The 143,189-nt window shown below is 48.8% G+C and overlaps 5 protein-coding genes, 1 long non-coding RNA gene and 1 other non-coding gene across 7 annotated transcripts; 2 read left to right on the top strand and 5 right to left on the bottom strand.

Moving 5' to 3' along the window:
* Positions 1–35,015: 35,015 nt before the first annotated feature.
* Positions 35,016–39,094, top strand: LOC103631993 (FRIGIDA-like protein 4a). Its single transcript, XM_008653853.3, has 3 exons — positions 35,016–36,594; positions 37,593–37,771; positions 38,005–39,094. Exons 1-3 carry the CDS (start codon positions 35,640–35,642, stop codon positions 38,692–38,694), a joined length of 1,824 nt encoding a protein of 607 aa, XP_008652075.1. The 5' UTR covers positions 35,016–35,639; the 3' UTR covers positions 38,695–39,094.
* Positions 39,095–45,010: 5,916 nt separating this feature from the next.
* Positions 45,011–45,083, bottom strand: TRNAK-CUU (transfer RNA lysine (anticodon CUU)). The gene has a single exon. It is a non-coding gene; the product is annotated as a tRNA-Lys (tRNA).
* Positions 45,084–46,224: 1,141 nt separating this feature from the next.
* LOC100275864 (uncharacterized) lies at positions 46,225–47,100 on the bottom strand. The gene has a single exon (NM_001149833.1). It carries the CDS (start codon positions 46,829–46,831, stop codon positions 46,322–46,324), a length of 510 nt encoding a protein of 169 aa, NP_001143305.1. The 5' UTR covers positions 46,832–47,100; the 3' UTR covers positions 46,225–46,321.
* Positions 47,101–49,480: 2,380 nt separating this feature from the next.
* Positions 49,481–55,534, bottom strand: LOC100273543 (Folate-biopterin transporter 1 chloroplastic). The gene is made up of 9 exons (NM_001147961.1): positions 55,321–55,534; positions 53,802–54,064; positions 53,591–53,655; positions 53,348–53,510; positions 52,380–52,528; positions 52,045–52,293; positions 50,743–50,911; positions 50,572–50,664; positions 49,481–50,244 (listed from the first exon to the last, which is right to left on the bottom strand). Exons 1-9 carry the CDS (start codon positions 55,436–55,438, stop codon positions 49,960–49,962), a joined length of 1,554 nt encoding a protein of 517 aa, NP_001141433.1. The 5' UTR covers positions 55,439–55,534; the 3' UTR covers positions 49,481–49,959.
* A 252-nt stretch (positions 55,535–55,786) lies between these two features.
* LOC109940949 (uncharacterized) lies at positions 55,787–56,864 on the top strand. Its single transcript, XM_020541347.1, has 3 exons — positions 55,787–56,136; positions 56,211–56,403; positions 56,488–56,864. The coding sequence occupies exons 1-3, from the start codon at positions 56,024–56,026 to the stop codon at positions 56,782–56,784; spliced, it is 603 nt and encodes a 200-aa protein (XP_020396936.1). The 5' UTR covers positions 55,787–56,023; the 3' UTR covers positions 56,785–56,864.
* Positions 56,865–60,990: 4,126 nt separating this feature from the next.
* Positions 60,991–63,929, bottom strand: LOC100193460 (uncharacterized). Its single transcript, NM_001138576.1, has 2 exons — positions 62,838–63,929; positions 60,991–61,296 (listed from the first exon to the last, which is right to left on the bottom strand). Exons 1-2 carry the CDS (start codon positions 63,197–63,199, stop codon positions 61,236–61,238), a joined length of 423 nt encoding a protein of 140 aa, NP_001132048.1. The 5' UTR covers positions 63,200–63,929; the 3' UTR covers positions 60,991–61,235.
* A 625-nt stretch (positions 63,930–64,554) lies between these two features.
* On the bottom strand, positions 64,555–93,872 carry LOC103631991 (uncharacterized). Its single transcript, XR_002263812.2, has 3 exons — positions 93,807–93,872; positions 93,550–93,640; positions 64,555–65,049 (listed from the first exon to the last, which is right to left on the bottom strand). It is a non-coding gene; the product is annotated as an uncharacterized lncRNA (long non-coding RNA).
* Positions 93,873–143,189: the final 49,317 nt, after the last annotated feature.

The raw sequence follows: 143,189 nt of genomic DNA, 5'->3' as shown, positions 1-143,189 counted from the left end.
AGTTGCCGCAGAGGAGAAGAAGAAAAAGAAGGGCGCGGAGAAGGCCCGGGCCCGCGAGCGGATGCGGGCTCGAAACGCCTTGGAAAAGCTCCATCGTCGGCAGGAGAGGGAGGGGCTCCAGAGGGAGCCGTCGCCGGAAACGCCTGATGACGACGACGATGATGAAGACGATGACGAGGAAGACGACATGGCCGCCCGCCTCGGTTTCAGCCCTGGCTTGAGGTTAGGCCAAGAGCCGTCAAGCCAGCCCCCGAGTGGGCTGATGTCGTCAGTCCCCGGAGTCGGGACGCCGAGGTCCCGGCCCGAAGAGCGGGGGCAGACCGAGAGGGTACTTGACCCCTCGGCTGAGGGAGTTGAGGTGACCCCGGGGAGCCAGGCCGAGGCGTTTGTTCCCCGAGAGCCGTCGCCCACGCCGGCAGCGCAGGAGAGCGACCCTCAGGTCGCCGTGGCGGTGCCTGGGCAGTCCGTCTCCCGGGCGTCCAAAGCACCCAAAGCAAGGGTGGTGCCGAAGCCGCTGGCGAAGCAGACCTCGGCGGTGCCTTCGGGGGTCGAGATCCGAGAGACCTCCCCTCAGGCACGGTTGATCATGGCCCGGAGCGGGTAAGTATCTTGGAACGTCTTCGTCCTGGTTTTTCATTCGTATGTTCCGACCGTGATTTTTCTTTTCTCCTCAGCAAGCGAAGCCATGGCCTGACCAATCTGGCTCCCCGAAAGGCCCTTAAGACGGCGTCGGCTTCCGCAGCCGGCGCCGCTCCGGGCCTTGCCGTTCAGCTGACCTTCTCGTAAGGCGCTCCACAGCAGGGGGTTCAGGCGGCACCAATCGCCGTGGAGCGAGTTCCCGAGGCCGGCTCTTCTGCCGAGGCGGCCATCGTGCTAGAGGAGGCGGCTGACGCGGACGTGGCCCCGGCCCCACCGGCCGTGCCAGCGGTGCTGGCACCTGTCGCTACTGAAGCCGCTGCCGTCTCAGTCGGGGAGCGACCTGTCGCTGCTGACGCTGAGACGGCCGAGGTGTCGGCGTTTGGTGCCTCGGAGGAGGGGGGGCGTGGAGACGCGATCCGTTCCGCCGAGCGGCAGCCTTGTCGCTGTGCGGCAGAGCTCCGAGGGTCGGCGCAAGTTGCTCCGGTTCCGGACCGGTGAGGCCTCGGATCCCTTCTTCGTTCTCGACGATGAGCGGGAGGAGCAGTCCTGGGACGAGCTCCGCGAGTGTGCCGAAGCAACGGTGGGGTCGCTCCGGTCGTCGCTGGAGGTTTTCTGCAGGGACGTCCCCAAAATCCTCCAGGTAACGGTTTCAGGCATACCTTTTTTTGTGACCAAGGTGTCTTTTGTGATGCCTCGCTTCCTTCCCTCAGGATCTGACAGATCTGAGCGCCGCTAAGTCGTCGTTCATCCGCCACGAGGTCGACGTCTGGGGCTCGCTGCGATCCCTGAGGACCTCGCTCGCCGGGGCTACTGCGCGCCTCTCTCAGCAGGGCGCCGAGGCGGCGGACCTTTGGTTGCTCTGCACCGATCTGAGAGCCGAGGCGGCAGCGGCACGCGCGGAGGCGGCAGCGGCGCGCGCAGAAGTGCAACGACAGCGGTCGGAGTTCGACCAGATCGTCAATGAGCGGGAGCAATCTCGGGGCCGGGCTGCCGAGGCCGAAAGCTGGGCTGGAGCCCTTGCAGCCGACCTAGCCGTAGCCCAGGTCGCAGCCTCGGAGCAGCGTGCCCGAGCCGGAGGTACGCCTTGGCCATTTTCGGTTTTTGTTTCAACTTGTTTCCTCTGCTTGTGTTTGAGATCTTTCGTTCTGGCTGTTCGTAGAGCTCGAGTCCGCCCTTGAGGAGTCTGCCAAAGCGCTTGCCGAGGCGCTTGCCGGGGCGGCCGAGCAGAGGGAGGCCGACCACGCGGCCATGTCCGAGGCCGTTTCGGGCTTCTGCCGGGTCCTTGGCTTTGGCGACGTCCCCTCAGGAAGCTCCCCTCAAAGTCGCCTGCAGGCCTTGGGCGATCATGTGCGCGGCAGACTCCGCGAGGCGCTACACCACGGGGTCAGGCGGGCCTTCGCCGTGCTCGCTTCCCACTACGTCGTGGACCTGGAGCGGGTCAGCGAGGGGTATTGCCTGCCTGACGAAGATGAAGCCGCCCTGGCAGAAGTCCAGAGGCTCGATGCGGCCACCGTGGGTCCGAGCGCAGTGCTGGCGACCACCTTCGAGGCAGAGATCCTCCCGCCTGCGCCGTCGTCCGAAGCCGGGATGGACTTTGCCGAGGGCGGGGACGAAGCCGAAGGCGCGGCTCCTTCCCCGGGCGACGCCTAACTCTGTCGGAGCAGTTTCTGTTGGATGCACGCGTGTCTTTCTGCGGCCGCTGAGGCCTGAACACTTTATTACCGTTGCATAAAGTCGTGCTCCTTTCCCTTTCATTTCGCGTGTCTGACCCCGCCTGTCAGTAGCAGGGTGGCTTCCCCAAGTAGGGGTCACTTTTCGTGGTGGGTGACGAGTGAGGTGTCCGTAACCCAGAGGCGTAGGAGTCCCTCGGCTCAGTCAGCCTTGCCACTTACATGCACCCGCGTTCGCTCCTTGGGGTCCTGCTTCCGACATAGCCGGGGGAACGCAAAAGCCTTTTTCGATTGAAAATTTTGACGCAAAGGGGTTCCCCCTTTTTAGCCCCCGAGGGAGGGTCGGGCTCTGCCGAGGCAAGGCTGACCCTTCCTTGATGACTAAAAACTTGTGTGGGGGTAAGGTAAGCGAACAACTTGAAAGCATCTTAAGGGTAGAGGCGACGTAGCTATTAGACGTTCGAAGTGTTGGTGCAGACCTCGCCTTGACTGTCGGCCAGTTCGTTTGTTCCAGGCTTCAGAACCTTGGCGATGACAAGCGGCCCTTCCCAGGGGTGCGTGTAGCCCCCGGGTGCCTTCTGCAAGGGGCCGACGAGGTCCAGACCCCACACAGCAAAAGGCCAGGTGATGGGTATCGTCTGTAGAGCCTGAGCGGGCAGGTGGGTCTGCCTTGCGTAGAACTGACACCCCTCGCAGGTGCGGACAATTCTAGTAGCGTCGGCCACCGCCGTCGGCCAGTAGAAGCCTTGTCGGAAAGCATTCCCGACAAGGGCTCGAGGCGCTGCGTGATGGCCGCAAGCCCCCGAGTGTATCTCTCGCAGGAGCTCCTGACCTTCGGCGATGGAGATGCATTGCTGGAGGATGCCTGAGGGGCTGCGGTGGTAGAGCTCCTTCTCATCTGCCAGCAAGACGAACGACTTGGCGCGCCGCGCCAACCGCCGAGCTTCGGCTAGGTCGGGGGGTAGCTCTCCTCGGTGGAGATATTGCAGGTACGAGGTCTGCCAGTTTTGATCAGGCGTGACCCCGCTTCGCTCCCCCGACGTGCAGCGTCTCGCCCTCGGGGGCCGAGGGTACCTCGGGCTGAACCGAGGGTGCCTCAGACCGTGCCGAGGGTACCTCGGGCCGAGCCGAGGGCGCCTCAGACTGTGCCGAGGGTACCTCGAGATGGGCCGAGGGGGCCTCAGGCTCGGGCGTGTCGTCGATCTTGACGGAAGGTTGATGCAGATCTCGGGAGAAGACGTCCGGGGGAACCGTTGTCCGCCCCAAGGCTATTTTAGCCAGCTCGTCCGCAGTCTCGTTGTAGCGCCGGGCGATGTGGTTGAGCTCGAGCCCGTAGAACTTGTCTTCCAGGCCCTTCTTCTTGGCACCGCGCTGAGTTGACGCCTCGGGGGCATCTTCCAGTGGGTGGCCCTGGGGCTGCTTGTCCTTCCGGAAGATAGCCTCGACCGCCTTCTGGCCAGAGGCGAACTTGGTGGCGATGTCCATCAGCTCGCTCGCCCTGGTGGGGGTCTTGCGACCCAGCTTGCTCACCATGTCGCGGCAGGTGATGCCGGCGAGGAACGTGCCGATGACATCCGAGTCGGTGATATTGGGCAGCTCGGTGCGCTGCTTCGAGAATCGCCGGATGTAGTCCCGGAGAGACTCTCCCGGCTGCTGCCGGCAACTTCGGAGGTCCCAAGAGTTTCCAGGGCGCACGTACGTGCCCTAGAAATTGCCGACGAAGGCCTGGACCAGGTCATCCCAGTTGGAGATCTGCCCCGGAGGCAAGTGCTCCAACCAGGCGCGAGCGGTGTCGGAGAGGAACAGGGGGAGGTTGCGGATGATGAGGTTGTCATCGTCCGTTCCACCCAGTTGGCAGGCCAGCCGGTAGTCCGCGAGCCACAGCTTCGGTCTCGTCTCCCCCGAGTACTTTGTGATAGTAGCCGGGGGTCGGAACCGGGTCGGGAACAGCGCTCGTCGTATGGCTTGGCTGAAGGCCTGCGGACCGAGCGGTTCGGGCGAGGGACTTCGATCCTCCCCGCTGTCATAGCGTCCTCCCCGCCTGGGGTGGTAGCCTCGGCGCACCCTCTCGTCGAGGTGGGCCCGACGGTCGCGGTGATGGTGCTCGTTGCCGAGGCGACCCGGGGCCGCAGACGCTGTGTTGCGCGTGCGCCCGGTGTGGACCGAGGCTTCCCGCACAAATCGGGAAGTCGCGGCACGATGTTCCGAGGGGTACCCCTGCCTTCGGGAGGCGGAGCTCTCGGCCCGTCGGACCACGGCGCCTTCCAGGAGATTCTTGAGCTCTCCCTGGATTCGCCGCCCCTCGGTGGTTGATGGCTCTGGCATCGCACGAAGAAGCATTGCTGCTGCAGCCAGGTTCTGTCCGACCCCACTGGATGCGGGTGGCGGCCTGACCCTGACATCATCGGCAATGCGGTGCTGGAAGCCCTGGGGTAGATGACGTATTTCTCCGGCCGGAGGCTGGCCTACCCATTCCTGCCCGGTGGATCGGCTCAAGTGCTCCTGCCCCCTCGTCGAACCTGGCCTGCACCCCACAGATTTGCTCGAGCTGTGGGTCGTGACCCCCCGCCAGAACGGGGACCACAGCTAGCTCCCGTGGGATGTCAACGCGAGGCACCGGCCTAGGGAGATCACTGTCCTCCGGCATGCCGAGATGGTTGCCTTCGGAGGGACCCCCTAGATCGACGTGGAAACATTCGCGGCTTGGGCCGCAGTCCTCGTCGCCGAGGCTGCGGCTACCGTCGGAACAGTTGGAAAGGCAGTAGTCGCACGCGGTCATAAAGTCCCGCATGGCACTGGGGTTGCCAAGACCAGTGGGCCCGTAGGTCGAGACGTCCGTCAGTCGGTCCCAGGGTGACCGCACACCATACCCCAGAGGGTTTTGAAAGTCGCCTAGAGGGGGGGTGAATAGGGCGAAACTGAAATTCTCAAAAATAAACACAACTACAAGCCGGGTTAGCGTTAGAAATATAATAGAGTCCGCGAGAGAGGGTGCAAAACAAATTGCAAGCGAATAATGAAGTAAGACACGCAGATTTGTTTTACCGAGGTTCGGTTCTCTCAAACCTACTCCCCGTTGAGGAGGCCACAAAGGCCGGGTCTCTTTCAACCCTTCCCTCTCTCAAACGGACCCTCGGACCGAGTGAGCTTCTCTTTCTCAAACCACTTGGGAATCAAACTTCCCGCAAGGACCACCACACGATTGGTGTCTCTTGCCTCAATTACAAGTGAGTGTTTAATCACAAGAAAGAATGCCAAAGAAAAAGAAGCGATCCAAGCGCAAGAGCTCAAATGAACACTACAAATCACTCTCTCTAGTCACTAAGGCTTTGTGTGGAGTTGAGAGAGGATTTGATCTCTTTTGGTGTGCTTTGCAATGAATGCTAGCTCTTGTATAGTGGTTGGAAGCTGGAAAACTTGGATGCTATGAATGGTGGGTTGGTTGGGGTATTTATAGCCCCAACCACCAAACTAGCCGTTTGGTGAGGCTGTCTGTTCGATGGCGCACCGGACAGTCCGGTGCACACCGGACATGTCCGGTGCGACAGCCACGTCACCAAAAGCCGTTGGGTTCGACCGTTGGAGTTCTGTCTTCTGGGCCCGCCTGGATGTCCGGTGGCGCACCGGACATGCACTGTAGATTGTCCGGTGCGCCAGCATGGGCGTGTCTGACCTCTGCGCGCGCTGGCGCGCATTAATTGCGCCGCAGGTAGCCGTTGGCGCCGAAATAGCCGTTGCCCCGCTGTTACACTGGACAGTCCGGTGAATTATAGCGGAGTGGCCGAAATGAATTCCCGAGGCTGGCGAGTTCCGGAGGCCGCTCTTCCTTGGAGCACCGGACATGTCCGGTGTACACCGGACAATCCAGTGAATTATAGCGAAGTCGCCTCTGGAAATTCCCGAATGTGACGAGTTCGAAGTTTGAGTCCTCTGGTGCACCGGACATGTCTGGTGGCACACCGGACAGTCCGGTACGCCAGACCAGAGGTGCCTTCGGTTGACCCTTGCTCCTTTGTTTGAACCCAATACTTGGTCTTTTTATTGGCTAAGTGTGAACCTTTTGCACCTGTATAACTTATACACTAGAGCAAGCTAGTTAGTCCATTTATTTGTGTTGGGCAATTCAACCACCAAAATTAATTAGGGACTAGGTGTAACCCTAATTCCCTTTCAATCTCCCCCTTTTTGGTGATTGATGCCAACACAAACCAAAGCAAATAAAAAATGCATAATTGAACTATTTTGCATAATGTAAGTGCAAAGGTTGCTTGGATTTGAGCCAATATAAATACTTACATGATGTGCATGGATTGTTTCTTTGTTTTTAACATATTGGACCACATTTGCACCACATATTTTGTTTTTGCAAATCCTTTTGTAAATTCTTTTCAAAATCCTTTTGCAAGATAGTCAAAGGTAAATGAATAAGATTTTTTAGAAGCTTTTTCAAGATTTGAAATTTTCTCCCCCTGTTTCAAATGCTTTTCCTTTGACCAAACAGAAATCCCTCTAAATGAGATCCTCCTCTTAGTGTTCAAGAGGGTTTTGATATATCATTTTTGAAATACTACTTCCTCCTCCTTTAGAACATAATAAGATACCAATTTGAAATTGACCAATTGAAAATCTCCAAATTTTTAAAATTAGGTGGTGGTGCAGTCCTTTTGCTTTGGGCTCATATTTTCTCCCCCTTTGGCATGAATCGCCAAAAACGGAATCATTAGAGCCTGACGAAATACTTTCTCCTCCTTTGGTTATAAAATAAATGAGTGAAGATTATACCAAAGTTGGAGAGATGCTCGGAGTGACGCGGAGGAAGAGTAGTAGAGTGGAGTGGAAGCCTTGTCTTCGCCGAAGACTCCAATTCCCTTTCAATATACCTATGACTTGGTTTGAAATATACTTGAAAACACATTAGTCATAGCATATATAAAAGAGATATGATCAAAGGTATATTTATGAACTATATGTGCAAGTTAGCAAAAGAAGTTCCTAGAATCAAGAATATTGAGCTCATGCCTAAGTTTGGTAAAAGATTGTTCATCAAGTGGCTTGGTAAAGATATCGGCTAATTGATCTTTAGTGTTAATGTATGAAATCTCGATATCCCCCTTTTGTTGGTGATCCCTAAGAAAATGATACCGAATGGCTATGTGTTTAGTGCGGCTATGCTCAACGGGATTATCCGCCATGCGGATTGCACTCTCATTATCACATAGAAGAGGAACTTTGGTTAGTTTGTAACCGTAGTCCCGCAGGGTTTGCCTCATCCAAAGCAATTGCGCGCAACAGTGGCCTGCGACAATATACTCGCTTCGGCGGTGGAAAGAGCGACCGAATTTTGCTTCTTTGAAGCCCAAGACACCAAAGATCTTCCCAAGAACTGGCAAGTCCCCGATGTGCTCTTTCTATTAATCTTACACCCCGCCCAATCGGCATCCGAATAACCAATCAAATCAAATGTGGATTCCCGAGGGTACCAAAGCCCAAACTTAGGTGTATAAGCCAAGTATCTCAAGATTCGTTTTACGGCCATAAGGTGTGATTCCTTAGGGTCGGCTTGGAATCTTGCACACATGCATACGGAAAGCATAATGTCCGGTCGAGATGCACATAAGTAGAGTAATGAACCTATCATCGACCGGTATACCTTTTGATCCACGGACTTACCTCCCGTGTCGAGGTCGAGATGCCCATTTGTTCCCATGGGTGTCTTGATGGGCTTGGCATCCTTCATTCCAAACTTGGTTAGAATGTCTTGAGTGTACTTCGTTTGGCTAATGAAGGTGCCCTCTTGGAGTTGCTTGACTTGGAATCCTAGAAAATACTTCAACTCCCCCATCATCGACATCTCGAATTTCTTTGTCATGATCCTACTAAATTCTTCACATGTAGATTCGTTAGTAGACCCAAATATGATATCATCAACATAAATTTGGCATACAAACAAATCATTGTCAAGAGTTTTAGTGAATAAAGTAGGATCGGCCTTGCCGACTTTGAAGCCATTAGCAATAAGGAAATCTCTAAGGCATTCATACCATGCTCTTGGGGTTTGCTTTAGCCCATAAAGCGCCTTAGAGAGCCTATAGACATGGTTAGGGTACTCACTATCTTCAAAGCCGGGAGGTTGCTCAACATAGACCTCTTCCTTGATTGGTCCATTGAGGAAGGCACTCTTCACGTCCATTTGATAAAGCTTGAAGCCATGGTAAGTAGCATAGGCCAATAACATGCGAATTGACTCAAGCCTAGCTACAGGTGCATAGGTTTCACCAAAATCCAAACCTTCGACTTGTGAATACCCCTTGGCCACGAGTCGAGCTTTGTTCCTTGTCACCACACCATGCTCGTCTTGTTTGTTGCGGAAGACCCACTTGGTTCCTACAACATTTTGGCTAGGACGTGGAACTAAATGCCATACCTCGTTCCTCGTGAAGTTGTTGAGCTCCTCTTGCATCGCCATCACCCAATCCGAATCTTGAAGTGCTTCCTCTACCCTGTGTGGCTCAATAGAGGAAACAAAAGAGTAATGCTCACAAAAATGTGCAACACGAGATCGAGTGGTTACCCCTTTATGAATGTCGCCGAGGATGGTGTCGACAGGGTGATCTCGTTGTATTGCTTGGTGGACTCTTGGGTGTGGCGGCCTTGGTTCTTTATCCTCCTTGTCTTGATCATTTGCATCTCCCCCTTGATCATTGTCGTCATCTTGAGGTGGCTCATCTCTTTGATCTTCTCCTTCATCAACTTGAGCCTCGTCCTCATTTTGAGTTGGTGGAGATGCTTGTGTGGAGGAGGAAGGTTGATCTTGTGCACTTGGAGGCTCTTCGGATTCCTTAGGGCACACATCCCCAATGGACATGTTCCTTAGCGTGATGCACGGAGCCTGTTCTTCACCTATCTCATCAAGATCAACTTGCTCTACTTGAGAGCCGTTAGTCTCATCAAACACAACGTCACAAGAAACTTCAACAAGTCCTGAGGACTTGTTAAAGACCCTATATGCCCTTGTGTTTGAGTCATATCCTAGTAAAAAGCCTTCTACAGTTTTAGGAGCAAATTTAGATTTTCTACCTCTTTTGACAAGAATAAAACATTTGCTACCAAAAACTCTAAAATATGAAATATTGGGCTTTTTACCGGTTAGGAGTTCATAGGATGTCTTCTTGAGGATTCGGTGTAGATATAACCGGTTGATGGCGTAGCAGGCGGTGTTGACCGCCTCGGCCCAAAACCGATCCGGTGTCTTGTACTCATCAAGCATTGTTCTTGCCATGTCCAATAGAGTTCGATTCTTCCTCTCCACTACACCATTTTGTTGTGGAGTGTAGGGAGAAGAGAACTCATGCTTGATGCCCTCCTCCTCAAGGAAGCCTTCTATTTGTGAGTTCTTGAACTCTGTCCCATTGTCGCTTCTAATTTTCTTGATCCTTAAGCCGAACTCATTTTGAGCCCGTCTCAAGAATCCCTTTAAGGTCTCTTGGGTATGAGATTTTTCCTGCAAAAAGAATACCCAAGTGAAGCGAGAATAATCATCCACAATAACTAGACAGTACTTACTCCCGCCGATGCTTATGTAAGCGATCGGGCCGAATAGGTCCATGTGTAGGAGCTCCAGTGACCTGTCACTTGTCATGATGTTCTTGTGTGGATGATGAGACCCAACTTGCTTTCCTACTTGGCATGCGCTACAAATCCTGTCTTTCTCAAAATGAACATTTGTTAGTCCTAAAATGTGTTCTCCCTTTAGAAGCTTATGAAGATTCTTCATTCCAACATGGGCTAGTCGGCGGTGCCAGAGCCAACCCAGGTTAGTCTTAGCAATTAAGCAAGTGTCGAGTTCAGCTCTAACAAAATCTACCAAGTATAGCTGACCCTCTAACACTCCCTTAAAAGCTATTGAATCATCACTTCTTCTAAAGACAGTGACACCTACATCAGTAAATAGACAGTTGTAGCCCATTTGACATAATTGAGATACAGAAAGCAAATTGTAATCTAAAGAATCTACAAGAAAAACATTGGAAATAGTATGGTCAGGTGATATAGCAATTTTACCCAATCCTTTGACCAAACCTTGATTTCCATCCCCGAATGTGATAGCTCGTTGGAGATCTTGGTTTTTCTCATATGAGGAGAACATCTTCTTCTCCCCTGTCATGTGGTTTGTGCACCCGCTGTCGAGTATCCAACTTGAGCCTCCGGATGCATAAACCTACAAAACAATTTTAGTTCTTGACTTTAGGTACCCAAACGGTTTTGGGTCCTTTGGCATTAGAAACAAGAACTTTGGGTACCCAAACACAAGTCTTGGAGCCCTTGTGTTTGCCCCCAACAAACTTGGCAACTACCTTGCCGGATATGTTAGTCAAAACATAAGATGCATCAAAAGTCTTAAATGAAATGCTATGATCATTTGATGCAATAGGAGTTTTCTTTCTAGGCAACTTGGTACGGGTTGGTTGCCTAGAGCTAGATGTCTCACCCTTATACATAAAAGCATAGTTAGGGCCAGAGTGAGACTTCCTAGAATGAGTTCTTCTAATTTTGCTCTCAGGATAGCCGGCAGGGTACAAAATGTAACCCTCGTTATCCTGAGGCATGGGAGCCTTACCCTTAACAAAGTTAGATAAGTTCTTAGGAGGGGCATTAAGTTTGACATTGTCTCCCCTTTGGAAGCCAATGCCATCCTTGATGCCAGGGCTTCTCCCATTATAGAGCATACTTCTAGCAAATTTAAACTTTTCATTTTCTAAGTTATGCTCGGCAATTTTAGCATCTAATTTTGTTATATGGTCATTTTGTTGTTTAATTAATACCATGTGATCATGAATAGCATTGATATCAACATCTCTACATCTAGTACAAATAGAAACATGCTCAACATTAGATGTAGAGGGTTTGCAAGATTTTAGTTCTACAACCTTGGCATGCAACATATCATTCTTAGTTCTAAGGTCGGAAATAGTAGTATTGCAAACATCAAAATCCTTAGCCTTAGCAATCAAATTTTCATTCTCTATTCTAAGGCTAGCAAGAGAATTATTCAATTCCTTAATCTTAGCAAGCAAATCATCATTATCATTTCTAAGATTGGGAATTGAGACATTACATACATGAGAATCAACTTTAGCAATTAATTTAGCATTTTCATGTCTAAGGTTGTTAATGGTCTCATGGCAAGTGCTTATCTCACTAGACAATTTTTCACATTTTTCAACTTCTAGAGCATAAGCATTTTTAACCTTAACATGTTTCTTGTTTTCCTTGATTAGGAAGTCCTCTTGGGAGTCCAAGAGATCATCCTTTTCATGGATGGCACTAATTAGCTCATTTAATTTTTCTTTTTGTTCCATGTTAAGGTTGGCAAAAAGGATACGCAAATTGTCTTCCTCACCACTAGCATTGTCATCACTAGAAGATTCATATTTAGTGGAGGATTTAGATTTAACCTTCTTCCTTTTGTCGTCCTTTGCCATGAGGCACTTGTGGCCGACGTTGGGGAAGAGGAGTCCCTTGGTGACGGCGATGTTGGCGGCGTCCTCGTCGGAGGAGGAGTCGGTGGAGCTCTCGTCCGAGTCCCACTCCCGGCAAACATGGGCATCGCCGCCCTTCTTCTTGTAGTACCTCTTCTTTTCTCTCCTCTTTCCCTTCTTGTCGTCGCCCCTGTCACTGTCACTAGATATAGGACATTTTGCAATGAAATGACCGGGCTTACCACACTTGTAGCAAACCTTCTTGGAACGGGATTTGTAATCCTTCCCCTTCCGTTGCTTGAGGATTTGGCGAAAGCTTTTGATGATTAAAGCCATTTGCTCATTGTCGAGCTTGGAGGCGTTAATTGGTTGTCTACTCGGTGTAGACTCCTCCTTCTTCTCCTCCGTCGCCTTAAATGCCACCGGTTGTGCTTCAGACGTGGAGGGTTCATCAAGCTCGTTGATCTTCTTTGAGCCTTTAATCATACATTCAAAGCTCACAAAATTCCCGATTACTTCCTCGGGGGTCATTAGTGGATATCTAGAATTACCACGAATTAATTGAACTTGAGTGGGGTTAAGGAAAATGAGATATCTTAGAATAACCTTAACCACCTCGTGGTCGTCCCACTTTTTGCTCCCGAGGTTGCGCACTTGGTTCACCAAGGTTTTGAGCCGGTTGTACATATCTTGTGGCTCCACCCCTTGGCGAAGACGGAAGCGACCGAGCTCCCCCTCGACCGTTTCCCGCTTGGTGATCTTGGTGAGTTCATCACCTTCGTGCGCGGTCTTGAGTAGGTCCCAAATCTCCTTTGCATTCTTCAACCCTTGCACCTTGTTGTATTCCTCCTTGCTTAGAGAGGCGAGGAGTATGGTTGTAGCTTGAGAGTTGAAGTGCTCGATTTGGGCCACTTCGTCCGTATCGTAGTCTTCATCCCCTACGGATGGTACCTGTGCTCCAAACTCAACAACATTCCATATACTTTTGTGGAGTGAGGTTAGATGAAATTTCATTAAATCACTCCACCTAGCATAATCTTCGCCATCAAAGGTTGGCGGTTTGCCTAATGGAATGGAAAGCAATGGAGTAGGTCTAGATGTACGAGGATAGTGTAAGGGGATCTTACTAAACTTCTTGCGCTCTTGGCGCTTAGAAGTTACGGACGGCGCATCGGAGTCGGAGGTCGATGTTGATGAAGTGTCGGTCTCGTAGTAGACCACTTTCCTCATCCTCTTGTGCTTATCGCCTTTCCGATGCGACTTGTGAGAAGAAGATTTTTCCTTCTTCTCTTTGTGGTGAGAAGAGGAAGATCTTTTCTCCTTCCGTTTGGAGGAGTCCTTCTTCTTCTCCTTCCTCTTGGTGCGGGACTCTTCCGATGAAGTGCTCCCTTGGCTCGTAGTGGGCTTGTCGCCGGTCTCCATCTCCCTCTTGGTGTGATCTCCCGACATCACTTCGAGCGGTTAGGCTCTAATGAAGCACCGGGCTCTGATACCAATTGAAAGTCGCCTAGAGGGGGGTGAATAGGGCGAAACTGAAATTCTCAAAAATAAACACAACTACAAGCCGGGTTAGCGTTAGAAATATAATAGAGTCCGCGAGAGAGGGTGCAAAACAAATCGCAAGCGAATAATGAAGTAAGACACGCAGATTTGTTTTACCGAGGTTCGGTTCTCTCAAACCTACTCCCCGTTGAGGAGGCCACAAAGGCCGGGTCTCTTTCAACCCTTCCCTCTCTCAAACGGTCCCTCGGACCGAGTGAGCTTCTCTTTCTCAAACCACTTGGGAATCAAACTTCCCGCAAGGACCACCACACAATTGGTGTCTCTTGCCTCAATTACAAGTGAGTGTTTGATCACAAGAAAGAATGCCAAAGAAAAAGAAGTGATCCAAGCGCAAGAGCTCAAATGAACACTACAAATCACTCTCTCTAGTCACTAAGGCTTTGTGTGGAGTTGGGAGAGGATTTGATCTCTTTTGGTGTGCTTTGCAATGAATGCTAGCTCTTGTATAGTGGTTGGAAGCTGGAAAACTTGGATGCTATGAATGGTGGGTTGGTTGGGGTATTTATAGCCCCAACCACCAAACTAGCCGTTTGGTGAGGCTGTCTGTTCGATGGCGCACCGGACAGTCCGGTGCACACCGGACATGTCCGGTGCGACAGCCACGTCACCAAAAGCCGTTGGGTTCGACCATTGGAGTTCTGTCTTCTGGGCCCGCCTGGATGTCCGGTGGCGCACCGGACATGCACTGTAGATTGTCTGGTGCGCCAGCATGGGCGTGTCTGACCTCTGTGCGCGCTGGCGCGCATTAATTGTGCCGCAGGTAGCCGTTGGCGCCGAAATAGCCGTTGCCCCGCTGTTACACCGGACAGTCCGGTGTACACCGGACAGTCCGGTGAATTATAGCGGAGTGGCCGAAATGAATTCCCGAGGCTGGCGAGTTCCGGAGGCCGCTCTTCCTTGGAGCACCGGACATGTCCGGTGTACACCGGACAGTCCGGTGAATTATAGCGAAGTCGCCTCTGGAAATTCCCGAAGGTGACAAGTTCGAAGTTTGAGTCCTCTGGTGCACCGGACAAGTCCGGTGGCACACCGGACAGTCCGGTGCGCCAGACCAGAGGTGCCTTCGGTTGACCCTTGCTCCTTTGTTTGAACCCAATACTTGGTCTTTTTATTGGCTAAGTGTGAACCTTTTGCACCTGTATAACTTATACACTAGAGCAAGCTAGTTAGTCCATTTATTTGTGTTGGGCAATTCAACCACCAAAATTAATTAGGGACTAGGTGTAACCCTAATTCCCTTTCAGGTTTGGACTCGCCTCTATGAGAGCGTCCGCCAAAGCGAGGTCGCTTGGCGGTTCGAGGCTGAATCTGAAAGGCGTGAGATGGGAATCGGTTGGTACCTCTAGGTCGACGGGCGGTGATGAAGTCACGTCGGGGACTGACCGCACCGTCGTCTCAGGTACGAGGGTGACGTCCAGCAAGCCTTTCGCGAGCGCGCTGGCGTCGTCCGTTTGCTCGAAATCAGCGTGTTGCGGGGAGACGGCGCTCGTCTCCGTCTCAAACGCAAGGTCGATGCCCGACGCGCCCCCCGTTGGGGCGCCGGCGCTGTCGACTCGCTCGACAGCCGACGAGGGGCTGCCTCCTCCTTGGCCTTGGTTGCCCCGCCTCCTCCTCCGTCGGCGGGGGAGAGGATGGGGTGAGCTCGAACGTTGTTCTTCCACCACGCGGAGAAGACGTCGTCGACTCCGCCGCCGGCGGGCGGGCTGTCGGCCGCCATTGTCGCTGTCGCACGGCAGTGGAAGGAGCATCATGTCGTAGCTGCCGTCGAGGGACACGAACTCAAGACTCCCGAAACGGAGCACCGTCCCAGGTTGGAGAGGTTGCTGGAGACTGCCCATCTGCAGCTTGACGGGATGCTGTTCGTCAACACGCAGCAGGCCCCTACCTGGCGCGCCAACTGTCGGCGTTTCGAGACTGGGGGGTCCCTGGGCCGACGAGTGAAATGTCGCTACGTGCCCTAGCCCAGATGGGTCGGCGCGAGGCCGAGCGCGAAGGGGGGAGAAAGGTGGCCGGAGACGAGCGTGAGAGAGGTGGAAATCCCGCGGCCTTCGTGTTCGTCCCGCGCCCAGGTCGGGTGCGCTTGCAGTAGGGGATTACAAGTGTCCACGCGGGAGAGGGAGCGAGCGGCCTCACGCGAGCGCCTGTCTCGTCCTCGTCCCCGCGCGGCCAACCCTCTGTAAGAGGGCCCTGGTCCTTCCTTTTATAGACGTAAGGAGAGGATCCAGGTGTACAATGGGGGGTGTAGCAGAGTGCTACGTGTCTAGCGGAGGGGAGCTAGTGCCCTAAGTACACGCCGTCGTGGCAGCCGGAGAGGTTTTGGCACCCAGTTGGTGTGATGTCGTGGCTGTCGGAGGAGCGCTGGAGCCTGGCGGAAGGACAGCTATCGGGGCGGTTGAGACCTTGCTGACGTCCTCTTGCTTCCGTAAGGGGGGCGAGAGCCGCCGTCGTCAGGGAGTGTGCGGGGCGCCATCATTGTCTTTCTGGCGGAGCGAGCCAGATGGGACGCCGGTCTTGTTCCCCGTAGCCTGAGTCAGCTCGGGGTAGGGTAATGATGGCGCCTCCTGTTGACGTGGCTGGCCCGCGCCCTAGGTTGGGTGATGTGGAGGCTCCTTCGAGGTCGAGGTCGAGTCTGTCTTCAGTGGCCGTGGTCGAGTCCGAGCCCCTGGGTCGGGCGAGGCGGAGACCGTCGGCTGAAGCCAGGGCTGAGTCCGAGCCCTGGGGTCGGGCGAAGCGGAGTTCGTCGTCTTCTGGGGCTGAGCCCAAGTCCGAGCCCTGGGTCGGGTGGAGCGGAGTTCATCGTCTTCTGGGGCTGAGCCCAAGTCCGAGCCCTGGGTCGGGCGGAGCGGAGTTCGCCGTCTTCCGGGGCTTAGCCTGAGTCCGAGCCCTGGGTCGGGCGGAGCGGAGTTCGCCGTCTTCCGGGGCTTAGCCCGAGTCCGAGCCCTGGGTCGGGCGGAGAGGAGTTCGCCGTCTTCCGGGGCTTAGCCCGAGTCCGAGCCCTGGGTCGGGCGGAGCGGAGCTTCCTATGGCGCCTGCGGCCGGGCCTGACTGCCTGTCAGCCTCCCTCTGTCAAGTGGCACCGCAGTCGGAGCGGCGCAGGCGGCGCTGTCTTTCTGTCAGGCCGGTCAGTGGAGTGGCGAAGTGACGGCGGTCACTTCGGCTCTGTCGACTGAAGGGCGCGCGTCAGGATAAAGGTGTCAGGCCACCTTTGCATTAAATGCTCCTGCGATTTGGTCGGTCGGCGTGGCGATTTGGTTAGGGTTGCTTTTTGGTGATGACATGGCCTCGGGCGAGCCGGAGATATGTTCGCCGCTGGAGGGGGGCCTCGGGCGAGGCGGAGATCCTCCGGGTTCGGCTGCCCTTGTCCGAGGCTAGGCTCGGGCGAGGCGTGATCGAGTCCCTCGAATGGACCGATCCCTGACTTAATCGCACCCATCAGGCCTTTGTAGCTTTATGCTGATGGGGGTTACCAGCTGAGAATTAGGAGCCTTGAGGGTACCCCTAATTATGGTCCCCGACACCCTTATTTGCTGAACTTGTTCCTCTGCTTCTTGTATAATCTCAGGCCCAAACAACTTCCTTTCACCAGTTTGATCCCAATACAGTGGAGTCCTGCACTTTCTGCCATACAAAGCCTCAAACGGTGATACCTTCAAACTGGCCTGATAGCTATTATTGTAAGAGAACTCTGCATACGACAAACTCTTATCCCAACTTCCACCATGTTTAAGAGCACAAGCTTTTAACATATCCTCTAGCACTTGGTTGGTCCTCTCAGTCTGCCCATCAGTCTGTGGATGGTAAACCGAACTAAAATTCAATCTTGTATCCAATGACTCGTGCAACTTCTTCCAATACCGAGAGGTAAACTGTGATCCCCGGTCTGACACAATTCTTCTTTGGCACACCATGTAGGCATACAATCCGTGCCATGTACAAATCTGCCAACTTAGCTCCTGAATATGTGGTCTTCACTGGAATAAAGTGGGCTACTTTGGTTAGCCTGTTCATAATCACCCATATAGAATCATATCCAGTAGACGTGCGGGGTAATCCAACAATGAAGTCCATGCCAATCTCTTACCATTTCCACTCAGGTATCTTCAGTGGATGCAGTAGTCCGGGTGGCCTCTGGTGTTCAGCCTTAACTCTTTAACACACATCGCACATCGTCACATGTGCAGCCACATCTCTCTTTAGACCATACCACCAGTACTTCTGCTTTAAATCCTGATACATCTTGGTACTACCAGGATGAATAGAATAATCCAAATCATGGGCCTCCTTCAATATAGTCTCACGAAGGCTTTCAATATCAGGAACACATATCCTGTCCTTGATCCATATGGTGCCTTGCTCATCCTCTGTAAACTCCAGGCCTCTACCCTTTGTTATCAGACCCTTGATCTCCTGAATCTTAGCATCACCAATCTGACCTTTACGAATTTCTTGCTCCAAGGTAGGTTCCACATCAATAGTAACTCCTTTAGTGTGAGCAACTATCCCCAGGTTAAGTCTCCTGAAATCCTCAACAATCTCATCGGGTAGCTGGGCAACAACAGCTGAATGAACATGCTCCTTTGGACTCAAGGCATCTGCAACCAAATTTGCCTTGCCCGGGTGATAGTGAATCTCCAAATCATAATCCTTAATAAGCTCCAACCAACGGCGTTGCCTAAGGTTGAGATCCTTCTGAGTGAATATACACTTCAAACTCTTACGATCCGTGTATACTTGACACTTGGTTCCCATAATATAATGTCTCCAAATCTTAAGCGCATGCCCAACGGCTGCCAGTTCCAAGTCATGAGTGGGGTAGTTCAATTCATGTTTCCGTAACTGATGAGACGCGTAGGCGATCACATGTCCTTCTTGCATGAGCACACATCCTAAGCCTTGGCCACATGCATCACAATAGATATCAAATCCCTTCTGTAGATCTGGCATAACCAACACTGGTGGTGACATCAATCTCTTCTTTAATTGATCAAAGTTGTCCTGGCATTTCTCATCCCACTTAAATTCTCTGTCCTTCTCCAGAAGCGAGGTCATAGGCTTAGCAATCTTAGAAAATCCTTCAATAAATCTCCGATAATATTCTGCTAGTCCCAAGAAACTCTGAATCTCAGTAACTGTAGTGGGTACTCTCCACTCCATTATCTCCTTAACCTTAGTAGGATCCACTGATATTCCTCCATTAGAAATAATATGACCAAGAAATGGCACCTCGCCAATCCAAAACTCACACTTGCTAAACTTGGCATAGAGTTGATTATCTCTTAGCTTCTGTAGCATCAATCTCAAATGTTCCTCATGATCACTATCACTCTTGGAATAGATAAGAATATCGTCGATGAATACTACGACGAATCTGTCCAAATACTCCATAAACACCTTGTTCATCAAGTTCATAAAATAAGCTGGTGCATTGGTTAATCCAAACGACATAACAGTGAACTCATATAATCCATATCGAGTCGAGAAAGCTGTCTTGGGAATATCCGATGGCCTAATCTTCATCTGATGGTATCCCGATTGAAGATCAATTTTCGAGAATACCCTTGCACCTCTTATCTGATCAAATAAATCCTCAATGCGGGGTAACAGGTACTTGTTCTTCATGATAACATCATTAAGGGACCTATAATCCACACACATCCTTTGCGATCCATCCTTCTTCTGTAGAAACAGTACTGGTGCTCACCAAGGTGAGGAGCTCGGACGTATGTACCCAGCCTCTTGTAATTCCGTTAACTGCTTCTTCAGTCCCTTTAACTCTTCTACAGACATCCTGTATGGTCGTTTGAAAGTAGGGGCAGCCCAGGTAAGGGATCAATGACAAACTCAACTTCCCTATATGGTGGCATCCCTGGTAACTCTTCTGGGAAGACATCCGAAAAATCTCTAACCATACGGATGTTGACACCAACAAACTACCCATCTACTAAGAATGTCGCTAGTCTGGTGGCGGTAGTTACTGCAATTCCAACTTCAAATCTTTCTCCTTTGGAACTGGTGAGTTCTATGGTTCCTTTAGCACAGTGTATAAACCGCCTTTACCTTTCTTAACCACGACATACCAAGGATCACGTCTATAGTGCTCTCTTCTAACACTATAGGGGTAGCCCATGTGGGTTAGAAACATAGGGGACGAAAGAAAGGATTGTAGACAAGGCAGTGATTACGAAGCATGTTACTTTGGAGAATTTATTAGCTAAGTGTGTCACCTACTAAAGCTAATTCATTACCTTATGGTGGTACATGCTAATATGCTCGTCTATACTATTTCAATCAATCAAAGAAGCAAATCAGGCATTGATCATCAGCACAATCAACCAACATTTTTTAATAGAGAAAATAGTTTTAAATTTTTGTCTTAGGTCTCCTATCTCTTAAAAAGTTCATAAATGTAGGATTCCAAGGTATGAAATCCATCTTGTCTTAGAACAGAAAAGATAAGAGTAATCAGAGAATGACAGCAAAAGGTGAGACAAGATCAAGATAAGATAAGTATAGAATGACTCAGAGTAAGGTAAGTAAGTAAGGGTTTTGTCCATTTCTATCTAGGTTTCGTCCTACAGTCAACATTTCCTCTGATACCACTTCTGTCACACCCGGATTTAAGGAACAAAGCCGGGTGCATCTCATACATGCGCCAAGAAGACAACATATATAATAACAGAGTGTATAGAGATAAATGTCACAATAACATCAGAGTATTTATTACATAGCGGAAGACTTATTACAAAATAAAAGGATAAATATAAAACGAACTAAGGATCGTCGGCGCCAATGCCAACTGAGAAACGCCACCTAGATCAAGTCGAATGCCTCAGTGTTAGGGGGCTCCTCTTCGACCACCTGTTCTTCTCCTGTGGGGGGGTGTGAGACAGCAAGGGTGAGCTCACATACGTTCATAGCTCAACAAGTTGTGGAGAATAATGTGGCATGAACTCACCAAAGGTGGGAGTTCATGAAGTGTAAGGCTGATCAATGAAATAGAGGCTGAAGCTGAGCATTGCTTTTATAAGTTGGTCAAAATTTTATTAGCAATTACTAAGTGTAAGTAAAAACCAAACCTTAATAATAATAAAGAAAAATAATAGTAAAATAATCCCAAATGCGATGCAAATGTCAAATTAAATTTAAGTTCCATAATTAATCATGTGAGGGTCCGAGCCGCTCATGACCGTGAGCACGGCTAGTATACTAGTTTTACACTCTGCAGAGGTTGCGCATCTTTACCCACAAGTCATGTTACCCATCTGCCAAGGGATCGCGACTTCCCATACACCTCTACCGAGGAGGCGAGGCAGGGTAACACTACGAGGCCTTTACAAAGTTCCACTAGCTTCAGAAAACCCGCTACAGTTTATAGGAAGCTCCAATGCAGGGTTCTTGCCTGACCGCCATCGCAGCAAAATCAACCAAGGACCTCCCTACACTGACCACTCCCCTACTGCCCTTGCCCCTTTCGGGTAAGGTAGACCTCCACTAGCTTTCCTAGTTAATCAGCCAAGGGCGTCCCATTAAACCCTTGTGGTAGCACTATTTTCTCGGGTGGTCGCTCCATGTTCCCATTAATTTAATGATCTTAACATGAACAGTAATAATAACAAGATAATAACAGAATAATCATGAATAGTGTATCTTCATACCCAAATCCACATAAAGCAATAGCAGGTACTACCCAAAAATATTTCAGGGGTGATCAAGGTATAAAGATAACCAAAACTGGGGTAACCTATTGGATCCCATCAAAATTAACCTATGCAGATCATTATAATTAATAATAACATGGCTGGGAAAAGTAAGTGATCAAGGGCACAACTTGCCTTCAATGAGCTCCTGCTCAGCTACTTCTACTTGCTGAACCTCAGTTTCCACAGTGGCTTGCTCGGCTACTCGCATCAACACAATACATACATAGTATAGCAAAAATTAACATTGCACCAAACATGTGAATAAAATACACAATAAAAATCTACACATTAAAATGAGATCATAGGAACTGGAATAATTAAATTTGGAGTTATAGATTTCAAGTTATGAATTTCCTAAGGTTTAATGTGATTAAAATAAGATTAAATGATAAATTAATTTTCTTCCTGTTTTCATGTCAAAACAGAGACACTAAATGATAGAGAATCTTATTACAAAATTTTAGAAATTGGAATGGCTCAATTTGGATTTAAAATGAACTAGATGTGAATTTTCCAAGTTCTAGCAATTGTTTTTGCATTAAAAATACATTTACTAATTCATTTATTCATTTTAAACAGGTTCTGTACTGGGCATCAATTTTCAGAAAAACCAGGGGCTTCCACGAAAGATGTCCTAAGACTCAGGCTGACTCTGCTGCGGACTGCGGGTTAACTTCGCTAAAACAGAGGGGTGCTTATGCAAAATGGGCACGACGAAAGGGTACTGTGATCCCTCGGCCGTTGGATCGAGCACCAGCGGTCCAGATTAGGCCCAAAGCAGCAGCTGGAGCCCTGAGCAGTAGCCGCCACCGGATCAAAGATCCAGGGCCAGAGTTCGGCCACGTCTACAACCTCGCGCAACCATCCGATTCAACTTCGACGGTCAGATGATAAAACGCCGAAAGGGTATGCCAATTTCTAATCTCTACCGCTCACTCCAAAATCAACGGCGCACATAGACCCAGCCCTTTATCAAATCCCGACCGCCCACCAAATCGGACGGTCGACGGCGCACCTTCAACCTCCGACCAAACCCCGGGCAGCAGCGCAAAAATCCCCACGGCGGAGACCTTCCTCCAGCGCCCCGATCGTCGCCAAGTGAGCTAATCTCGAATTGGAGACATGCTACACGAAGCACAACGTGATACGAAGAGAATGGATGGGTTATTACCCCCGATGGTGGTGCAGAGACCCACACCCACGACGAAGCGACGATGGAGATCCCCGACGACGAATTCCCGGAGTTGTAGAGGATAGACCCGCACGCGGTGCTATGATGGACCTTCCCTCGGTCCTGGTGAAGGGCACAGACTCCACACGAGGCGCGGATGGCAGCACAACTAGGGATTCCACCGCGGCGGCAATGGATTGGTTGGGCGGCAGCGATTTCCTCTCTCGGTTTCCTTGAAGTGTGGCGAGGGGCACAGCGGTTAAGGCATGAAGAGCACGGTCGAGGCAGTCCTTAACATATATGTGCCCCTGGTCAAGCGATTGGGAGCACATGCGGGGTCCCCGCGCCCGACGGCTCCGGATTCTGTTACGAAGAAGACGACTGAGCAGACGGGTGGGCGAGGTACGCAGTGGAGCGGGTGGCACTGACCAATGGGGTCCACGCGGCAGGATGCAGTCGCGCGCGCGAAATGAGGGTTTGGGCCGAGCGAGTGATTGGGCCGAAAAGCCGCCTGGCAGCCCAGTTAGATGTCTTTCTCTTTTTCTTTTATCTTTTCCTTCTCTTTTCTTCCTTTTTAGGTTTAAATTTGAATTTGAATTTTTTTTGAAGCAAAACTTGTGCTACATTCATCTTTATTACTTTTGCGAGGTTAAGAATACCAATTCTTGAAATATAATTATATTGTTTATATTTCTATATCATTTCTCTCCTTATTTTCAAAAGCCCTAATTTTAAGTTAGGGTTTGATTTACTTCTAGTAATTATTATCTTATTATCATTAACATTATTATTTTATTTAATGCACAAACATATAAACTCCAGCATGATGCATTTTTTTATCATTTGTTTGACTTAATCTCTAAATTGTGTGTGTGCTCTTTTCTTATGATGCAAATGAGGCACATAAAATGAGGAGATATAATATATCCTTTGTATACAAATTTGAGTATTACACTGGACATCCGAGCCGGTGCCCGACCCGTGAAGCAGCATCTGCGCCGCTTTGATGAAGAAAAGCGCAGGGCCATAGGCGAGAAGGTCCACAAGCTGATGGCTGCAGGGTTCATCAAAGAGGTATTCCATCCAGAATGGTTAGCTTACCCTGTGCTTGTAAATAAAAAAGGTGGGAAATGGAGGATGTGCGTAGACTACACTGGTCTAAACAAAGCATGTCTAAAGGTTCCCTACCCTCTGCCTCGCATCGATCAAATTGTGGACTCCACTGCTGGGTGCGAAACCCTGTCATTCCTCGACGCCTATTCAGGCTATCACCAAATCAAGATGAAAGAGTCCGACCAGCTCGCGACTTCTTTCATCACACCTTTTGGCATGTATTGTTATACTACTATGCCGTTTGGCCTAAGGAATGTAGGGGCAACCTACCAAAGGTGCATGAACCACGTGTTCGGAGAACACATCGGCAGAACGGTCGAGGCTTATGTCGATGACATCGTTGTCAAGACAAGGAAAGCCTCCGACCTCCTCTCCGATCTCGAAGTAACTTTCGGGTGCCTGCGTGCAAAGGGCGTAAAACTCAATCCTGAGAAGTGTGTCTTCGGAGTCCCCCGAGGCATGCTCTTGGGGTTCATCATCTCTGAAAGAGGCATCGAGGCCAACCCGGAGAAAATCGCAGCCATCACCAACATGGGGCCATCAAAGATTTAAAAGGAGTACAAAGGGTCATGGGATGCCTTGCGGCTCTGAGCCGCTTCATCTTGCGCCTTGGCGAGAGAGGATTGCCCTTGTACCGCCTCTTGAGGAAGGCCGAGCGCTTCACTTGGACCCCCAAGGCCGAAGAAGCCCTCGGAAACTTAAAGGCACTCATTACTAATGCGCCCATCTTGGTGCCCCCCGCTGCGGGAGAAGCCCTCTTGATCTACGTAGCCACAACCACTCAGGTGGCCAGCGCCGCGATCGTAGTCGAGAGGCGGGAAGAAGGACATGCACTGCTCGTCCAGAGGCTGGTCTACTTCATCAGTGAGGTGCTATCCGAGACCAAGATCCGCTACCCACAAATCCAGAAGCTACTGTACGCAGTAATTCTGACACGACGAAAATTGCGACACTACTTCGAGTCTCATCCGGTGACTATGGTGTCATCCTTCCCCCTAGGAGAGATCATCCAGTGTCGAGAGGCCTCGGGTAGGATAGCGAAATGGGTAGTGGAACTCATGGGCGAAACACTTTCATTCGCCCCTCAGAAGGCCATAAAATCTCAAGTCTTGGCAGACTTCCTAGCTGAATGGGTCGACACCCAGTTGCCGACAGCTCCAATCTAGGCCGAACTTTGGACCATGTACTTCGATGGGTCGCTGATGAAAACCGGAGCAGGTGCTGGCTTGCTCTTCATCTCGCCCCTCGGGAAACATGTGCGCTACGTGATTCGCCTCCATTTTCCAGCATCAAACAATGTGACCGAGTATGAGGCTTTGGTTAATGGGTTGCGCATCGGCGTCGAGCTAGGGGTTCGGCGCCTCGACGCTCGGGGCGACTCGCAGCTCATCATTGACCAAGTCATGAAGAACTCCCACTGTCGCGATCGAAAAATGGAGGCCTATTGCGACGAAGTTCGGCGCTTGGAAGATAAGTTCCACGGGCTGGAACTCAACCATGTTGCTCGACGGTACAACGAGACCACAGATGAGCTGGCTAAAATAGCCTCGGGGCGAACGACTGTTCCCCCGGACATCTTCTCCAGGGACATATATCAACCATCCGTGAAACTCGATGACGCGCCCGAACCCGAGGAGACCTCGACCCAGCCCGAGGTACCCTCGGCCGCCGAGGGTGAGGCCTTGCGCATCGAGGGAGAGCAGAATGGGGTTGCGCCAAAACAAAACTGGCAGACCCCGTACCTGCAATATCTCCTCCGAGGAGAGCTGCCCCTCGACAAGGCCGAAGCTCGGCGACTGGCTCGGCGCGCCAAGTCGTTCGTTTTACTGGGCGATGAAAAAGAGTTATACCACCGCAGCCCCTCGGGCATCCTCCAACGATGCATATCCATTGCCCAAGGACAAGAACTGTTACAAGAAATACACTCGGGGGCTTGCGGTCATCATGCAGCACCCCGGACCCTTGTGGGAAACGCTTTCCGACAAGGTTTCTACTGGCCGACCGTGGTGGCCGACGCCACTAGGATTGTACGCTCCTGCCAAGGGTGTCAATTCTACGCGAGACAAACGCACCTGCCCGCTCAAGCCCTGCAGACAATACCCATCACTTGGTCGTTTGCCATATGGGGTCTGGACCTCGTCGGTCCCTTGCAGAAGGCACCCGGGGGCTTCAAGCACCTGCTGGTCGCCATCGACAAATTCTCCAAGTGGATCGAGGTCCGGCCCTTAACCAGCATCGGGTCCGAGCAGGCGGTGGCGTTCTTCACAAATATCATCCATCGCTTTGGGGTCCCAAACTCCATCATCACCGATAATGGCATGCAGTTCACTAGGAAAAAGTTCCTGGATTTCTGCGAAGACCACCACATCCGTGCGGACTGGGCCGCCGTAACTCACCCAATGACAAATGGGCAGGTGGAGCGCGCCAACGGTATGATTTTGTAGGGACTAAAGCCGAGGATCTACAACGACCTTAACAAGTTCGGCAAGCGGTGGATAAAAGAACTACCCTCGGTGGTTTGGAGTCTGAGGACGACGCCGAGCCGGGCCACGAGTTTCTCGCCGTTCTTCCTAGTCTATGGGGTCGAGGCCATCTTACCCACGGACTTGGAATACGGTTCCCCGAGGACAAAGGCTTACGACGACCAAAGCAACCAGACCAGCCGAGAGGATTCATTGGACCAGCTGGAAGAGGCTCGGGACGTGGCCTTACTACACTCGGCGCGGTATCAGCAGTCTCTGCGACGCTACCACGCCCGATGGGTTCGACCCCGAGGCTTCCAAGTGGGAGACTTGGTACTTCGGCTACGACAAGACGCCCGAGGGCGCCATAAGCTTACTCCCCCCTAGGAAGGGCCATTCATCATCGCCAAGATTTTGAAGCCCGGGACATACAAGCTGGCCAACAATCAAGGCGAGGTCTACAACAACGCTTGGAACATCCAACAGCTACGTCGTTTTACCCTTAAAATGTTTCAAGTCGTTCATGTATCTCGCTTTTCTCTACATGCATAAACAAAGTCTAACCATCAAGGAAGGATCAGCCTTGCCTCGGCAAAGCCCGACCCTCCCTCGGGGGCTAGAAGGGGGAACCCCCTCTGCGTCAAAATTTTCCTTGGAAAAGTCTTTTACTAGAACGTCTTTCGTGCTTTTCGACAGCGTCGATAACAGAATCCTAAAGACAAGCGAGAGAGACCTTGAACGGCAAGGCCGACCGAGCCGAGGGACTCCTACGCCTCCGGGATACGGATACCTCACTCATCACCTTCCGCGAAAAAGTAGCTCACGCTTGGATAAGCGATTCTGCTACCAAACAAGTCCTAACGCTCGAAAACTTTTCTACTAAAACGACTTTCGTGCTTTTCGACTATATCGATAACAGAATCCTAAAAACGACGAGAGAACACGTAAGCGGCAAGGCCGACCGAGCCAAGGGACTCCTACGCCTCCGGGATACGGATACCTCACTCATCACCTTCCGCGAAAAGTGACTCACGCTCAGACAAGGGATTCTGCTACCGAATAAGTCTTAACACTCGAAACGAGAGGAAAGAAAATGCAGCTTTTATAATCTGATAATTAAAATGTTTTGGCCTCAGCGGCCCGCAAAAAACATACGCATACTTAGAAATTGTTCCTGCAGGCTCAGACATCGGCATAGGGAGGAGCGGTACCCTCGGCGTCGTTTCCACCCTCGGCAGGATCCGGCACGGCCTCAGACGGCGACACGGGCGGAAGGACCTCCACCTCAAAGGAGGAAGCCAGCGCCGCACTCGGGCCCTCGACAGCCGCGTCAAGCCTCTGGACCTCGGCTAAGGCAGCCTCTTCTTCGTCGGGTAAGCAGTACCCCTCGCTGACCCACTTTAGATCCATGTCGTAGTGGGAAGCAAGCACGGCGAAGGCCCGCCTAACGCCATGGTGCAGCGCCCCGCGGAGTCTGCTGCGCACATGGCCGCCCAAGGCCCGCAGATGACTCTGGGGGGAGCTACCCGAGGGGACGCCGTCGAGGCCGAAGGCCTGGCAAAGGGCCGAGATAGCCTCAGACGTGGCCACACGCTCGGCCTCCTTCTGCTCAGCCGCCTCGGCAAGCGCCTTGCAGTTCTTGATGGCCTTGTTAAGAGTCGTCTCGAACTCTACAGACAGTCGAACGAAACTCTTCAGACACAAGAAGAAGAATGGAGACAAAAACAAAGTCACAAAGCGGGCAAAACATACCTTCGGCCCGAGCACGCTGCTGCGAAGCCTCGGCTTCGGCGGACTGGGCAGACCCGACGGCCACGGCCAGGCTCTCCGCAAGGGTCCCGCCCCGAGCGGACGCCTCGTCTAGCCGCTCCGTAGCCTCAGCCAGTTGACCCCTAAGGGCCTCAGCCCGGCTCACGGCCTCGGCAGCTTGGCTCCGAGATTGGTCCCGCTCGCCGATAGCCTGGCCAAGCTCCAGCTGCCGCTGCCGCATCTCCTCGGCCTGGGAAGCCACCTGCTCCTGGGCCGACAAAGCCTCCATTCGTGCCGACGCCGCCTCTGTCCGCGCCGTTGCTGCCTCTGACTTCAGCCCGTCGCAGAGCAACCGAAGATCCGCCACCTCGGCGCTCCGTTGGGCAAGGCGCTCATTGGCCTCGGCAAGCGCGGCCCGCTGGGATCGCAGCGACTCCCAAACGTCGCTTTCGCGGCGAATGAACAGCGACTTGGCGGTACTCGCGTCCGCGAGCTCCTGAGGAAGGAAAACAAGATGTCACAAAGAATGCCCTGGTCACACAAGGTGAACATCTAAATCCTTACCTGGAAAACCCTGGGAATGTCCCTGGAAAGGATTTCCATGGTTGACCGAAGTGACCTCATCGCCGCCTCGGTATACTCACGGAAACGGTCCCGGGACTTCTCCTCCAACTCATCGTTGAGGAAGAGGAGGGGCTCTGAGGTGCCACGACCCTAGAATCGGAGCGGCTGCCCACACCACTCATTGGGATTGAGCTGCGCAGGAGTAAGACCGCTGCTCCCCAGGACAGGCCACGATTCTATGGCCCTCCACCAAGGCGTTGGGTCCCCCTGCAGCCGATGCATCGAGTACCACCGCCGTCGACGTACTGGGCCCCTCCTCGGCTACGGTGGCAGGCCACCGATCACCGACCTCGGCAACGACGACCACCCTCTCCTCATGGCCGAGAACGGAGAGGTCGGGGAGGACCACGAGCGGCGGCGCCTCAACCACCCCAACGTCGGCGGCGACGGGCGGCGGCGCAGGCGAATCAGTGACAGCCCCGGCAGGAGACGATGTCGGCGCCGGCAACAAGTCAAGCGGGCTCGGGGCCGCGGCCGCGTCAGCAGCCTCCCCCAGCACGATGGCCGCTCCAGCAGGGGGTCAGCCTGGGAGGCTTGCCCCATGGCAACTCATGCCGCCTGGGCCCCCCGCTGGAGGGCGCCTTGGGCAGAGGCCAACCAACCGGCGTGGCGCGCCGCAGCACCGGCCGCCGAAGCCGGCTTCATCTTAAGGGCCTTCGTAGGGGCCAGACCGGCCGGGCCCTACCTCCGCTTGCTGAAGAGAGAGACGGCAAGTTCAAGACACACAGTGGAAAAACCAAAACAGAGGTATCCTCAGATACTTACCCGCTCCGGGGCAAGGCCAATCGTGCCTGCGGGGAAGCCCCTCGGGCCCCGACCTCCGCAGGCGCTGTCGAGGGTTGCCCCGCTGCCAGCTTCGGCGCCGCTTCCGTCTCAGACGCCCAAGGCACCGAGGGAGCGACCTGCCCAGGCGTCGTCACGACGACCGAGGGACCAACCTCCTGTGCAGCCAGCGCGGGCACCTGCTCTTGGGGGACGGGTGGATTGGCCTAACCCCCGGGAGTCACAACAATTATCTCGGCCAAGGGGTCAAGTACCCCCTCGGCCTGCCTCCGCTCCTCGGATTGGGACCTAGGTGTCCCGGCCCCAGACACTGATGGTGCCAGCCCACTTGGAGGCTGGCTCGGCGACCCCTGGCCTAGCCTCGGGTCCGAGCTGAGCCCAAGTCGGGCCGCCATGTCATCGTCTTCGTCATCATCACCATCATCATCATCGTCATTGTCAGGCGTCTCCGGTGACGACTCCCTCGGGAGCCCATCCCTCGCCTGCCTCCGACGACGCTTCTCCAAGGCTTCCCGAGCTAGCATCCTCTCGCGAGCTCGGGCCTTTTCCGCGTCCTTATTCTCCTTCTCCGCGGCAAGCCTCCGCGCGGCTCGGTCCGCCGCGTCCTCCGGGACCGGTGGCCGGACGGGTTTATAAATCCTCAACCCCTAGGGACGAACAAAAAATCCCAACAGTAAGAATCAAAGGCGTAGAGAACTCGGCGCAAAACAGAAGGAGGATCGGACACTTACCAGGGACACATACCCACGGTCGGGACACATCGCGGGCTGGCTAAGGGCGCCAGCATCCAGCCTTCCTACCGTACTTACTACCCGCTTGAGGAGGTCGTCGGCGGAGAGGGAGGTCGAGGACATCCGCGAGCCGTCCAAATCGACCCCCGGCTTCATCTCCGCAAGCCGCAACCGCCGCTCTGCCAAAGGGAGCACCCTCCGACGATGGATAGCGGTGACGACCCCCGCAGCGGTAAGGCCCGCATCTCATAACTTCTGCAAGGCCTGCAGAATAGGCTGGAGCTTCTCCTGGTTCTCGCGCGTGGCCCCCCAGCGCCAGTTCATGCCGGCGGCGGTCACCACTCGTTGAGAAAACAGCGGAAGCATCCCGCCGTCGTTCCGGAGATAAAACCACCGGTTCTGTCACCCCTTGTTCGAAGACACGAGGGAGGCAGGGATGTACTGCTACGCGCGCCCCGGCCTCAGCTGGAGGGTGCAGCCACCGGCCCGCACCGCCATACGGACCTTCTTTGCCTCCATCGTCGCGGCGAACAACTCTGCGGAGAAGAGATGGGTCCATAGGTCCCAGTGAGGGTCAATCCCCAAAAAACCCTCGCAAACCGCCACGAAGATGGCCGCTTGCGCGATAGAGTTGGGGTTGAAGTTATGCAGCTCCACCCCGTAGTGGTGCAGGAGCGCCCGCATGAAGCGGCTCGCTGGCACTCCAAACCCCCGCTCATGGAAGGGGATGAAAGTGACCACATACCCCGGCGGCGGAGTCGGGTCAGCCTCGCTCGCGGGGGCCATCCACTCTGGCTGCGGCCCATCAGAGAGGGAACAGAGCAGACCATCGGCAACGAGGGCCTCCAGATCCTCCACAGCGACGGTGGAGAAAGGCCACGGGTCGCGCGGCGGAATGACGGTCACCTTGTCAGCCATCGCCGAACAGAGGTGGTGGAGGCGGAAGGGATGAGGTCCCCCGCGTGCGCCCATGAGGTCGGTTGCTCTCAAACCCCCTACGGAAGCAAGCAAACGTCAGCAGGATCCATGCCGCACCGCCAGCTATGCTTCTACAGGGCTCAAGGCACTTCTCCGACAACCACGTTAGCGCACGTACAGGACTGAAGGCGCTTCTCCGCCAGCCACGATAGCACATAGCTACACCCCATTGTACAGCTGGGCATCTCCTTGTATCTATAAAAGGGGATGTCCATGGCCTTTCTAAGGCAGGTTCACGTTGACACAAGCTCACGTTGACACAAGCTCACGTTGACACACGTTCACGGGGGGGGGGGGGGCACACGTTCAGACAGGTGGACGTTGACACAAAGAACATAGTGGGAGGCGGGGCAGACGAGATAGGCAGAGACGGACGCACGCAGGGACTCTCTCTCTCTCTCTCGCTCTTGCCCTCGCTCTCTCGCGACGCTTGTAACCCCTACTACGAGCACCCCGGTGCAAGATAATATAAGCCTCATTCCCCTGCTTGTGTTCCATCTTGCATCAACCCATCTGGGCAGGGGCACGCAGCAACAAATTCACTGGTCGGTTGGCGGACCTCGCGGGTCCGGAACGCTGACACATAGGTACACCTGCAGCCTTGAGCGGGGTAGGTACACGCATTGAATGCAGATGTCCCCCAGAGGACTTCGATGGGTCTTGTCTCGTGCTTGTCCTTCTTGCCTGAGGCAGGCTCGGGCGAGGCGGACATAGCTGTCCTGGGGTGAAGGGACTTTAGTCGGGATGGAGATTCTGTCAAGCACATGCCCCGTCCAAGATCGGGCTCGAGCGAGGCAGAGTTTGGGAAGACCGACCTTGAGGGAGACCTTGGGTGAGGCATGGCTCTTGATCCTTTGACCTCAGGGAACGTACTTTGTTGGTGTCCTTAGGGTTTTAAGCACATTTTAGGGGTGTAATCTGGGTACCCTAATTTCCATACTCGATAGGTACGTAAGTAGTCACTCTTTTGTTTTTAGCGGTGTAATCTGAGTTACGCCTGTTTCCCAACCATTTTTGTGGTTGTTGGACCGCTGGTTTGCTTCACTACATATATTGGGCTGCTTCAGCCCTACTTTGATGATATGTTCTGTCTTCCCGAGTTATCGACCAACTCTTAAAGTTGATCGCCATCTGTATAGGTTTGTCTCGTTTAAGCAGATCTGGAACCATATGATGTATAAATGTGTATACTAGCCTCCTGGGACTAGTATTTGAATCACATTTGAGTCCTAGAGGATTGGGACACTTCATAGAGAATGCAAACTCCCACAGATGTGTTGATATTTTTTATAGAGGTATCCAGAACCACACTAGGTTCTTACTAATCCTCGTTTGTGCCCCCATGCAAAGGAAAGCCTACGTGAGGGCCAAGCACCGGGATAGGTACTCCCTAGCGAGTCACGAGCCTTCTCCACGTGCAAGTGGTGCTCCGCTTATGGCCTCCTCACAACATTCCACGTTGTCTTCACTATCGAGTTTCTGACCGAAACGCCGCGGACATCGTTCCCTCCAGTACACGAAGGCGTCCACACCACAAACGCGATTAGTGTGGTCTCACAAGATGGCGCCCCACTCAATACGATATTACAACGGTCGCACAAGAGTCGAGTGGTTTGTGAGTTGTCTAACCCCACTCACACAACTAGAAACAAACCTAGAGCAAGCGCTAAAGCGGTCTAACTAATCTAAGCACTTCGCAAAGCATCTACATTAATCACCAAGTGATTTTTATTAAGCACTCGGGTGTTGGAGCTATTAGAAATGTGTATGACCTTGCTTCGTATGTTTTTTGGGCTCCCACACCTTCAAATGGCTAGGTATGGGAGTATATATAGAGTCCCCATCCAAAACTAGCCATTGGAGAATCCCACAGTTCTGCGCCACACTAGACCGGTCTGGCGCCTCCACATTAGCTAGTCGTTGGCATATGACAGATTCTTTACTGCTACAGTAATGGTCCAGTGTGCCACACACACGCTTTGGTGCCGCCACGTCAGATAGCTATTGGACCATGGTCCGGATAGTCGGCTGGCTAGAGATCGATTGCAGAGCTCTCTGCGTAATCGGACCGGTGTGCCACCCGCACGGTCCGGTACCGCCACATCAAATAGTCATTGGCCACTAGCCGTTGGACCACGCTCCGGTGCACCACCGGACCGGTCCGGATAGCCAACTGGCCAGAGACCGTAGAGCTCTCTGCATAGTCGGTCCAATGCGCCAGCTGATAGTCAAATCTTTGATTCTTCTAGCTTCTTTTATTGGGTTGTTTTGGTCTTGTGTCTTAGATTTGTGCTGGGTATTTATAAGTCTTCTATGAGTCCTTTAGGTCTTCTTTTGAGGTGTTTCATCCTCAGAGCCTCAGTCCAATGCACTTTGCATCCTATGAACTATACAACACAAACACTTGCAAAACCATTAGTTCACCGGTTATGTTGATCATCAAACACCAAAATCATTTACGGGGCGTTTGGATCCCTTCATTTTAGAGGAATTGGAATTCACTCAATAAAGTAACTTATTTAGTGTGGATTTGGCATTCCACCACTTTCCAAAGTTCAGATATAAGCATATCTCAAATTCATGGGTTGGAGGATAGGAAATGATTCTATGCATTAGTAGAATTTGTTTCTACTTTGTAACTTAGATGACACTCTTCGTCTCACTCCTCTGTAGTAAAAATGTAGCACATAAATATCTCTGATATCTTGCTAATAATAGTATACAAATATAATTTTGTATAAAACCGAATTAGCTTAATTTGTATATGCCTAAATTACTATTATTAGAATGGAATTAAATTCCAATGATCCAAACGGGGCATTAGTCAAATGGACCGAGATCCATTTTCCTTACAAGCACCACCTCGTCCAATACCACCATCAGTCATGTATGAGTATGGATAACTACCTCCTCCACCCGCATATGCATACTCGCATCCAACACCCGATCAGAGTATCAGACATATGGATAGCCACTTTATGGTGTCACAAACTTCGATCCATATGCTTATACGACCTTCCAGACGCGTTACTTTTGCTTTGATCATTAAATATTTCTTTGTTGTTCATATTATCTAGCTAATTTTATCTTATAAATGTATTGGAATATGTATAGAGAATGGATCCACGCCCAGATGCTTCGAACATGCCTGAATATTATGACTCCAGCTGAATATATGGTCCATACACGGTTTATGTGAAGAATCATGTCATGGAAAACTTTATATATACTTGCATGACACGATTGTAACCTTATATTGATTTTGCGTTGCACTCGAATTGCAGTTTTCTATTTGCATAAGTACGATTTATGTGATTTTGGGCATCAAATTATTTGTGAATATATTGTTATTCACTGTGCAAACAAGCAACACGATTTGAATAAAATAGAAACCGTTGAATTTGAATTTGGAAAAAAATTACTGTTTGGATTATAGTTTTTGTTTTTTTCTTCTGTTTTAGGACTAGTTTGGGAACCCCATTTTCTCAAAGGATTTTTTCGATTTTCTCAAAAGAAATTAGTTTATTTTTCCTTGAAAAAATGGAAATCATTGGAAAAATGAGGTTTCCAAAGAGAAATTAGTTTATTTTTTCTTGAAAAATGGAAATCATTGAAAAAATGAGGTTTCCAAACTAGCCAGAAAGGAAAACTGGTTCGTTAACTTTGGTGTGGAGGCTTCTCAAATGATGATTGAAAAGTCTAGTTTTTAGTGGACATTGACCGTTGTTTTTGCTTTTTTTAGACTATCTCAAAAACACTATAGTATTTATTGAGACTGCTGGCACCTTCAAGGCTTCAGACTGGCCGCAGCGCTTGCGCTGCCCCCTCCCCTTGCCTAGGGGCCTCTAAGCCCGCATCGGCTGACACTAAAGAGCCCCCTACGCGCTGCAGCCGTAGAGGAGGACGCGCACGTCCCCCAGATTATGGGGAGCACTGTAGCGCTCCCTTGCACATTGCTCCCCTATTTAATAGTTGACAAAAAAATGCAATAAAAGATGAATAGTGATAGATATTGATATTTTATAGTTGTAATGTGGTATAGGAGGATAATATAGGGGAAACCGCTGTGGGAGATGAAAAAATAGAGGGTGAAATATTGACGATGTAACACAAAAAAAATTATATAGAGGAAAAATTTTAGTGAGAACCTCTGCCGATAGCCTCAATAGATAGGGTGATGGTACGCAGTTTACCTATGTGAGGACGGACGGTGAATGTCCTGATGCGCAGGCCACCACACCAGCATGCCATATGCAAATCCATCGACCCGGACACTGCTCACTGCTAGTGCTGCCCTACTCATTGCAAGGTACTAGTGGCTGCTGCCACCACTGTCCCGTGCTCGCGCAAGATGGCGCGGGATTTGCAGCGTCGGCACGGCAGCCATCCGATCCGCTCGCCGGCGCCCGCTGGTGTGTTGTGTGTACGTGTACGTTTCCCGGGTGCACCCTGCACGCGCGCCCCGCTCCCGCCATGCCATTGCCATCCCATCCCACGCACGCCACCAGCCAGCCAGTCCACTCCGGGCGCAGCGCAGCGCAGCGCAGCCAGCTTTCCCCGCCCTCTCCTCCCGCCACGCCACCGCGCCCGACCACCAACGCCTGACGTCTAGGCCCCACCAACGCCCCTGTCCCACTCGCACGCGGCACGCACCGTTCAGTCCCCGCGTACGCGTAGCACGGGGCTGCCACCCGACCCACTCCTTCCCGCGGTCACTTTACAGTTGCCCGCTGCCTGCCTCCCCGCCGCACCCACCCACCACCCACCCACCTCTTTATTCACCCCGACACCCCCCTCGCCTCGCTTTCCCCCTCCTCTCATTCCATTCCACCCACGCCGCCTGCCTGCCCCCTCGCCTCGGGGGCGAACCACGAGAAGGGGATTCCGGCTAGGGTTTCGCGGATCGAGAAGAGTCAGGGAAGAAGCGGGGGGAGAGAAGAGGGCGGCACCTAGGGTTTCCGCGGGCGGCCCCCCCGCATGGCCTCGCCAGCTGCAGCGGCGGCGGCGGCGCCACCGCCGGCCGCCAAGGAGAAGGAGAAGGACGCGGAGGAGGCACCGGTCACGGGGGACATGGTCAGCGCCGGCTTCGCAGAGCTCGAGCGCCAGCAGCAGCTGCTGGCCACCTGCACGCGCCTCTACCAGCAGCTGTCCGACCACTTCGGCTCGCTCGAGCGGGGGCTCGCGGCGCGCTCCGACGCGCTCCGCGTCCGCCGCAGGGCCTTCGACGCGCGCACCCACCGCGCGCTCGACTCGCTCCACCGCCGGGAGGCCTCCATCGACGCCTCCGTCTCGCGCGCGCTCGACCACCTCCACTCCATCTCCGCCTCCGCCTCCGCCGCCGCCGCCGCTTCCTCCAAGGCCCCCGCCACCTCCGACTCCGACTCCGAGGGCCTCGCCGAGAGCCTGCGCGCGCTGTGCGCGCGGATGGACTCCGCCGCGTTCCTGGGCTTCGTGGTGGCCCGCCGCAAGGAGGCGGACGCGCTGCGGGCCGAGATGCCGCCGGCGCTCAAGCTCTGCGTGGATCCGGCCAAGTTCGTCATGGACGCCGTCGCCGACGTCTTCCCCGTCGACCGCCGCGAGGTCCGGAACCCCGCCGACCTGGCCTGGGCCTGCGTGCTCATCCTCGAGGCCGCCGTGCCCGCGCTCGCCGACACGGACCCGGACATCGGCCCCGCGCGCCCGCTCGTGCCGCGGGCCGCGCGCGACCGCGCGCGGGGCATGGCCAGGGACTGGAAGGAGGCCGCCGAGAAGAAGGGGGGCGTCGAGGGCGCCAAGCCGCCCGACGCGCACGCCTTCCTGCAGCTCGTCGCCACGTTTGCCGTCGCCGAGAGGGAGGACAGGCCGCTGTACCGCAGGATTGTCGTCAGCTTCTCCTGGCGCCGCCAGATGCCACGCCTCGCGCTCACCCTCGGACTCGAGGAACAAATGGCCGGTATATGCGCTTCTTTCATGTTTTGCTGTTGCCTGCATTTCCATTTTGTTCTACAATTTTTTTCTTTGGGAACTACCATAGATAGTTCTTTGAGGTAGATGTTTGGGCGCCATGTGCTGAAGTGGTGAACCTTAGGGGTTCAGATGGTTGATTTGGGGATAACCAAGTGTGCAGTGGGTGCAAATTGCCCTAGATCCGTCGTTGAATTGTCACTAGGATTAAGTGGACGCCATCATTAATTGTGGATCAGAACAGCAGCTGTAGTATTTCAATAGGCTCTGAAGGAGGGTAAAAAGAAAATCACCTAGGCAAAATGAGTTGAAAAGTTCCTTATTTATTTTCCACTGCTAATTACTCTACTGTGCAAGGGTATGATAGTAGTAGTAGTAGTAGTATGATTAGATTTTTTTGTATGTCTTTTTAGAGCAAGGCCCGCCTTCCTGGTGGTCTCTTTCATAGCCATGTGCAAGAAAAGGTTGTCTAGTGTTTTATCAAGTGGTCAGGATAACTGTCTTCTGTACATGATGCCATCATGCCCTTCTCTTGGGGGCCATTGCTTTAGCCTTCAGATGTCGTCAGATTCTTGTGTCTACAGTACTGTTGCCTTAGAGTGAAAGGCAATTCTGTGTTGCAGTGTCGTTAACAGCAAGTTTCTGGACTCTCTTGTTCCAATGCTGCACACCCTCACTGCAATGTTAGGAAGTGCCAAACGGCCTTCTTTTCTATTCCAAATTCCAATGTACACCACTACATTATCTTATTATAAACTATGCTGCTACAACAAGCGGCAATCTCGTGCCTTTTTGCTGCCAAATTCATGGCAGTTTGGTTTTATCTTCCAGAGTACCCTCACTGCTGCATGGATGATGCCTCTGTATGTGCTATTTCTATTTCTTGGTCATATATTTGCGTGCTCTCTGAGTGACAGATAGTCTTTCATGTGCTCGTTCGGACTTAGGCAGATTAGTCAGTACATGTTAATACCTTTTCTTTTGCAGATATCATTGAGGAACTAATTGCTAAGAGGCAGCAGCTTGATGCTGTAAATTTCGCTTATGAGGCTGGGCTTCAGGAGAAGTTCCCACCAGTTCCTCTTTTGAAGTCCTACCTGGAAGACTCTAAGAAGACATCAACCGCTGCTTCAGATAATTCAAGCACTAGCAGCGGCCAATCAGGGGTTCGTATAATATAACAGCAATTCTAAAGTATCTCTTGAATCTGTTCAACATAGAAAAATATCTCTTGAACTCAGGATTGACTTTTGAGTTTAATATATGTGTCTAGTGCTGCTATTATCCTCTTTTAGCTACATGTAATGTCAGTTATGTATCATCTCCCTTGTTGGGCTGGTTCCATTTTAATGTCTCTTTGTTTGTATCTTATGGGTTCTGATGTTTTATTATACTGCAGAGCAATGTGAACAAGAAAGAACAGTCTGCACTGCGAGCTGTCATCAAGTGTGTTGAGGATCGTAAACTAGAAGCTGAGTTTCCACTGGAGGGTCTTCGGAAGCAACTTGAAGAACTAGAGAAAGCCAAGACCGAGAAGAAGAAGGCAGCATCAAGCGCTACCAGTGGCGGCAGCGGCGGCCCTGCAACCAAGCGCATCCGTGCGAGCACTGGAGGCCCAATGCCTCCTGCCAAGGCAGGTCGTCTCACTAACAATGCTTGCGTGTCTTCTCTCCCAGCTCCCACCACATTGACCCAGTCTCCCTCCCACGCGTCATACGCCAACACCTCCCCGTCCCGCACCTCATACGCCAATACCTCCCCATCCCACGCCTCATACGCCACAGTCTCCCCAACCCATGCATCATACGCCACACCCTCCCCTCCCCATGCATCATACGCCACAGCCTCCCCTTACCCTTACGACAGGCCGGTTGGACACGGCGTGTACTGCACCCGGAGCCCGCCGGTGATCAGGGAGCCATATGTTTACCCAGCTGAGGAGGTAGCCACCGTCAACGTCGGCATTCCCATGGCCTACTCCACCCCGCCCATGAGCTACCCTGCTGCCCCCTACGGCGGCTATGGCAACGGGATGCCAGCTTACACCAATGGAATGGCTCCTGCCTTCCACCAGGCTTACTACCGGTAGGTTCAGTCAGGAAACGAAGAAGTCGCTGATGAATGACATGACAACAACTGATGATGCCAACGACTCGAAACCCCGCTCAATGGCCCTGTTTTGTAGCGACTGACTACAACGGTAGGTTGGGTACCCCATCTTCCATGTCCTTACCACCGCTACTACTAGATGTGTTGTCTTTAGCTCCTCGTCTCATCTTAGTCCGCTACCGTAATTTTTTTTACTACTACTAAGGAACCTGGATGTAAATTATGTATGGTATCAGCGAGACTGTCGTCGCAGCCTTATGTAATTCTGTTCAGAACTTTTGAAAAACGAAAAAAAAAGAAGAAACCAGCATGTAATCCTGAAGTACCGGTCTACCGGATGTACCGTGGACTTAATTAGAAGTGTTTTTTTTTATAGTTTACTTGTTTGGTGTTGATGTGTGTGGGATGGATGGTCTCGGTGCCTCGTTTCTTGAGATTTGATTGTGCATGCTCATTGTTTGTTTGTTTTGCCTGTCTTATGTCCGTCCAAGGCGTGAAGGGTTTGCCAGTGAACTGGAATGTGATGGTCATTTTAGATCATAATAATGATGTGGGGCTGTAGTGGTCACATGCCCCTGCCTGGCCGATTTGGTACCAGTGTAGTGTCAAGAGCCCGGCATGCTAGCAGATAAATCATGCATGCATGCTTGGATGTCCTTGATGTAGCTTTTGTTGTTTTGCTAATGGAATGTCCTTGATGCTAGGGTGTGTGTTTGGAAGTAAATTATTTTAAAACTGTGGTTTTAGAATACTCGGTTTTAATGGTTTTAGAATACAACGGTTTTAAAACACAACTGTAGTATTTTTTTATATTATTTTTAGCAATATGTGTTTGGAGACAGAGTATCTCAAACCATGGTATTTAGTATACATGTAGAAGGCTAGTTATTAAAAAAAAAGCTTTGGGATAGAGGGGAGTTTCAAATAATCTAAAAACATTATAGTATCTACAAAACCATAGTATTCAAAACAAAGTTTTTTACAGTTAAACACCTCTTGACAAAAAAAATACTATGGTATTCTGCAACACTCTAAAATTACTTTGTTTCCAAACACCCTATAAGTTCTATTATGCTCATTTACATGTCTATGAAAGATGATAATGCAGGTGCTTTGCTGATGACGATTGTCGTTCCTGATCTCATGGTCATATGATCACTACTTATGTGCTGTTTGATTCATATATTTATAATATAATGTGTATCTGATAACGATAAATCATATTTGTGTAAGTCCAGCGTAATCATATTTGTGTAAGTCCAACGTAATTAGATACCACACTAGAAAGTGAAAGTAATATAAGTCTATTCAAACTTATTACGGCTAGTATCCGAATGTGAATTATTATTATTATTACTATCATTTACGTTACATTTCGTGAATCAAACAGCATGTTAGTCCTTAGTACGAGTTGGTTGGCTCCCTTTGTTTTGCTGGAGACATCTCTAAAAATCTTATACATAAGCATGGTTGTGCTTATATGAATTGTCTGGCCTTACAATCTTCTTCCCATCGACATGATTCTGTTCATAAATATGCTAACAATATATTGCAAAGTTGCTTTAGCTCCTCACAGGTCATCACCCCCCACAGCCCCACCCAACACATGCTTCGTGGCATCATGAACGACCTGCTCTCTTTGATTCATGTCCCCTAGTGGCCGAGCCTTGCACTGTTGAGTTGGCAGGCTCGTACCGGCGTACATCAGAACATGTGTGCAAGAAAACCAGGGTAAAAATGACTACAAGAAGTTGTATAGACTAGCTAAATCATGGTAACCTTAATCAGACTGTAATTCAAACACGGCCTAGCAACGATTCCTACGGGACTCAGAAAGCAACACGACGGTAAAAATGAAATGCTTGAACTTCACCCGGTGTAGGAATCAGACACTGTAATCCAGGTAATTCCGATTCTCTTCAGCGTCTACGGCGTGGGTAGTAACTAATTTGAACAGGAAGATTCTGATCTGTATTTTGACTTTATCTGATGTCCTACATCTTTCACTGCTGGATTTTGTCCTACATCTTAGGGCTTGTTCGGTTATTCCCAACACACATGGATTGGATGAGATTGAAAAAAATTGAGAAGAAGTTTGACTTACTTGGGATTCAAACACATCCAATCCCACTCAATCCACATGGATTGAGAGCTAACCGAACAAGCCTTTATAGTTACGCAGAATATGATTTTATACGGTACATTATACTGTAAATAAATGTACTATTTATACAGTGAAGTTTAAAATAGAATATAATATGAGAGATAAGATGTTTAAACTGTTGGACACAGACTTGTGACGCGGCGTCACATCATCAAAATCACCCCGACGTGAAAAAAGCCGAGTTTTAAAGTGCAAGGGTGATAAAAGCTAGTTTTATAGTTTAATAAGGAAAACCTGATGGTCGCAATAGTTGAAGAGGTAAATCAGATTATTTTCTACCCTCCCCGTCTCAATTTATGATTGGTTTGACTTTTTTTAGCAAGCTTGATCATTTCGTCTTATTTATTTATTTGGGAAAATAAAAAAACCAAATCCATATATAAAGTATATTAAACGCTAAACGTTGTCACAGTAAAAATATTAATAATTATGATTTTTTTGAACAAGATGACTCTGTCAAATTTAGTGTAAAAAGGTTAGATAAATTATAAATTGGAACAAATAGAGTATTTGTTGCTACTACTACTAGTTACTCCCTCTGTCCTAATTCATACTTCGTTTGATTTTTTTTAGCCACACATCGTCGGCGGCGCGCCTCCTCCTCTCATTTGGCGCATGTCCTCCTTCATTTCCTCGGTTGTTCTTTCTTGTCCCGCTGCCTGCACGGGCACATGGCGACAGAGAGTCGCGACAACGGTTCAAGACGCTTACCGACGATGGGAAAGGTGTGTCGTGGGTGGGATGTGACGACGTCAGTTAGCGACTCAGAGGGAAGCACGATAGGCCGATGTCCTCCGCGAAAGAATCTGGCTGAGGGAGACAGAGGCGGGGATATAGATATAAAGTTGGGAGTTAATATAAGCGCTCGTGATGGTTGTAGGGTCGGTTGCGCATACAACACATGAGGGTTTATCTTATCTGGTTGTTAGAGGAGACATGGTTGATAAAAAAAACAGATATACACACTTCTCGGGTACTCATGGTTTGTGTAGTTGGTTGCACATTCAAGAGATAAGGCTTATCTTATCTGGTTGCTAGATGAAACATGATTGATTGCGCATCCAAGATACAATGCTTACGTCTGATTGGTAGGTGAAACGTGGTGTGGGAGAAAAACAAACATACGGGTTTTGTGCATGACACACGACGGTAAAAATGTGCCTTTTCAATTACAAAAAATAATGAGCTGTAGAGTAAATATGACACGTCATGTCGTTTTACCCTTATACCATCATCAAGTGTTGTCTAGAGTAAATAGATGACTTCACTGTTTCACGTGATTAGATCTACCGTACCCCAGGCTGGGACTGGTTCAAATCGGGCCACAAAAAAAATTTGACGTATTTTCTCCATGGTCCGTGCCCGACCCCAGCACCATTCCGGGTCCTCAGACCATGTCCTCACGGTGAAAGAAACAAACAAGAATGGATGACAATATGACATGACATGAGATGACGTGACATCCTCTCGCCTTTCGGTTGTGCAACGCAGACGCAACTGCAAGGCATCTCGTCGTCGTCGTCTCGCACCAAAAGTCGAAAAGTTGTAGGTGAAACCCCCCCCCCCCACCCCCCGCTTTTTTTTTTGTGTATTTTGAGCCTTTCTCGAGAAAAAAAATCACGTTTAGACCTTAGAAAATTTTAATGTTATTTTTGGATTTTTTGCTCGGTGACGTAGCTTATGGCGCCGAGGTACGTACTGCGCCGTAGCACCGAGCTCGGCGCCATAAATCTTGGCGCCGAGCTCAATTGTGTACACAAAGCTTGTCTAGTTTAGTTGGTAAAGCGTAAAGCTATTAACCTTGTGGTTGTGGGTTTGAGCCCTATGGGTGGGTGTTTTAATATTTTTTTTGTCTTTATCACTGATTTGTTTTTTTTCAGATTTTTCGTTTATGTCGTTGTCGTCCAGATTTATTTCTCATCCAGTTTTTTTTTGTTTTTATGACTGATTTGTTTATTCGTCCAGATATTTTTTTTGTTTATCCAGCGAGCACAGCAGCTGTGTGCCACAGCGGCCGCGAGCCATCAACTTCCCCCCTTATTTGCTCAGCAAACCTACACCTAGGAAAATCAAACTGAACCGCAAATGGACTATAATGTTTTAAACTTCTTTTGGAAATGCAATTTGAAGATTAGCATAGGAATAACAATTATATTTCTCTTTGTCACTGATTTGTTTTTTTCAGATTTTTCGTTTATGTCGTTGTCGTCCAGATTTATTTCTCATCCAGATTTTTTTGTTTTTGTGACTGATTTGTTTATTCGTCCAGATATTTTTTTTTATCCGGCGAGCACAGCGGCTATGTGCCACAGTGGCCGCGAGCCATCAACTTCCCCCCTTATTTGCTCAGCTAACCTACACCTAGGAAAATCAAACTGAACCGCAAATGGACTATAATATTTTAAACTTCTTTTGGAAATGCAATTTGAAGATTAGCATAGGAATAACAATTATGTTTCTCTTTGTCACTGATTTGTTTTTTTCCAGATTTTTCATTTATGTCGTTGTCGTCCAGATTTATTTCTCATCCAGATTTTTTTGTTTTTGTGACTGATTTGTTTATTCGTCAGATTTTTTTTGTTTATCCGGCGAGCACAGCGGCTGTGTGCCACAGTGGCCGCGAGCCGTCAACTTCCCCCCTTATTTGCTCAGCTAACCTACACCTAGGAAAATCAAACTGAACCGCAAATGGACTATAATGTTTTAAACTTCTTTTGGAAATGCAATTTGAAGATTAGCATAGGAATAACAATTATGTTTCCCTTTGTCACTGATTTGTTTTTTTCCAGATTTTTCGTTTATGTCGTTGTCGTCCAGATTTATTTCTCATCCAGATTTTTTTTGTTTTTGTGACTGATTTGTTTATTCGTCCAGATATTTTTTTTTTTGTTTATCCGGCGAGCACAGCGGCTGTGTGCCACAGTGGCCGCGAGCCGTCAACTTCCCCCCTTATTTGCTCAGCTAGCCTACACCTAGGAAAATCAAACTGAACCGCAAATGGACTATAATGTTTTAAACTTCTTTTGAAAATGCAATTTGAAGATTAGCATAGGAATAACAATTATGTTTCCCTTTGTCACTGATTTGTTTTTTTCCAGATTTTTCGTTTATGTCGTTGTCATCCAGATTTATTTCTCATCCAGATTTTTTTTGTTTTTGTGACTGATTTGTTTATTCGTCCAGATATTTTTTTTTTATCCGGCGAGCACAGCGGCTGTGTGCCACAGTGGCCGCGAGCCGTCAACTTCCCCCTTATTTGCTCAGCTAGCCTACACCTAAAAAAATTAAACTGAACCACAAATGGACTATAATGTTTAAAACTTCTTTTGGAAATGCAATTTGAAGATCGGCATAGGAATAACAATTATGTTTCTCTTTGTCACTCAAAAAGTGACCTACAAACTAATAGCATGGTTATACAAACTAATAGCATGGTTAGATCTATGCATCGTTCCCTTGATGGGAACTCAGCATTGAATGGAAAGGTTAATTAAATCCGCGGATTAACTATACTGTTTAGTTTAGTATTATGTAAATTAAATATAAAAGTGAGGGACTGTACCCCTACGCATAGACACAAGCTCACAAAGTATTTTGTTCACTTGAAAAACTTAAATTTGTTTGAAAAACGTCATGGTAAATAGAGGGAATGGAATTAGGTATCAACTAGTGGAGTAATTTATGCAGTAAATTCTAAAATATATCATCCATGAGACAAGTATATAATAGAGTATACTAGTATACTTTTATCTAGTGCAGAGAAAAAAAAGATAAATATGTGTGCTTCTTTTTACTGGGAATATGTTATTATGTATTTAGAATTTATGTTCAAAAGAACTCAATGAAAATATAATATTTTTATTTGGTCATGATTGAAGTAAGAGTGTTCTCATTTGATTTTTATTGTGGTTAGCTGAGCAAACAAGGGGGAAGTTGACGGTTTGCGGCCACTGTGGCACACAGCTGCTGTGCTCGCCGGATAAAAAAAAACTGGACGAATAAACAAATCAGTCACAAAAACAAAAAATCTGCATAAGAAATAAATATGGACGGACAAATCAGCGACATAAACGAAAAATCTGGACAAAAATAAATAAATTAGTGACAAAGACAAAAACAAAAAGTATTAAAACGCCCACCGTGGGGCTCGAACCCACGACCACAAGGTTAAGAGCCTTGCGCTCTACCGACTGAGCTAGACGGGCTTTGTGTACACAATTGAGCTCGGCATCAAGATCTATGGCGCCGAGCTCGGTGTCACGACGTCCGTTTGTGCCAGCGCAGCACGTAACTCGGCGTCATAGTCTATGCCGCCGAGCAAACGGTCCAAAAATGACATTAAAATTTTCTAGTGTCCAAACGTGATTTTTTTCCGAGAAAATGCAAAAAATTCGTCCTCCCCCCACCTCCAAATGTTTCTACATAGGAGAGAGAAAAGGAGAAGGGCGATGCGTGTATCTTCTTTGCAAATGCTTTAGCAGCTGCAAAGTGCCAGCGACGTAGGAGCATCACAGCCTAGTTAGCGGTTACTTTTAACCAGTTTTTTTTAAAGACCTAATATTTTGGAGCACCAGAATGCCTAGCTACTTTTTACCCAGAAAAAAGAGAAAATAATCCTCCAATCACCTTCTCGTTCAGGAATCCTTCTCCAAGGCTCCTCCAATCACCTAAACGAAAGGGATTCACCAGGAGGAGGAGGAGAAGTTAGCTAGTTTGGCAAGCAAGCTGGGGGGCATCTTTGGAAAGCAAAAGATATGTGATAAAAAGGCAAGTAGATATGAACTAGGATAATAAAGTTGACAAGGAAATGTAGACCAATATACGATGCTCAAACATTTTGATTGGATGCGCTCTCCATGGCATCCCCCACCCCCCTGAGGATGCAATTATTGTATGGAGCCTAAAAGAATATTTGTTTTTTCTGTTATGGTGCGTGCAAAACAAACTCTACTCCTAGATGTGTTCTTCGGGTGGGATTGGTGATTGACTGACAGGCATTATTACAAAAGAGAAATTGACGAGAATATAGATAAATACACATCAAGATTGTGACCTAAGTGCCCAGGCTTGAGACACAGACAACGGGATGATAACAAAAAACAAAATTTGATTGACCTCCAAATCACAACACAATCATGTCCATCCATTCAGCACGGCAGGTGATGATGTACATGCATGGTTCACAAACAGATGAACTGCTTGCCAAAGGTGTTGTATTGAAGCTGGGTGGAAGAAACTCCTGACCAAGTGCACACGCTCAGAGAATTAGCAGCAAGGGCGGATCCACAGGCATTATTATTATTACTACTACTCTAAGTGCATCGTTTATCATCATCTCGCGCGTCATATAAATAAATATTTGGTATTAGTATAGTAGTAGGAATAGAAACAGGCGAATCAGCAAAGCAGTGGAGATGAGTCATGGACGGGACATGTAGATATACTATACAAGCACGAGGACGCGCTCCGTGCCACCGAGGACAGCGGCCGCGTCGTCGGGGCCGGCGCCCTTGGGGACAGTGACGACGAGCTCGCCCTGGGAGTAGGTGGCCGTGGCCATGGCAGGGCGCGTGCAGGGCGGGAGGCGGAAGCGCCAGCGGTCGAGCTCGAAAGCGGCGGCCCCATCGTCGTCGACCCCGCCGCCGCCGTCGGCGGGGGAGAGGCCCCGGACGACGACCTTGGTGACCCCCGGGTGGATCTCGACGGCGTGAGCGCGGGCGCCATCGGGGGAGACCCCGTCGACGGCCGCGGCGACGAACCGCAGCGCCGCCGCGTCCTCCTCGACGGACACGTCCGCGTCGGCCGCGAAGGGGAGCTCCAGCACCTTGGCGAAGATGTGCGGCAGGCGGCGCAGCTTCTTCCCGCCGAGTGCGCCCGCCGCCGCCGCCGCCGCCGCCGTGGCGCAGCGCTGCACGGCGATGGTGCGCTTCCGCGGAGCCGGGTGGACCCTCATGGCGAGGTTCCTTGCCGCGTCGTGGGGGTACTCGGGGCTCAAGAGGGAGACGGCCAAACGCTAGCGACGGACGCGCGCGCGCGGTGGAGAGGGCCGGGCCGGGCGGATCGAAGGGGCGCCTCGGAACTCGTGCACGTGGAGGGATGCGGCCTGCGGAGGTCCGTCCGTGCTCGTCTGGTTCTGGGCGTCTGGCCCTTGCGCTGTGTTGGGGAATTGGGGCAGGGGAGGGAGAAGACGACCGGAGGGAAGAAAAAGAATTGGAAGCGCTCTGTTGTGCGGGAAACCGTGGGGCCTCTAGATAGGGATTAGGATTCAGGGCGTTTTTCACCCGTCTCCTATAAAATAGCATTACTGTTAGATATTAATCAGAAAAATAAATGTGAACTAATTTTAAAACATACCATCTCCGTTCATAAATATGACACCGTTTATTTTTATCAAAAAAACTTTAATCACTCCTCTTATTCAAAATATTTATTTAAAAATGTAAAATTTTAAGTTAAACACAAATCTACGACAAAACAAATCACAAAAAATAATTATTAACTCATTAATTTTTCAAAAAGTCAAAGTTTTTTTTAAAAAAAACAACGGTGTCATATTTATGAACGCAAGGGAGTATCATATAATTATATAAACAATGATTAATTAGTGAGATAAATCTGTTAACCACAAGCAGCTTCTTATTACCTTATATTTACCGCAATGGCGACTTAAATGGAATTAATAGATTCGTCTCGTCAATTAGTTACTGTTTATGCAATTGATTTTAAAATTAGTTTTCATTCGGTTCTTCTAGTATCTACTCGTGATAAACTAAGAAGGTTGTTCGTTTCGGATGAAAGCTTGAATTGCTGTAATTGTAATTCATAGTAAAAAATATTGTAGAAGCATTAGAAGTCAGTACGGATTAACAATCTGAAGATTAGATCCACACGGTCTTTTAGAAGTTGATAAAACGAGATTAGGATCAGGATGATGCTTATAACAATGTTATTTTTAATCTATTTCCATCAGATCCTCTATTTCATTCCCTATCTTATCCACTAATTCAAACTTTTCTCTATAAACAGTATCCACCGTTCCGCATCCCATATTTTCACACTCTACTGACGAGAGTCTAACCTCTACTAGTGGAATGGAAGCATATCGTGTGCACCTGTGACTTGGACCTTGCAAACATAGAGCCAGAATTACGATATATGGGAAAGCCGAGCAATTTATCAATACTATAATAATATAAAAATATAACATGATATATGCACATACGTACACAAGTTTGCATATTACATTCAAGTATTTATATTATTAGGTGGTTTTCATGATAGACTTTAATTTGTGCAAAAAAAATTAGATAAATCCAATCCACCCCCTATGCATCTTAATCCTTTCACCGTTGTTTTTTAGATGAAATTTATGCAAGAAAATTTTAGAAAAATCCAATTCACCGCTCTAATGTGCATCTTAATCCTTTCACTACTGTTTTTCTAGATTAAATTAAGCATAAAAATACCTAATTTTTTTAACAATAGCAACCATATCCTGAGCTTTTCTAATAAATACAATAAAATGCTTGTAACAGTAAAATAGAATTCGCCACCTGTCACCGTCAGGACTTGCATGGCAGCCTTATCATACAGATAATGAGACAAGTACCATTTGTACAATTACAATCTGTAATCAGTTCATAGTTGTTCATGATTAGGTCCTAAGATGCTTGTGAATGGTGACGGCCAAGAAAAAAATGCTCTTGCAAGGAAAAAAAAGGAAGGGGATATGGCCGGAAAGCCTGGATCTGAGATCAGAAATCGGATCGGGATACAAATCTCCAGCCTTTTTATCAGAAAAAGAAAACGTTGCAGTTCAGAGTTGACCCATAATTGCAATGGAAACAGAAGCCAGTCAGGATCATTCATGTGGCATAATAATCTAAAAGTGCTGATTAGACGAGCACTTAAACTATGGAAACATTGGCTGGAATGCTGACACGACGCATATGCCTACATGGAACCGATTGTGATATAAAATCAAGATGTGATGGGGGTGCACTGGTCCAAGAACATGATGTGGAGATGATGTTGATTTAAGCCTGAATGCATTGCAAATTGAGATGATGTCTACTGTAACCAAGTGGCATCGTTTTACATTCTGACGAGCATCGCAGGCAGAATATTCAGGGTTTATATGATCATTTTGCTGATCTCCATTTCCATGCAAGAAACTGTCGAATAGACCACGTGTTTGAAATTTGAACTGACTCATCTCATAAAATTCAATAATACAGTTGTTTTTTTAAAAGAATTAAAAGCAGTGATTATGTTCTATAGCACTGGAAGGGCAAAACTGAGAAAAAAACACAACTAAGGGTATAAGTGAGCACACCACCAAAACTGAGAGCATCGGCTTAAAAAACCCTTCAATTTAACCTCCAAACAGACATAAAAGGGAAGGTCTATGGTTATACACATACCATCTCTTGTCATTGATATCGGTACTTGGCACTGCAAAACTCAGTGAGTTATTATGGACGATGGACGCATTTCTGTTGTGCTGTTTAGTTTTCTGTATGTTCCTGTCTCTGCGATTGCACTTTTTTGGGGCCTAGTAATGTAAGCAGAACCTGACACTGTACGACAAGTCAAACTGTGTGCAAGTATTTTTCTTTACATTTCCGTACTCTAGGTTTCCAATAATGTATACATACTCCCTCCTTTTTTTGGCACAATACATTTGACTTCGCAAGGTAATCCCCAATTAATAGCCTTTGACCACTAGTCTAATTTTCATGGGGTCGCATTAACAACAAAAACTCAAAGACTCTAGAGAAAGATAAAACCTACCTTGTCTTCGTGTACAAGGTAGCTTAGAAACTAAAAAGAGGTGAGTACCTGTGCGCCATAGATCATTTGCAGATCATCAATGAATCACTTCCATCACACAGGTTAATAGTCACAGGAGATACTGCCTGATGATGGCGGTGACCGACTGAACTTAAATCCAGTGTGATTTCCGTATTTCTCTACTGGCCTTTTGAATTTCAACTCGATGGGCCATATCTGAGTTGAAGCTGGGCACTGTGGTATGCTATACTTGAGTACCAGAACAATGGAGATAAAACCCTCAGTAAATCAGTTATTTTTTGTTTCTCCGTTATCGGTGTCACCTGATCCCTCTGGAAGGAGACCTAAAAGAGGTAAGGGCAGCAATGAACTAAGATTGCAGACGACAATCAACAGAGGTAGGTTCCCAAAGGTATCCCTAGTGACCCCAAATATCCGAGTTAGACCAGCACCAACCAGACCACCAGTAACACTTCCAGCATTAGAAATGGACATCAAAGTTGCAAATAAAGTGGCTTCCATTCCTGGAGGGCACAACTTTGCAGCTAACACCAAGACTGGCATAAACGATGCCTGCAAGAAGGTTTAGACAACATAAGCTTGCATTCAAGGAAGTAATTGAAGGATAGGCGTATAAAAGTGTCAAAGCTAGATATTAATATAAAAATGATGCTCTGATTGTAAACATGGGTGTTGAGACTGCTCTCCTCAAAATAAGTCAACATCTTCCTAAGAATAGGTACCCAATTTCACAATTATGGGCATATATGAGTACAATATTACAGGGCCATTATGTCACGTAAAGGGGTACATGATCAGTTAAATGGTTTTTTTTTACTTTTTACGCAATCATGTAAAACACACTCTACTATTACTAAGCATTGCAGTCATGTTACATACCTGACCAAGGACTGTGATGATTAATGAATCACCAATAGAAAACCACTCATCGCTGATCCCAAGCTGCCGATTTAGCCCAGTTACAAGAAGCACCTAAATATATACAATGCAGTATGTTTAAAGGATAGAAAAGAATTGCAGCACCAATCGAGAAAACAATATAAAGAGCACCTGTGTCATCCCAAGAGCTGAACCTATAATGGTTGTCACAAGAAAAATCTTCCTCAGAGCAACTTCCTTCAGAAAATAGTTGTAGAGCCCAACACCAAGCAGGGATGCAAAAGAGGTTACAAGCTTCACGCGCCCTAGAAACTCCGGAGTGAATCCAAGCTTATTTGTGCTGGAATATATTATTGAACATGAGACCATTCTAAAATTCTTACAGACAAAAAACAGTTGATCATTTCAGACAAGAGGCAGGTTTATCATGGAAAACCCAAACAGGTAACACATGTGCACAGAAACAGGAGAATACAAAGAGAATGACAAGCAGAAATGTAACCATCCATCCACAACATGTGGCTAAAATCATATACATAGGATACAAAAGAAACCCCCAACCCACCTGCCAAGGGACAAATCTGAAAAAAAAAAGATCTGACATGTTCTAACGGGGCGAAGCCACCTGCACGCTCCTATTAGGCCAGTGTAACTCAGTGAAAATCGGGCATCTGTTACAGGTTATTAAAATGCAAACTATAAGCACTAAGCATCTGACATACTTGTTTAATTATTTAATATCAAAATAAGCATAACAAACTTGATATCATGTTCAGTCAAAAAATTTGAAATTATATTGGTTGATATCTTCAAACTGCTAATACACAACTCGTGAAAAATGGGGCCAAACATAATGAAAAAGAAGGCGAAAGGGCCTCTAGCGTAATGATTAAGGCTTCCGAGTAGCATCTTCATATCCTGGGTTTGATCCCCCTCGGGGGCTCCACCCGCTTCCGGGTTACATCCTTCGCGCCACCCTACGGCTGGTCCGTTGCAGAGTGGGCGATGACGGCCACTAGGGTTCAGGTATTTTCTCGGTCGGGACCATGTTTCGGTCTTTTCTTAATATAATATCGGGAGGGCAGTCTTTCCCTCCCCGACCGAGTTTTTTATAATGAAAAGGAACCTTTTATTGGTGTGTATAAAATTAGGATCCAAAGTTAATCATTTTTTTCTGAAAACAAAGTTAATCAAAATCATTACTTTGCTTTGTATTTTGTGAAGCAAGATAGTTTTTCTTGATTTCATGTACAGTTTTACAGCCTATGCCCTATGATAGTGTCGCCTCTCCAAATAAAGATAAGCTAGAGGAACATCCGGCAATCAGAATAAGCTAAGACCTTTATTCTAGTCTGTGAAAGTTATAGTTATTGGATTGCAATTAACTCCAATGCAACAGCCAAAGAGTAATCGAATAAGCCATGAAGATAAGACACATCATAGATTAATGCCGTAATAATTTTTCATACATACATGAAGAAAAACATAGCAGAATCTGACTGCGGTGTTGCTTGCCAAAGAAATATAAACAAGGTCGGCAACAAAATGTTAGGTTGCTTTACTGAAGCCCAAAGCTGCCTGACATGCTGCTTAGAGCTCTCAACAAATCCGGAACCAGAGAGAAAGGTATTGTGTTCTCCAGAAGGAATGCCATGTTCATTTACAAGAACTGCAACAGCAGATGTCATCAGGGGTAAAAACGCTGTAACACCAAAGACAAATCTGCATTTACAGGAATACTTTTATCAGTATACTGAACTATAAAACAATAGGCTTCGTGTTAGCTCAAGTGGTTAAATAGGACAAACCTTACTCCATAAGTATCCACAAGTGAACCACTGAAATAAGCACTCACAATTCCTCCAAAGGCAGAAGATCCCCAACAGAGTGACTGGAGTGATCCAGATGTACTTTGAGATTCTCCACGGGCTCTCTCAACAACCATAGAATCCACTACCTACAGTGTTCCCACATGTGGCTGAGACAAACCTTGAAGCAATATACATGCAAAAGTTCTTGTTCTACAGTCCCAGCATGAGGTGGAAATGATATGATGATAATTTTTATACAATAAAAAATAAACATGGATAAAAGTTTATCACATTGGCACATTTGGCCAGATACATCCAATTTAGGGCTAGACAGGCCCCAATGATTTGATTAATTTGAATAGCATAAATAACTAAAAATTGGTTCAAGTGGCCAACCTTACCGTGTAAAACTTGAACTGGAAATATAAATATGTTGGGATTGACCAACATTTTCTTGAAGGAGCAGTGTTGGTTTGCCAGAAAGGTGCATTATTATAATTCAAACTAGAAAGCTAGTAAGAACAAGAGCCTTGAAGTGGAAATAGTGTATGAAGTAGCTGTTTTTACTTTTTAAAATAAAATAACCCAAGCTAATTCTAAAACTAGTCGATGAGGTTGCACTTAGTAACAATACAACGAAAAATATTGTACAAACAATGATCACAGATCCACTTGGACTATATATAATAGAATAAAAAGCTCAGTATAGAAGGAAACCAATTTCTCACGTTCATTGAGAATATTAAGTGGCATAGCAGGTTAAAAAATCTACTAACATAAATACGACCATTGAAGAAGAACAAGTATCAATAAACAACTGGAGCATACCATCACTTACAATGATTGCTAAATGCTAACAACTAAATAAGTGTAACAGAGAAGATCTAATACTATTGATCATCAGCATAAAGGATAGACCAAAGATAATTCGAGAGTAGAATATTGAGTTTGCAGCTTGCACTTACAACATCTGAGAAGGCAACAGAAAGTGAGCCAAGAAGAATAGAGAATGCTGCGCTGTATTTACTGCTCACTACTGTGGCCATTAAGCTCCATGAAAGTGCTCCAAGTAACCCTGACAGAAAAAGATATGACCTTCTTCGATATCCAAAGAGTGGAATGGAATCACTGAAAGGTGAAAGTAAAGGATTCAAAATCAAGTGTACACCTACATCAGAAAGAATTAGATGTGGGAGGATTTGTGGGACCTGATAAAGCCATAGAGGGGCTTGATCAGCCACGGCAAGGACGAGAAACCAGATACCACTGCAGTCTGTATTGAAGAAACCAGCTTAGTCACTTAATAGCACCTATTAACTAAACAGTGGAAACATTACATCATGAAACAAGAACCAAGCTCTAAAATTCAAATACAAAGATGGTACGTGGAAGGCAAGAAAGCGAATGAGCAACACATACCTCAGCTGGATCTAGATGAAGATCATCTTTCAAGTAAAAGCTCACAGCAAGCCGTGCAAGACCTAAAACCCCTTGCACAAAATATACAATGGCAACTGCCATATTATCAGGGGACAGATCCACCCCAAACGCCGTGAAATATCTCGACCCCGGCTTGCTCATGCGCACATCATCTGTGCTAGGTTGCCGCCACTCCTCAGAGTGTCGTCTACTACTTGAATCACCCTTTGTCGAGCCCACTTGATACCTAGGCATGACATTCCCTACAATAGGTAACACCGTTTGAGACAATACTGACGCTGAGATAAGCAAAATTGGGACCACTAACTATTTAAGCAATGGATTGTGGTTTGAATTTTGAAAAAAAAAAACATGTGGCTAAGAGAAACATCCTACTAAGAGGGTGTTTAAATGCACTAAAACTAATAGTTAGCTGCTAAAATTAGTTGAGACAATCAAACAGTCTAGCTAATAGTTCAGTTATTAGCTACTTTTAGCAAATTAGCTAATAGTTAGCTAGCTATTTGTTAGCTAACTAATTCCACTAGCAATTTTTATCTAATTAACTATTAGCTCTAGTGCATTCAAACACTCCTTAAGAACATTGTTTGAATGTACTAGAGCTAATAGTTAGTCAGCTAAAAATTTGTTAGTAGAATTATCTAGCTAACAAATAGCTAGCTAGCTATTAGCTAATTTGCTAAAAGTAGCTAATAGCTGAACTATTAGCTAGACTGTTTAGATGTTTTTAGCTAATTTTAGCGGCTAATTATTAGGACCTGTTTAGTTCGCGTTTTACTGCCCCAGCGATTCACGTCGTATCCAGATCCCTTATTCGGTGTTTGGTTAGATGACTCCATAACAAATCACAGCGCGAGCAGTTAAGGCCATGTGGATCGAGGCGTAAGTGCACTACCCCTCCTCTGGTGCTGTTACTGCTTGATCCCATGGTGAATACCTATAGTTACCAAATAGATAGCGCTAATGCATGCAACGCAACAAATACCCGTGGGAGCTGATTGTATTACCGTTGGCGCTCCCTTGAATGAACCAAACACCACCTTAGCTCTAGTGCATTCAAACCGGGCCTAAAAGCTTTACTTAACTAGCTAGATTCCACTGTGCAGCATTTCAACGGCGACGTGGCCTTCACGTCCCAGCATAATCTTCTCTGTGCACCAATTCACTCAATATGGGGAATGACACCATGCACCGCTCACCCAGCTCCAATTTACAAAAATTGCAGCCAGCAGACAGCAGCTGCTGCTGCATTGCGCTAACTGACGATCCCAGTCGCACAACGCTAGCGGCCAGAAGACAGAACAGGCTACCTCCGCCAAGCAGGCTCTCCGCCACCCATTTCCTCTCCCCAATTCAGCTCGATCTCCTGTTCCACCACACGAAATCTAACGACACGCTGAAATCCCCCCCAGCGCGAGAACCCAAAGCCGCAAGCCCGTCCCAGATCCCAGGAAACCAGATGGCTACCAAGTCATAGAAGAGAGCGCCTCGAGCTCACCGCCGGGCCGGTGGTCGGAGGACGATGCGGCGACGCCACGGCCCTCGAGCTCGAGAGGGCGGCGGACTGCGGCCTCCTCGTCGTACGCGTCGCGTGCAGCCCACCCCACGGAGGCCATCCCGCGCTACCCAAAGCCCGCGGACCGCAGCGCGGTCTCCGGTGAGACCTTGAGAGGGCGCGGAGGTCGGAGGCGAGACAGTGCAGAGCACGGGCGATGGGCCGGAGATGTTGGAAGCAAGATTGGGCGCAGCGCAACGACCCCCCATGTTTCTCTCCCTGCCATATTGGGCCCACCAAACACACCCGTGACGCGCCCCCTTCCCCACGCTGATTTGTTGGACTGGTGGGACGAGCAGGGCAGAACAGTGTTTACCTATCTGATCAGTGGGACCATGCTAACAGTACTCTATCCTTTCCATTCACCACCCCGACTCCCCGAAAACCCCAACTTTTTTGCAATTTGGCCCTTTTCGGGTTTTTTTCCCACATTTATGCCCCTGGCAGTTTCATTTCAAAAAATGGACCCTTAGCTCGGCGCCGTCATCATTGGCGCCGAGCATGTGTGTGCCGGCGCCAATACTATTGGCGCTTATACGTCAGACGCCGGTGTGATCTGGATTGACGTGGCACGTACCTCGGCGCCATAGATCTTGGCGCCGAGGTAGGCGCCCGGTCAACGACGCCTACCTCGGCGCCAAGATCTATGGCGCCGAGGTACGTTCCTATAAATAGTACCCTACGTCTGGCTTGTTGCTGTGCTCATTTCAATTCTTCTAAACTAGAGATGTCTAGGCGTGGTAAATATGCTAAACAAAGGTAAGTTTTGGATCTGCCTCTTATTTTGTGAGTCTATTATATTTCTGATTGTTATAGAGTTTATGGAAATTTAGGAAGGGTCCTTTGACCGGAACTGCCTTCGACCCGCTGCCTTTGCCAAGTGGTGTTCCAGTGCCTATGTGTTTTTGTGGTGATCCTTGTAAGGTCGATAAGTCTGAAGATCATGACACCTATCGACAGAGGTATTGGATGTGTGCTAACTTTGCATTTGAGCCAACTGTTGTTCAACGTCGGATGAATTTAATGGTGAGAATAGTCTTGTAATATGTTTACATTTGTGAATGTTTTTGTAAATGTTTTTTTGCGTACTAATAATTGCACATTTTGTAGACTCCTCCACCGCTATGTGATTTTGAGCAGTGGATTGACACCGAAATATCAGAGAAAGATAAGAAGTGGCTGGAGAATCTTCAAAAGTGGGATGCAGAGGACAAAGAGAGGATGAAAAAAAGACGAGAGGAGCTTGCTGCCGAGCAACAACGTGAAGACGAAGAGAAAATGAGGCGTGTTGCTGAATGCAGGGAAGATAAGGAGAAGAAGCTTGAGCGTGCACGTCGTGCAAAGGAAGCAATGGAGGAGAACCCTGATGCATTTCGCAAAGGCAAATGGCCCCGTTGTACTCAGTAGTATTGGTGTTTTATTTGAAGTTATGTAATAATGAACTTATTATTCGGTAATATGTATTGTCGAACAATGATATTTCGTAATGAATTACCTTCAAATTGATGAAAAATTACATAAATACATAATTGATGAAAAGTAGATTTAAAGCAATTCTTGAAGGCGACTTGAAGCAATTGAAATAGATAACCAACACGCTAAAAGCAATTGATACATAAGAGTTTTCTAGTAGTGCTCCCACATTCCAAATTGAGTTGAGCCTTCCCCATAGTATCCTCCCATTGTTGGTGTCTGCTGTGGGTGCGGTGGAGACGACGGAGGACCAACATTCTTGTTGTGACAAGGGCAGCAACAATATGGATCTGGGCATACTTGCACCTGTGAAGCACCACCATTGTTTGTGTCTCTTTCTTCCTCATCATTTTTGTTGCTTACTTCTCTCTCTAGATCAAATATCCTATTCTGTAGGTAGGATATGTATTCCGCATGAGGAAAAATTGGACGAGGATCTACCCAACGAGTGAACCCACAATTCTCCTTGACCAATGAATGCTGCATAAATGTTTATAGTTAGTTTCACTGAACAACAAAAGTATTTAGAAAAAGGACTAGAAATTAATTTGTACATATGCATAAGGACATCTGAAGAAACGCCGGCCTCCATCAATTCCACCCTCAACGAACATCTGCACCAAGCAATCCTCGCCATGCATGCACAAAATTATAGCAAAACAATTTAACATAATTAACACAAAATGCTTGCACAATAAACAAAAACCATATAAAATTTACCTAAACGGTCGGGGATGAACGTCGACGACGCGGGCGAGGAGCGAGCGCGACCGAGGAGCGCGCCCGGAACGGGTCGACGGCCGTGCGGCGGCGGTGGGAGGCGTCCGGCCGTGTCGGGGCGGCGGCGCGGTCAGGGCTGGCGGGGCTGCTGGGGGGCGGGCGTGGCGGGGCTGCCGGGGGGCGGGCGTGGCGTGTCCGGGCGGCGCCGGTCGGGGGAGGAGCGGCGCCGGGCGGGGCGGCGGGGGCGCTTGCGGGGCGGTGGCGTGCGGGTGTGGGCGTGGCGGCCGGTGACGGGGAGGAGCGGCGCCGGCCGGGTGTGGGCGTGGCGTCGCCGGCCGGGGAGGAGCGGCGCCGACCGGGTGCGGGCGGGGCGTCGCCGGCCGGGGAGGAGCGGCGCCGGGCGGGGACGGGCTTGGCGTCGCCGGCCGGTGGAGGAGCGGCGCCGGCCGGGGGCGGGCGGGGCGGCGGCGGCCGGTGACGGGCGGGGCGGCGCCGGCCGGTGGTGGAGCGCCGCCGGGGAGTAGCGCGGGCCGGGGAAGGAGCAGCGCCGGCGCGGGGTCTGTGCGGCGGCGGTGAGTTCAATTTTTTTTGCACAGAAGGTCGACAGAGGTTGAATACAGGGGGTCGGCGCCAAGATCTATGGCGCCGACCCCCCGGACACGTGTTGAGCCGCCGACACGGGGGTCGGCGCCGTAGATCTTGGCGCCGACCCCCTGACACGTCACTGCCAGCCAACCGCCACGTCTGACGTATAAGCGCCAATAGTATTGGCGCCGGCACATGGAAGCTCGGCGCCAATGATGACGGCGCCGAGATAAGGGTCCATTTTTTGAAATGAAACTGTCAGGGGCGTATTTGTGGGAAAAAAAACCCGAAAAGGACCAATTTGCAAAAAAGTTGGCCGAAAACCCCCGATCACTGCCATATTGGGGCGGAAAAAATGTATTTAACCCAAATTGCACAGCCCAACAAGCCGGCCGGTGTCATCTGGTTGGATAAGGCCAGTCCTATCTTTCAAATTATAGGTCGTGTCGTTTTATTTTGTTTTTTTATCAGTTATATTTAGAAAAGCCACAAACGAATTCTAAGAACATATCTAACAAGGTAACTAAAATTGTGTTCTAAAGTTAAAATACATTATTTAAAGTGTTTAGAACACTAAAAACAAAATTGCACTTCAATAGTTAAGCGACAAATCATGTATTTTAGAAAAATAAATTACATTATTAGAAAAGAAAATGTTAGGAATAATGTAAAAAAAACAAGAATAGTGGTAGGACACTAGTCTGGAGTGATGTGCCCTATGTTTTTTCTTATGAAAATACACTGTTGGATTTTTTTTAATAAGTTGAGCCCTATATTCTATAGAAACCAATTCCTCTAGTGTAAATGTCCAGCCACTGAGTACAGAGGTAGACGCAGACAGTCCCGCACGTCAGTGACCGACCGACGGCTACTTCCAGCCACATTCCTGCAGAGGATCTCGCCGGGTTTAAGATAAGGCACTTTTGGAGATGCTGAAACGGAGATTCCTTCCTATTAAGCCGATGTGACTTCCTCCACGGTGACATAGTCCACGTCGACTAAAAAATAGCTACCGCACGTCTACATGACGCTTCACATCACCACCGTACGCGTGGACACCTCCAGCTCCTGTGTTATTTCATGTGCACATGCTTGGTCCACCGTTCCAGCTTCCCAACGAACAAAAAAGGAAACCAAACCAGATGTGTGGACGTGCCTAGAAGCCTCTCGGTGTGCCTCCAGTTTCCTTACTACGGCGGCCACGCTGCCAGCGGCGGCAGCGACGACGCTGCTGCGTGCGCCTCCATCGAGCCCACGCGACGTTTCTTGGACAATAATAGTGTTGCTGCATCCGCCTCCATCCATCCCACGTTTCCTCGAGGTAAAAAGAGTCTCAAACTAAACTCTGATTGCTTTCCACCATGCCAACATTGTCTTTGGTTTTGAATCTCTGCAATACGACCTCCACCTACACTTAGCACACATGCTTTTGGGTCCCTTTTTTACCTCCGCCTACACCGGAAGTCATACATGCCTTTTTATCTCCTCTATTATACCACATTGAAAACCCTAACTGTGCCCAAAAAAAGACTTGCTAGACCGCTCCTAGCCAAGGTCTCGGCGGGCTCAACCAAGGTAAAAAAGAAGAAAAACAATTACTTCGATCTACAAAGACAACTCAATTCAGACTCAGAGGCTGCTCTGCTTTTGGCAAGCTCGCAATATAGATGTGTAATTACCCGATTGGCATAGCTGATGGCGTTGTGCATAAAAATGTTGCCCAACCTAAGAACATTTATTGTATAACTGTTGTAGCCTTTTGCTACTTCCCCACCTTCAACCACACATTCGTACACTTCTAATGGTACATAAAAGATATGCTCCTCCATCGATTTGTGTTTGTGTATGCTAAATCATAGCTTTTTAGAGGTTCTCCCCTAAAAAAAGAGTTTGGGGTGTTATGTTTTCATAAACGATGGGAGATTCATTCTCCACTAAAAAGATGATTTTAGGGGTGCAATATTTTCCTAAAAAAGTAAGAGTTCTTGCTAACATTTCTTATCTTGGTCTTCTGCAGGAGATGATCCTTTTTTATATATTCACAGATGTAGTGGGCATAACCAACTAGGATCATATATACATACCATTGCAAGGGACATCTAGCTCCACGTTGATATCACCGACGCCTAATGTTGACCTTGGATTAACAATATATATTGTGGGTTCACATAGAAATACAAACTTAGCATGAAAATATCGTAAGCGAGTGCTAAATCAACATCGATTAGTTTTTAGAGGTAATGCCTACTATTTATGTTGATAGTGATTTATATAGGTTCATGCATGCTACTTCATTGCTGATTGTTTTTTGTCTTCTCATTATTTGTTTGCAAGCTCCCCTTTTTATACTGTTAAGGAATAAAAAAATTTGGTAAAAGGAAACACAAGAAACCACTGCTATTTTATGTGCACGCTCTCCACGTAACATTAGGATTCCTATGCAATATGGTTATTTCTCTGATGAACATATTGCAGCGCTAGAAGGTATACACCATAAGATTTAAGTGCTTTCCCATGTTTCAGAAGGAATACTCTATAGTTCACATCAACATTACTAAACTACCAAAAATGCACTATTTGTAACTCACCTATTATGTAATGACCATGTATATTTTGTAATGATCATGGTCATCCATATCACTCTACATATGTATGTGTAATATAGTATCTGTATCACTATATGTTAATGTTAAGTATTTAATTTCCACGCGTGCGCTGGCGCACGCCATTGACTAGTAGTAGTACCAATTGCGTCCACCTGGAAAAGATAGAGCTCAATAGAAAAAAAAAATTAAAAAAAACGGAAGGCGCAGCACACCAGTTACAAGAAGATTTCAGACAGGAGAACATATCACATTTGGCAGATAATAATAATATCTTCTAAAGCTATGCATTTGTAACAACATTTTACAGTTGAAGCTGCTGACAGAACACAACACGAGCCATGGCATCCACATACCAATTACCAACACAGCTGCTCCCTACCCTCTACTGACCAGGACTAATGGCTGACTGAGAGCGTTCTGTTTGTTTGTTTTGATTTTTTTTCTTCACAGAATTTACACTAAAGATCCCTGGCCTCATTGGATTACGCAGGCGCAGGCGCCAGCGTACTCTTCGTCGTCTGAGTCTCCAGATTCGCTGCATCGTAGAAAAGACTGTGTAAGCATTCCAAGCTAGATAGGTCATATATCTTCAATTCTGATAGTAACAGGTCCAGTAGTCAAAGATTGTGTAAGCATCAAAGCTAGATTTTTCTTCAACCCTAGCATGGAAAAAAACTTGAATCGGACAAGCAAGTGAAAAAGATGGGAACTAGGGCTATATAAGTAATGTATATTCTCGTCGCCAGCAGGAACGACAATGATGTTAGCATACTGTGTCAATGCACCATTACTAGGTTTAAATGTGCGATGGGACTGTGATTAAACCTGATAAAATTTCAGCTTATCCAATCATTGTATGTTCCTAAATAGCAACTGGAAGCAACCTGTAGTAAAAAGACCCACCCGAAAACGAAAGCTCAATTGCCCTGATTGTGATTTCATATCTTTAAAGCTATGCGCTGACTTGGAACTTGAAGCGTTAAGTGGTCTATATGGGATTAATTTATTTGTTTCTGAAAAAGGATTATTACAAGGTCATAATCAATCAGCTGTCTTGGGTTGTGGAAGTTCTATTGACGAAAACCTCAATGAAATACCCCTCACCCCCTTCCCAGGTTAACATTTAAACAATAGATAGAAAACAAAAAAAAAGGAACATGGCTTAAAATACGAACATGAACTGCTAATCCGATTTGATGTGCAAGTTCTGAAAGAAATCTTTCAGTTTACATTGCATGACCAGCACGACACATGTTCAAGGTAACTGCCAGACTATCTTAAGTGAAAAGGCCTCACTTTTCTCAGGTGGATTGACCTAAAACCAGATAGCCTTGAAACTAGACCGTTTGATCACAATTTCTTGACGCGTTGAAGAAAACTGTTAGGGAAACACTGAATGAAAAGTGGTGTCCAGGTAGGATACTTGGGCAGCCATCCAACCAGAAAAGGTATGGACGGTTTGGTCTAGAGCTTCACCCAGGCACAAGAAATTGGCTCGGTAACAACCAACACATTCTGATTCATGATCAGAGATGTTGACCATATGGAAGCAAGTTCAATTCATCCACAGCCATGCTTGGACACTCCAACCGAGGTCAAATATAGTAGACTGTAGACCTGCTACACGAGGACTTGGCCCAACCTTATCCAATTAACCCACCACCTAGGAACAACAAAAGGATGACCACCATTACCAGTGGACATGAGGCTCATGACAAACCGTTGACTTCTCCATTGGGTAGTGTTTCCAAATGTCAGCACAACTGCAAGTGACCATCCGTGACTTAAAATCAAATGCACGTCGCAGAGACCCAAAACGAGAACATTCCTCTAGAGATCAGGGGCAAGCCACATGTCCACCAGCCAAAATGACGAGAACATTCCTCTAGAAATCAGAGGCAAGCCACATGTCCACTAGCCGAACTGACGCCTAACTAACTAGAATGGTGAACACCACACATCACATGGCATGCATTCCCCAAACTCGAGACTAGAATATTACCAAATTCACCCACAATCTCAACCAGATGATAGTATTAGTAGTAAGGGGAAACATGGCAAGAGCACAGCACATACCTTGGCTCGAATTCCTTGACCTGCGTGAGCGTGAGATCCTTCCCCAGCAAATCCTTCCACTTCACATTGCCTTTCACCGCATTCTTACTGCTGTCCTCGCAATTAGCCCTCTTCAAGCAACTCTTGGGAGCCACCGCCACCTCCCGATAGCACTTGTCACCATCACCGACGCCATCGCCGCCGGTTGCCGCCACAGATTCCTCGATCTTCTGGACCACGGGCGGCTTGTCCTCGGCGACAGCGGCAGGGCTCGGGGACCCGGACTCCGGGTCACCGACTGCAACGTCTTTGGATTTGGGGAGGCAGGGGAGGTAGCACAGGGGAGGAGCGCAGTAGCTCTCACAGTGGGAAGAGCTCCTCATCAAAATGGCGAATTGGGGAACTGAGCTCCGAGGAAACCCAGCACATCAACCAAAGCCTCCCGAAGAAACGGATCAGACGAGGACACCGCCCGCCGCCACCAAGAGCGGGCACGGAATCACCCGGCGAGCAGCAGCCTCGACCGCAGAGCAGTCGCTCGCCGCTGCAATCTGAACCTGTTGAATCAAAGAGCTCCAACTGCCCGCGCGCGCCAGCCAAGAAACCAAATCTCCGCGCACGCAGCAAGGTCGAGGCAGCCACAGCAGATCGAATCTTGCACCAAAAGGTCTCCTTTTTCCAGGGACCAGGAGGAGTTGGAAGGGGGGCTGCGAGAGGAGAGAGGAGAAAGGCAAGTGGATGTGGGTCTCCCCTCCTCTCCCCTCCTCTCAACAACGAAGCACAAAGCAAGCGGGGAGACGGAGAGAGAGGAAAGGGGAGGAGAGGAATCCGGCGGATAAAGATCGAAGCTTTTGCTGCACTGCGTTGCCCCTGCGCTGCTTTGCGTTGCCCCGCGCCCCCGCCTCGCCGGTTCGCGGCCCGCCCCACAAGAAACCGAGCAAGCAAGAAAAAAAATCACCCAAGAAACCGAATTGTTGATGGAGGGGAGGGAGTGGCGAGAGGGGTCAAGTGGGGGCGACGGATAAAGACTCGAGCTGTCTGGTCTCAGAGAAGTGGAAATGGAAGCGCATAATTGTGGCGGCCTACGAGTGCTGGAGAGGTAGCATCACCATTTTTCGCTCCAGTGGAAATGTGGTATGGAAGAAGACAAGTGCCGGTAGAAAACGACGTGGGATTTTGTTGCGTTTTCAGCGGTTTTTTGTGAACTGCCTTTCTTTTTGGGGGCTTTCCAGTTCCAGGATTTTTGTTAACTGCTGTGAAGAGCCCTGAACCCCGCCGCTCAGGCAACTCAAGGCATTAAGGCATCCAGGATCCCCTACAACCAGTCTCTCTGTATCTATATACGGAGTTTGTGTGCCTTTGTGGTAATTTTGATGGTTTGTCTTCTCCTAACTTGAACCTAGGAGTATTATTTTATAAAGTCGCGTGACATGGTACTATAGCTAAGATTGAATGCAAAAGTACATTCTTAACTTATTTAGTTCTGTTTTTAATGTATTATAACTAATAATTAGCTAGAGATATCTAAACAACCTAACTAACTAGGTAGATGCTCGTGCGTTGCAACGGTATACAAAATATTCAACAAATTGTTAATGCATAAAAAATAACACCACATATTTCAGTTACACCAAAAAACGATACATTCCCCGCTTGCAAGGTTAGGGCCGCATTTGCTTCCTACTTTGCACCTCAGCGAACAACAAAAACCAAAGAACCATACAGTCCATAGACGCACTTGCACACTTGAAGAGCACTACATATCTCGTTATCCTCCCATACACCTCCTGAACAACATGAGCCTGATTCCTACGCATCTATTCCTCGATGTTGTTCACATTAATAAGGGTCTAAGAGTGGGGATGGGTTGCAACAACATACAAAATATTAATATATAATGGTTACATAGAAACTAAACATATATAATATCATCAATCTCAATATCCTACAATTCCTTTGTCAAGAATCAATATCTGTTACTATAAACAACGGTGAGGGGGCACCAGAGGCCTGGGAACCGCGAGCAGGCGCGGCAGCGGTGGACTGCATTAAACATTGTGACATCAGGATCACTGTTTTATGTTGCCTACTTGTATGTAGATGAAATTCTAGATACATATATTTTACTATGTACTTAGACATGATGTATATCTAGGTGCATAGCAAAACCTATATGCACATAAAAGTCAGAACGACTTACAACTTGGAATGAAGTAGATGGCTTGTCACCAACCTACAATATAAAGGATGCCCGATACAATTGGTTAATAAAAAAATGACAAGGGATGATGCAGGAAACAAATACACTACTTATGTAGCAACAATCAACCAAAAAACATTTTCAACAGATTTCTCTACTGTATTTGCCTGTTCCCCCTTTGCATTGTTAAATGTAGAAAGTATAACCGTATAATAATAGAAGAAAACTGAAAGGGAATTAGGCTTACACCTAGTCCCTAATTAATTTTGGTGGTTGAATTGCCCAACACAAATAATTGGACTAACTAGTTTGCCCAAGTGTATAGATTATACAGGTGTAAAAGGTTCACACTCAGCCAATAAAAAGATCAAGTTTTGGATTCAACAAAGGAGCAAAGAGGCAACCGAAGGCACCTCTGGTCTGGGGGCACCGGACTGTCCGGTGTACACCGGACAGTGTCCGGTGCACCACCGGACAGTGTCCGGTGCACCAGAGGACTCAAACTCAAACTTGCCACCTTCGGGAATTTTCAGAGGCACTCCGCTATAATTCACCGGACTGTCCGGTGTACACCGGACAGTGTCCGGTGCTCCAAGGAAGAGCGGCCTCTGGAACTCGCCAGCCTCGGGAAAACGCAGCGGCTACTCCGCTATAATTCACCGGACTGTCCGGTGTACACCGGACTGTCCGGTGTACACCGGACTGTCCGGTGAACCAGCAGAGCAACGGCTACTTCGCGCCAACGGTCACCTGCAGGCGCATTCAATGCGCGCCAGAAGCGCACAGAAGTCAGGCACGCCCATACTGGCGCACCGGACATTGAACAGTACATGTCCGGTGTGCACCGGACGTCCAGGCGGGCCCAGAAGACAGAAGCTCCAACGGTCGAATCCCAACGGCGTTGGTGACGTGGCTGGCGCACCGGACATGTCCGGTGTGCACCGGACTGTCCGGTGCACCATACGACAGACAGCCTCCACCAACGGTCAAGTTTGGTGGTTGGGGCTATAAATACCCCAACCACCCCACCATTCATAGCATCCAAGTTTTCCACTTCTCAACCACTTACAAGATCTAGGCATTCAATTCTAGACACACCAAAGAGATCAAATCCTCTCCAATTCCACACAAGGCTTTAGTGATTAGCGAGAGAGATTTGCCGTGTTCTTTTGAGCTCTTGCGCTTGGATTGCTTCTTTTCTTTCTCACTTGTTCTTGTGATCAAAACTCCATTGTAATCAAGGCAAGAGGCACCAATTGTGTGGTGGCCCTTGCGGGGAAGTTTTGTTCCCGGCTTTGATTTGAGAAGAGAAGCTCACTCGGTCGGAGGGACCATTTGAGAGAGGGAAAGGGTTGAAAAAGACCCGACCTTTGTGGCCTCCTCAACGGGGAGTAGGTTTGCGAGAACCGAACCTCGGTAAAACAAATCCGTGTGTCTCACTACTTATTTGCTTGAGATTTGTTTTCCACCCTCTCTCGCGGACTCGTTTTTACTTCTAACGCTAACCCGGCTTGTAGTTGTGTTTATATTTGTAAATTTCAGTTTCGCCCTATTCACCCCCCCTCTAGGCGACTATCAATTGGTATCAGAGCCCGGTGCTTCATTAGAGCCTAACCGCTCGAAGTGATGTCGGGAGATCACGCCAAGAAGGAGATGGAGACCGGCGAAAAGCCCACTACAAGCCACGGGAGCACTTCATCGGAAGAGTCCCGCACCAAGAGGAAGGAGAAGAAAGACTCCTCCAAAGGAAAGGAGAAGAAATCTTCTTCACACAAAGAGAAGGAGAAGTCTTCCTCCCACAAGCCTCGTCGGAGTGGGGACAAGAAAAAGAGGATGAGGAAAGTGGTCTATTACGAGACCGATTCTTCATCGGCATCCACCTCCGGCTCCGACGCGGCATCCGTCACTTCTAAGCGCCAAGAGCGCAAGAAGTATAGTAAGATTCCCCTACGCTACCCTCGCATTTCTAAACATACACCTTTACTTTCCGTCCCATTAGGCAAACCACCAACTTTTGATGGTGAAGATTACGCTAGGTGGAGTGATTTAATGCGATTTCATCTAACCTCACTCCACAAAAGCATATGGGATGTTGTTGAGTTTGGTGCACAGGTACCGTCCGTAGGGGATGAAGACTATGATGAGGATGAGGTGGCCCAAATCGAGCACTTCAACTCTCAAGCAACAACAATACTCCTCGCCTCTCTAAGTAGAGAGGAGTATAACAAAGTGCAAGGGTTGAAGAGCGCCAAGGAGGTTTGGGATGTGCTCAAAACCGCACACGAAGGAGATGAGCTCACAAAGATCACCAAGCGGGAGACGATCGAGGGGGAGCTCGGTCGGTTCCGGCTTCGCAAAGGGGAGGAGCCACAAAACATGTACAACCGGCTCAAGACCTTGGTGAATCAAGTGCGCAACCTCGGGAGCAAAAAGTGGGATGACCACGAGGTGGTTAAGGTTATTCTAAGATCTCTTATTTTCCTTAACCCTACTCAAGTTCAATTAATCCGTGGCAACCCAAGATATACACTAATGACCCCCGAGGAAGTAATCGGGAATTTTGTAAGTTTTGAGTGCATGATCGAAGGCTCGAGGAAGATCAACGAGCTTGATGATCCCTCCACATCCGAAGCTCAACCCGTCGCATTCAAAGCGACGGAGGAAAAGAAGGAGGAGTCTACACCAAGTAGACAACCAATCGACGCCTCCAAGCTCGACAATGAGGAAATGACGCTCGTCATCAAGAGCTTCCGCCAAATCCTCAAGCAAAGGAGAGGGAAAGACTACAAGTCCCGCTCCAAGAAGGTTTGCTACAAATGTGGTAAGCCCGGTCACTTTATAGCTAAATGTCCATTATCAAGTGATAGTGACAGGGGCGACGACAAGAAGGGAAGAAGAAAGGAGAAGAAGAGGTGCTACAAGAAGAAGGGCGGTGATGCCCATGTTTGTCGGGAGTGGGACTCCGACGAAAGCTCTAGCGACTCCTCCGACGACGAGGACGCCGCCAACATCGCCGTCACCAAGGGACTTCTCTTCCCCAACGTCGGCCACAAGTGCCTCATGGCAAAGGACGGCAAAAAGAAGAAGGTTAAATCTAAATCCTCCACTAGATATGAGTCCTCTAGTGATGATAATGCTAGTGATGAGGAAGATAATTTGCGTACCCTTTTTGCCAACCTTAACATGGAACAAAAAGAAAAATTAAATGAATTAATTAGTGCTATCCATGAAAAGGATGACCTCTTGGATTCCCAAGAGGACTTCCTAATTAAGGAAAATAAGAAACATGTTAAGGTTAAAAATGCTTATGCTCTAGAAATTGAGAAATGTAAAAAAATGTCTAGTGAGCTAAGCACTTGCCATGAGACTATAGACAACCTTAGAGATGAAAATGCTAAATTGTTAACTAAGGTTGATTCTCATGTTTGTATTGCTTCAACTTCCAATCCTAGAGATGATAATGTTGATTTGCTTGCTAGGATTGATGAATTGAACATTTCTATTTGTCGGGGACCATAATTAGGGGTACCCTCAAGACTCCTAATTCTCAGCTGGTAACCCCCATCAGCATAAAGCTGCAAAGGCCTGATGGGTGCGATTAAGTCAGGGATCAGTCCATTCGAGCGACTCGATCATGCCTCGCCCGAGCCTAACCTCGGTCAAGGGCAGCCGACCCCGGAGGATTTCCGTCTCGCTCGAGGCCCCCCTCCAACGGCGGACACATCTCCGGCTCGCCCGAGGCCATGCCTTCGATAAGAAGCAACCCTGACTAAATCGCCGCACCGACCGACCGAATCGCAGGAGCATTTAACGCAAAGGTGGCCTGACACCTTTATCCTGACGCACGCCCCCCGGCAGAGCCGAAGTGACCGCCGTCACTTCGCCGCTCCACTGACCGGCCTGACAAAAGGACAGCGCCGCCTGCGCCACTCCGACTGCAGTGCCACTTGACAGAGTGAGACTGACAGGCAGCCAGGCCCTGCCAAAGGCACCATAGGAAGCTCCGCTCCGCCCGACCCAGGGCTCGGACTCGGGCTAAGTCCCGGAAGACGGCGAACTCCGCTCCGCCCGACCCTAGGGCTCGGACTCGGGCTAGGTCCCGGAAGACGGCGAACTCCGCTCCGCCCGACCCAGGGCTCGGACTCGGGCTAAGTCCCGGAAGACGGCGAACTCCGCTCCGCCCGACCCTAGGGCTCGGACTCGGGCTCAGCCCCAGAAGACGACGAACTCCGCTCCGCCCGACCCCAGGGCTCGGACTCGGGCTAAGTCCCGGAAGACGGCGAACTCCGCTCCGCCCGACCCCAGGGCTCGGACTCCGCCCTGGCCTCTGCCGAACGACCTCCGCCTCGCCCGACCCAGGGGCTCGGGCTCGGCCTCGGCCATGGAAGACAGACTCGACCTCGGCTTCGGAGGAGCCTCCACGTCGCCCAACCTAGGGTGCAGGCCAGCCACGTCAACAGGAAGCGCCATCATCACCCTACCCCGAGCTGACTCGGGCCGCAGAGAACAAGACCGGTGTCCCATCTGGCTAGCTCTGCCAGATAGGCAATGATGGCGCCCCGCATGCTCTGTGACGACGGCTGCTCTCAGCTCTCTTACGGAAGCAGGAGGACGTCAGCAAGGACTCAACCGCTCCGACAGCTGTCCCTCCGCCAGGCTCCGTCGCTCCTCCGACGGCCACGACATCACACCAGCTGGGTGCCAAGATCTCTCCGGCTGCCACATCGGCATGTACTTAGGGCGCTAGCTCTCCCCCGCTAGACACGTAGCACTCTGCTACACCCCCATTGTACACCTGGATCCTCTCCTTACGCCTATAAAAGGAAGGACCAGGGCCCTCTTAGAGAGGGTTGGCCGCGCGGGGACGAGGACGAGACAGGCGCTCGCGTGAGGCCGCTCGTAACCCCCTACTGCAAGCGCACCCAACCTGGGCGCTGGACGAACACGAAGGCCGCGGGATTTCCACCTCTCTCACGCCCATCTCCGGCCACCTCACTTCCCCCCTTCGCGCTCGCCCACGCGCTCGACCCATCTGGGCTGGGGCACGCGGCGACACTCACTCGTCGGCTTAGGGACCCCCCGGTCTCGAAACACCGACAGTTGGCGCGCCAGGTAGGGGCCTGCTGCGTGTTGACGAACAGCTTCCCGTCAAGCTCCAGATGGGCAGTCTCCAGCAACCTCTCCGACCCGGGACGGTGCTCCGTTTCGGGAGTCTTGAGTTCATGTCCTTCGACGGCAGCTACGACATGGTACTCCTTCCACCGCCGCGCGACAACGACAATGGCGGCCGACAGCCCGCCCGCCGGCGGCGGAATCGACGACGTCTTCCCCGCGTGGTGGAAGAACAACATTCGAGCTTGCCCCATCCTCTCCCCCGCCAACGGAGGAGGAGGCGGGGCAACCAAGGCCAAGCGGGAGGCCGCGCCTCGTCGGCTGTCGAGCGAGTCGACGTCCCCGGCGCCCCAACGGGGGGCGCGTCGGGCGTCGACCTCGCGTTTGAGACGAAGGCGAACGCCGTCTCCCCGCGACACGCCAATCCCGAGCAAGCGGACGACGCCAGTGCGCTCGCGGAAAGCTTGCAGGACGTCGCCCTCGTACCTGAGACGACGGTGCAATCAGTCCCCGACGCGACTATGTCGCTGCTCGTCGACCAAATGGTACCGACCGATTCCCATCCTACGTCATTTGGACTCAGCCTCAACCCGCCTAGCGACCTTGCTTTGGCGGGCGCTCTCGTAGAGGCGAGTTCAAACCCTCTGGGGTTTCGCATGCGGTCGCCTTGGGACCGGCTGACGGACGTCTCGACCTACGGGTCCGAGGAAGATGACGACCCCAACATCTGTTGGGATTTCTCTGGATTTGGCAACCCCAGTGCCATGCGGGACTTCATGACCGCATGTGACTACTGCCTCTCCGACTGTTCCGACGATAGCCGCAGCCTCGACGACGAGGACTGCGGCCCAAGCCGCGAATGTTTCCACGTCGATCTAGGGGATCCCTCCGAAGGCAATCATCTCGGCATGCCGGAGGACAGTGATCTCCCTAGGCCGGTGCCTCGCGCTGACATCCCACGGGAGCTAGCTGTGGTCCCCGTTCCGGCGGGGGGTCATGACCCACAGCTCGAGCAAGTCCGCAGGGCGCAGGCTAGGCTCGACGAGGGAGCAGGAGCGCTTGAGCCGATCCGCCGGGACATCGGGCAGGTATGGGCGGGCCAACCCCCGGCCGAAGAGATACGTCACCTGCCCCAGGGTTTCCAGCACCGCGTCACCAACGACGTCAGGGTCAGGCCGCCACCCGCATCCAGTGGGGTCGGTCAGAACCTGGCTGCAGCAGCGATGCTTCTCCGCGCGATGCCGGAGCCATCAACCACCGAGGGTCGGCGAATCCAGGGAGAGCTCAAGAATCTCCTGGAAGGCGCTGCGGTCCGACGGGCCGAGAGCTCTACCTCCCGAAGGCAGGGATACCCCTCGGAACCTCATGCCGCGACTTCCCGATTCATGCGGGAAGCCTCGGTCTACACCGGGCGCACGCGCAACACCGCGCCTGCGACCTCGGGCCACCTCGGCAACGAGCACCATCATCGCGACCGTCGGGCCCACCTCGACGAGAGGGTGCGCCGAGGTTACCACCCCAGGCGTGGGGGACGCTACGACAGCGGGGAGGATCGGAGTCCCTCGCCCGAACCACCCGGTCCGCAGGCCTTCAGCCGGGCCATCCGACGGGCACCGTTCCCGACCCGGTTCCGACCCCCGACTACTATCACAAAGTACTCGGGGGAAACGAGACCGGAACTGTGGCTCGCGGACTACCGCCTGGCCTGCCAACTGGGTGGAACGGACGACGACAACCTCATCATCCGCAACCTCCCCCTGTTCCTCTCCGACACCGCTCGCGCCTGGTTGGAGCACCTGCCCCCGGGGCAGATCTCCAACTGGGATGACCTGGTCCAAGCCTTCACCGGCAATTTCCAGGGCACGTACGTGCGCCCCGGGAATTCCTGGGACCTCCGAAGCTGCCGGCAGCAGCCGGGAGAGTCTCTCCGGGACTACATCCGGCGATTCTCGAAGCAGCGCACCAAGCTGCCCAACATCACCGACTCGGATGTCATCGGCGCGTTCCTTGCCGGCACCACCTGCCGCGACCTGGTGAGTAAGTTGGGTCGCAAGACTCCCACCAGGGCGAGTGAGCTGATGGACATCGCCACCAAGTTCGCCTCTGGCCAGGAGGCGGTCGAGGCTATCTTCCGAAAGGACAAGCAGCCCCAGGGCCACCATCGGAAGATGCTCCCGAGGCATCTACTTCGCGCGGCGCCAAGAAGAAAGGCAAGAAGAAGTCGCAAGCGAAACGCGACGCCGCCGACGCGGACCTTGTCGCCGCCGCCGAGTACAAGAACCCTCGGAAGCCCCCCGGAGGTGCCAACCTCTTCGACAAGATGCTCAAGGAGCCGTGCCCCTATCATCAGGGGCCCGTCAAGCACACCCTTGAGGAGTGCGTCATGCTTCGGCGCCACTTCCACAGGGCCGGGCCACCCACGGAGGGTGGCAGGGCCCGCGACGACGACAAGAAGGAAGATCACCAAGCAGGAGAGTTCCCCGAGGTCCGCGACTGCTTCATGATCTACGGTGGACATGCGGCGAATGCCTCGACTCGGCATCGCAAGCGAGAGCGCCGGGAGGTCTGCTCGGTGAAGGTGGCGGCGCCAGTCTACCTAGACTGGTCCGACAAGCCCATCACCTTCGACCAAGCTGACCACCCCGACCACGTGCTGAGCCCGGGGAAATACCCGCTCGTCGTCGACCCCGTCGTCGGCGACGTCAGGCTCACCAAGGTCCTTATGGACGGGGGCAGCTGCCTCATCCTTCCCCCTGGGGGAAATCATCCAGTGCCGAGAGGCCTCGGGCAGGATTGCAAAGTGGGCGGTGGAAATCATGGGCGAGACAATCTCGTTCGCCCCTCGGAAGGCCATCAAGTCCTAGGTATTGGCGGACTTCATAGCCGAATGGGTCGACACCCAGCTACCGACGGCTCCGATCCAACCGGAGCTCTAGACCATGTTTTTCGACGGGTCGCTGATGAAGACGGGAGCCGGCGCGGGCCTACTCTTCATCTCGCCCCTCGGGAAACACCTACGCTATGTGCTACGCCTCCATTTCCCGGCGTCCAACAATGTGGCTGAGTACGAGGCTCTGGTCAACGGGTTGCGGATCGCCATCGAGCTAGGGGTCAGGCGCCTCGACGCCCACGGCGACTCGCAGCTCGTCATCGACCAAGTCATGAAGAACTCCCACTGCCGCGACCCGAAGATGGAGGCCTACTGCGATGAGGTTCGGCGCCTGGAAGATAAGTTCTACGGGCTCGAGCTTAACCACATCGCTCGGCGCTACAACGAGACTGCGGACGAGCTGGCAAAAATAGCCTCGGGGCGAACAACGGTTCCCCCGGACGTCTTCTCCCGGGATCTGCATCAACCCTCCGTCAAGATCGACGACTCGCCCGAGCCTGAGGCGCCCTCGGTCCAGCCCGAGGTACCCTCGGCACAGCCCGAGGCACCCTCAGCTCGGCCCGAGGCGCCCTCGGTTCAGCCCGAGGTACCCTCGGCCTCCGAGGGCGAGGCACTGCACGTCGAGGAGGAGCGGAGTGGGGCCACGCCTGACCGGAATTGGCAGACCCCGTACCTACTGAAAGGGAAATGTGCCTTTGGGCCATTTCTAAGTATTTTGGTGATTAAGTGCCAACACAAGTGCTTAAATGTGAATCTATGCCCATGGATGAACAAAGTGCAAATCACAAGTAAAGGTATGTGTCTAAGCCTTAGTACATTGGTTTCGTGTACTAATATATTTGTCTAAGTGTTAGAAACAGAGAGAAGAAGAAAAGAAGAATGTTGGCTGTGTACAGCCAACAGGCTGTTTCGGTCTGGGGCACCGGACTGTCCGGTGGTGCACCGGACAGTGTCCGGTGCGCCAGGCTACCTCGACCTGAAGACGCCGCTCTCGGGAATTTGCCGACGGCGTACGGCTAAAAATCACCGGACTGTCCGGTGTGCACCGGACTGTCCGGTGAGCCAACGGTCGGCCGCGGAATCTGCGCGCGACACGTGGTCTGGCCAACGGTCGGAAGGAGGCACCGGACTGTCCGGTGTGCACCGGACTGTCCGGTGCGCCAGATCTGCAACGGTCGGCTGTGCCTGTTAAGGAAAGAAATCGGGCACCGGACAGTGTCCGGTGTGCACCGGACTGTCCGGTGCGCCCGACGACAGAAGGCAAGGATGGCCTTCCAGATTTGTTCTCAACGGCTCCTAGCTGCCTTGGGGCTATAAAAGGGACCCCTAGGCGCATGGAGGAGTAAACCAAGCATTCCTTGAGCACTCTTGATCACTCACACATCAATCTTGCACACTTGTTCGACATTCTAGTGATTTGAGCTCCGGTCTAGTGTGCTAGTCTCTTGAGCTCAAGTCTGGGTCTTGTGTGTGCGTATTCGCTGTGATCTTTGTGTCGTGTGTGAGTTGCTAATCCCTCCCTTGCTCTGTGATTCTCTGTGAACATCTTTTGTAAGGGCGAGAGGCTCCAAGTTGTGGAGATTCCTCGCAAACGGGATTGAGAAAAGAAAAGCAAGAACACCGTGGTATTCAAGTTGATCATTGGATCACTTGAGAGGAGTTGAGTGCAACTCTCGTCCGTTGGGACGCCACAACGTGGAGTAGGCAAGTTTTGTACTTGGCCGAACCACGGGATAACCACCGTGTCATCTCTGTGATTGATTTCTTGTGGTTATTGTGTTTTGACTCCTCTCTAGCCACTTGGCCATAATTGTGCTAACACTTAACAAGTTTTTGTGGCTTAAGTTTTGAAGTTTTACAGGATCACCTATTCACCCCCCCTCTAGGTACTCTCAATTGGTATCGGAGCCGTTCTCTTCAAGTAAGGGACTAACCGCCCGAAGAGATGGATCCTAAAGGGAAGGGAATCGTGATCAACGACAAGGAGAAGGAGTCCTTCGTCAACGAGCCAAAGGATGACAAGTCCAACGACTCGGGCTCGGGCCATAAACGAAAAGATGGGAAGAAGAAGACAAGGCGCATCAAGGAGATCGTCTACTACGACAGCGACGAATCTTCCTCTTCCCAAAAGGACGACGACAACGACTACAGGAAGACGGTTAATTCAAATTTTTCCTTTGATTATTCTCGTATTCCACATAGTTCGAATTCGCATTTGCTTTCCATTCCTCTTGGCAAACCTCCACACTTCGATGGGGAGGACTACGGATTTTGGAGTCACAAAATGCGTAGTCACTTATTTTCTCTCCATCCAAGCATATGGGAGATTGTAGAGAATGGAATGAAATTTGATAGCTCGGATAGCCCTATGCTTATAAATGAACAAATCCATAGAAATGCACAAGCTACTACTGTTCTCTTAGCATCTTTGTGCAGGGAAGAATACAATAAGGTGAGCGGCTTGGACAATGCCAAGCAGATATGGGACACCCTCAAAATATCTCACGAGGGCAACGACGTCACCATGCTCACCAAGATGGAGTTGGTGGAAGGCGAACTTGGGAGATTCGCTATGATAAGGGGAGAGGAGCCAACCCAAACATACAACCGGCTCAAGACCCTTGTCAACAAGATAAGGAGCTATGGAAGCACGCGATGGACGGACCACGACGTTGTCCGCCTAATGCTAAGGTCCTTTACCGTTCTTGATCCTCATTTGGTGAATAATATTCGTGAGAACCCCAGGTACACCAAAATGTCGCCCGAAGAAATTCTTGGAAAATTTGTAAGCGGGCGGATGATGATCAAGGAGGCGAGATACGTGGACGACGCGTTGAATGGCCCAATCCATGAGCCTCAACCCATTGCTCTCAAGGCAACAAGGAGCAAGGAGGCGCTGCCCAGCAAGGTGGCGAAAATTGAGGCGGCTGGTCTTAATGATGAAGAGATGGCTCTCATCATCAAAAGATTCAAGACGGCGTTAAGGGGTCGCAAGGAGCATCCCAACAAGACCAAGACGAAGGGGAAGCGCTCATGCTTCAAGTGTGGTAAGATTGGTCACTTTATCGCTAATTGTCCCGATAATGATAGTGACCAGGAAAAGAAGAGTGGAAAATGGGAAAAGAAGAAGAATTACAAGAAGGCAAAGGGCGAGGCTCATATTGGAAAGGAATGGGATTCGGATTACTCCTCGTCCGACTCCGACAACGAAGGACTCGCCTCCACCGCCTTCAACAAGTCATCCCTCTTCCCCAACGAGCATCACACATGCCTCATGGCTAAGGAGAAGAAAGTAAGTACTCGGAACTCTACTTATGCTTCTTCTAGTGAGGATGAGTCTAGTGATGATGAAATAGACTATTCATGCTTATTTAAAGGCTTAGATAGATCTAAGATTGACAAAATTAATGAATTGATTGATGCTTTAAATGATAAGAATAGACTACTAGAAAAGCAAGAGGATCTCTTGTACGAAGAACATGATAAGTTTGTAGAGGCTCAAAAATCCCTTGCATTAGAAATTAAGAGGAATGAAATGCTTGCTTGTGAATTGTCTACATGCCATGATTCAATTTCTAAATTAAAGAGCATTAATGATGACTTAAATGCTAAACTAGTAGAAGCACATAAATCCAACTCTTGTGTTGAACATGTTGAAATTTGCACTAGGTGTAAGGATGTTGATATTAATGCTTGTAGTGAACACTTAGTTTCCATTTCAAAATTGAATGATGAATTAGCTAGTCTTAATGCCCAACTTAAGACTAGCAAGAGTGAATTTGAAAAACTAAAATTTGCAAGGGATGCCTACACTATTGGTAGACACCCCTCAATTAAGGATGGGCTTGGCTTCAAGAGGGAAGCCAAGAACTTAACAAGCCATAAGACTCCTATTTCCACCAAGGAGAAAGGGAAGGTTCCTATGGCTAATAGTGTTAAGAAGAATCATGCTTTCATGTACTATGATAGGAGATACTCTAGAAATGCTTTTAGAAGTAATGATGTTTTTGATTCACATGCTTATGACTCTTATGCTATGACTGCTTCTAGTTCTCATGTTATGCATGGTAGAAATGTGTTTAGAAGAAATGTTGTTCACCAAATGCCTAGGAGAAATGTAGTTCATAATGCTCCTAGGAAAGTAGTGAATGAACCTTCCGAAATTTATTGTGCTTTAAATGCTTCCTTTGCTATTTGTAGAAAGGATAAGAAAATTGTTGCTAGGAAGTTAGGGGCAAAATGCAAGGGAGACAAAACTTGCATTTGGGTCCCTAAGGATATTTGCACTAACCTTGTAGGACCCAACATGAGTTGGGTACCTAAGTCCCAAGCCTAAATTTGCCTTGCAGGTTTATGCATCCGGGGGTTCAAGCTGGATTATTGACAGCGGATGCACGAACCATATGACGGGGGAGAAGAAGATGTTCACCTCCTACGTCAAGAATAAGGATTCCCAAGATTCAATCATATTCGGTGATGGAAATCAAGGCAAGGTAAAAGGGTTAGGTAAAATTGCAATTTCAAATGAGCACTCAATTTCTAATGTGTTTTTAGTTGAGTCTCTGGGATATAACTTACTATCTGTTAGTCAATTATGCAACATGGGATATAATTGTCTTTTTACAAATGTAGATGTGTCTGTCTTTAGAAGAAGTGATGGTTCACTAGCTTTTAAGGGTGTATTAGACGGCAAACTTTATTTAGTTGATTTTGCAAAAGAAGAGGCCGGTCTAGATGCATGCTTAATAGCTAAGACTAGCATGGGCTGGCTGTGGCATCGCCGCTTAGCATATGTGGGGATGAAGAACCTTCACAAACTTCTAAAGGGAGAACACGTGATAGGTCTAACTAACGTTCAATTCGAAAAAGATAGACCTTGTGCAGCTTGTCAAGCAGGTAAACAAGTGGGAGGAGCGCATCACAGCAAGAATGTGATGACCACCTCAAGACCCCTGGAGCTGCTGCATATGGACCTCTTCAGACCCGTCGCCTATCTGAGCATAGGAGGGAGTAAGTATGGTCTAGTTATTGTAGATGATTTTTCCCGCTTCACTTGGGTGTTCTTTTTGCAGGATAAGTCTGAAACCCAAGGGACCCTCAAGCGCTTCCTCAGGAGGGCTCAAAATGAGTTTGAGCTCAAGGTGAAGAAGATAAGGAGCGACAACGGGTCCGAGTTCAAGAACCTTCAAGTGGAGGAATTCCTTGAGGAGGAAGGGATCAAGCACGAGTTCTCCGCTCCCTACACACCACAACAAAATGGTGTGGTAGAGAGGAAGAACAGGACGCTCATCGATATGGCGAGGACGATGCTAGGAGAGTTCAAGACCCCCGAGTGCTTTTGGACGGAAGCCGTGAACACGGCTTGCCATGCCATCAACAGGGTCTACCTTCACCGCCTCCTCAAGAAGACTTCGTATGAGCTGCTAACCGGTAACAAACCCAATGTATCTTACTTTCGTGTATTTGGGAGCAAGTGCTACATTCTAGTGAAGAAAGGTAGAAATTCTAAGTTTGCTCCCAATGCAGTAGAAGGGTTTTTATTAGGTTATGACTCAAATACAAAGGCGTATAGAGTTTTCAACAAATCATCGGGTTTGGTTGAAGTCTCTAGCGACGTTGTATTTGATGAGACTAATGGCTCTCCAAGAGAGCAAGTTGTTGATCTTGATGATGTAGATGAAGAAGATGTTCCAACGGCCGCTATGCGCACCATGGCGATTGGTGATGTGCGACCACAGGAACACTTGGAGCAAGATCAACCCTCTTCCTCAACTAAGGTGCATCCCCCAACTCAAGACGATGAACAGGTTCATCAACAGGAGGCGTGTGATCAAGGGGGAGCACAAGTTGATCATGTGATGGAGGAATAAGCGCAACCGGCACCGCCAACCCAAGTTCGAGCGATGATTCAAAGGGATCATCCCGTCGGCCAAATTCTGGGTGACATTAGCAAGGGAGTAACTACTCGATCTCGATTAGCTAATTTTTGTGAGCATTACTCCTTTGTCTCTTCTAGTGAGCCTTTCAGGGTAGAGGAGGCCTTGCTAGATCCGGACTGGGTGTTGGCCATGCAAGAGGAACTCAACAACTTCAAGAGGAATGAAGTTTGGACACTGGTGCCTCGTCCAAAGCAAAATATTGTGGGAACCAAGTGGGTGTTCCGCAACAAACAGGACGAGCACGGGGTGGTGACGAGAAACAAGGCTCGACTTGTGGCAAAAGGTTATGCCCAAGTCGCAGGTTTGGATTTCGAGGAGACTTTTGCTCCTGTGGCTAGGCTAGAATCAATTCGTATCTTGCTAGCATATGCCGCTCACCATTCTTTTAGGTTGTACCAAATGGATGTGAAGAGCGCTTTCCTCAACGGGCCAATCAAGGAGGAGGTGTACGTGGAGCAACCCCCTGGCTTCGAGGATGAACGGTACCCCGACCATGTGTGTAAGCTCTCTAAGGCGCTCTATGGACTGAAGCAAGCCCCAAGAGCATGGTATGAATGCCTTAGAGACTTTCTAATTGTTAATGCTTTCAAGGTTGGGAAAGCCGATCCAACTCTTTTTACAAAGACATGTGATGGTGATTTGTTTGTGTGCCAAATTTATGTCGATGACATAATATTTGGTTCTACTAACCAAAAGTCTTGTGAAGAGTTTAGCAGGGTGATGACACAGAAATTCGAGATGTCGATGATGGGCGAGTTGAACTACTTCCTTGGGTTCCAAGTGAAGCAACTCAAGGAAGGCACCTTCATCTCCCAAACGAAGTACACGCAAGATCTGCTAAAGCGGTTTGGGATGAAGGACGCCAAGCCCGCAAAGACTCCGATGGGAACCGACGGGCACACCGACCTCACCAAAGGAGGTAAGTCCGTTGATCAAAAAGCATACCGGTCAATGATAGGGTCATTACTTTATTTATGTGCTAGTAGACCGGATATTATGCTTAGCGTATGCATGTGTGCTAGATTTCAATCCGATCCTAAGGAGTGTCACTTAGTGGCGGTGAAGCGAATTCTGAGATATTTAGTTGCTACGCCTTGCTTCGGGCTCTGGTATCCAAAGGGGTCTACCTTTGACTTGGTTGGATACTCAGACTCCGACTATGCTGGATGTAAGGTCGATAGGAAGAGCACATCAGGGACGTGCCAATTCTTAGGAAGGTCCCTGGTGTCATGGAATTCTAAGAAACAAACTTCCGTTGCCCTATCCACCGCTGAGGCCGAGTACGTTGCCGCAGGACAGTGTTGCGCGCAACTACTTTGGATGAGGCAAACCCTCCGGGACTTTGGCTACAATCTGAGCAAAGTCCCACTCCTATGTGATAATGAGAGTGCTATCCGCATGGCGGAAAAATCCTGTTGAGCACAGCCGCACAAAGCACATAGACATCCGGCATCACTTTTTGAGAGACCACCAGCAAAAGGGGGATATCGAAGTGTTTCATGTAAGCACCGAGAACCAGCTAGCCGATATCTTTACCAAGCCTCTAGATGAGAAGACCTTTTGCAGGCTGCGTAGTGAGCTAAATGTCTTAGATTCGCGGAACTTGGATTGAATTATAGCATACATGTGTTTAAGCCCTTGATCATGTTTATTCTGCATTTTGTTGTTTATTGTGGTGCTCAAGTTGTACAAACACTCCCTGGACCTCACAAAGTCCGTTGCAAAGTGATGCACATGTTTAGGGGGAGATGTGTTACAACTTGACCCTTTGAGACTAACTATGTTGTTGAGTTTGCTTGATTTAGTCTCGAAGGAGAATTGAAAGGGAAAAAGGTGGACTTGGACCATGAAAGACTTCCACTGCACTCCGATGAGAGGGTAACTTATTCCAAGTCCATCTCGTGAACTCTTATTGCTATTTGATCTTAATTGAAGATTTTGGTGAGGCAATGGGGTTAAAGGGCCAAGATTGATCCCGTTTTGGTGCTTGATGCCAAAGGGGGAGAAAATAAAGGCCAAAGCAATAAATGGATCAGCTACCACTTGAGAAATTTTGAAAATAGTGAAATAGTGTCAAAACTCTCTTATTATCTTTTTTGTCAAAAGTTGGCTTTTTGTGGGGAGAAGTAGTGATTATGGGAAAAAGGGGGAGTTTTTTTGAAAATCTTTGATCAATCTCTTTTGGAATGACTCTCTTTATGCTTCAACATGTGTGTTTGACTTAGAGATAGAGATTTGAGTTTGATTTGCAAAAACAAACCAAGTAGTGGCAAAGGATGATCCATATATGCCAAAATGAATCAAAATAGATTTGAGTTCCATTTGAAGTGATTTTTCACTTGTTCTAGTTGCTTTATGTTGTGTTGGCATAAATCACCAAAAAGGGGGAGATTGAAAGGGAAATGTGCCTTTGGGCCATTTCTAAGTATTTTGGTGATTAAGTGCCAACACAAGTGCTTAAATGTGAATCTATGCCCATGGATGAACAAAGTGCAAATCACAAGTAAAGGTATGTGTCTAAGCCTTAGTACATTGGTTTCGTGTACTAATATATTTGTCTAAGTGTTAGAAACAGAGAGAAGAAAAGAACAATGTTGGCTGTGTACAGCCAACAGGCTGTTTCGGTCTGGGGCACCGGACTGTCCGGTGGTGCACCGGACAGTGTCCGGTGCGCCAGGCTACCTCGACCTGAAGACGCCGCTCTCGGGAATTTGCCGACGGCGTACGGCTAAAAATCACCGGACTGTCCGGTGTGCACCGGACTGTCCGGTGAGCCAACGGTCGGCCGCGGAATCTGCGCGCGACACGTGGTCTGGCCAACGGTCGGAAGGAGGCACCGGACTGTCCGGTGTGCACCGGACTGTCCGGTGCGCCAGATCTGCAACGGTCGGCTGCGCCTGTTAAGGAAAGAAATCGGGCACCGGACAGTGTCCGGTGTGCACCGGACTGTCCGGTGCGCCCGACGACAGAAGGCAAGGATGGCCTTCCAGATTTGTTCTCAACGGCTCCTAGCTGCCTTGGGGCTATAAAAGGGACCCCTAGGCGCATGGAGGAGTAAACCAAGCATTCCTTGAGCACTCTTGATCACTCACACATCAATCTTGCACACTTGTTCGACATTCTAGTGATTTGAGCTCCGGTCTAGTGTGCTAGTCTCTTGAGCTCAAGTCTGGGTCTTGTGTGTGCGTATTCGCTGTGATCTTTGTGTCGTGTGTGAGTTGCTAATCCCTCCCTTGCTTTGTGATTCTCTGTGAACATCTTTTGTAAGGGCGAGAGGCTCCAAGTTGTGGAGATTCCTCGCAAACGGGATTGAGAAAAGAAAAGCAAGAACACCGTGGTATTCAAGTTGATCATTGGATCACTTGAGAGGAGTTGAGTGCAACTCTCGTCCGTTGGGACGCCACAACGTGGAGTAGGCAAGTTTTGTACTTGGCCGAACCACGGGATAACCACCGTGTCATCTCTGTGATTGATTTCTTGTGGTTATTGTGTTTTGACTCCTCTCTAGCCACTTGGCCATAATTGTGCTAACACTTAACAAGTTTTTGTGGCTTAAGTTTTGAAGTTTTACAGGATCACCTATTCACCCCCCCCTCTAGGTACTCTCACCTACAATATCTCCACCAAGGAGAGCTACCCCTCGACCGAGCCGAGGCTCGGCGGGTAGCGCGACGCGCCAAGTCGTTCGTCTTGCTGGGCGATGAGAAGGAGCTCTACCACCGCAGCCCCTCGGGCATCCTCCAGCGACGCATCTCCATCGCCGAAGGTCAGGAACTCCTGCAAGAGATACACTCGGGGGCTTGCGGCCATCACGCAGCGCCTCAAGCCCTTGTCGGGAATGCTTTCCGGCAAGGCTTCTACTGGCCAACGGCGGTGGCTGACGCCACTAGAATTGTCCGCACCTGCGAAGGGTGCCAATTCTATGCGAAGCAGACCCACCTGCCCGCTCAGGCTCTTCAGACGATACCCATCACCTGGCCCTTTGCTGTGTGGGGTCTGGACCTCGTCGGCCCCTTGTAGAAGGCGCCCGGGGGCTACACGCACCTGCTGGTCGCCATCGACAAATTCTCCAAGTGGGTCGAGGTCCGACCTCTGAACAGCATCAGGTCCGAGCAGGCGGTGACGTTCTTCACCAACATCATCCAACGCTTCAGGGTCCCAAACTCCATCATCACCGACAACGGTACCCAGTTCACCGGCAAAAAATTCTTGGACTTCTGCGAGGATCACCACATCCGGGTGGACTGGGCCGCCGTGGCTCATCCCATGTCGAATGGGCAAGTAGAGCGTGCCAACGACATGATTCTACAAGGGCTCAAGCCTCGGATTTACAACGACCTCAACAAGTTCGGCAAGCGATGGATGAAGGAACTCCCCTCGGTGGTCTGCAGCCTGAGGACAACGCCGAGCCGAGCCACGGGTTTCACGCCGTTCTTCCTGGTCTACGGGGCCGAGGCCGTCTTGCCCACTGACCTGGAATACGGCTCCCCGAGGACGAGGGCCTACAGCGATCAAAGCAACCAAGTTACCCGAGGACGAGGGCCTACAGACGATACCCATCACCTTCCGCGAGAAGCAACTCTCGCTCGCACAAACATCCCTGTTACCGACAAAAAAGTCCAGATACTCGAAACAAGAGGAAAGGAGGCGCAGCTTTACAACGCAGCGAGGGTGTGTGTTCTGGCCTCGGCGGCCGCAGAAGGCACACGCTACAAGACAATCTGATCCTGCAGGCTCGGGCCTTTACGCTGGAAGGGGGCAACAGCACCCTCGGCATCGACGACAACTTTGGCGAGGTTCGACCTAGCCACGGACGGCGACGCGGTCCAAAGACCTCCACTCCGAAGGACGACGTCATCGCCACGCCCGGGCCATCGCCGCCAGGGTCTTCTCCGGGAATCCGGCCCGAGCAGGCGGCTCGGCCGATCACCTCTGGGGCCTCGGCCAACCATCTTCCAAGGGCGCCAGCCCGACCCGAGGCCTCGGCTGGTCAACTCCGGCGTCGGACCCGCTAACGGACAACCCGACTAGGCTCCGGCCAACCAGGTTTTCATTTTCGAGCCAACTCCGCCTCTGTTCATGCTGATATCGCTACCCCTGGCCTCGGCTCGTCGAAGAGCGGCCAAGGGGTCCCTTTAACTAAGCTAGAGGAGCCTCAGACAACAAGGCCGACCGAGCCGAGGGACTCCTACGCCTCCGGGATACGGATACCTCACTCGTCACCTTGACACGGGGCGACTCATGCTTGGTGAAGCGGTTCAGATAATCAACAGGCGAGTCTTAGTGCTCGAAAATGAGGAAAAACACGGCTCCGTGCCAAAATTACATACATGCTCGAAAATGCGGAACCAATACCGCGACTCGAGGCGACCCAGCGCACGACCCAGCAGCGCCAGCCTGACGCGGCGGTCAATGCGGCCAAAAGTGGGCCGGCAGTAATGACGGTGGCAGGCGGGCGGGAGCAGCGGTCACGTCGTCAGCCAAGCTCACGTCCCATCCGGGGGCAGCAAGAGAACCCCCTCTCACGGCGTGAAGACAACGCGCCCGTGATCCGTTCCTCGAACGGCTCGCGCACGCGCAACGGCCGCCTCGCCAACCGCTCGCCCCGTCGCATTAACTCCGCGGCAAGACAGGCGACGCTTCCGGCAGGAGCAGTGGGCGACGCTTCGCCTTCGCCGTAATAACCGCGCCAAAAAAAGGTACGCCGCGTCGTTCGATTTCATATCCTTTTCCTTTTCTCCTTTTTCTCTATCTCTTGCAACAGGGACCGGGAAAGGGGGATACCCCGAAAAGGATCCTTCCCCGTGAAGGAACCAGGCTCCGAGCCTCCTTACTGATCAGAGGTTCGAAGGCTGGCCTCCCGAAGGGTTTCAACAGCCGCCTCAGATCGCGTGGGCCCTACACCCCCTGCTGGTCAGAGGTTCGAAGGCCGGCCCCCCGAAGGGTTCCACGGCCGCCTCAGGCTACTCGGGCTCCGCGCCCATTACTGATCAGGGGTTCGAAGGCTGGCCCCCGAAGGGTTCACAGCCGCCTCAGACGCCGAGCGAGGGATGACCAGGGGTACGTTCGATACATAACCAAGGCTCGGGCTGTGCTCCCGAGGTACCCTAGGACATTTCCGAGACCAGCGGGAGCGATCTTGTAACGGAATCCCATCAGAGGGAGGCATCGAGCCCTCGGACCCCGTCGCCAGGGGACCGGGTCCGGCAGATCACCCGCAGGTACTTTTGGGCGTGCCTCTGGGCCCCTAGCCGACCCCTAACGAACGGGGCACGGACGTCCACTCGGATTACCCGCTTGCAGCTCACCGGAGACACCATGTTCGGCGCCCATCGAGGGCAACATGGCGCTTTCCCCCCTCCTCCTTGCGGAAAGGCGACGCAGGGGCGTATGTAAAAAAGCCGAGTCTGTCCCTGATCGCCCTCTCGCCATGTGCGGAGGCTCGGGGGCTGCTCTCGCAAACCCGGCTCCGGCCGAACCGTTGACAGCGTCAACATACCAGCCCGAGAACATGGGCCCCGACCGTACACCCGGGCTACGGCCAGTTCGCATGAGGGAACAACCAGACCGGCCGAAGCGTTACGCGAGGCATTAAGACCTCGGAGGAGTGAAACCACTCCTCCGAGGCCTCGGGGGCTACACCCGGCGGGTGCGCTCGCGCGCACCCACCGGAACAAAATGCAACCGAGAAAGGCTGGTCCCCTTGCAAAAAAGTGCGACGAAAGCCTCCAAGCGAGTGCTAACACTCCCTTCGAGGCTCGGGGGCTACTGTCGGGGACCATAATTAGGGGTACCCTCAAGACTCCTAATTCTCAGCTGGTAACCCCCATCAGCATAAAGCTGCAAAGGCCTGATGGGTGCGATTAAGTCAGGGATCAGTCCATTCGAGCGACTTGATCATGCCTCGCCCGAGCCTAGCCTCGGACAAGGGCAGCCGACCCCGGAGGATTTCCGTCTCGCCCGAGGCCCCCCTCCAACGGCGGACACATCTCCGGCTCGCCCGAGGCCCTGCCTTCGCTAAGAAGCAACCCTGACTAAATCGCCGCACCGACCGACCGAATCGCAGGAGCATTTAACGCAAAGGTGGCCTGACACCTTTATCCTGACGCACGCCCCCCGGCAGAGCCGAAGTGACCGTCGTCACTTCGCCGCTCCACTGACCGTCCTGACAAAAGGACAGCGCCGCCTGCGCCACTCCGACTGCAGTGCCACTTGACAGAGTGAGACTGACAGGCAGCCAGGCCCTGCCAAAGGCACCATAGGAATCTCCGCTCCGCCCGACCCTGGGCTCGGACTCGGGCTAAGTCCCGGAAGACGGCGAACTCCGCTCCGCCCGACCCCAGGGCTCAGACTCGGGCTAGGTCCCGGAAGACGGCGAACTCCGCTCCGCCCGACCCAGGGCTCGGACTCGGGCTAAGTCCCGGAAGACGGCGAAATCCGCTCCGCCCGACCCCAGGGCTCGGACTCGGGCTCAGCCCCAGAAGACGACGAACTCCGCTCCGCCCGACCCCAGGGCTCGGACTCGGGCTAAGTCCCGGAAGACGGCGAACTCCGCTCCGCCCGACCCCAGGGCTCGGACTCCGCCCTGGCCTCTACCGAACGACCTCCGCCTCGCCCGACCCAGGGGCTCGGGCTCGGCGTCGGCCATGGAAGACAGACTCGACCTCGGCTTCGGAGGAGCCTCCACGTCGCCCAACCTAGGGTGCAGGCCAGCCACGTCAACAGGAAGCGCCATCATCACCCTACCCCGAGCTGACTCGGGCCGCAGAGAACAAGACCGGTGTCCCATCTGGCTAGCTCCGCCAGATAGGCAATGATGGCGCCCCGCATGCTCTGTGACGACGGCGGCTCTCAGCTCTCTTACGGAAGCAGGAGGACGTCAGCAAGGACTCAACCGCTCCGACAGCTGTCCCTCCGCCAGGCTCCGTCGCTCCTCCGACGGCCACGACATCACACCAGCTGGGTGCCAAGATCTCTCCGGCTACCACATCGGCATGTACTTAGGGTGCTAGCTCTCCCCCGCTAGACACGTAGCACTCTGCTACACCCCCATTGTACACCTGGATCCTCTCCTTACGCCTATAAAAGGAAGGACCAGGGCCCTCTTAGAGAGGGTTGGTCGCGCGGGGACGAGGACGAGACAGGCGCTCGCGTGAGGCCGCTCGCTCCCTCTCCTGCGTGGACGCTTGTAACCCCCTACTGCAAGCGCACCCGACCTGGGCGCGGGACGAACACGAAGGCCGCGGGATTTCCACCTCTCTCACGCCCATCTCCGGCCACCTCACTTCCCCCCTTCGCGCTCGCCCACGCGCTCGACCCATCTGGGCTGGGGCACGCGGCGACACTCACTCGTCGGCTTAGGGACCCCCCGGTCTCAAAACGCCGACACTATTGCTAGCCTTAAAATTGAAAATGAGAAATTGCTTGCTAAGGCTAAAGACTTTGATATTTGCAATGCTACTATTTCCGACCTTAGAACTAAGAATGATAGGTTGCATGCTAAGGTTGTAGAATTAAAATCTTGCAAGCCCTCTACATATATTGTTGAGCATGTATCTATTTGTACTAGATGTAGAGATGTTGATATTAATGCTATTCATGATCACATGTCTTTAATTAAACAACAAAATGATCATATAGCAAAATTAGATGCTAAAATTGCCGAGCATAACTTAGAGAATGAAAAATTTAAATTTGCTAGAAGTATGCTCTATAATGGGAGACGCCCTGGCATCAAGAATGGCATTGGCTTCCAAAGGGGAGACAATGTCAAACTTAGTGCCCCTCCTAAAAGATTGTCTAACTTTGTTAAGGGCAAGGCTCCCATGCCTCAGGATAACGAGGGTTACATTTTATATCCTGCCGGTTATCCCGAGGATAAAATTAGGAGAATTCACTCTAGGAAGTCTCACTCTGGCCCTAATCATGCTTTTATGTATAAGGGTGAGACATCTAGCTCTAGGCAACCAACCCGTGCTAAGTTGCCTAAGAAGAAAACTCCTAATGCATCAAATGAACATAATATTTCATTTAAAACTTTTGATGCATCTTATGTGTTGACTAACAAATCCGGCAAAGTAGTTGCCAAATATGTTGGGGGCGAGCACAAGGAGTCAAAGACTTGTGTTTGGGTACCCAAAGTTCTTGTGTCTAATGCCAAAGGACCCAAAACCATTTGGGTACCTAAAGTCAAGAACTAAACTTGTTTTGTAGGTTTATGCATCCGGGGGCTCAAGTTGGATCATCGACAGCGGGTGCACAAACCACATGACGGGGGAGAAGAAAATGTTCTCCTCCTATGAGAAAAACCAAGATCCCCAACGAGCTATTACTTTCGGGGATGGAAATCAAGGTTTGGTCAAAGGCTTGGGTAAAATAGCTATATCACCTGACCATTCTATTTCCAATGTTTTTCTTGTAGATTCATTAGATTACAATTTGCTTTCTGTATCTCAATTATGCAAAATGGGTTACAACTGTCTTTTCACTGATGTAGGTGTCACTGTCTTTAGAAGAAGTGATGATTCAATAGCATTTAAGGGTGTGTTAGAGGGTCAGCTATACTTGGTAGATTTTGATAGAGCTGAACTCGACACATGCTTAATTGCTAAGACTAACATGGGTTGGCTCTGGCACCGCCGACTAGCCCATGTTGGGATGAAGAATCTTCACAAGCTTCTAAAGGGAGAGCACATTTTAGGACTAACCAATGTTCTTTTTGAGAAAGACAGGATATGTAGCGCATGCCAAGCAGGAAAGCAAGTTGGTGCCCATCATCCACACAAGAACATCATGACGACCGACAGGCCACTTGAGCTACTCCACATGGATCTATTCGGCCCGATTGCTTACATAAGCATCGGCGGGAGTAAGTATTGTCTTGTAATAGTGGATGATTATTCTCGCTTCACTTGGGTATTCTTTTTGCAGGAAAAATCTCAAACCCAAGAGACCTTAAAGGGATTCTTGAGACGGGCTCAAAATGAGTTCGGCTTAAGGATCAAGAAAATTAGAAGCGACAACGGGACGGAGTTCAAGAACTCTCAAATCGAAGGCTTCCTTGAGGAGGAGGGCATCAAGCATGAGTTCTCTTCTCCCTACACGCCACAACAAAATGGTGTAGTGGAGAGGAAGAATAGAACTCTATTGGACATGGCAAGAACCATGCTTGATGAGTACAAGACTTCGGATCGGTTTTGGGCCGAGGCGGTCAACACCGCTTGCTTCGCCATCAACCGGTTGTATCTACACCGAATCCTCAAGAAGACATCTTATGAACTCCTAACCGGTAAAAAGCTCAATATTTCATATTTTAGAGTCTTTGGTAGCAAATGCTTTATTCTTGTTAAAAGAGGTAGAAAATCTAAATTTGCTCCTAAGACTGTAGAAGGCTTTTTACTAGGATATGATTCAAACACAAGGGCATATAGAGTCTTTAACAAGTCCACTGGACAAGTTGAAGTTTCTTGTGACGTTGTGTTTGACGAAACTAACGGCTCTCAAGTAGAGCAAGTTGATCTTGATGAGATAGGAAATGAAGAGGCTCCATGCATCGCGCTAAGGAACATGTCCATTGGGGATGTGTATCCTAAGGAATCCGAAGAGCCTCCAAATGCACAAGATCAACCTTCCTCCTCCACGCAAGCATCTCCACCAACTCAAAATGAGGATGAAGCTCAAGTTGATGAAGTGGAAGATCAAGCAAATGAGCCACCTCAAGATGATGGCAATGATCAAGGGGGAGATGCAAATGAGGAAGACAAGGAGGAAGAGGAACAAAGGCCGCCACACCCAAGAGTCCACCAAGCAATCCAACGAGATCACCCCGTCGACACCATCCTCGGCGACATTCATAAGGGGGTAACTACTAGATCTCGTGTTGCACATTTTTGTGAGCATTACTCTTTTGTTTCCTCTATTGAGCCACACAGGGTAGAGGAAGCACTACAAGATTCAGATTGGGTGGTGGCTATGCAAGAGGAGCTCAACAACTTCACTAGGAATGAGGTATGGCATTTAGTTCCACGTCCTAATCAAAATGTTGTAGGAACCAAATGGGTCTTCCGCAACAAGCAAGATGAGCATGGTGTGGTGACAAGGAACAAAGCTCGACTTGTGGCCAAAGGATACTCCCAAGTCGAAGGTTTGGATTTCGGTGAAACCTATGCACCCGTAGCTAGGCTTGAGTCAATTCGAATATTATTGGCCTATGCTACTTACCATGGCTTCAAGCTTTATCAAATGGACGTGAAAAGTGCCTTCCTCAATGGACCAATCAAGGAAGAGGTCTATGTTGAGCAACCTCCCGGCTTTGAAGACAGTGAGTATCCTAACCATGTCTATAAGCTCTCTAAGGCGCTTTATGGGCTCAAGCAAGCCCCAAGAGCATGGTATGAATGCCTTAGAGATTTTCTTATTGCTAATGGCTTCAAAGTCGGAAAGGCCGATCCTACGCTCTTTACCAAAACACTTGAAAATGATTTGTTTGTATGCCAAATTTATGTTGATGATATTATATTTGGGTCTACTAACGAATCTACATGTGATGAGTTTAGTAGGATCATGACACAAAAGTTCGAGATGTCTATGATGGGGGAGTTGAAATATTTCTTAGGATTTCAAGTGAAGCAACTCCAAGAAGGCACCTTCCTAAGCCAAACGAAGTACACTCAAGATATTCTAAGCAAGTTCGGAATGAAGGATGCCAAACCCATCAAGACACCCATGGGAACCAATGGGCATCTCGACCTCGACACGGGAGGTAAGTCCGTGGATCAAAAGGTATACCGGTCGATGATAGGTTCTTTACTCTATTTATGTGCATCTCGACCGGATATTATGCTTTCCGTATGCATGTGTGCAAGATTCCAAGCCGACCCTAAGGAAGCTCACCTTACGGCCGTAAAACGGATCTTGAGATATTTGGCTTATACTCCTAAGTTTGGGCTTTGGTATCCTAGGGGATCCACATTTGATTTAATTGGTTATTCGGATGCCGATTGGGCGGGGTGTAAAATCAATAGAAAGAGCACATCGGGGACTTGCCAGTTCTTGGGAAGATCCTTGGTGTCTTGGGCTTCAAAGAAGCAAAATTCGGTCACTCTTTCTACCGCCGAAGCCGAGTACATTGTCGCAGGCCACTGTTGCGCGCAATTGCTTTGGATGAGGCAAACCCTGCGGGACTATGTCTACAAATTAACCAAAGTCCCTTTGCTATGTGATAATGAGAGTGCAATCAAGATGGCAGATAATCCCGTCGAGCATAGCCACACTAAACACATAGCCATTCGGTATCATTTTCTTAGGGATCACCAACAAAAGGGAGATATCGAGATTTCTTACATTAATACTAAAGATCAATTAGCCGATATCTTTACCAAGCCTCTTGATGAACAAACTTTTAACAAACTTAGGCATGAGCTAAATATTCTTGATTCTAGGAACTTCTTTTGTTAAATTGCACACATAGCTCATTTATACCTTTGATCATGTCTCTTTCATATGCTATGACTAATGTGTTTTCAAGTCCATTTCAAACCAAGTCATAGAAGTATTGAAAGGGAATTGGAGTCTTCGGCAAAGACAAAGGCTTCCACTCTGTATCTCATCCTTCGCCGTCACTCCAAGCAACTCTCCATTCTTGGGGAAGAAAGCATGAGCATCAAGCAAAAGGACTCCATCTTTGGTATAATCCTCACTCATTTGTTCTTGACCAAAGAAGGAGAAAGTACTTCAAGGGCTCTAATGATTCCGTTTTTGGCGATCCATGCCAAAGGGGGAGAAAGTATGAGCCCAAAGCAAAAGGACCGCACCACCAATTTCAAAAACTTAGTTTTTCAAAGAGTATTTTCAATTGGTACCATATTATGTTCAAAAGGGGGAGAAAGAAGTATTTCAAAAATGATATATCAAAACCCTCTTGAACACTAAGAGGAGGATCTCATTTAGGGGGAGTTTTGTTTAGTCAAAGGAAAAGCATTTGAAACAGGGGGAGAAAAATTCAAATCTTGAAAATGCTATGCAAAATCTTATTCATTTACCTTTGACTAATTGCAAAAGAACTTTGAAAAGGATTTACAAAATAGTTTGCAAAAACAAAACATGTGGTGCAAACGTGGTCCAAAATGTTAAAAACGAAGAAACGATCCATGCATATCTTGTAAGTATTTACATTGGCTCAATTCCAAGCAACCTTTGCACTTACATTATGCAAACTAGTTCAATTATGCACTTCTATTTTTGCTTTGGTTTGTGTTGGCATCAATCACCAAAAAGGGGGAGATTGAAAGGGAATTAGGCTTACACCTAGTCCCTAATTAATTTTGGTGGTTGAATTGCCCAACACATATAATTGGACTAACTAGTTTGCCCAAGTGTATAGATTATACAGGTGTAAAAGGTTCACACTCAGCCAATAAAAAGATCAAGTTTTGGATTCAACAAAGGAGCAAAGAGGCAACCGAAGGCACCTCTGGTCTGGGGGCACCGGACTGTCTGGTGTACACCGGACAGTGTCCGGTGCACCAGAGGACTCAAACTCAAACTTGCCACCTTCGGGAATTTCCAGAGGCACTCCGCTATAATTCACCGGACTGTCCGGTGCTCCAAGGAAGAGCGGCCTCTGGAACTCGCCAGCCTCGGGAAAACGCAGCGGCTGCTCCGCTATAATTCACCGGACTGTCCGGTGTACACCGGACTGTCCGGTGAACCAGCAGAGCAACGGCTACTTCGCGCCAACGGTCACCTGCAGGCGCATTCAATGCGCGCCAGAAGCGCGCAGAAGTCAGGCACGCCCATACTGGCGCACCGGACATTGAACAGTACATGTCCGGTGTGCACCGGACGTCCAGGCGGGCCCAGAAGACAGAAGCTCCAACGGTCGAATCCCAACGGCGTTGGTGATGTGGCTGGCGCACCGGACATGTCCGGTGTGCACCGGACTGTCCGGTGCACCATACGACAGACAGCCTCCACCAACGGTCAAGTTTGGTGGTTGGGGCTATAAATACCCCAACCACCCCACCATTCATAGCATCCAAGTTTTCCACTTCTCAACCACTTACAAGAGCTAGGCATTCAATTCTAGACACACCAAAGAGATCAAATCCTCTCCAATTCCACACAAGGCTTTAGTGATTAGCGAGAGAGATTTGCCGTGTTCTTTTGAGCTCTTGCGCTTGGATTGCTTCTTTTCTTTCTCACTTGTTCTTGTGATCAAAACTCCATTGTAATCAAGGCAAGAGGCACCAATTGTGTGGTGGCCCTTGCGGGGAAGTTTTGTTCCCGGCTTTGATTTGAGAAGAGAAGCTCACTCGGTCGGAGGGACCGTTTGAGAGAGGGAAAGGGTTGAAAAAGACCCGGCCTTTATGGCCTCCTCAATGGGGAGTAGGTTTGCGAGAACCGAACCTCGGTAAAACAAATCCGTGTGTCTCACTTCTTATTTGCTTGAGATTTGTTTTCCACCCTCTCTCGCGGACTCGTTTTTACTTCTAACGCTAACCCGGCTTGTAGTTGTGTTTATATTTGTAAATTTCAGTTTCGCCCTATTCACCCCCCTCTAGGCGACTATCAAAAACCAAAACAGAAACTCACCTAAAAAACTTTCGAGACTTTAACCTTAGCTGGCTCGCTCAATGTAGTGTCCCTTGATCTTGCTATCACGTTTTGCAATATTTCAGTAGTGCTGCCCAGTCATAAGCAAATTTTAACCTTACAAATTTAAAACTAACATCATCAGATTCGTTGCTGACCAAAGAATTGTTCTAAAGAATTGTTCTAATGAAACAAAATGAGCATCATAATTTCAAATAGGAGTACACTGGAGAAAGGTGGGTGGGTGTATTTCATACCAGACAAATTACTCAGGTTCAGATTCAGTGGCAACTTATCATCCATTACATTAGATGAAGAGACCTGTTTTGCACGGAACATAGAGGTAACAACGCTATAGCCTATAGCAGACACAGAAAAACCAATAGCAACAGTTCTTGGCATGTTGTTAATTGTTTAGAGACAAACAAATACAAATTGAATATATTTTATTTTTTAGATACACACTTAGATATATGCTATGTCAAGACATGTAATAAAAACAATGTATCAAGTAATCAAGTAAAACAAAAAACGTCTCATAATTTAAAATAGGGTACTGACGATCGATACAGGTGCGCTTCCTAAAATAAATCCTCCACCCAAACCACTACTCTATGTAGCAATCTACCCATGGATTCTCTGCTTCCTTGTCGAGTTCTAGATCATGATATTTTTGACCATTGGTTTACAAAGAGAGGCTAGCCATACTGTTGCAGGTAATGAAGAAAATTTCTGGTTTCTGGTGAGGAACAATGGAGGACTGATGAACCAGAGTTGCAATTTCAGAAAAAAAACCCTCTACTTCTATAGAGCCCCTCGCAACCACTACTACTGGTGTTGTAGCTAAAATTCTCTAATATGTTTTTATTGTGATGTGTTCATCTAATATCTGTGTGATTCGAATTGAACCCTCTTAATACCAATCCATCTCTTAGGCTAGGTTGGATAGAGTAGCAATTTTCCTTGTTTGTCAATGCAAGGGATGCTACAATTATGAAGACTACAATTGTTGTGCAGGTGCATTGCATACAGCTCAGCTCGCATTAGTTACACGCCACAACACAGATCAGAATCCATACCAAACACAAAACAACCGTACAAACAACTACCCAAACCACATTGATGGAATGTTGCAATTTGTAGCCACTCTAAATTAGTGAAGTTTACCTAGTTCCTTTAAAGAATGGAAGCAGTCGTCGAAGTGACTTCCGAATTCTTCTTTCGTTTTCTCAAGGAGGCCTGAGCCCTTGTGCAAGATCTTTTCAACGACTCACTTCATATCCCCTTGAAGCTTCTCAGTCGTCATTTCAGCATCTATATATTAACTCACCGGCCAAATTAAGTTTAGGGAGCAGGAAAATGAATTAAAAGTACATCGTGCATTGGTTACTTAAGACAACAAATGTGCAAGTAATATGCAAGGCATGATCTGCAATTACATCTAAATTCATCTCTAAAACCTTCCTACAAATAGGATTGCTTCTTCTCTATGCTTTCTAGAATGTGGTATATCTGTCACATATCAGAGCCAACAGTTCTAGTTTCTTTACTTTGACCAAAATGTGTGCGGTCCAAATCAAGGCAATACTGAGGAGAGAGACAGTAACATACTGCTTTGGAATTTGTACAAATAGCATTATGAAGTAAAATGTTAAGTAATATAATGGAATGGCATACACTTTTTGAATTTGTACTACTTCCTTCAGAACTCCCGCTTCCACTCTCACTATATTAGAGATAGTGGATTCAATAATTTATCTGTTAGTATAACAAAAAAATTAAAGAAATTACCTTTGTGAAGAACCTTCATTGGAGGAAGAAGTTGAAGGCTTTGCCGGTGACTTGTTATTTTTTACTGCAACAACATCCAGACTACCTAAGCTTCCTTTTGATCTCTTGAGGGGAGCCTTCCACTTATTTTTATTTGATTTATCTGTCGATGTACCACCAGCACCTGATGTCTCACAACATAACCCAATCAAAAAGAAAATCTTATCTGCTTTGAGGAGACAGATGGCATAAACATAACTCAAACAAATAATTTCCTATGTAATAAATATAAATGACAGATAACAATTGAGATGGAAAGCTTTAGAAAGGAAACAGTGAAATAATGCATCCATTCTGCAACAATCAATAGATCAAATAAAAGGCGCCCATTAACTTACTGGAGTTTGAACTGTCCCGTTTGCATAGGATAAGGAATGTATGGGTGTTACTGATTTAACTGTCCCAGTAGGCGGGGTCGTTACTGACTTACTGTACATCTCGACCGCCCTCGCAGCGGCCTCTGCTCTCCTAGTCCGGCACGCCACCACGGCCGCGGCCGCGAGTCCCCAGTCGCGCTCCAGGCTAGCTGCGACGCGCTCCTCCGTTGAGCCAACGTGTGTGGCCCGTTCCGCGCGGCTGCGACGCGTACGGTTGCCAAAGCAGACGCGGCCCCGGCCCTGGCTGCACTTGGTGGTTAGGCGTGCCTTCTTGCCTGGGTCCTGGTGGACACACCGCCGTGCACGATTCGGTGGAGCAGCTCGAGGAGGTCCTTGAGGTAGCCAAAGTCGGCGAGGGTGCAGCGTTGAGGGCCAGCGTGCGCGGGTGCCGCACGTGGAGCCAGAGTGCGGAGGCGTAGAAGCCCTCGTGGTCGGACTTGTCGCTCCCACGCACGCTGCGAAGATAGCCTAAAAGAACTCATGTTTCTGAAAGTAGACTCCAATACCTAAACTGGCATGGAACTGCATGCTCAATTATGAATTTGTATCCATAGTAGCATTAGAAGTAGACATAATGCAATAGAAAAAGGAACTGAACAAACCTCAAGAAGTAGTAGATCAACAAACATGTTCACTTCCCTCGGTTCCTTGTGCTATTTTAGTTGAACATACAAAGAAAAAGGAAATGCAAATTTGAGCAACAAAACCTGAAAAAGCAAAATCACTGGTTACAAATATCCTGTTGAATACAAAGGCTAACCTTAATCCAAACCGGTGTTGTAAATCGCTTACTAAGAAGTTTGGAGATCTTCTGAGTCTTCATATTTATGTACTGCTCCAAGGAACACAATATTCGGTTATTGACACTGTCAGATCAACTTTAAAAAATGTACAAAGCAGAAAAAGATTAAACTATTTCAGGTTACAAGCAGTGGAGTTTCTGATTATGCTCCCATGGCACAGAAGATTCACTTCACATGCAAACTGAGACTTGGCTGCTTAGAGACTGAAATTGGTTGTGGTTTTGGAAACAAACTTCTAGAGAAAGTAATGGTATGGTACTATAGATACTATGTTTTCATGACACAAGGTACCATGCATGCATGTACTAACATTGCTTACCAAGTTAAACGTATCTAGTTATCCAAAATTCAATAAATTTATGATTCTCAAAAACCGAATGACTAAACTGTGCACACATAGCACTGTTTGCCTATTACAAGAGTGCACCCAACTTTTTGTAAAAAGAAGATCCAAAAGTGCAAAAGAAAATACTACTCTGCAAGCCTTCTTTGCTATCTTCATGTGGTTATTTAATTCCATACTGCAGTTGATGAGAAGCAAAGAAAATAAACCACCATGCGGGACAGTGAGATAAAACCTCTACAAAAAGGCCAGTAACAATGAAAAAATTCCCTAGTGTTTTCTTCTTCTGAATCGCAATATGTCTTCTTCTGAATCACAAAAAGTTGGCATGTATTTGAATCATAGTATGTCACTTCAACTCTAAATCACAGTAAAGCAAAAAAAGAATACAATAATTTAACTATGTGATCCACAAAACAAACGTTAGAACTGAACATCATGTACAAACTTTAGATTGATGTATAGTATTCAAATTTTAATTATACTACCATCTAGTAAAATGTAACTTACAGAAGGCGCAAAAAATATCTTTTTATATTGATATTTTTTCCTGTGTCTATCATGCAATCTAGTGCAGTTCATATTGGTTTTGGCATGTTAAAAGACACGGTAACCATTAAAAAGAATCTAGAAAACTGAAATTCAAAGTGCAAACATAAGGCTACTGAAAAACCAACAGTAATGATCTTTGAGTGTGTGACGATAGCTCAAATCTGGGCTTCCCTTACCATATAGGAAAATTTTGGTTAAGCAACAGAAAAAATGGTATGCTAAATGTGATTTATGCATCTCCTATTTTCTGTATTTGGATACTTAGAAATGATATTTGTTTTCAGAGAATAGATGGGTGTAATGAGTTCTCTGCGTGATTCTAAGTCAAAAACAATATGTTCATATCTGAAACAGAATAGTATAATTAACACCTAATGAACAAGCCTCATGAGCAAAACAAAAAAATGATGAACCAAAAAAGAAGTAAAACAAGTATAGTGCAGATTTCAGAAGTAAAAAAGAAGTCAAAATTATTCTAGGTTAAGATTTTAGGAGTAAAATACAAGGGCGGCTTATTTTGATTTGCAAAGAAGCAAACATGGAAGCACCTGCTGGTTTGCACTCCAGCGACAAAACAGACTTCTCAGGAGAGAGCGCTCTTTATCAGAAAGAATATACTGCGAAAGGCCCTCCCCAGTCCCCCAGTACCAGGGGTAGCACCACCAGAAAGAACATACTACGAAAGGGCGCTCTTTATCAGTTACCATGACCAGTCACCAGCAGTCCAGCATTGTGGTAAGAACACAAGAGGCCAAGAGACCGTGCCAGGCAAAGCGACGTCCGAATAACTGGTCATCATAGCAGCCCATGGCCATCACTATCAGATGGTGAAGAAAGATCTTGAGACACATTGAAGACTCCTCTAGTTATTGCAGATGCTACAAAATGGTGAGCCCCCACGAGCTTTCTATTGCAGGATACCGATGGAAAGTCATTTGTAACCTCACAAATGCCAGAGTAGTGAGCAGGTACTGGATAACTATCAGTTGATTAGCATCAAGAGCCTATTGCAGGATCTATTCCTGTGCCACTACAAACACTATTTAAAACATAGGACATGAAAAGGACAACAGTCTACATGGAGCTGATCTGTACTGTATTAGTATAGAATACCATAGTAAAAACTAATTAGATTTCATGGATTTTAAATGAAAGAGAATTCATGGTCCAATAACCAGGGAAACAATATAGGTAAGATATAAAAATAGAACCATAAAACCATACTTATAGTTTAAACAAAACCCTTGGTTAGTTCAGACGAATAGTTCAACCTACATATTCTTGCAAGAAATAAGTAGCAGCATGTCACCATACAGCCCATGCATAGCTCAGGCTGCTCTACCGCTCCAGACCATATATGTAAGCAGCAGCCTTTGCGATCTTGATTTGGCAAACCTGCACACACATGGTTTTCAAACTGTGCTAGCAAAATTCTAATACGCTGGTACTGGTAGGCTAGGTACGACCTAAAGAAGTAAACATGCTTGAGGGCTCGATAAAATTGCCATAATGTTATTCCTAAAAAGAAATTGCCAAACTTGCACAATGGTCTCCAAATTTGCACATGTTAATGGTCTCCAAATTTGCACATGTGGCCTGCCGAGTGTTCAGTCCATGTTACCATGGAGAAAGAGCAGTTTGCCAATGTAGCTAGCTGACTTCACAGGACACGGTCGTCTTTGGTGTCAAACATTATCAACAAGAAGATCCGACAATCCAGCTAACTCATGGCAACGACATTCTGAAAGACCATGTAGCTAGCTATTTTTTCATCAACAGAACAATGTTGTTACTTTTACTTCCTTTCAGCCATATTGTACAAATATACCTGAAAGACTGCAATGCAGAACTCAGTATGTTAGCTTAAACTGTATGATTAAATTATAAAGTTTATCTACAGTATGAGGTGCATTTTAATGTGACTAGATAAGACATAACTTTTCCTTGGATTTCTCTATTCCAGTAACCATACCAGCAAGTAGGCAACTGCTAACGAAGTTAGAGGAGGAACTATTTAGTTCGCAGGCAAAGAAAGACAAAACTGCCACAGACACAGCATGGTAAACTATGTACGACCTCACAAATTAGTTTGTGTTTGATCCACAATTTTCATGATATATATCACCCAATAGAAAATGCAATAGCAGATAAAACTCACCAGCAAGCAATTTTCATGCCCTTCACCACTTAACAGAAAGAATACAACAACAGATAAAACTCAGTAGCAAGCAATTTTCATGTCCTTTACCACTTATTAGAAAGAATGCAACAATAGATAAAACTCACCAACAAGCATATTAGCAGCAAGGGTATGTAATTAATGAAAGGTGTCCAAATCCCTGAAAAAATGTGACCACACATTGGTGAACTGAATAATATTTCAACAGGAGCAGTACATAAATATAAATTGCAGAATACTTAATTATGATGCCACATCAAGGAATTTAAAAAAGCAAGAACTAATAAGGATAATACACTATACACATCATCCAACCTTACATAACTAATAAGGATAATCTCTGCAGAAATCCAAACCATGACCACAAAGGCTGAAGCAGAGAAACGATCTAAATCCAAACCATGGCCACGACTAATCTCACTACGGCCATGCTGAGATTTGGATATGTTTGTAAGGTGCTCGTGTGCTAGATGGAGAAAAGCAGCACAACCTGAACCCTGTAGCTACCCCGGAATCCGCCGCCTCCCTTCGAGACGAATCTAAGATCGGAGAGGCAAAATAGTGGAGGTTCCAGATCATGGAAGAATCATGCACCCTGAAGGCAGCTCGAGAGAGAGAAGGGAGGGAGAAGAGCTATGGATCCGGCGCGAGAGGGGGGACTGGAAGCAGCAAGATCCTGTGCCACTGACCTCTCCGCCGATGTGGTGCCTCACATCTTGGATCCTTGAGAGCTGATTACAGCTTGAAGCCACTGACGGCGGTGGCGTGCAGACCCGTGTGGATGCAGGGGGATGGAGGAGCAGTGGGTGGGGAGGCGGGAGGCGGGGCAACGATGGCTGTGGAGGGAAGAGCGAGAGGTAGGGTTGGTAGGCGAAGTGGCGCCAGAGCATCTGGTACTCGCGGGCAGAGGTGATCCCCATGGCCGACTTCACCACCACCGCCCTCCAGTCGATGCGCCGGCCATCCGCGTGATGCGCCACCTCCTGCAGCGCCGTCAGGATCGTCCCTGGATGGTACCTGCGGGGGGAGAAAGGTTGCAAGCGATGCAGTGAAGTAAAACCCTAGATGAAAGCCAGCCGCCTGGGGAGAGAATAGGAGGACGGGCTAGGGGAGGACGGGGGCACCTATGGAGGAGGAGTCAGACGTCGTCCTTAGAGAGGTGCCGCTTTCGTTCCCCTTGCACGCCGCCAGAGCCGCAGCTGCCATCTCCAACCAGGTACACGTGCCGCCCCACCTCTACGGCACGCGCGTGCGCGAACGCGGCGCCGCCGCAGCGCGTGGGCAGGGGCAGCGCGACGACCTCGAGCGAGGACGCGGAGACGGAGGCGCGCGGGTGGAGGAGCAGCTCGCGTCACGCAAGGAAAGGGGGAGCGGGGCGCACGGGCAGCCATGGATGGAAGCCGGTGCTGCTGGGGGAGCGAGGCGCAACTGCCATGGATCGGCGAGATTCTCGCGTCGCGCAAGGAAAGGGGGAGCGGGGCGATTTTCGTACCGCGTTTTGTGCGGGGATGGCGGGGCGCGGCTGTGAGCACGGGAGGGAGGCAGAACACGACGGTTGTGGATGCCGTGGGCGGGGGCTAGGGTTTCATGGAGATGGGCCTCGGACAAACAAATCGGTAGATGGGCCTCACACGGCGCATGTGTCTGTCTTCATTTGTTTGCAAGGTAAAATTAGTACCACATTGCCCACTGGTTGGTGTTGAAACCTGCTTATATGTCTTCCTGTGCACGTAGTAGTACAATTGTTATCAAACGGCGCATGTGTCTTCATGTGCGCGTGACATGTGCAGTAGTACTATTTTTTGTACAAAAATGCGTTATGGGCTAAACCAGGAGCATGCACGCAGGAGCAAGCGGGCCCTACTTGTCAGAGACCACACGGCAGAACACAAAAAGGCAGGCTACTATTGCTAACTTAATAAGTAGTAGAGATTGTATAGCTATGAGCTATTTTTAGTTAGAGACATCCAAACATCCCTAGCTAATAGTCTAACTAACTATTAGTTATACCCTCAATTCTCCATTAATTATTAGCTGGCTCAATCTAGCTAAAAATAGGTAATAGTTAGTCAACTACTCCCTCCGTCCAAAATTAAAATTCGTTTTAGATTTTAATGGATTCCTACGACATTTTATGTATGTTTTTTATATGTGTCTAGATTCATCATCATCCATTTGAATATAAACATAAAAACTAAGAGCTAAAGCAAATACTAATTTGGAATAGAGAGGGTATTTGTCGGCGTTTCGACCCCGGGGGGTCCCTGGACCGACGAGTAAATTGTCGCTGCATGTCCCAGCCCAGATGGATCGGCGCGAGACGGAACACAAAGGGGGGAGAAACAGCAAAGGGGAACCCGCGGCCTTCGTGTTGTCCTGCGCCCAGGGCGGATGTGCTTGCAGTAGGGGGCTACAAGCGTTCGCGTGGGAGAGAGAGAGCGAGAGCCTTGTGCGTCGGCCCGTTCTTCCGCGCGGCCAACCTTCTCGTACGAGAGCCCTGGACCTTCCTTTTATAGACGTAAGGAGAGGGCCCAGGTGTACAATGGGGGGTGTAGCAATGTGCTAACGTGTCTAGAAGAGAGGAGCCAGATCCCTAAGTACATGCCGTCGTGGCTGTCGGAGAGGTTTTGGCGCCCTATTCATGTGATGTCGTGGCCGTCGGAGGAGCGCTTGAGCCCTGTGGAAGTACAGCTGTCGGAGCTGTCGGATCCTTGCTGACGTCTCCTTGCTTTCGTAAGGGGCTGAGAGTCGCCGTCGTCATGGAGCACGCGGGGTGTCATCATTACTTGTTTACCAGGGCGAACCAGATGGGTCGCCGGTCTTGTTCCCCGTAGCCTGAGCTAGCTAGGAGTAGGGTAATGATGCCCCCCCTATGATGTGGTCGGTCCGAGCCCGAGGTCGGGCGAGGTAGAGGCTCCTCCGAGGTCGAGGCTGAGTCCGGGCCCGAGGGTCGGGCGAGGCGGAGACCGTCGTCCGAGGTCGAGGCTGAGTCCGAGCCCTGGGGTCGGGCGAGGCGGAGTCCGTCGTCCGTGGTCGAGGCTGAGTCCGAGCCCTGGGGTCGAGCGAGGCGGAGTCCGTCGTCCGAGGTCGAGGCTGAGTCCGAGCCCTGGGGTCGGGCGAGGCGGAGTCTGTCGCCCAAGGTCGAGGCTGAGTCCGAGCCCTGGGGTCGGGCGAGGCAGAGTCCGTCGTCCGTGGTCGAGGCTGAGTCCGAGCCCTGGGGTCGGGCGAGGCAGAGTCCGTCGTCCGTGGTCGAGGCTGAGTCCGAGCCCTGGGGTCGGGCGAGGCAGAGTCCGTCATCCGAGGTCGAGGCTGAGTCCGAGCCCTGGGGTCGGGCGAGGCGGAGTCTGTCGTCCGGCGTCGAGGTTGAGCCCGAGCTCTGGGATCGGGCGAGGCGGAGCTTCCTATGGCGCCCGAGGCTGGACTTAGCTGCTGTCAGCCTCACTCTGTCGAGTGGCACAGCAGTCGGAGCAGGGCAGGCGGCGCTGTTTTCCTGTCAGGTCGGTCAGTGGAGCGGCGAAGTGACTGCGGTCACTTCGGCCCTGTCGACTAAGGAGCGCACGTCAGGATAAGGTGTCAGTCGATCCTTGCATTAAATGCTCCTGCGATACGGTCGGTTGGCGTGGCGATCTGGCCAAGGTTGCTTCTCCGCGAAGCCTGGGCCTCGGGCGAGCCGAAGGTGCGTCCGTTGCTTGAGGGGACCCTCGGGCGAGACGTGAATCCTCCTGGGTCGGTTGCCTTTGCCTGAGGCTGGGCTCAGGCGAGGCGGGATCGTGTCCCTTGAGTGGATGGAGCCTTGACCTGAATCGCGCCCATCAGGCCTTTGCAGCTTTGTGCTGATGGGGGGTTACTGGCTGAGATTAGGAGTCTTGGGGGTACCCCTAATTATGGTCCCCGACAGTAGCCCTCGAGCCTCGAAGGGAGTGTTGGTACTCGCTTGGAGGCTTTTGTCGCACTTTTTTGCAAGGGGACCGGCCTTTCTCGGTTGCGTTTCGTTCCGGTGGGTGCGTGCGAGCGCACCCGCCGGGTGTAGCCCCCGAGGCCTCGGAGGAGTGGTTTGACTCCTTCGAGGTCTTAGCGCGTTTCGTGATGCTTCAGCCGGTCTGGTTGTTCCCTCATGCGAACTGGCCGTAGCCCGGGTGCATAGTCAGGTTCCAAGTTCTCGGGTTGGTATGTTGACGCTGTCAATGGTTTGGCCGGAGCCGGGTTTGCGAGAGCAGCCCCCGAGCCTCCGCACAGAGCGAGAGGACGGTCAAGGACTGACTCGGCTTTTTTCATACGCCCCTGCATCGCCTTTCTGCAAGGAGGAGGGGGGAAAGCGCCATGTTGCCCTCGAAGGGCGCCGAACATGGTGTCTCCAGTGAGCTGCTAACGGGTGATCCGAGTGGACGCCCGTGCCCCGTTCGATAAGGGTCGTCTAGTGGTCCAGAGGCGCGCTCCAAAAGTACCTGCAGGTGATTTGCCAGACCCGGTCTCGTTTGATAGGGTCCGAGGGCTCGATGCCTCCCTCTGATGGGATTCCGTTACAGAATCGCTCCTGCTGGTCTCGGAAATGTCCTAGGGTACCTCGGGAGCGTAGCCCGAGCCTCGGCCATGTATCGGACGTACCCAGAGTCATCCCTCGCTCTGCGTGCTCTGAGGCGGCTGTCGAACCCTTCGGGGGCCAGCCTACGAACCCCTGATCAGTAGTGGGCGCAGAGCCCGAGTGGCCTGAGGCGGCTATCGAACCCTTCCGAGGGGCCAGCCTTCGAACCTTTGACCAGTAGTGGGCGCGGAGCCCGTGGGGCCTGAGGCGGCTGTCGAACCCTTTTGAGGGGCCACCCTTCGAACCTCTGACCAGTAGTGGGCGCGGAGCCCGAGTGCTCTGAGGCGGCTGTCGACCCTTCCGAGGGGCTAGCCTTCGAACCTCTGATCAGTAGGAGGGCTCGGGGCCCGCTTCCTTCGCGGAGAAGGATCCCTTTCAGAGTATCCCCCTTTCCCGGTCCCTGTAGTAATAGAGAGAAAGAGGAAGAGGAAAAGAATACGAAATCGAACGACGTGGCGCACCTTTTTTGACGCGGTCATTAAGGCAGAGGTGAAGCATCGCCTGCTTCGCCTGCCAAAGGTGCCGCCTGTCCTGCCGCAAAGTTAATGTGACGGGACGAGTGGTTCGCGGGGCAGCTGTTGTGCGTGCGTGAGCCGTTCGAGGAACGGAACACGGGCGCGTCGTCTTCACGCCGTGGGAGAGGGCTCTCTCGCTGTCCCAGGAGGGGACGTGAGCCTGCAGACGACTTGACCGCTGCTTCCGCCCGCCTGCCACCGCCATTACTGCCGGCCCACTTTTGGTCATATCGACCATCGCGCCTTCTCCCGCGGCTGACTGACCCGTGATCGATGTGCTCGGTTGGCACTGTTGGGCCATGCGCAGGGTTGCCTCGAGTCGCGGCACCAGTTCCGCAGTCGAGAAGGCGCGGTACTGGCGCAAGTGGCGGTGCAGTTTCCCGCACGTAGCAACCGGTGCGCCGGTTACATGACGTGTGGGCCTGGGCCCATGCTGGACGCGTCGGAGTCGAAAGGGTGCGCCCCCTTGGTGCGGTTGCATGTCGCGTGCATGGCGGTCCGCCCTTTCACCCGCCGGTCTGGGCGAAGGTGGAGGAGTGCTTGTAACCTCTGGACAGTTACGCGCTCTGCGCGCGGCGGTTTGGCTTCTTCTGCCCTAGGCTAGCTTGCATGACGCGTGGGACCCATCCCCTGTGTTGTAGGGGGAAGAACTTGGAGGCGTGTTGGTGAAAACTCAGTCCGCGACGGCTGAGGACGCAAGTGGGGAGAGTCGCCTTTAAAAGGAGGGTGACCCCCCTGGATGGCAACCATGTCTTCGTACTCTCCTCATGCATCGCGCCCTTCCACCTTCCGAGCCCCCGGATGGGGAGCGCCCGCGTTGCTTTCGTCTTGTCGTCGTTGGAGGAACGCAACTTCACGGAAGTTGGTACCTTTCAGCCATCGCTCGGCTTCAAGGATTTTCATCAGGCGGCCCGGCTGCATCCCCTCGCCGGTGGTCATCCAAGACGGTGACCACCAGTTCGATGGTGGGGAGAAGCAAGCCAGGCTGCGGCCTCTGCCCCGCCCTCAGCTTCAAGGATCTTCATCATCCTTGCTGGGGCGGAGGGCGAGCTGAGCCGGAGCTCTACCTCCCGCACGGGTCCGTGGGTCACCCTCTCCTTCAGCATTCAGGGGAGAGGGCGCTCACCGGCCTAGCGGAAGGGGCGGACTTCGACAACGCGGGGCTGGTCGGCCGCGAGCGTCGTCAGCTTCAGCGTGTTGGGCTCGCTGGCTCAGCTGGCTCTGGCGCAGCTTTCGGTGCCACATTCCCCCGCTGGGCGGAGCGCAGCTATCTGCCCGTCGTACGGGCGGCTGTCGCGCTGTGCGCACTGGGGGACCGCCTAAGACGTCGCGCGCTGCTAAGGCGGCGTTCGTGTTCTTGGGCTGTCCTGCCTTTGCTCTGGTACGACGCCCCTGCGCGGAGGTCGGTGTTCGCTCGTCCGGGAGGACCCGAGTAGGGATCTGCCGGTGGGCAGACGACTGTCGTCGTCGATGCTAAGGTGGTGGCGGCTGAAGAAGTCCTCATCGCCGACGAGATCACCGCCACCATCTGCGCTCCGGGCCTCCGGCTCTTTGGCTTTGATAGCTTGTCCTCGCCCCTCGAGTGGGGACGTGGGCGATGGGCTCGTCGCAGCAGCGTCCGCCCTGAGGTCATCACTGCTGCTGTTTGGCCACCCGGAGCGGAGGTCGTTGTCGCTGCTGCCGGAGCGGGCGTCGGCGAGCCACCTGGGGTTTTGTCGCCCCGTAGGCCCTCCAATATGGGGGGTTGTTCGTACCCGCGGGGGCAGAACCAGAGTTCCGTTTGTAATGGCACCTTGAGTGCCGGTGTCTGTTCATTGCGGCTGTCGGGGCCTGAACATGTGTATTTTGGCGTAAAGCCGTGTTTTTTCCTCATTTCGAGCACTAGGACTCGCCTGTCGGCTAGCTGAACCGCTTAACCAAGCATGAGTTGCCTCGTGCGGAAGGTGACGAGTGAGGTATCCATATCTCGGAGGCGTAGGAGTCCCTCGGCTCGGTCGGCCTTGTCGCCCGAGGCTTCTCTTGCTTAGTTAAAGAAACCCTCAGCTGCTCTGCGATGAGCCAGAGCTGGAGGCAGCGGTGTCAGCATGGACAGAGGCAAAGTTGGCTCGAAAAGAATCTTCGTCGGCCGGAGCCTGGTCGGGCCGTCCACTGGCGGGATCGACGCTGGAGTCGGGTTGCCGAGGCCATGAGCCGGGCTGATGTCCTCGGGGGACAGCTGGCTGAGGCTACGGAGCGGTCGGTCGAGCCGTCTGCTCGGGCCGGGTTCCCGGAGGAGGCCCTGACAGTGATGGCTCAGGCGTGGTGCCGACAGGTTCCTTTGAGGTGGAGACCCTTCGACCATGTCGTCGTCCGAGGCCGCGTCGGATTCCGCCGAAGGTGGAGTCGACACCGAGGGTGATGCTGCTCCCCCACTGATGTCTGATCCTGCAGGAATAGTTTATCTGTAGCGTGCGTATGTTTTTTGCGGCTGCCGAGGCCCAAACATATCGTCGTCGTGTTGTAAAGATGCGTTTCTTTTCCCCTTGTTTCGAGTATCAGGACTTGTTCATCAGTAGCAGAATCGTTTATCCGAGCGAGAGTTACTTTTCGCGGAAGGTGATGAGTGAGGTATTCGTATCCCGGAGGCGTGGGAGTCCCTCAGCTCGGTTGGCCTTGCCGCTTACGTGTACTCTTACTCGTCCGTTGGATTCTGTTATCGATATAGTCGAGAAGGCACGAAAAATCGTTTCGACAGAAAAGTTTTCGAGCATTAAGACTCGTTCGATCAGCGGAATCGCTTATCCGAGCGTGAGTTACTTATCGCAGAAGGTGACGAGTGAGGTATCCATATCCCGGAGGCGTAGGAGTCCCTCGGCTCGGTCGGCCTTGCCTGCTTACGTGTACTTCGTTGTTTTCAGGATCCCACTTTCGAAGTAGTCGAGAAGCACGAAAGATGTTCTGGCGGAAAGACTTTTTTCGAGGAAAATTTTGACGCAGAGGGGGTGCCCCCTTCTAGCCCCCGAGGGAGGGTCGGGTTTTGCCGAGGCAAGGCTAACCCTTCCTTGACGGTTAGACTTTACTCACGTATGTACACGAGGTATGTGAACGACTTGAAAACATCTTAAGGGTAGAAGCGACGTAGCTGTCGGATGTTCCAAGCGTTGCTGTAGACCTCGCCTTGACTGTTGGCCAGCTTGTATGTTCCGGGCTTCAAAATCTTGGCAATGATGAATGGCCCTTCCCAGGGAGGCGTGAGCTTGTGACGCCCTTGGGCGTCTTGTCGTAGCCGAAGCACCAAGTCACCCACCTGGAGGTCTCGGGACCGAACCCCTCGGGTGTGGTAGCACCGCAGGGACTGCTGATACCACGCCGAGTGTAGTAAGGCCACGTCCCGAGCCTCTTCCGGCTGGTACAGTGAGTCTTCTCCGTTGGTCCGGTTGCTTCGGTCGTCGTACGCCCTCGTCCTCGAGGATCCGTATTCCAAGTCCGTGGGCAAGATAGCCTCGGCCCCATAGACTAGAAAGAACGGCGTGAAGCCCGTGGCTCGGCTCGGCGTTGTCCTCAGACTCCAGACCACCGAGGGGAGTTCCTTCATCCATCGCTTGCCGAACTTGTTGAGGTCGTTGTAGATCCGCGGCTTGAGTCCTTGCAGAATCATGTCGTTGGCACGCTCTACTTGCCCATTCGTCATGGGGTGAGCTACGACGGCCTAGTCCACCCGGATGTGGTGATCCTCGCAGAAGTCCAGGAACTTTCTGCAGGTGAACTAGGTGTCGTTGCCGGTGATGATTGAGTTCGGGACCCCAAAGCGATGGATGATGTTGGTGAAGAACGTCACCGCCTGTTCGGACCTGATGCTGTTTAGGGGTCGGACCTCGATCCACTTGGAGAATTTGTCGATGGCGACCAGCAGGTGCGTGTAGCCCCCGGGTGCCTTCTGTAAGGGACCGACGAGGTCCAGACCCCACACAGCAAACGACCAGGTGATGGGTATTGTTTGCAAAGCCTGAGCGGGCAGGTGCGTCTGCCTTGCGTAGAATTGACATCCTTGGCAGGTGCGTACAATCCTAGTGGCGTCGGCCACCGCGGTTGGCCAGTAGAAACCCTGTCGGAAGGCATTTCCAACGAGGGCTCGAGGTGCTGCGTGGTGACCGCAAGCCCCCGAGTGTATTTCTTGTAATAACTCCTGACCTTCGGCGATAGATATGCATCGCTGGAGGACGCCTGAGGGGCTGTGGTGGTAGAGCTCCTTCCCGTCACCGAGCAAGACGAACGACTTGGCGCGCCGCGCCAGTCGTCGAGCTTCGGCTCTGTCGAGGGGTAGCTCTCCTCGGTGGAGATATTGCAGGTACGGGGTCTGCCAGTTTCGATTAGGCGTGACCTCATTCCGCTCTTCCTCGACGCGCAGTGCCTCACCCTCGGGGGGCCGAGGGTACCTCGGGCTGAGCCGAGGGTGCCTCGGGCTGAGCCGAGGGCGCCTTTGGCAGAGTCGAGGCCTTCTCGGGCTCGGGCATGTCGTCGGTCTTGACTGAGGGTTGATGTAGGTCTCGGGAGAATACGTCCGGGGGAACCGTTGTCCGCCCCGAGGCTATCTTAGCCAGCTCGTCCGCAGTCTCGTTGTATTGTCGGGCGATGTGGTTGAGTTCGAGCCCGAAGAACTTGTCCTCCAGGCGCCGAACCTCATCACAGTAGGCTTCCATCTTCGGGTCGCGGCAATGGGAGTTCTTCATGACTTGGTCGATGACAAGCTGCGATTCGCCACGAGCGTCGAGGCGTCGGACCCCTAGCTCGATGGCGATGCGCAACCCGTTAACCAGAGCCTCGTACTCGGCCACGTTGTTGGACGCCGGGAAATGGAGGCGCAACACGTAGTGGAGGTGCTTCCCGAGGGGTGAGATGAAGAGCAGGCCCGCGCCCGCTCCTGTTTTCATCAACGACCCGTCGAAAAACATGGTCCAGAGTTCCGGTTGGATCGGAGCTGCTGGAAGATGGGTGTCTACCCATTCAGCCACAAAGTCCGCTAAGACTTGAGATTTGATGGCCTTCCGAGGGGCGAACAAGATTGTCTCGCCCATGATCTCCACCGCCCACTTTGCGATCCTACCCGAGGCCTCTCGGCACTGGATGATCTCTCCCAGGGGGAAGGATGACACCACAGTCACCGGATGAGACTCGAAGTAGTGTCGCAGCTTTCGCCGCGTCAGAATTACCGCGTACAGTAGCTTCTGGATTTGCGGGTAGCGGATTTTGGTCTCGGACAGTACTTCACTGATGAAGTAGACCGGCATCTGGACGGGCAATGTGTGCCCCTCTTCTCGTCTCTCGACCACGATCGCGGCGCTGACCACCTGAGTGGTAGCGGCGAGTAGATCAAGAGGGCTTCTCCGGCAGCGGGGGGCACCAAGATGGGCGCGCTTGTGAGGAGCACCTTTAGGTTCCCGAGGGCTTCCTCGGTCTCGGGGGTCCAAGTGAAGCGCTCGGTCTTCCTTAAGAGGCGGTACAGAGGTAGGCCTCTTTCACCGAGGCGTGAGATGAAACGGCTCAGAGCCGCAAGGCATCCCATGACCCTCTGTACTCCTTTCAAGTCCTTGATGGGGCCCATGTTGGTGATGGTCGCGATTTTCTCCGGGTTGGCCTCGATGCCCCGCTCGGAGACGATGAACCCCAGGAGCATGCCTCGGGGGACTCCGAAGACACACTTCTCAGGATTGAGTTTTACGCCTTTCGCCTTGAGACACTTGAATGTCGTTTCAAGGTCGGAGAGGAGGTCGGATGCTTTCCTCGTCTTGACTACGATGTCATCGACGTAAGCCTCGACCGTTCGACCAATGTGTTCTCCGAACACGTGGTTCATGCACCTTTGGTATGTCGCACCCGCATTCCTCAAACTGAATGACATAGTAACGTAGCAGTACATGCCAAAGGGCGTGATGAAAGAAGTCGCGAGCTGGTCGGACTCTTTCATCCTGATTTGGTGATACCCTGAGTAGGCATCGAGGAAAGACAGGGTTTCACACCCAGCAGTGGAATCCACGATTTGATCGATGCGAGGTAGAGGGTAGGGAACCTTCGGACATGCTTTGTTTAGACCAGTATAGTCTACACACATCCGCCATTTCCCTCCTTTCTTTCTCACAAGCACATGGTTGGCAAGCCATTCGGGATGGAATACCTCTTTGATGAACCCTGCATCCATCAGCTTGTGGATCTCCTCGCCTATGGCTCTGCGCTTTTCTTCGTCGAATCGGCGCAGAGGCTGCTTCACGGGTCGGGCTCCAGCTCGGATATCCAGCGAGTGCTCAGCGACATCCCTCGGTATGCCAGGCATGTCCGAGGGACTCCACGCAAAAACTTCAGCGTTCGCGTGGAGCAAGTCGACGAGCACTGCTTCCTATTTGGGGTCGAGCTCGGAGCCGATCCGGATCTGCTTGGAGGCGTCGTTGCTGGGGTCGAGAGGGACGGACTTAACCGTCTCAGCTGGCTCAAAGTTGCCGGCGTGGCGCTTCGCATCTGGCGCCTCCTTGGAGAGGCTCTTCAGGTCGGCGATGAGGGCCTTGGCATACTCCACGCACTCCACGTCGCATTCGTACGCGTGTCGGTACGTGGAGCCGACGGTGATGACCCCATTGGGGCCCGGCATCTTTAGCTTGAGGTAGGTGTAGTTGGGGACGACCATGAACTTGGCATAACATGGTCTCCCCAGTACCGCGTGGTAGGTTCCTCGGAACCCGACCACCTCGAACGTGAGGGTTTCCTTTCGGAAGTTGGAGGGAGTCCCGAAGCAGACGGGCAGATCGATTTGTCCGAGGGGTTGGACACGTTTCCCGGGGATGATCCCGTGAAAGGGCGTCGCGCCGGCCCAGATCGAGGACAGATCGATCTGCAGGAGCCCGAGGGTCTCGGCGTAGATGATGTTGAGGCTGCTGCCTCCGTCCATGAGGACCTTGGTAAGCCTGATGTTGCTGATGACGGGATCGACAACGAGCGGGTACTTTCCTGGGCTCGGCACGCGGTCGGGGTGGTTGCCCTGGTCGAAGGTGATGGGCTTGTCGGACCAGTCTAGGTAGACTGGCGCCGCCACCTTTACCGAGCAGACCTCCCGGCGCTCTTGCTTGCGGTGCCGAGCCGAGGCGTTCGCCACATGCCCACCGTAGATCATGAAGCAGTCGTGGACCTCAGCGAACTCATCTGCCTTGTGATCCTCCTTCTTGTCGTTGTTGTGGGCTCTGCCACCCTCCGCTGGTGGCCCGGCCTTGTGGAAGTAGCACCGAAGCATGACGCATTCCTCAAGGGTGTGCTTGACGGGACCCTGATGATAGGGGCACGACTCCTTGAGCATCTTGTCGAACAGGTTGGCGCCTCCGAGAGGCTTCCGAGGGTTCCTATGCTCGGCGGCGGCGACAAGGTCCGCGTCGGTGGCGTCGCGTTTCGCTTGCGACTTCTTCTTGCCCTTCTTCCTCGCGCCGCGCTGAGCGGACGCCTCGGGGACGTCTTCCGGCTGGCGCCCCTGAGGCTGCTTGTCCTTCCGGAAGATGGCCTCGACCGCCTCCTGACCAGAGGCGAACTTGGTGGCGATGTCCATCAGCTCGCTCGCCCTGGTGGGAGTCTTGCGACCCAGCTTGCTCACCAGGTCGCGGCAAGTGGTGCCGGCGAGGAAAGCGCCGATGACATCCGAGTCGGTGATGTTGGGCAGCTCGGTGCGCTGCTTCGAAAATTGCCGGATGTAGTCCCGGAGGGATTCTCCCAGCTGATGGCGGCAGCTTCGGAGATCCCAGGAGTTCCCAGGGCGCATGTATGTGCCCTGGAAGTTGTCGGCGAAAGCTTTGACCAGGTCGTCCCAGTTGGAGATCTGCGCAGGAGGCAGATGCTCCAGCCAGGCTCGGGCGGCGTCGGAGAGGAACAGGGGAAGGTTGTGGATGATGAGGTTTTCATCGTCCGTCCCACCCAGCTGGCAGGCCAGTCGGTAGTCCGCGAGCCACAGCTCCGGCTTTGACTCCCCCCGAGTACTTGGTGATGGTAGTCGGGGTTCAGAACCGGGTCGAGAACTGCGCCCGTCGTATGGCCTGGCTGAAAGCTTGCAGACCGGGTGGTTCAGGTGAGGGGCTCCGATCTTCCCCGCTTTCGTAGCGTCCCCCACGCCTGGGGTGGTAGTCTCGGTGCACCTTCTCGTCGAGGTGGGCTCAACGGTCGCGACGGTGGTGCTCGTTGCCGAGGTGACCCGGGGCCGTAGGCGCTGAGTTCCGTGTTCGCCCGGTGTGGACCGAGGCTTCTCGCATGAATCGGGAAGTCGCGGTGCGATGCTCCGGGGGGTACCCCTGCCTTCGGGAGGCAGAGCTCTCGACCCATCGGACTGCGGCATCTTCCAGGAGATTCTTGAGCTCTCCCTGGATACGCCGCCCCTCGGTGGTGGGTGGTTCCGTCATCGCTCGGAGTAGTATCATTGCTGCAGCCAGGTTCTGGCCGACCCCACTAGAAGCCGGGGGCAGCCTCGCCCTGACATCGTCGGCGATGCGGTGCTGGACGTCCTGGGCCAGATGACGCGCTTCTCCGGCCGGTGCTCGGCCTTCCCACTCCTGTCCGATATTTTGCCGAAGCTCCACAAGTTGTCCTGCTTCCTCATCGAGTCTGGCCTGTACCTCGCGTATTTGCTCGAGCTATGCGTCCTGACCCCCCGCAGGGACTGGGACCACAGCTAGCTCCCGAAGGATGTCAACGCGAGGCGCAGGCCTAGAGGGATCACCGTCCTCCAGCATACCAAGACGGTTGCCTTCGTCGAGACCCCCTAGATCGATGTGGAAGCATTCGCGACTTGGGCCACAGTCCTCGTCGCCGAGGCTGTGGCTGCTATTGGAGCAATCGGAGAGGCAGTAGTCACATGCGGTCATGAAGTCCCACATGGCACTGGGGTAATCGAACCCGGAGAAATCCCAACCAGAGTCGGGCTCGTCATCTTCCTTGGAACCCGGGGGCCCGTAGGTCGAGACGGCCGTCAGTCGGTCCCAGGTTGACCGCATATGATACCCCAGAGGGTTTGGATATGCCTTTATGAAAGCGTCCACCGATGCGGGGTCGCTTGGTGGGTCGCAGGTGGATCTAAAAGGCATGGGATGGGAAACGGACGGTACCTCTTGATCGACGGGTGGTGACGAAGTCGCGTCAGGGACGGACTGCACCGTTATCTCAGGTACGAGGCTAACGCCCAGCAAGTCCTTCGCGAGCGTGCTGGCATCGTCTGTCTGCTTGGGGTTGGCGTGTTGCGGGGAAACGACGCTCGTCTTCATCTCAGACGCGAGGTCAACGCCCGACGTGTCCCCCGTTGGGGCGCCGGCGCCGTCGAATCGCTCGACAGCCGACGAGGTGCCGCCTCCTGCTTGGCCATGCCTGCCCCGCCTCCTTCTCCGTCGGCGGGGAAAGTGACGGGACAGACCCGGATGTTGCTCTTCCGTCACGTGGGGAAGACGTCGTCGATTCCGCCGCCGGTGGGCGGGCTGACGGCCGCCATTGTCGTTGTCGCGCGGCGGAGGAAGGAGTATCATGGCGTAGCTGCCGTCGAGGGACATGAACTCAAGACTCCCGAAACGAAGCATTGTCCCGGGTTGGAGAGGTTGCTGGAGACTACCCATCTAGAGCTTGATGGGAAGCTGTTCGTCAACACGCAGCAGGCCCCTACCTAGCGCGCCAACTGTCGGCGTTTCGACCCCGGGGGGTCCCTGGACCGACGAGTAAATTGTCGCTACATGTCCCAGCCCAGATGGGTCGGCGCGAGACGGAACACAAAGGGGGAGAAACAGCAAAGGGGAACCCACGGCCTTCGTGTTGTCCTGCGCCCAGGGCGGATGCGCTTGCAGTAGGGGGTTACAAGCGTTCACGTGGGAGAGAGAGAGAGAGCGAGAGCCTTGTGCGTCGGTCCGTTCTCCCGCGCGGCCAACCTTCTCGTACGAGAGCCCTGGACCTTCCTTTTATAGACGTAAGGAGAGGGCCCAGGTGTACAATGGGGGGTGTAGCAATGTGCTAACGTGTCTAGAAGAGAGGAGCCAGAGCCCTAAGTACATGCCGTCGTGGCTGTCGGAGAGGTTTTGGCGCCCTATTCATGTGATGTCGTGGCCGTCGGAGGAGCGCTTGAGCCCTATGGAAGTATAGCTGTCGGATCCTTGATGACGTCTCCTTGCTTCCGTAAGGGGCTTAGAGCCGCCGTCGTCATGGAGCACGCGGGGTGTCATCATTACTTGTTTACCGGGGCGAACCAGATGGGTCGCCGGTCTTGTTCCCCATAGCCTGAGCTAGCTAGGAGTAGGGTAATGATGGCCCCCCTGTGACGTGGTCGGTCCGAGCCCGAGGTCGGGCGAGGCGGAGGCTCCTCCGAGGTCGAGGCTGAGTTCGGGCCCGGGGGTCGGGCGAGGCGGAGACCGTCGTCCGAGGTCGAGGCTGAGTTCGAGCCCTAGGGTCGGGCGAGGCAGAGTCCGTCGTCCGTGGTCAAGGCTAAGTCCGAGCCCTAGGGTCGGGCGAGGCGGAGTCCGTCGTCTGAGGTTGAGGCTGAGTCCGAGCCCTGGGGTCGGGCGAGGCGGAGTCCGTTGTCCGAGGTCGAGGTTGAGTCCGAGCCCTGGTGTCGGGCGAGGTGGAGTCCATCGTCCGTGGTCGAGGCTGAGTTCGAGCCCTGGGGTCGAGCGAGGCGGAGTCCGTCATCCGAGGTCGAGGCTGAGTCCGAGCCCTGGGGTCGGGCGAGGCGGAGTCCGTCGTCCGGCGTCGAGGTTGAGCCCGAGCTCTGGGATCGGGCAAGGCGGAGCTTCCTATGGCACCCGAGGCTGGACTTAGCTATTGTCAGCCTCACTCTGTCGAGTGGCACAACAGTCGGAGCAGGGCAGACGGCGCTGTTTTCCTGTCAGGTCGGTCAGTGGAGCGGCGAAGTGACTGCGGTCACTTTGGCCCTTTCGACTGAGGAGCGCGCGTCAGGATAAGGTGTCAGTCGATCCTTGCATTAAATGCTCCTCCGATACGGTCGGTTGGCGTGGCGATCTGGCCAAGATTGCTTCTCCGCGAAGCCTGGGCCTCGGGCGAGCCGAAGGTGCGTCCGTTGCTTGAGGGGACCCTCGGGCGAGACGTGAATCCTCCTGGGTCGGCTGCCTTTGCCCGAGGCTGGGCTCGGGCGAGGCGGGATCGTGTCCCTTGAGTGGACGGAGCCTTGACCTGAATCGCGCCCATCAGGCCTTTGCAGCTTTGTGCTGATGGGGGTTACCGGCTGAGATTAGTAGTCTTGGGGGTACCCCTAATTATGGTCCCCGACAGTATTTGTTAGTCAGATAATTCCACTAGCAACTTTTTAGCTAGGTATCTACTAGATCCAGTGCATTCAATTGGAGCATTAGTATTGCTTTTGTAAGGCTATGGTCAGCAGATCACGCATATGGCCACTGTAAAGAAAATGGACCCCGACTCATTTGGCTAAGCGATTTTGGTGTTTGGTGAACAACATAACCAGTGAACAAATATCTTTGTTAGTGTTTGTGTTTATAGTTCACAGAATGTAAAGTATTGATGTACTAAGGTAATGAAGAGATCAACACTTCAAAGAAGACATTATAATGTTACATTGAAGACCTTTATATATGCTGAGAGTCCAACACACCAAAAAGTATTAGTGGGATGCAAAGCCACAAACAAAAGTGAAGATTACTGAAGATGAAACAAAGGAGTGGTTGAATTAGAAGTGTCTCATGATCTTTTATCTACTCAAATTGGCATGGCTTAAACTCTGAGACGTAGAGAATTTTATTAGATCCAAAATTTCCAAGATCATCAAAATTGGAGTTAGGAGTTAAAAGTTATGCCCACAATACGAATTTGGGATTGCCAAAAAAAAGCAGCACGGGACCGATTTGCATAAGACGTCTGGTGTGCCAAATTTACTCAAACTGACATGGCTTCAAATCTGGGTTGTAGAAAATTTTATTACCTTTTCAAAAAGTAAAAGATCATCAAAATCGAAGTTCCAGGCTAAAAGTTATGGCCAAAACACGACAAGTGTCCTATTCTGCGTAAAAGGTCCGATACGCCACTGGACCGGTCTAGTGTGAAGGTTCGGTGTGCCAATTCAGAAGCTCCAACGACTACCTCTAATAGCTTAGTACACGTGGAGGTTCGGTGCACCACAGAAAGCTACAGAAATGCTTCTAACGGTTAGTTTTGGTTGGGGCTCTATATATACTATACCATTCGACCATTTGGAGTTGTGAGAGCCCAAGCAACATACCAAGTGAAGTCATACACATTTCCGTTCCAAGAACCCAAGTGCTTAATAGAATCACTCGGTGATTAGCTTAGGTACCTTGTGAAGTGCTTACATTAGTTAGGCCGCTATTACGCATGCTCTAGGTATTAGTTCCCTTTCCTAGCAGCACCCGAGTGTGCCACAATGGAAAGCTTAGAGCTCATCCCTTCTCCAGCTATCTACGAGGCTATGAAGGTGACATACTCCAAAGTTCGCAAAAGAAAACGGGTGAAGTAGCTTCAGAGGCAGCGAAAATGAAAGAGCTAAGTTGGCAAGAGCAGCAAATGTCATGCCTGGTTGTCGGTGTGACACCTTAATATATAGTTAAAAGCATAGAAATCGAGGAGTCAAAAATCTTGCTCGATGCAAAGTGTGTCATTCATGTTTTTGACAGGAAAAATGTATTTACCAAAATTCGTTTTCAATAACGTGCTCTAGAAAGTTGTTTTTTGACCTTCGGCCTAATGCATTCTTCATATATTTCTTGGTCTGAGACTTTTATAGAAAGCGAACTAAGATTGTGAGGGACTACTATCTATGTATGCTGAAGGTCATCAAAATAACAAACAAAGTTACCTTTGGGTGTGTTTTTAGGTATAACAAAGTGATCTTCATCTCGACAACGCTAGAATGAAGGCGGCAACTTCGGTGTTGTTGCCTGAACAAAACACAAAGGGACGACCAAAGTCTGAAGCCTAGAAAGAGGGAAACGAAGGAAGATTCCACAAGCATGCATGACACATCCTCGAGAGGAAAATACAATATTGCCCTCATCTAGTTTTGTACTTCATGCAAGTAAAGAATATGATATGAATGTAATTTTATACAAATATGTACGCCATGTTGTCACTATGCCTGTTTGGCATATTTGTTGCTTGTTGGAAAATCAGCTTTATTTGAGAACCTGGTGAAAAGCAATTTTTGCTTGTTTGCTACTCCTAGTTCATTCTGAGAAGCAGATGAACTAATAAGTTTCTGCAAAAGCTATCTATTTGGCATAATTTCTACTTAAATCTATGAAGAAGTTAAAAATAAGTTGTGCCAAATAGGGCATATATCCCTACCACACTCCCTATCTTACACACTATTTCAAACTCCACTCTATAAACATTATAGTGTACAGTACAAAATGGTGTTTTACACGTATATATCCACGCTTCGATGGAGGTGGCCTCAGGATTCCTCCACTTAGGTTGCTCATGCAGGCATGCCACCAAAAGTCCAGGCACTGGAGAAGCATCACATGAAACATATGTCCTAGGGCGTGCTCCTACATTAGCTTGCATAAGCAGCAATGGCCCTAGCTACCTACCGGAGACAGGGCCGAGAGACGAGGTTGTGCTCAGGAATGGCAATGGGATAGGGGCGGGATCGTGGACTAACTATTGGGCGGAGGTCGAACAAACCTTCAACAAACCGGATGGAGACCCTGTTTTCTATCCTAATGGCCCTCACATAACCACCAGCAACAGGCCTATCAACGTAGGCATCCTTCGACCTAGCGGAACGCCGAGGAGGGACTACGTTATACGGAGGCCTCAGGATGGCCGAGCAGCCGAAGGTCGAGCTTGGCCTCGACCACAAGTGAAGTCCATGCTTGTATTAACCACAAGCAGGATCACAAGCGATGGGCTTTGACCGGGCGGGCAGCAACAAGTCATCGACAGCCGATGCCTTCGTTTCCACATCGACTAAAAGACACGCCCAAGTCAGCCGTGACCAAGGGGAGCGGTGACATGAAGGCTCTCGTGGCGAAGGCTACAAGTCGGCCCTGTACTCCCCTGGTGCACCAGGTGACATCGCCAAGAGCCCACCCGTCAAGCATAGCGTGTGGCGTGTTGTCCGCTGTACGTGGATTATTATATGTAATTGAAAGGGAAATAGGCTTACACCTTTTCCCATATAAATTTTGGTTGTTGAATTGCCCAACACAAATTAATTGGACTAACTAGTTTGCTCTAGATTATGAGTTCTACAGGTGTCAAAGGTTCAACACAAACCAATATAAAGTCCAAGAAAGGGTTCAAATAAAAAGAGCAAAAGACAACTGAAGTGTGCCCTGGTCTGGCACACCGGACAGTGTCCGGTGTGCCAGGGAACCCGACTCCGAACTTGCCACCTTCGAAAATTCTGGGAGCCGCTCCATTATAATTCACCGGACTGTCCGGTGTGCCAGCGGATTAACGGCTCCACAGCGTCAACGGTCGTCTGCAACGAACAATAAATGCGCTACAGTGCACGCCTGCGCGCGCAGAAGTCAGGACAAGCGCCAGAAGGCGTACCGGACAGTGAACAGTGATTGTCCGGTGCACCACCGGACTGTCCGGTGGCCCAGCTGTCAGAAGCTCCAACGGTTAGAACCCAACGGCCGGGTGACGTGGCTGGCGCACCGAACAGTGTCCGGTGGCGCACCGGACTCTCTGGTGCGCCATGCGACAGCAGCCTCCACCAACGGTCACTTTGGTGGTTGGGGCTATAAATTCCCCCAACCACCCAACATTCATTGCATCCAAGTTTTCAGCCTTCAAACCTCATACAAGAGCTATAGCATTCAATACAAGACACAAACAAAGAGTTCAAATCCTCTCCCAAGTCCGGAATCACTCCGACTAAATTAGTGACTAGAGAGACAGAGACATTTGTGATCATTTGAGCTCTTGCGCTTGGATTGCTTTTCTTCTTCCTCTTTTCTTGTGTTCAATTCACTTGTAATCAAAACAAGAGACACCAAGTTGTGGTGGTCCCTGTAGTGGACTTAGTGTCCCATTTGATTGAAGAGAAAGGCTCACTCGGTCTAGGTGACCGTTTGAGAGAGGGAAAGGGTTGAAAGAGACCTGGTCTTTGTGACCACCTCAACGGGGAGTAGGTTTGCAAGAACCGAACCTCGGTAAAACAAATCACTGTGTCATCCACTCTTATTTGCTTGTGATTTGTTTTCACCCTCTCTTTTCGGACTCGAATTTAATTCTAACGCTAACCCCGGCTTGTAGTGTGTGCTTAAGTTTATAATTTTTAGATTCCGCCTATTCACCCCCCTCTAGGCGACTTTCAATTGGTATCAGAGCCTGGTGCTTCATTAGAGCCTAACCGCTCGAAGTGGTGTCGAGAGAACACGCCAAGAAGGAGATGGTGACCGGCGAGAAGCCCACCACAAGCCATGGGAAGGCTCCATCCAGGGAGTCCGGTAACAAGGTGAAGGGATCCCCTTCACACGACAAGTCGCGTCGGAGCGGCGAGAAGAAAAAGAAGATGAAGAAAGTGGTCTACTACGAGACCGACTCTTCATTGCCATCCACCTCCGGCTCCGACACGCCGTCCGTCACTTCTAAGCGCCATGAGCGCAAGAAGTTTAGTAAGATTCCCCTACGCTATCCTCGCATTTCCAAGCGTACTCCTTTACTTTCCGTCCCATTAGGCAAATCACCCATGTTTGATGGTGAAGATTATAATATGTGGAGTGACAAAATGAGGCACCATCTAACCTCACTCAACACTAGTATTTGGAATGTTGTTGAGATTGGAGTACAGGTACCATCGCTGGGGGATGAAGACTATGACTCAGACGAAGTTGCCCAAATCCGGCACTTCAACTCCCAAGCCACCACTATACTCCTCGCCTCTCTAAGTCGAGAGGAGTATAATAAGGTGCAAGGGTTGAAGAGTGCCAAAGAGATTTGGGACGTGCTCAAGACCACGCACGAAGGAGACGAGGTGACCAAGATCACCAAGAGGGAAACGATTGAGGGGGGAGCTCGGTCGCTTCATGCTTCACCAAGGGGAGGAGCCACAAGCAATTTACAACCGGCTCAAGACATTGGTGAACCAAGTGCGCAACCTAGGGAGCACCAAGTGGGATGACCATGAAATGGTCAAGGTTATTCTTAGATCACTCGTTTTTCTTAACTCCACTCAAGTTCAATTAATTCGTGGTGATCCAAGATATAAACTAATGTCTCCCGAGAAAGTGATAGGAAAATTTGTGAGCTTTGAATTGATGATCAAAGGCTCCAAGAAAATCATCGAGCAAGGCGCCTCCTCCACACCCGATGTACAACCTGTTGCATTCAAGGCAACAGAGGAGAAGAAAGAAGACTCTACACCAAGTAGGGTCCCCATCGACGCCTCCAAGCTCGACAATGAGGAGATGGCGCTCATCATCAAGAGCTTTCGCCAAATCCTCAAGCAAAGGAGGGGGAAGGACTACAAGCCCCGCTCCAAGAAAGTTTGCTACAAGTGTGGTAAGCCCGGTCATTTTATTGCAAAATGTCCATTATCAAGTGATAGTGACAGGGGCGACGACAAGAAAGGAAAGAAAAGAGAAAAGAAGAGGTACTACAAGAAGAAGGGCGGCGATGCCCATGTTTGTCGGGAGTTGTCGGTGTTTTGGGTCCGACCGCACACCCGGGGTTGCCCCTCAAGGTGTTTTAGGAGTAGGACGGTGTCGCCGACTGTAGCTAAATGGTCCGTGCCTGATGCACGAGGAACAATTGACAATGTTCACAGGTTCGGGCCGCTTGGAGATGCATAATACCCTATGTCCTGGTGAGTATGCTTTGCGTATGGGTTACAAGGTTGCTCTCTAAAGTGTAGAGAGTTGAAGTGGATGGTTGAATAGTAAATGGGGTCGATCGATCTGAAGGGGTGCCCCCTAGGCCTTATATATTCGACCGTGAGGCAATACATGTGGATATGCACCTAAAAGATAGTGAACCGCTTTTGTCTATCTTCCTATGATTCTGCCGACTTATCCTCGCCTGGTTACGTCGTTTGGGGCTCCAGCGCGGGAAAGTCGGATCCTCTGTTGTGATCGCTTGCTCAACGCTGTGGGGTTGTCCGGGTTCGCGCCCACCCGGCCTTATGTCGATCTGCTTCACTAGTCATTTCTCCCAGGCCCATGAAGGAGTGACCTCACGATTTATTGGGCTCTTGGGCCTTTCGTGAGGTCTTCTATCCTTCCAGTGGACCTGGGGGATATCTGTCCCCCACAAGCCCCCGATCTTCGGGCTGATTTTAAGATAATCAGCCCAAAGATCCTAGGTCCAGCTTGCGGTCTTTGTTTATGATAAGAAATGCTTTCCAAGCAGTCTGGTAAAAATGATTTTTTACTGTCTCCTTCTGCTTTGATCACTCGTAACCTGGAGCCTTGTTTCATGCTTGTGCCTTAGAGGTCGGCATTTCATATTGCTGGACCCTGAACTTCGTTGGGTGCACCGGAGGTGCTGAAAGTTGCCTAGAGGGGGGTGAATAGGCAAGTTAAAACTTTTTCAACAAAAACTAGAAGCAAACTGGGTAAAACTGAATTGATCTTGAAATTCACCCAGTTAACTTTGGAAATGAGATGTTCTAAATGACCCACAGGGTTCAAAGTAGTAGATCTGAGAAGGGCACTTCTCAAAATCCACACATCAAAAAGATATAAACAAATCTTCCACGCAATGGTGAGAGAACGAAGAACACAAACAAACACAGTGAGCAAGAACACAAGAGACACAAGATTTATCCCGAGGTTCGGTCACACCACCAAGGTGCCCTACTTCCTCGTTGAGGCGCCCACAAAGAGCCGGGTCTCTTTCAACCCTAATCCTCCCTTTGCCGACCACAAAGGTCAAGCCCACACAATAATCTTTGCTCAAACGAGCGGGTAATACAAACTTTCTTGTGGTCTTCCACAAGATTTGGAGACTCACAAGAGACACCTAGTCGTCTAGGAGCTAGAAGCTCCAAGAGTAATGAATCCACAAAGAACTCGATGTAGTACCAAAGCTCGAATCAAGAAGAGCAAGAGAGATTTGGAGATGAAGCACAAAAACTGCAGCTCTTCAATCTCACTCAAAGATTTCTCTCCAAAGATTTGAAATGGGAGAGGCAAGAGGTGTGTGAGAGAGAGTGGGAGGTGTTTCTCAGGTTGGAAATGGAGTTTTGTGCGTGCTCTACTATGGGGAGAGAGGTAGGAGTGAGTATATATAGGTGGGGCTCCAAAACTAGTCGTTTTTTGACTTTTCTGCCCAAAAACCGGTTGAACCGGTCCCAAAACCGGTTGAACCGGTTTCTCAACAAGCTGCGCACAGCTTTTTGGCTGACACAGCAGACTGGCAGAAAAAAGTGAACAGTGCAAAAACCGGTTGAACCTGTTTTAAAACCGGTTGAACCTGTTTCCACCAGACAAAAACCGGTTGAGTGTCCGGTTGAGTGTCCGACTGAACCAGTATTTTCCAAAAAGGTGAACAGTGCAAAAACCGATTGAACCTGTTTTCCAAAAAGTAATTTTGGCCAAGATAGACTTAAAAAGGTTGTACTACATACTTTCACTAAGGATTGACAAGGGTAAAATGGAAGTTTTGGATCAAGGATTTTGAGCTTTAGTACCAACACCAACCTTCTTTATGGATCCCCCTTGATAGTACGACGATTTCTATACTCAAGTTAAATAAAATATAATTAAGTAAACTCCTTGAGTCATTGGTGTCTCAAGTGTGATTTCTCCATGGTGTTGCTTCATAAGGATCACAAACATCTTTGTCTCACCTTTTTTAAGCAAACACAAATCGAGCATGTGACTTGTGCCATTTCACCATATATGAGTTCAAATCATGGCTTCAAGTCACCTTACTGATGCATCAACATGTTCTAACTCTTCATAGCTGATTAGTTCATCGACTTAGTGCAAGTACTCTCTTCTTCAACTTAGCCATGGTACCTCGGTTTACAAGCCGTCGCTTGGCCTTCACCTTTGCTTAGTTCCTCGAAGCCCTTTCCTTGCTATCTTCACCCTATCAAGCCATTCTTGAGTCACATCCTATTGAGCATCCATTGAGAGAATCATTTCTTCAATATTGTGAACCTTTCTTGAATGTCATCTAGATATAACTGCTAATATCAATCAAGCTCTAGTTTGATTCTCATATATTCATATATGGACTAATAGTAATATGGTCAAGCCAATTCACGATTCCTCATATCTTATTCACTTTGGCTTGACCAATCCTCTTAATCACTTCAACCTCTATTATGATCATATTTATGCATAGTGATTTCTCAGGACTTGTCCATATATTCAAACCAATATAGAGACCATATTATATCCATTTGCATTGTCTCACTGGTTATTTGACCTTGTGTTGAACCTTGTTCACTGATCATTATACACTATTCAAGTATGTTCATCATACTGAATTTCCTGTTCAACACTTAGCAAACTTGTTAGACCTTTAAATGTGTTGTTATTCAAATCACCAAAACTCACAAAAGGGATGAATGCACTTTCAATCTCCCCCTTTTTGGTGATTGATGACAACACATTTAAAGCTTACATAAGATTTGATAAATAAGGTTTTGAATCCTATGATATAGTTTCCTCCCCCTAAATATGTGCATTCCTGAAAATACCAATTTTGTACTCAAATGCCAAAAGCACATATTTGGGTCAAAGAGTGAAGACAACTTATATCATACTATTCATAGGGTGCTTTGTGTCATAAAATAAATGTGATGCTCATAACATAGAATGCACTAATCAACTTTCTATATCTTATGTTTTTTCTTATGATTCCACATAAAATAAACGTGATGCTCATAACATAGAATGCACTAATCAACTTTCTATATCTTATGTTTTTCTTATGATTCCACATAAAATAAACGTGATGCTCATAACATAGAATGCACTAATCAACTTTCTACATCTTATGTTTTTTTATGATTCCACCTTTTGTTAATTATATATCCCCTTCTTAAAAGTCTTCTAACACTTAGTTACATAAGACTGAAGGTAAGCTTTAATGCAAAATTTCTCCCCCTTTGTCATAAATCTCCAAAAAGGATACAAAGAATATAAAGGGTAGAAATCATGAGTAAGCATGATGTGAACACACTATCATGAAGAGGGTCCTTAGATGGCACAAAGGTAATGGAGAAGTGTCATAAGTGATGTACCTTTGTGTTTTACCTTTTCAAAGGGGTGTTCCACACTTGTGTTGTATTTAGAGTTCATTTTGCAATCTCTTGTTGGCATAATTGTGACATAGGTCCAAGATATCAAATGAATATTGTCACACTAATTGAAAGATAAATCTTGATACCTGGAGTCTAGATGTCACCTAGCATTTTCTTATCATAACAAGAGGCATCATGAAAATTGCACAAGTATGGATTATAGAACTAGTGATCATGTATGAAAAATATCAATTGAAAAACACCAATTGATACAATTTGATAGATAAGCAGATCACTAATAGCATATTACACTAAGTTCTCCTCAAGTTTTAGTGCACACATATATATGAATTCAATTGATACCTGTTGAGAGTACTTATTTGCAACTTAAAGTACCATTGGCATAAAAGGAGTATCAATTGAACATAATCATGCAACATAAGAAACATGTGCACTATTTAATCAATTAAGTTCTAGACAGGAGAATCTATAAGCTATGCTACTTCAGATATTTGTAATCCAAAAAGATGTGATACATATTTACCAATTTTAGATGACGTTGGAGTGGCATAAACAAGAGAAACTCATTCTCTTATGAAATGTATAGAAGATACATTTATTGAAGCAAAGAATCTTTGATACCCATCAAAATTTGCAGTGGAAGTGATTGTCTTTGCTTGAAGATTCCTTTCTAATTTGAGACTACACACATAATAGACTTGAAAATGAAGTTAGTCTCAAAGATTCAAATTATAGACCATTCTCCCCCTAAATGTGTGCATACAAGTGATGAATACTTGTTTAGCTTATGCACTTGGACTTGTGAGGCCAGGGGATTAAGTTCTACAATTTGAACCTTGGTACAAATAAAGTATGAAAATATGAAATTGCACCAATTTAAGGAATTACTCATAATCAAACGGTATACTAATAGACATGATATGCAATATTTTAAGCCAAGATTCAAGTGCAACCTTATGATGTGACTTAAGATATTGCATATACATGCATACACTAACTTGTAAGAGCCTATATACACAAATGTAATACAATAGTTCATGGAGTGACACACCTTTGTTCCATGCCATATGGTCTTCATTATAATCATGAATTTCTATCTTAGCTTTTGATAGGCTTGACATTTCAAAGATAAACTTATCCTCTTTAAACGATCAAGAGAAACTCATTCTCTTCAAAGAACTACACAAATTCACTAAAAGAAAATGTTAGTCTTTAAGGACACAAGATATATAATGAGCTCCCCCTAAATGTATGCATCAAGTACTCGAATTACTTGTAACATGCACTTGATTCAATTAAGATTCTTAGAGGAGTTCACCATATATCTTGGTCAAGGCATAATATATTTGAAACAATTGAATTTATGCTAGAGAACACATATCGTTCCCCAATAGAACTAATCCATGGGTGACATGTGGTAAATATTTGATCATTTCCTTGGAACCACTCATCCTCATTTGATGTTCTCCAAGGTGTGAGACAACAAAACATGAACTTGAAGAAATCATTAGCCTCACAAGATATAGGCTAAACTCTTCCTCAATTTGTGCATGCAAGAGTACACAAAGTACACTTATGCACATCAACAATACGAGGTTAAAGGAGATGTTTGCATTATATCTTGGTTTAACATAACATGCTTTACATAGATGATGAAAATCAAACCAATTGAAAGTTTAAGAACTGAAAGTATATCAATTGAAATCCTAAAGGGTAAAACATGCTAATATGAACCTCAAACCTCATAATGAAGGATATCACATAAATATGTCACTACATCTTCATTATTTGGTTGACAAAAAGTGTAACTCCCTTCTTGAATGAATGTGCTTTCTTTTCTTTTATGATTTCATCCAACCAAGTGATCTTGAACTTTATTCATCTTTGCTTGGTTCGATCATACTTGATATGATATCAATTGAAACTCAATGATTGAAACAACCAAGACTCTTATATTTGTAGATTTTGAATTCATCTTCAAAGAACTTGGGAGAACCTTGTTGAAACACTTAGAAAAGAGAGCATTAGAAACACAAGAGCGGGTTTCACAAATGATGATCCTTATATGTGGATGGAAAATGAATCATCATTACTGAAACCCAAAAGGATAGACTAAATTCCTTTAAATTAGTGCACACATATAGTTGATGTCAAAGTTATATGCACTATTGAACATTTTATATTGCAAGGAATTTAACCTATACTATTGTACATCCCACTAAGGATAGAATACTAAAACAACTGAAGGAGAGGAAGTTTTCATACCTTGGCCTCTTATCAACTTCTTCTTACTTTAGTTGAATAGTATCCTTTAAGCTTGTGATTTATCCAATTTTAAAATAAGCACCATCTCTCAACATAGATTTTCTATGGATAAACTCAACACAAGAGATGGCATTAGTAGCACAAGCACTAGTTTCTTATTTAGCAACCCTTTATATGTGAAAGTCAAACGAGTTGCTAAAATAGAGAAACCTCATAATATGGACTAAATTTCCCTTGAGCCCTCATGCATAATATATTTTGAATGACATGGATAATATGCATGGTTGTTCAATGAAGTTTAAAGGGCTGACTTAATCCATATTATGGTGAGTGTCTAATATGGAAGAATAAAATCCAAATTAACTAGATAGAAAATATGTCACATAATTTTGAATTGTTGACCATATGATAATATACATTAATCTTCCAATTGGACCTTTATTTCATAATCAACAACTGATGTGTATCCTCAAGTGCTTCTTCTTCCTTAGTGGCTACACAAGTCACAAAAGAGATAAGATTTGAAAATAATATGCAGTTGAGATTCAGTTGTTACCACCCTTGCTACTATCTCCAAATATGATTTATACATCCATTATCAAGCACCCAACTTGATTCATTTAAGGAGTGATCCTGCAAAACAAGATTAAGCTTCGTATTTTGGTACCCAATTTGAATTGGGTCCTTTGAGATTAGTAGTAAGAGCCTTGGGTACCCACACATTCCTTATTGTGGCCTTTCTCTTTTTGTAGGCATCCACATATACTTGGCATCCATCTTACATGGTTTCAAGTCAATATTTAATCACACAAAAAAACTAGAGTTAAGAATAGGAGCATTTTCTCCTTTTCTTGATACATCGTTGTGTTGCCTTCTCGATGATGAACCTACCTTGACTTTGGGTGCACCTAGCTTATCAAGGTTAGTCGCACAAGCATTCATATCATAAAGACAAGTTATGCATGGAATTTACAACTTAGTGATCCAATACAATGTGAAACATATCGATATCAATTGAAGTAGATTTCTAAGATATCAAAATATGGGTTTCCAAAATTTAGAGAGAATGGATCACTAATTGTACCTTTTACAGTTTAAAAATCATATCCATGTTAGTGCATATGTATGTGATGAATATCAACAAAAAGATTCTTATGCACTTTTAGAATTAACGATAAGGGAATTTTAAACTGCATCAAGAGTAGCTATTTAGAAAACAAAGATTACAATCCATATGAATGAGATACAAATTTACCATTTTGGATTGTCTTAGTATAGCTTACTCAAGTGAAACTTATTCTCTATGACACAAGATATATAATGTTCTCCCACTAGATATGTGCATCAAGTATTTGAATGACTTGCCACATGCACTTTCATTTCAGTTAAGAGTCCCATGAGGAGTATATTACATATCATGGTCAAGGCATGACAAATTTGCAATGAATTAACTTATGCCTAAGAATACTTACCACCATATAGAATGTACCTTTTGTTATACCAATTTGACAGATCTTACTATCTGTGGTGGTGTCACCTTAGTATTCTTCTTTTCATCATTTGTGGAGACTTCCTTCTTTGTTATCTCTTTTCCTTTTAAAACTAGTCGATAAAACACTTTGAAAAGAGGTATTAGTAGTACAAGGAAGTATTTAATGAATGATGACATATATATATATATATATATATATATATATATATATATATATATGAATGGCAAACAAATCATCATTTATGAGGCGTAAAGGCATAAATTAAATTCCTTTTAAGTTAATGCACATGGAGTAGTGAATTCACAATATGCACTAATTTACAAATTTAAGCCAAAAGGAATTTAACCTTCATATTGACATTCCTTTCCATAGAATATATTATTACCAATTGAAAGAATGCCACTTGGAAGGAACTACTATTGATCAACTACCAATTGAAGCAATTTGTTCCATACCTTTGCCTTGAGCATTCCTAATCTTTCTTTTAGGTGAAGATTAACCTTTAAAGCTTGTGATTTTATCAATTGAAAGAGCACAATCTCTACTTATGAATTTCCACGGAATATCTTAAAAGAGATTGTATTAGTAACACAAGCAATAGTTTCCTATTTAGCAACCTCTAGTATATGAATGACAAGAAGGTTACTAAAACAAGGAAACCTCATGATATGAACTAAATTACCCTTACAAGCATCATGCATAACATCAATTGTAAAAAAGATGAAAGTAGTATGGTTATTTAATTAAGTTTTACATGGCAAGTTTAATTCATAGCATGGTGAGTGATTAATGTAGAAGACTCAAAACCAATTTAAACAAGAATGAATACATCACATAGTATTGGTTCGATCTTCTTTGAATGTTGAATGGCACACTCCATTTGGGAAACACATTCTCATGTTGTGAGACTACATAAACACTTGGATAGAAACATTAGTCTCACAACTCTAGTCATATAGAGAATTCCCTTTTGGTAAGTGCTTTAAGAATTTGAATTTCTTACTTAGCACTCTATTCATTTAAGAACATGGGATAATACTCTTTATGTCTAGGTCATGGCAACAATATCATGATTAACTTGAAATATGCCACAAGATACATACAATCAATTTAAAGCATGTAGATTGTCACAATATAAAAATATGAACTTGCAATCTACCATATAATTATATCCTTTCCAAAGCAAGGTAAAATCTTTTAAGTTCATTCTCAAGTGCTTCATTTTTTTCTATGTGGCTACAAAAGACACAAAGGAATATACCAATTAAAAGCAATGTGCACTTAAGAATTAATTGTTACCATCCTTTGGATATCACTTGGTTGTAGGCCTTTTGCTTGATTCCCACAAAGGTTAATCCTTATTCCCTACAACACAAGTTCTTGCTAGAGATGAATATGAAGTTAGTGATATAACAACTCAATTCATCTTTGGGTCAATCTTAAAGGATAGACAATGTATGATTGATAGCTTGAGATAAGAATTGAGTTAAACCACTCAAGCACCCCCAAAGCTTCATATCATCTCTTGGTACCTGCGAAACTTATTAAGTACATTTTGGTACCCATTTTTGGATGGGTCCACCAAGGTTAGCTAATAAGTACTTAGGCACCCAAATGGCCTTTGTGCTAGTTTTAGGTGAACTAATTACCTTTCTAGCACAAATGTCATTTTTGGGTCTCCTAAGCGAATATGAATGAATTGACATGGTAGGCTTAGGATACTTACTCATGGGACAATCCTTGCATAGGTGTCCCTTTCTTCGGTAAGTGTAGCAAATCTGATTTTTAATTTTGCAAGACTCATTCTTTCCTTGCTTCTTGTTTGCTACATGGTTAGTGAGCCTCTTTCTTTCTAAAGTTAAGCCACTATCCTTTGTGTAGGGACATGACTTAATCTCATGTCCCTTCTCATGACATTGATAACACTTTCTAGCGCATCTTCTCTTATTTGGAAGAGTGACTTGTTTGTTACCTTGTGTGGAGCATGTGGAGGCGTGGTTGAGACACTTGTCATGAGCTTTGGCTTTCTTCTCTTGATGTTTGCTCATGTCCTTCTTGGAAAGCTTGATATTCTTTTGAAGGGGTTTTGTGCATGCTACTATTGTCCCCTTCTCAAGCTTTTTCACCATATTATCACGGTTATCTTGAGAAGGTTGAGCATGACACTTTCCCTTCAATTGAATCAAGCTCCTTTTTAGCCTCTCATTTTCTTCCTTGAGCTCATTGTTTTCTTTTGCATAGGAAACATTACTTGTTCCTGAAAATTCTAGCTCAATGGAAGATTGGCTTTCTTGAGAGCAACATTTGTTAGCACATGATAATATAGTTTCTATTTGAGTACATGTGCATATGTGAGGTTGGTATGATTTCAAATTAGTTAACATAACCTCATGAGCCATTTCTAACATGATATGTGAATCCATAAATTTATTATGAGAGCACACAAGCATATCATGTTTTTCTTGCAAAGCTAGATTTTCAATATTTAGCTTTTCTATCATGTTCTTGAGCATAGCATTTTTATTTTCTAATTGAGCAATATATGATGAATTATTAACAGCTTTAATTTGCTCAATTGAAATGTCTTCATACCTTTGGACCAAATCATCATGAGAGCACTTTAGCTTTTCATGCTCTTTGGTCAACTTCTCTAAGTCTTCGATTTTTCTGATGAGGAAGTCTTCTTGCTTATGAAGCATTTCTTTTTGTTCTTCCGCTCTTTTCATGAGTTTGAGCAAGCTCATCCGATGTTTCTTGCTTAGCTGAGCGAAGAATTGTTGAAGATCGTCCTCATCTTCACTATCACTTTCTTGCTCCTCCTCATCCTCACTTTCGCTTTCACTGTCACTCCCATTAGCAATAAAGCACGTATGAGAAGTGGATTTGAAAGACGAACCTTGTGAAGAGGTGAATTCGTCGTTTGGTCTCCATCGATCATTTTCTTCTTCAATTTTGTTCTTCGCCTCATTTTCCTTCATTTTGAGGAACATCCTTTCGGCGATTCTCATGGCAAGATCTATTGCCCTAGGATCAACATCTGCACCAAAAGATGAAGTCAAGACAATCTCAACCTTTTCAAGCTTAGAAGCACTTTCATTTCTTAGTCCCCCGACATGATCTTTTCCTCACGCGGTTAAGCGTTAAAACGAGGATTAGGTTCTGATACCAATTGAAAGTTGCCTAGAGGGGGTGAATAGGCAAGTTAAAACTTTTTCAACAAAAACTAGAAGCAAACTGGGTAAAACTGAATTGATCTTGAAATTCACCCAGTTAACTTTGGAAATGAGATGTTCTAAATGACCCACAGGGTTCAAAGTAGTAGATCTGAGAAGGGCACTTCTCAAAATCCACACATCAAAAAGATATAAACAAATCTTCCACGCAATGGTGAGAGAACGAAGAACACAAACAAACACAGTGAGCAAGAACACAAGAGACACAAGATTTATCCCGAGGTTCGGTCACACCACCAAGGTGCCCTACTTCCTCGTTGAGGCGCCCACAAAGAGCCGGGTCTCTTTCAACCCTAATCCTCCCTTTGCCGACCACAAAGGTCAAGCCCACACAATAATCTTTGCTCAAACGAGCGGGTAATACAAACTTTCTTGTGGTCTTCCACAAGATTTGGAGACTCACAAGAGACACCTAGTCGTCTAGGAGCTAGAAGCTCCAAGAGTAATGAATCCACAAAGAACTCGATGTAGTACCAAAGCTCGAATCAAGAAGAGCAAGAGAGATTTGGAGATGAAGCACAAAAACTGCAGCTCTTCAATCTCACTCAAAGATTTCTCTCCAAAGATTTGAAATGGGAGAGGCAAGAGGTGTGTGAGAGAGAGTGGGAGGTGTTTCTCAGGTTGGAAATGGAGTTTTGTGCGTGCTCTACTATGGGGAGAGAGGTAGGAGTGAGTATATATAGGTGGGGCTCCAAAACTAGCCGTTTTTTGACTTTTCTGCCCAAAAACCGGTTGAACCGGTTTTTCAAAAAGCTGCGCACAGCTTTTTGGCTGACACAGCAGACTGGCAGAAAAAAGTGAACAGTGCAAAAACTGGTTGAACCTGTTTTAAAACCGGTTGAACCTGTTTCCACCAGACAAAAACCGGTTGAGTGTCCGGTTGAGTGTCTGACTGAACCAATATTTTCCAAAAAGGTGAACAGTGCAAAAACCGGTTGAACCTTTTTCCAAAAAGTAATTTTGGCCAAGATAGACTTAAAAAGGTTGTACTACATACTTTCACTAAGGATTAACAAGGGTAAAATGGAAGTTTTGGATCAAGGATTTTGAGCTTTAGTACCAACACCAACCTTCTTTATGGATCCCCCTTGATAGTACGACGATTTCTATACTCAAGTTAAATAAAATATAATTAAGTAAACTCCTTGAGTCATTGGTGTCTCAAGTGTGATTTCTCCATGGTGTTGCTTCATAAGGATCACAAACATCTTTGTCTCACCTTTTTTAAGCAAACACAAATCGAGCCTGTGACTTGTGCCATTTCACCATATATGAGTTCAAATCATGGCTTCAAGTCACCTTACTGATGCATCAACATGTTCTAACTCTTCATAGCTGATTAGTTCATCGACTTAGTGCAAGTACTCTCTTCTTCAACTTAGCCATGGTACCTCGGTCTACAAGCCGTCGCTTGGCCTTCACCTTTGCTTAGTTCCTCGAAGCCCTTTCCTTGCTATCTTCACCCTATCAAGCCATTCTTGAGTCACATCCTATTGAGCATCCATTGAGAGAATCATTTCTTCAATATTGTGAACCTTTCTTGAATGTCATCTAGATATAACTGCTAATATCAATCAAGCTCTAGTTTGATTCTCATATATTCATATATGGACTAATAGTAATATGGTCAAGCCAATTCACGATTCCTCATATCTTATTCACTTTGGCTTGACCAATCCTCTTAATCACTTCAACCTCTATTATGATCATATTTATGCATAGTGATTTCTCAGGACTTGTCCATATATTCAAACCAATATAGAGACCATATTATATCCATTTGCATTGTCTCACTGGTTATTTGACCTTGTGTTGAACCTTGTTCACTGATCATTATACACTATTCAAGTATGTTCATCATACTGAATTTTCTGTTCAACACTTAGCAAACTTGTTAGACCTTTAAATGTGTTGTTATTCAAATCACCAAAACTCACAAAAGGGATGAATGCACTTTCAGGTGCACCCAATGGGTGTAGCCCCCGAGCTTCGAGTGGATTTTGGAAAATAATCCACTCGAAGGTCTTCATCAGAAATTTTTATTTTCCACTCGCACTTTGGTTGAGGGTCAATCTTGTCTTCAACCTTGCCTTATGCCCTAGAAGTTGGTGTTGTCTTCTCTTGAAATGGTGATTCATTGGGTGCATCGGAGGTGCACCCAATGGGTGTAGCCCCCGAGCTTCGAGTGGATTTTTGAAGATAATCCACTCGAAGGTCTTCATTTTGTGTCTTTTTGCTGAGGGTCATCTTTTCTTTTTCGGATGCCTTAGAAGTTGGCATTATGTCATCCATATTATGCTTTAGAGGTCAGCATTATGTCATCAATATTATGCTTCAGAGGTCAGCATGTATTTTGTCTTTTGCAGCCGAGTTCGTGATCCGCCCATATCTTGCTAGGTGGTGCAATTTATTTGCTCTGCGGCTGATTGGACATTTGATGGACGTTCCCTGGCTAGTCTTCACGTCGCTTCTATCGGTCAGATTTTGTACTTCACCGGCTATATTTGGCTTTCCTTTGATCCTTATTGATATCTCATTTTTGTCTTGAGGTATTCATTGCATGCCCTGCACGGATGTGACAGTTTTGAAAAATATACTGATAATTCCTGGGCGTCCCCCCCCCAATGGGTGTGGGCAAGGGACGGCTTGGTACGCTGAGTGTTTTAGCCGGCTGCTTCTGAGTAGTAATGTGATGTGACGGCGGGCGTAATCATATCATCTGTGTTGTTGACTGGAGTCCCAATGGGTGTTGCGTTGCGTGAAACGGCGTCAGCCGCCTGACGTGTCTTCAGACGAGTTGAAGTGTGTATTGAATGCTTCGCAACTGTTCAGTGACCGTGGTTGGAGGCGAGCGGTTGCCTTCTTCTTCTATAAATAGTGCCTTTGCCTCTCTAGTTTTTTCACATCTCTCGCTGTTCTCTGCTGCTTGCTTTCTTCCTCTCCTTGCATTTCCACCATGGGCAAGAACAACAAACGCAAGCGCGAGCCGACTCCTCCATCAGAGGACTTTGGCGACTCGGGATACTCAGAGGAGGAGTTCTCCTCTGAGTCCGAGGGGTCTCCGGCTCCCATCTCTCCCCCAGCGTCGTCTGATGACTCGGACGACTCTCAGGGGATTGCCGCGGAGGTCTGGACTTACATCCGGGCCGTCGAGCGCTCCGGGCTCGAGGGCTCGGATGAGTCGGAGTACTCCTCGGACGAGGAGGACTCGCCCGAGGAGGACGGCGAAGGTGACGACAACGACGACGACGGAGGCGACGACAGTGACGACGGTGACGGCGGCAGCAGGGGCGGCAACAGCGGCAGCAGGAGCGGCAACGGCGGCAACAGGGGCGGTGACGGCGGCAGCAGCAGGGGCAGCAACGGCGGCGGCAGCAGCAAAGGCAGCAACAGGGCCAGTGGCTAGGTGCCACTGGTCTTTAGATGTTAGTATAGTGTAGTTAAATAATGTAGTAGTATTTAGTAGTGTAGAGTAGTATAGTGTAGTGTAGAAGTAGTAGTAGTAGTAGCAGTAGGGAAGTATCAACTCATAATGAGTTGATTTGTAAGTACTGTTACTTCCCTTAAATGAAGAATGACTTCGCCTCCTCCTGTGTCCATTGTTTTGTTTCGTAGCAAGTTGATCTCTTTTTTGTGAAGTTGATTTCTTCAGAATAGAAACTAAGTAACTCGGGCATCATATGGCCGCTCTGGAGGTGATGGTCGAGCTATTGTTGTCGATATTTTACGCATTTGAAATAGAGTCCGAGTGATGACGAAACTATGTCAGCGCCGGAATGATTGATGACCACGTCGGCGATCTTAGAGTTGACAGTCGAGTGTCTTGTGACATCGCCAGCGTTTTTTAGAGATAACCGCCGAGCGACGGATGACAACGTCGGCGCTTCAGAGATAGCCGCCGAGCGACTGGGGACATCGTCGGCACTTTAGAGATAAATGTCGAGCGACTGAGGACATCGTCGGCACCTTAGAGATAAATGCCGAGCGACTGAGGACATCATCGGCACTTTAGAGATAAATGCCGAGCGACTGGGGCCATCGTCGGCACTTTAGAGATAAATGCCGAGCGACTGAGGACATCATCGGCACTTTAGAGATAAATGTCGAGCGACTGGTGACAACGTCGGTGTTTTAGAAATAACAGCCGAGTTAGAACGGGCTGTGTCGGCCATTTTGAGGGTAACAGCCGAGTGATGATGTGGCACACCGGGGTTTTAGAAGTAACCGCCGAGTGACGACGTGGCACGCTGGTGTTTTGGGAGCAACTGCCGGGTGCTGACTGGGCGCTTTTGGAAACGGTATCTGACTCGGGAATATCCCATAAGTATTGCGCTTTCAGCCGCCTCTGCTTTCCGTGCCCTAGTTCTTGCTTTCCTGCCTTCAGATTCTCTCTGCAATTCGTCTCCCACTCTGTTCACCGGTAGAATTGAGATGGCGCCCAAGCGGAAAGCCTCGAATTCGTCCGCCGTGGTGATTCCCCCAATCGACCCCAACAGCCAGTTGCCTTTCGCAGGTAACCATATGTCTGTTGTCTCCGAGCCTGACCTTCTCCACCTTGTGTCCATCGGGGTCCTTCCCCCGAGGGAGCTTTGTTCTTGGCGGATTTGCCACGGGGTCACTGTTCCGACAGAGGATACCCACGAGTCCGTGATTTATGTTCCTTTTCTTCTCCGCGGTCTCGGTCTCCCCATTTCTCCCTTTTTCCGCGGCCTCCTTGATTTCTACCGTCTTAACTTGACCCACTTGAATCCCAATTCCATTCTGCAAATTTCCATTTACATTCATTTATGTGAAGCTTTTCTTGGTGTGCTGCCACATTTTGGTTTGTGGAAATACTTGTATCACTGTCGCCCTGGGATGGCCGGGGGACAACATCAGCTGGTTGGGGGTGCTAGTTTAGAGATGCGCCGTGGAAGAAAGACTGAATATCTTGAAATTCCTCTCAAAGACAGTATCAAGGGATGGCGCTTGGAGTGGTTTATTGTTGAGAATCATGGAAATTCTCTTCCCCCTAGGTCGGGAAGACAGCCGGATGTTCGCACTCCAAGTTGGACCGAATCCCCCACTGATCAGGAGGTGACTGAAGCAGGGGCTCTGCTAGCTGAAGTTGGACTGCTGAAGGAGAGGGGTCTGACTGCAGAGGTTGTGGTTGTTGATTTTGTTTTCAAGAACATTCACCCGTTGAAGGACAGGGCTTACCCGGCTTATCTGTACCGAGGCCTAGCTGACTCAACTCGGGTTACCAACAAAAGAATTCCCTCTGTAGACTTGGTGAACCGACTTGAGATGATCCTTAGAGGCAAGGTATCAAACGTTGGTGCCCCAGTGGCATACTCGGCCTAGAACCTGCCTCCTTCCAAAGCTTTCACTCATTTTGTTTCGAATCCACATGTTGCTGATGGCAGTTTGGGCCTTAGAGTGCGACCCTCTGCTGAAGAAGTTAACGCCTTGGTTGCCTCGCTCGGGGAAATTCCTGATGATGAACGGCAAGTTCACTTTGAGGTACCTTTGGATCCTAGTGACGCAGAAATAAGTGTTATGCTTGATTTGTTGGCTGAGGACTCTTCTGATGTTGCTCCTACTGGGACGTTGGTGGTGGCGCCTCCCCCAGAGACTGATACAACCTTGGATGTTCAGAGTCCTGTCAGCGCTCGCCCAAGACACCCTTCCCGAGCCAATCAACTTGATCCTCCTGTTGACGAGCAGAAAAGGAAAAAGAGACGTCTCCGGCGAGTATCTAGTTTGGATCGGGGTGTTGGTCCTTCGGTTCCTGCTGCTGAAGAAGTGCCTGTTCCTGAATTTACTGACACTGAACTCAATGGGGGTACTCCACCTGCTGCTGATCCCAATGGGAGTGCTCCTTCTGCTGCTGACCCCAATGGGTGTGCTCCTTCTGCCGCTGACCCCAATGGGTGTGTTGTCTATTGTTGGGGACTTGTTCTCAAATGCTAAGAGTTAAGAACAAGGCAACATAAAAAGTGTTAAGTGTTAAAGTCCTTCGTCCTTCGAAGCATTATGTCCCTTCGGGAAATAATGAGTTTCGGACGAAGGTCATAAGAGACATACCTTCGTAAACATAACAAGTAATGACGAAGGATTCATATAAAGCATGAAATATAATATAAGCATCATCATAGAATCATTTCTATTTTATTAACATGGAAAAATAGAAATGATTTCAAATTACAAATGTACCTTCGGTCCTGAGAGAAGATAAAAAGTACAAGCGTGACGCAAAAGCAAATGCCAAGTCAGCGTGAACAGTACGGGAGTACTATTCATCTATTTATAGACGCGGGACGCAGCCCACGTAAAATTACATTTATGTCCATTACATTTGTCAATGACTTATGGAAATCTGACAAGGTCCACGTAGTCTTTTCATCTTTAAGTCGGTTCCCCTCTCTGCTATCGCGACGAAGCTTCCCTGCGCACAGCTTCGGCTGTGCACCATCCTTCGTGGAGCTTGGTAATCAGCCCGTCCTTCGTCTGGTTCAGGCTTCGTCCTGACCGCACTTCATGTTCGTAATTCTGAGTCCGAAGGTACCTGTTCACATAATCCACTTGGAAAACATTGTCAAATCATGTTTTTGAGGACCTTCGGAGGACGAAGGCCCCCAACAGTAGCCCCTCGCAATATTAATTTGTTTGAAATAATAAATTCAGATTGCGATATGAACGAAGGCTTTATGCCGAAGGTCCGAAAAAACACCTTCCCTTTGCTAGAATAGCAACATTCAATGACAAGTGGGGTCTTTCAACTTTCAACGCATCAAGCGTATAAATACGGCCATACCGCAAACTTATTTTGCACGCTTTCTGGCCAACCACTCTTGCTCACTCATTTTTTAGCTCTTGTGCACTGTGATCTGCTAAGCTTTTAGCTTTGAAGCTTCGGCTTTGAAAACAGTTTTTTAGTGTTTCCGAAGATGTCTGAAGCTGCTAAGAAGGCTGCTGCTGAAATGAAGCTGAGTCTTGATGAAGAGAAGAACTTAGGGTTTCTTATAGCAATGTCGAAGACCAACACAGAAAAGATCACCAGGGAAATTCTGGAAGGGCTGTCTGAAGATACTGGTGACAGTGAAAGTTATGATGTGGACAGCGGTGGCGAAGACTCCGAAGATCGCCCCTGGCGACCAAGCCATTCAGTTTATGGTAAATCAATTATCAAAGAGAATCATCTTGTTAATATGAGAGGAAGGTATTTCCGGGATCTGTCCATTGTGAGGGCGGACGAAGGGGAAAAGACTTGTCCACACCCTGAAGAAAATGAAGTTGTGGTGTACCGAAGCTTTTTGAAAGCCGGATTGCGATTCCCCTTGAGCAGCTTCGTCGTGGAGGTGTTGAAAATCTTCGAAGTCTATCTTCATCAACTTACTCCAGAGGCTATTATAAGGCTAAATATCTTCGTGTGGGCCACGAGAAGCCAAGGTCTGAAGCCTGACGCAAGAAGCTTCTGTAATATACATGAATTATTATATGAAACAAAGCCTTGGGGCAAAGAACAGTACCACAATAACTTTGGCTGCTACAGTTTCGTCTCTCGCTCCGGGGCAAGCTGTCCCGTACCAACCTTTCGGAAGAGATGGCCCGGGGATTGGATGACAGAATGGTTTTATGTGAAGAATGACCTATCAGCACGAGAAGACATCAAAGGTATAATTATGCGTCCTATTTGGCAAAGTTTCGGCCTTCGGAGGCCGAAGGTGGAAATGAATGAAGCTGCCGAAGAATGCCAGAGGGCCTTCGGCGTCATCTGCTCTTTTATTGGAACAAGAGATTTAGTACAAGAACATATTGCCTTCCGGGTGTGGCCGCTTGCGGAGAAATGGGAAATGCCTCAAGAAACCACAAAAGAGACCGACGAAGGTGGGCTTGTGAGACTGAAGTACACCTTCAAGTTTGGAGATAAATTTACTGAGCCAGATGACGACTGGCTAAAGAGTATTGAAAATTTAAGTGACGAATTACTTGGTGCTTATTCGAAGGCCGAAGATACCGCGATGTCAGCAGCCTTCGGAGGCCGAAAAAAGAAGAGGCTGAATCGGGTATTTGATGCAATTGGGTTTGTTTACCCTGACTATTGCTACCCCATCCGAAGGCAGAAAAGAAAGAACATAACCTCTGCAAAAGAAGAAGCCGGAACTGCTCCTAGCGAGCCAGAGCCTGAAAGAAAGAAAATAAAAATCCTCACTCACCGGCCGCGTTATATCGAACCAGCTTCGGTGCCGGAGTTTACCGAAAAATCTTCTTCGGTCACCGAAGCTGAAAAGCCAATCAGACCAGTCACGCCACCTGCAGCTGCAGGGATGACCGAAACGGCGAAAAAGATAGAACTAGAAGAACCAAAGGTTTCGCTGCCAGAAACCAAAGAAATGGCCGAAGCACTATCCACAGAAAAAATTGCAGAAGTGGAAAAACCAACTGAAGAAAAAGTACCAGAAATTGTGAGTCCTGCAGCAAATGTTGAGACAACAAAAAATCAAAAAGCGCCAGCAATGACTCCAAAAAGAAGAAGAATGGCGAATGTGCTAGATGTACTAGAAACAATTAAGACTTCAAGCACACCTCCGAAGAAGGCTGCTGTTACTTTTGAAACAACAGCTGAAATTTCTGGTTCTGCAGCTCCAGAGCAAGAAATTGAAGCCGAAGCTGGGCCCTCAGAGTCCACAAAGGCAAAAACCTTGGAAAGTGAGGCAGAAAAAATAACAAAGCCAACTTTTGCTGAAGGAACTGGTGTTGTTACCCCCGAAGCATCCCCCAAAATTCGTGATTATATTTTTCGTCATGCTTCGGGGAAAAAATTATCAGAAAAAGAAGAACAAGAGGCCCAACACTATGCCCAAAAGTTGAAATATCCAAAGGGGGCGTTGATATTTAATGGCAGTGGAGAAGAAGATTTCTTGTATTGCCTCCCCGACAGCAAGGAAATTTCTGTCTGTCGGGAGATAAGCAGAAGCTTCGGATTCCCAACTTTAGAAGACGGACTTTCGGTGCTGTCAAAGAACGATCTGGCTGACAGCCTAGCTTACAACAGTTTAAAGGTGCGACAAATGGAATTCTTATATTTTTGTTGAGTTCAAGATTTTTCGTTTGTTTAAAACTATTAACACAGACATATTCCTGTCTGCAGGGCCTGATACTCAGCAATGCCCTCAGAGCACAGAAAGATGCTGAGGACGAAGGATGTACTATAGCCCTGAGCAACCTTCGTTCCGAAGTAATTGAACTGAGGAACGAAGGTCTCGAAAAAGACAAAATATTGCATTCCTTAATAAATAAAATAAAAGAAGACGAAGCTATTTTCAAAGGTCAGGCCGAAGCTCAGAAGTGTGAAATTGAAAACCTTCGTAAACAATTAGCCAGAGCTAAAGAGGAATGCATACTTGAAGAAACAAGGCGAGAACTCAGCGACCAATGGGCAAATCATTTAGAAGAAACTGTTAAAGAGCTTCGGACAGCCAAGAAGAAATGTTTCGACAAATCTATAGAGTGTGTCAAGAAAATAAAAACTAGCTTCGCCAGCGTTGGCGCATTTTCGCAAGAAGAAAACTTTATAAGAGGTAACCCCGAAGGTCCCCTGGAATGGATCAATCATGAGGCGGAGGCCTTTGAAGAAATTTTAAATAGTCGCGGAGACATCTGCGCTTTTTCTGGTGCCAGAGGGATTGCCACTATTTTGGAGGGGAAAGGATGTGAACATGTAAAGATTTTATCGCAGTCCGAAGCCACCTTGTCCACTGAAGATATAAAAGATCCTTCAGCCGAAGCTAGCGCGGTTGGGGGAAAATTTTTCACCGACATCTGGGGCAACGGTGGTAGAGAAATGGCCCAAGAAATCATTCAGAAAAGCGAGAAAGGGATTCATGAGGCTAGAAAAGTAGCCGAGGCTGCTGAGAAAAACGCAGAGCCCGAAGGGCAAATAGGTACTAACGAATAGTTTTCATTGCATTATAACTTTTAATTTTATAGTTCGTTCGCGATCTGTAATAATGATGTAATAGTATCCCGTCCTCACTCAGATCCTACTAAAGCATCTTCGGGCCCTCAGCCTAAAGATGACGACGAAATTAAAAAGATGGCCGAAGCTATCATGGATCAGGTTGTCGATCGACTGCTGAACGAAGCTGCAGAGATAGTACTTAGGGAAGACTAAGTGCTATTGCAAAAAACATTTGATATATGATTTGTGTAATATTTTGTAATCCTGTATGTAATATACTTGTTTTATGATTCAATTCTTTATGATGCATGAAACTTTAAACACGTACCATTTTTGAGTCTTCGACGAAAAAACACCTTCCCTTCTTTTCATGCTTCGTGAAGAAGAATTTATCATTTATCACGACAATATCCATAGTGTTCTGATAAGAAATATCCAAGCTTCGTAAAAATAATCTCCGAAGCTATACCTCGAAAATCAATATTGTTTCTCCCTGTAACTTGGCATGATTTGCCCTTTTTCAAAGCATTTTCCGAAGATCGATAACATGCCCCCTTCTTGTGCCACATGCAGCATGATGTATGATGATTATGCTATGCAAAATGATGTGATGATGTTATGTTATGCAAAATGATATTTTGTGCCGAAGATACGCACATTCCTGCAATGGGGCACAATCTTTTGTATCAATACTGACTTTTTCATTATAAGCCTCCCTTAGGAGCTTCTTCGCCTTTTACTTCAGCGGAATCAGCGTTTATTTTTCGCTGTAAGTTTTGCATCCCCTTAGGAACGTCTTTGGAACTTCTTCGCCTTTTACTTAGGCGGTATAAGCTCTGCATTCCCTTAGGAACGTCTTTGGAGCTTCTTCGCCTTTTACTTAGGCGGTATAAGCTCTGCATTCCCTTAGGAACGTCTTTGGAGCTTCTTCGCCTTTTACTTAGGCGGTATCAGCGTTGACTTTTCGCTGTATGCTCTGCATTCCTTTTGGAACGACTTTGGAGCAGAAAACTTACACTGCGCTCCCTTCGGAACGACTTTTTGTGACTTCGTCAGACTTACTCTGCGTTCCTTAGAACGACTTTTTGTTGCTTCGAAGGATTTTCGATAGTCCGAAGGTCCTTTTTATTATCACAAACCTGTGAAGAAAACATATTTTTCTTGTAGGAATCAACGAAACTAATTACATGAAACCTAAACAATGTCCTTTATTACAAAAAATAAAACTGAATGAAAAAGATTGCTATTAAGGTAGGATATTTGTCAATAGATGTGTTTTGACTCTGGCACGGTGCTGTTGACCGTGCGAGCTTCGGACTGTTCTCTGA

The sequence above is a fragment of the Zea mays genome, chromosome 7, assembly GCF_902167145.1.
Source record: "Zea mays cultivar B73 chromosome 7, Zm-B73-REFERENCE-NAM-5.0, whole genome shotgun sequence".
NCBI lineage: Eukaryota > Viridiplantae > Streptophyta > Magnoliopsida > Poales > Poaceae > Zea > Zea mays.
The sequence above is the reverse complement of the archived record's forward strand: the minus strand, read 5'-3'. Positions and strand labels throughout refer to the sequence as shown.

Bases quoted from the DNA above. Each gene is read 5' to 3' on its own strand.
- LOC109940949 (XM_020541347.1), top strand. From the start codon at position 56,024: ATGGCGCCGAGGTACGTTCCTATAAATAGTACCCTACGTCTGGCTTGT. The intron at 56,137-56,210 runs GTAAGTTTTGGA...ATGGAAATTTAG, and splicing joins GGTAAATATGCTAAACAAAG to GAAGGGTCCTTTGACCGGAA. The intron at 56,404-56,487 runs GTGAGAATAGTC...CACATTTTGTAG, and splicing joins AACGTCGGATGAATTTAATG to ACTCCTCCACCGCTATGTGA.
- LOC100275864 (NM_001149833.1), bottom strand. From the start codon at position 46,831: ATGAGGGTCCACCCGGCTCCGCGGAAGCGCACCATCGCCGTGCAGCGC.
- LOC100193460 (NM_001138576.1), bottom strand. From the start codon at position 63,199: ATGAGGAGCTCTTCCCACTGTGAGAGCTACTGCGCTCCTCCCCTGTGC. The intron at 61,297-62,837 runs GTATGTGCTGTG...TCTACGATGCAG, and splicing joins GTCAAGGAATTCGAGCCAAG to CGAATCTGGAGACTCAGACG.
- LOC100273543 (NM_001147961.1), bottom strand. From the start codon at position 55,438: ATGGCCTCCGTGGGGTGGGCTGCACGCGACGCGTACGACGAGGAGGCC. The intron at 50,912-52,044 runs GTATGTATGAAA...AATATATTCCAG, and splicing joins TCTGCTATGTTTTTCTTCAT to CACAAATAAGCTTGGATTCA. The intron at 50,665-50,742 runs GTGCTCTTTATA...GTATATATTTAG, and splicing joins CAGCTCTTGGGATGACACAG to GTGCTTCTTGTAACTGGGCT.
- LOC103631993 (XM_008653853.3), top strand. From the start codon at position 35,640: ATGGCCTCGCCAGCTGCAGCGGCGGCGGCGGCGCCACCGCCGGCCGCC. The intron at 36,595-37,592 runs GTATATGCGCTT...TTTCTTTTGCAG, and splicing joins ACTCGAGGAACAAATGGCCG to ATATCATTGAGGAACTAATT. The intron at 37,772-38,004 runs GTTCGTATAATA...ATTATACTGCAG, and splicing joins CTAGCAGCGGCCAATCAGGG to AGCAATGTGAACAAGAAAGA.